The following is a 128,101-nucleotide window of genomic DNA, read 5'->3' as shown; positions in this document are numbered from 1 at the left end:
AAATGTTCAGACTCTTAGGCTTCACTAGATGGAAAAGGAACAAAATCAAAACAAAACAAAAAAAAAAAAAAGAAAAATCCACAAAAACCCAAACAAAACAAAGCAAGAAAAATCACCCTCCACTAGCGGCTTCAGCCGCCTTAGGAAAGTTTCCTCTCACAATAGCAGCTGCAAAGTTAGCTGATAGATCGACTGGTATTTGTGGCTGAAATTCACATATTTAAAGCTGAAATAATGAATGCGCTGATCTTCTGCCTCCACCGCCCCGTTCCCGAAAAAATCCCCCCCAAAAACAGCGGACGGGCTCGGTCCGCCGCCGCGAAGCCCGATCATAACCAGAGCATCGGCAACAACGGAGCGGTGCTTGGCTTTTGTCTCTGTACGCCTTCTTCCTTTCCTTCCAAACTTTTGGACGCTCTCTCCGAGCTGTATTTATAGACCTGGAGCACACGGCTGTATTTTTCCTTATGCCTCCTTTGGCTTGGGCTTAAGTCACTGGCGGGGAAAATAAAAAAGGCGGCAGGCAGGCAGGCGGGCAGACAAACGGGAGGACAGAAGGGGGGAAAGCTGAAAGTCCCGCAGGCGGGACGCGAAGGGAGGCTGAGGCAGGCGGAGGTGCGGGACTCCCTTGCTCCTAATAGGCAAGAGAGAGGTAAGGGTGAAAGTCCGGCCCCGGCTCCCTGCGTGGGGAAAGGAAAGCCTCTTGCCCCCGGGAAAGGGACAGGCCGGGACTGCCATCCCGATGCAGAGGAGCCGAATCAAGACGAGCTTGTGTTTGTGTCCAGAGGAGGGGAGTGGGCGGCGGGGGAAGGAGAGGGGGGCACAGACCGCACAAAATTTTTGTCGTAGAACCAGATGAAAATAAGGTAAGTACGAGGGGAGAGAGGCTGCCGTCCAGTGCCGGGGAGACTGGAGAGCCGGAGCTCCGACCCGCCTGGCTGCGGCGGGCGACGGCCCCGGAGGCCGGCCGCTGGCGGGGATGACGGGCCGAGCGGGACGGCGTAGCTGAGCCGGGATGCTCGAGGGCTGCGGCCGGAGCCGCGGGGCAGAGCGTCAGCGCGTCCCGGCGCAGCGCAGCTCTTCTCGGGGACGGGCGCTGGGGAGCAACGCCGGTCCGCTGGGCTGCCACCGGCTCTGTTAATACGTCGTCTCTACAGTGCTTTAAACATTCAAATCCAAAAACAAACCCCAAGCCGCCCACGAAAACAGGGAACTAACAGCTATCTGGAAGAACGCTTATTGGAAAAGAGGAATGCTTTCCCTGCTTGCAGAAAAAGTGATTGGGGGATTAAAAATGTGGGCGTCTGGGGTTTTGATGATGTTGTTTTGCTTTTATTTTCTCCTACACTCTGCAACTAAAGAAGCTCTCTTTTCCCACACGGTGGATGCTGAAAGTCTCTAACCAAATATCTCAGTAATGTGGATGGTGTAATTATCATGTTGTTAGGCATTCCCTTATTGACGTGCACCACACTTAGCGTCTGATCTCCGAAATATACGTCAAAGCAGTTTCTCAGTTTCTGACCTGATTAGTGAGCCTGTCCTGCAGGTAAGTAAAACATGAGGCTGTGAAAGGAGCTTGCTTCTGGGATGAAAATGAGACTCACGTTTGGCTTCGAGAGGCAGAACGGCTGGAGCAGCATTACACTTGGCTGTGCAATTTGGCATTACCATGACCTAGTTCAAACACCATGTTCTGATGTGCCATGAGGAAGGTACAAAATTATTAAATCTCCCCACAACCCATCAAATCCCGTTCAGAACCCTGGCTCTGTACGTTTTTTTTTAAAGCACTGACACTTCAGAACTTTCACCCTTCACCTCTCCAGGCAGATTTTTCTGTTTGATTATATTAATAATCTGATTTCTATTTGCCCTTCCAAATGTGAAAATCAACCCCCTTCCAACACTGGGAGGGGCTATTATTTTTAGCTCGTTCGCTGGAACAAAATGTTCCAACATTCTCTGCTTTGAATCTCACTGCGGTTTGACTACTCTTTGATATATAAGACTGTTGGTTATCCTTGTCAAAGTACCTGTTCTAGGAAATGGCTTCCTCAGCTCGGCAAGTCACTCTGAACTAAGTAGACAGTCGCATTTGCCTAACTAGAGAAACGTTTATAGTCTTGCAGGAAAATATCCCAAATAATAAACATTAAAAATTTAAATATTAAAACCCATTAAAAATGGTAAATCTACTGTAGGTGCTACCTTCATTATGTTATTCATGGCGTGACCAGCTATCAAAATAAGTAAGAGGTGAATAATATATTCCTATTTTGTTTTCTTGTCTCCTCGACAAGTATATTTTGTCAGCACTTGCTGAACAGTTTCAGGGAGTTCCATATGCACTTGATATACAGCACTAAAAATGTGAATCCGATTCCAATATCACTTAAATAGCCCTGTTCCCCCCTCTTCCCCCTCCTTACTCTCCCCTTCCCAGTTGCAGTTCTGCAGCCACTGTTGCGGTTACAGAGTACTGTAAAGTGCGTTTAAATGTTCTTCAGCCCTTCCCCCTTCCCTCCCGCGTCCGCAGAAGAGTTCCAGATGATGTTACTTCTGTGTCAATTTTAAAAACCTGTCTCGATATTTAGCTACAAGCCGTCCAACCTAAATGCAAATAGTGTTATAAAGGGACATAAAAAAGTAGAAGAGAAGGGAAGGGAAAGGGAGATCTGCTCTTCTTTCAAATGATGCTCCCTTAAGAGAGAATTACATTGATCTAGACTTTAAAAGCTAGTATCCTTGATACTTGATACGTGCTGTACACATTTCTATGCATGCACAGGTACAGTCTGAGGTGCAGGAGTTATTACAGGAGTTTTGAACTGCAGTCATGGCTGAAGATTTACAAAGTTCTTTTATCAGTTGCATCTGGACACCCGCATGCATTAGCAAAACCACTGCATGGAATCAAGTGCCTGAACATTGCGATCTTCTTCACAGGATTTTCTGTACCACCAGAGTATAGTCGGGTAGGATGCCCTCCTTGGCCAGAGGTCAGTGGCTGAACGAAGTTAAGTGAAAAAAATAAGTGCAAAGTAGGGTTCTTTGCAAAACAAAGGTGAAATGCAGGTACAGGGACCATCTAGAAAAGATGAAAATTCGAGTTTTGTAGCTCCAAATCATCACATTCTCAGCAACAGAACACCATCATTATTCAGGAGCGAAAGGGGCAAAATCCTGGTCATATGGTGATTATTGTTAGGACAAGGACCAATAACGTCTTTGTCATAAAAATACTGTTATGAAGAAATTGGGTGAGCAGCCATCCAGATAAATATGCCCTGTGCCTAACAAGCCTACTGTCTTCGTGGTGTTTTGTGTGTCGCTAACCGCTCGTCCTTTTCCAACAGCTGGGGTTTTTCCCCCTTGTAATTATGCCCATTGTTCCCCACTTACCCTAATTTCAGCACTAAGGCTCCGAAACTGTACAGAGAAATAAAAGAAAGATTATTTTTTCCTGCTTGTGCTCACAGATAAATTCGATACCGACTATTGCTGTGCAGTAACATCTTCGTGTGATTCTGTAGAGTCCACTCAAATATTAGAGCTTCTAATTCCTCTTTATTTTCAATTCATCTTAGTTGCTTTTTGATTTTTTTTTTTTTTAAGAACAGCGATCAATTATTTTTTACAGTGCAACACTGCCGTTATTCTTCAAGTTAGGCACCTTTTATTTGTACCTGTATTTACGTCGCTGTTACAACATCCCGCGGGACCGGTGTATTTAAAACAAGAGGACGGGCACACACCCAGGGAGCCACGGAGAGCACCGAGAGCTCAGGGGCAGTGGGGGTCCCGCCGCGGCACCTCCCGAGCAGTAGCGGCTGCTCTGGCACAGACCGCGGGCTGCAGCCTGGACCGGCGCTTCGCAGCGAGGGCAGCGCCGACGTGGGCACCCGGCAGCACAGCTTTCCTCGCAGAGGCCGCCTCACTGGAACATAAAGCCCCCATAAAGAGGCTAGATACAAAGCGAGGAGCCCACAAACACAGTTTGGGGAGACGGGTAGCGGGAGGACGTGCATCCGGGGTTCACCACGGGAGCCTTCGGGAAGCTTGATTTCGACGCCGTGTCGTACTCGCCGCCGATGACCCGGGTGCGGGCGGCGGGGTTTGGCCAGGACTACGGGTCCCGCTCGCCTCCGCGACCACCTTTTCGCGCACGCACAACCCGCGCCCCGGGAGCACGGGCAATCCTCCCCTGACCTTACAGACCACTTCCCGCCGACTCAGGCCGGCGGGATTCCTGCGGTCTCCGCGGCTGACCCGCCAGCGGGTCTATCCGCCTCCGGGCACGGCGGGCATCTGGCTATCGCGGGGCAGCAGCGCAGCCCTCCTTTTCATCCACGGACCGTCTCGAGGCTTTGCCGCATTTATTCTGGCACGCCGGCGGAATCAGACCGCGCTGCCGAAGCCGGCGGGCGAGCGGCAGCAGTTTCCCGGCGGGGGCCAGCGGCAGACGGTGCCTCGCCGGGGCGGGAACGCCAGCCACACCCGGGGTCTGCGCCGCACCCCTCCTCGCCCCCACCCCAAAACCCATCCGCCGCCTTCCCCCGCAGCGCAGCCGTGACCGCCGGCGCGGCCTCGGCTGGCACTGCTTTTCGTACGCCCGAGATTTCCATTTCCTTTGGGGATACAGGCCCCAAAAACAGCGGTCCTCGGTGTCCCGCGGCCGCCGGCGACACCCCCCAGCTGCCTCGCGGGGCGAAGTGGCCCCCGCGAGCCCCGGGCGCGGCACATGCGCGACCGCGCAGCGCTGCGCAGGCCCCGCGCGCCCTCTTGCGCCCGCGGCTCGCGGCTCCGCGCCGGGAGGGCCGGGCCGTGAGGCCGAGGGCCCGCCCTGCCCTCTGCCCTCTCCCCGCCTGCCTTGCCGCTTGGCTGCGGGGCTGCCCTGCCCTCTGCCCGCCTGCCTTGCGGCTCGGCCGAGGGACTGCTCTACCTTCTGCCCTCTGCCCGCCTGCCTTGCGGCTCGGCCGAGGGGCTGCCCTGCCCTCTGCCCGCCTGCATTGCCGCTCGGCCGAAGGGCCTGAGTCCGCTCATGTGCTTGTGTGCTCGTGTGCCACAGCAGCTCCCCAAGGGAGCGCTGTGGGCTCTCCCCGTGGCATCCCTGAAACGCTGGCTCGTCGGATTCCGGACCGTAAGCCTGACTTTATGGAAGAGAAGCAATGGGAAAAAAATAGGCTCTTTTGAAATAATTAAAATCTTGTTCTACTCTGGGTTCCTGAGTTCCGCACAATGACTACGGACACAAGTTTGTATTGAGGCTCCAGAATTCACGTTAGTTTTTAATTAACTGAGGCATGGTGAGAGCTTAAAACTCTTTACTGGGTATTGTTGCATGCTGCTTCTTCATTAAACTGAAAAATAATGTTATATGGAATCATTTTGGCAGGTTTTCCAGAGAGTTTGATGCCTGCAGAGATCTTTATGCAGAACTTTTCCACAGAGCTGTCAGTTTCCTGCAGTCTAAGCTTTGCACCATGTGCTCCAGGATGCCATCTCATAATGGATGGATATCATTGTTTGCTGGGGACCTACAGCTCCCACCCTTTTCCCAGTTTCTTAATCAGCTCAAATCTGACATCAGTTGGCTGCTCATAAGTCATCTCTGTTACTGATTCAGTCCTGCAATCAGATCTTCAAAGTCAGCCAGGTGGCCCGTGTTGTCCCATTTTGGGAAACAGAGGTGTTTCACCATTATGGCACTGCCTCCCCGAGGCGCAGTGTGTCACACCTGATCTCTATTTTGCTTTAGGCAGATAAGCTTGGCAGAGTTGTGCAACCCACCAAAATGGAGAGCATCAGTTCCTACCATAGCTATGAAATGAAATGCAGTTCTCCCCTTACTACAGAATTTTACTAATGGGAATTTAGGCTGAAACCTAAAATCAAATTCTTTGATTGACATACATGCCAAAGTAAAGCAGCGTCTTCAGGAATAAGAGGAAATGGGACTTAACAAGAAAGGATGAAGTACCTAGATTTCTTCTTGAAGCTTTAGAACACCATGGTGATGGCCTATTGCCACTTTAATGGCAATGGGAAGCAGAAAGGGAGATGTTATTTTTTCCTTGCTATTTGAATATGTCCATCCCTAACTTCCCTACATTTCCAGACAGAGTAGCTATCTGGGAATTTGTCCTGCACCTTTGGGAACTGAGGAACATATGGCCTATTTAGAGATGACAGGTGGGGCAAGGATGACTCTTCTGATGCCTGCTGTTAGAGAAGCCAAATTAGATTTTGGTGTAATTTATCAGAGCTGGAGGCCACCCCATGTTACAGTAGTTGTCCTAGTTATACTTATGGTCACAATTGCCGTACTTTTTTATGCTAATTTCCTTCCCTTTGTGCCCACAAAGGGGAAGAAATGAATAATGGTGTTTCTAGTCCACCAATAACTGCTGAATACCTAAGAGCCAATATCAAGTGTGAATGAAGACCTCTCACAGGGATTCCAGCAAGTCCAGTTGCCACAGAGGCTGTCATGTCTCTGCACATAAAAGTTTCCTCAGACCAGAGCATAGCAGAAGAGACGGACGTGAGAGAAGGAAGGTTGTGAAAGGGTTACTCAAGACTTAGTCCTATGCAGAAGGCTCCACCCCATCTGTTAATGGGGGATGTTCAGCACATATTTCTGGGCTTAACTCACAGTATCTTAACATTACCCCTGGGATGAAATATACTCTCTTTTACGAGCTCAGGAGTAGTAAAATAAGAACTTTGGTGAATTATGCAGAGGTCATCCTAATTCATAAATGTGAAATGGGTTCCCTCCAAAAATGGTTTGCCATGTTTTTTTACCTTATTTTTGGATTGCCATGATTTTCTATATTTAATATTTTGGGGTTTTTTTTTTTTTTTTTTTTTTTCCATGGGAGTTCATTTCTATGGAATTTTTTTACACTCCTCCCTGCCCTGGTCAAGATTCTAGTATGCAAAGTCAGATTTGTTTTAATTTTTTAAAATTTGTTTTAATTTTTGTGATTCACTTCTCAGAAGGCTTTTGGATTCTGAGGGAAAGAACCTCTCCTGTAATGCTAAGGCAGGGACCAACAGAAAGGAAAACAGAAAAGTATATTTTTTTACATTTTTGCCACTCCTTGTGAAGCTTATTTAGAGCAAATCATATGGCAACTCTGAAAAGCATACTGGCACTATATCCTCACCTGGTTTGAGTGGTTTTCATCCCATTTCTTTAGATCCTCTTCACATCCATACCTAAGGACACTAACTTATGGGTAAGACAATATGGTGGTGTAGCCTCTGTAGAATCACAGAACAGTTTGAGTTGGAAGGGATCTTTTAAATGTTTACAAGTCCACCCCTCTTAAATGAGTAGGAACATCTTCAAGTAGACCTCCAAGATTATTTATCTTTGAATAGTACATCAGATTTGCTACCTTACTCTGCACCCACAGCAGACCACACCATAAGGCTACCTACATTCTTTCTCAAGTGGCCTGACCTGTCCTTTGCTTATTCAACAAATAAATGAATTCATCATGCCTGAAAGGGAGAGATGCAGAATTCATGGGGGACTCAGTGTGATGACCCCCACCATGTCTTCATGAAAATGATGCTAATTGATCTGTAACTAAAGTTTAAAAGCAAGGAGCCCAAGCTAGTTCTATTGTTGATGAGCTGAATCTGTGTTTGCCAGAGGTTTTCTAGTTAATCCTCAGAACAAAGAAGGTAGCTTTGTTATTAAAAAATTTCCCACATCATTTCCGAAAAGGCAGCCAGAATTAGCAGTAACTGGTACTTTATTTCCAAGGCAAGCTCTGCTGAACAGCTGATACTGAGCAGGAGGGAATTGTTCAAACATCTGTCTTTGTGGCAGAATTTGAAGCTTCTGAGATGATTCCCCATAACTGCAGATATAAAGAAGAATGAACAGGCTGATTTTAGGGAAAGTGTGGTTTAAAAAAAAAAAACAAAAACAAAAGCAAAACAACAACAACAAAAAAAAAAAAAAAAAAAACCAAAAAAAAAAACCACCAAAAAAGGTTTGAATTCTTAGACTGTGCAAGATTTTTCACTAGAAAACAGAACATATACTCTAAGGCATTTCTTTGTAATTTCATTCCATATGTTAGACAAGTAAGTATTCAGAATGCTACTCTCTTTTTTTCAGTAAAAAGGAATAAAAATTGATGTGTTTCCCTTCTTTTCATTAAAGGAAGGAAGTGAGAAGTGAATATAGGCTAAAGATATATTCATGGCAGTTTGCTGTCATTTCGCACAATTCCAGAAGTGTATGTAAAATGGAAAGTACAGGCCAATAAAAGTAATTTTCTGAGTCCTATTAGCTGCCAAATGGAATCACAATATACAGTTAGCTGGAAATCTGCAAGATTTCACACCTAATTCTACTGGACTGAAATTTTAATTTGCCATCAGAACAAAACCTCTAATTGCAAGCAGAAGCAGCTTATTGCATCTTTTATGTGACTCTGACTCACATATTGACCAAACTGTAAGGAAATAATTTTCCTTTGCATAGAGATGATGATCCCACTTGGATGTTCTGTACCTAAGAATTCCTCACAATTTACTAATAAGAAACAGAAAATGAGAGGAAATTATCTTCATCTGTTTCTCTCACCCATAAAGCCCAAAATAGACAACGTGTTAGAGCAATTGCATACCCTTGCACCTTCTCTAGTTAACTCCTCTTGCACAGTCCTCAACTAGCAAGCTGCTAAAGAAAAGAAATATGTGGGGAGAGCAACTTTTGTATCTCAGGTATCAGGGAAAGGATTGCAGTAAATGCAGGGGGAAAACAGAAAAAGAGTTGACTTAGGAGTTAGAAGGGTAAAGGGAAAAATGGGGGAAAGGGCGCCTACTGAGACTTCTCTCTCCAGACACTCATGATCAAAGCCCAGCACTGCCATTAGGCAATCAATCTGCAGTTGCATACATAAAACTTTGGCAGTGTATAGTCTCCACTGCTTTCAACAGAGGCTTTAGACATCTGAAACTGGGCACTCTCCCAAAATTTAGATCCAGTTGAACTGTACATTCCAGAGAAGGCAGCATCAAATCAGAGGCCCTCTTTTACTATGTTATTTTCAAGCTAAAGTGTATAAAAAGTTATGCTGCAACCTCTCCATTTAACCTCTTGAGTTGGCTATGTTTGTGTCCTCCAACTTCATAAAATGGCACACACCGCTAGTAGGCAATTGCTGGCTAAATACATTGTTGTTTTAGGAGAAAATTCTGATAATGTGTGCCTTTCTTTCCTGACTAATTCTTTCTGGGATCATTCAGTTGCCTACTACTTCTTAATTTTGCAGACAGAAATCTGCTTTGGCATCGCATCTTATAGGTGTAATGCACATTGTCTCTTAGGATGAGTGACTCTGAATCTCCTGATTTGTTTTGCTTTTCATCTTTTAAACCTTTCTGTCTTTTGTGGTAGGACATTCTCCTAGACTTCATTCAAAACTAGTAGTAGCAGCCAGCCAAAGATTTAGCAGCTACCAATTCTTACTCACACCACAGCCAGAGGTTTCTCAAGCAACTGCACTGGATTTCTTGCAGAAAGATACACTCAAAGGAATTCTGCAGTCACAATCAAAGTACAGAATGCAGCCTCAGTTACTTAATCCTAGTCTATTTACCTACACCTCTAGATCCTTCTGCTTTCTTCTGATAAAACACATCTTTATAAATAACTTAATCTCTATGTATCTGAAGAATACAGAAGCTGCCCTACATTTACGAAATTTTACAATTACAGAGTATTCCATTTCTAAACACTCTATCTATCTATCTATCTATCTATCTATCTATCTATCTATCTATCTATCTATCTATCTATCTATCTATCTATCTATCTAATCTATCTATCCTCTTTCATTCCATTGTCAGAAAAGAGTGCTGTAACTGTAAATATATGGGAGATTTGCTGAACTCTTCCACATTCAGAAAAATGCCCCATGAAATGTGCAGCCTTTAGTGAAGTTCTGCAGAAGAGATCTTTCCACAAGAAAAAGTCAGAGACTAAACACCACTTAATAGGATACACATAGAAGTGTGGTGAGATCCAGAGCATGCCAATGAAATCATCTGTTTATTTATGATAAGAAACTCACTTCCTTTTGGATAACCTCAGGATTGCTTTTGTTAAACCCTTGGCAGCTTAAAAGTCATCTTGCTTTCCAGCATCTGAGCCTTCTTCCTTTCTCTTTTCTTCTCTCTTCCCCATACAAGGGCCCCCTCTCTTCACTCAGCTCCCACTCTCCCTCTCAATGACATTCTTTCGGTACTTGTCTGCACAAACAGCACAAGGCCCAGGCTGTGCTTCTGAAAGCCAGGAATAATGCCTTAGTATTTTGCAGTGATTGATGCACTATCCATGGAGAATGCTGTACCATGGTCAGAGAGGTTCACAAAGCCATGCACTATTAAGGTACCTGCCGATCTGCTTTTTACTTTCGCTGTAACTTAAACAAAAAAATATGGTGGATGTTCCATGACTTTATGGTAATTTTTCTTGGTGTTACTGTGAAGCTGGAGCTCAAGATTTCAAGTCAGATCCAGACAAGGAATCACACACACACAGATCTATGTTACAAAAAGGTCTATATTTAATATTTAAACCAGCTAAAATTAGAATAAAATATTTTGCTTGAACAGATCTACAAGACAAGTCTTTAGTTCAGGGTGTGCTCCCTAGCCTAATCAAACACACAAATAACTTTACTTTGATTAGTTTATCTAGGGATATACTAATATACTAATACATATATACCATATTGAAATATATATACTATATACTAATATATATCAGCTCACATTTCCTTTCCTAAACCTTTGGCCTGACATGACAAAAGTACCTTCCATGTGTATCCAAAGACTAGAATACAGCCCAAGATGTTAATACTTGCCCAGCTTGGGTGACTAGAGACATTGTGCTTTACCTTACGCCTGATCCTGCACCCGAGGCATGCAGACATCTATTGCAAGTTCTAAAGGGTTAAGAGATTTCAGTTTTATTGTGATCTGAGTAGCTGAGTAGCTGAGTAGCTGAGTTCTATTCTTTAACATTAAAGGGGATGCTCCCATTTCCATCAACAGCAGAATTCTCATTAACTTCAGCATTAAATGGGAATATTCACTGAGCACCTGTCAGGGGAAAAAGATATGGTAGAAATTGGAGAGTTTTAAATACCTATACTGAAAACATTGATCCAAACATACTGAGATGCTGGCAGTTCAGGAAAATCTTCATTGATAACTCCTTAAGAAATTAACCTGCTGCCTTTCTCTGATTGTGATTTTGTGTACAAAAAGCTTAACCCTTAGGACATTGACATTTTACCAAATGACCAAGCAAACAGTCAGAGCACAGCTGGATTTCAGTCAGAAAGTCTCCTGGGCAAAGTCTCCTGGAGTTTTGAAGGTAATGAGGTAATTGCAAGATTAATTTATATAGATAATTAAACAATTTAGTTAATTTATCGTTGCTAATTATATGCTATATGCGCTATTTTTCTGTATGCCTGTGTTGTATGAGTAAAACCTGAAAAGCTTACAAAGGTTTTCCAAGTTTCCACAAAATGTTGCCATCTACTGTTAGTATAATAATAATAATAAGGAGAATGCTAAATAAAACTTAATGGGTGAAACAAGTACTGTAATTGTGGAAGAACTTTGTGGTTATTTGTGTCCTATTTTGCTGATGCACAAGGGACTTTGAATGCACAGGCAATAATGTGTTCGTAAATCCTTCTGTATGTCAGAAGGAGAATAGAGTTCATTGTTTGCAAGATCTCATTATTATTACTTTTCAGCTCTAAAAATGTTGTAATAGTTTCCAGAACTAACATTTATGGTATTCAGTATGTTGAGAGAAAATAGGCTTAATTGAAAAGCTTGTTCGAAATGTTCCTCATCTATGGTTTTTTTTTTGACCGAGCACCCAGAAAAGTGATAGTCTTTCACATAGCAGATGTGTTAAATGTTTTGCTTCTCCTATTAAAAATTAGAAGTGCACACATACATACATGCACACACGCTTTACTGAAAAATGCATGAGGGATACATCACAGTCAGGCAGGAGTATCTTAACTAAGGACATAAAGACCCATCTGTTTCAGACTGTTTCTGAGCTGACAATAGCAAAACTACTGTCAGTCTTTTACATTACACACAGCTGAAACAGTTAAAAATTGGTAATCATTCTCAAAGAGGAAATGATCTCTGAAGCACCAAAAGTGAAGGAAATGTGCTTTTTTTCCCATTTATGATGCAGGAGCAGGACGTGGATTTCAAGCGATTATGGGATCTCTGAATTCCTGCTGTGTGGACCTTAACTGGCATTCTTATTTTCTCATGTCCCATATTTGCTCATTAAAAAGAACCCACTGAATTTTCCAGACCAGATTTTGATGGAATAGTAAAATCTTTTCCCCTCACAGAGCCTAACATGTTTCAAACAGAACTTCCCATAATTTCAAAAAAACCTCCGCTCATGTGTTCTTTTATTACAGTCTCAAAGAAACAACCTCAGCTGCCTGTCACAGGTATGAGCTGTGAAAAGGTCAGAGGCTGTCTATACTATCTAGGACAGAAAGATTGTAAATACAGAAAGAGCAAAACCCATGGCTGGTGTCACGCAGTGCCACATGCACCTGAAGCTATGAATTGTAAGTGATTTTTCAGTGAGGCAGAGGAGGCTTAGTGTTGCTTCTGATAGAGCATTGATGTAGAATGGCTCTTGATCAGCTGTGTAACACAGACATGAAATGGAGGGAATGCTAGTAATGTTTATTGTTTCAAAGTATGCTTATTCGAAGTACAGGAAAGTGAACTTCTGTGATGTAAGTTCTGATCCAGCAAACAAGTGCAGTTGTGTGAAATGCAGTCTGGAATGGACTATGTTGAGACACATAGAACAGTAGCCCTGGCCCCTGGAACTCTGTGCTGGATAGCTTTTTTCACTGTTGTGTGTCAGCCAAAAGCAGTTTCTAAAATCTCTTTGTTAAGAGGTTATGAAAAACAGGCCAAAGTGCCAAGAACTTTTCAAGAAACAAAAAAGGATGGAGTTAAGAAAGCCCTTGCTCAGCAGGAGTTGATATGATCAAGGGACAGGAAGAGCAGCAATAAAACTGAAAAAGTCTAAGACTCCCAGTGACATCTTTGCCTTGATTTTTTACTGTTTGTGTTTGTCTTTGGCTCTCCTAGGTCCCTAAGCCTATTATCAAGGCCTTGGAAAATGAAACATGACCCAGGGTAAGGGAGGGTGGAGTTAAGGACTACTTAAGCAAGCTGGATGCAACAACCCCATGGGACTAGATGGAATGCCCCTCAGGACGTTGTGGGGTTGATGCCCCTGAGACACACTCTGTATAATCTTCAAATTATCATGGTGTTTCAGAAAGAGGTTTCCGACAACTTGGGAAAGGTAACTAATGTATAGCCTTGTTCAAAAGGGTCGAGGAGGTGGGTCTAGGGATATTAGGCTGGCCAGCCTCACTTTAGGTCCATGGTCCATGGTAAGATTATGGAGCGAGTCCTCTGGGAAGCCTCTGGGAAGTCCAGATGATGGAAGGAGAATAAAATGATTAGGAGTATGGACATAATATGCATATTATAGGTCAAAATTAAAATCACATTAAAAAAGCACAAAAAGGTCTAGTTTTGTAACTATCAGTTATTAGATTGTTACAAAAAACATGGAAGAGGAGTTAAATGCAGTGGGATTTATGAAAACCAGTTCCCAGAGGATATAACACTAGATGAGCAAAATAATGAAATTTAATATGAAATATGCTGTCTGTCTGTTTTGGAGAAAAGCTAATCTTTCCAAGAGAGCTTTCTAGGCTTAATTGGTCACAGTTCCTGGTAAGGACAGAATGTTACAATCATCTATGAAACTTTGCAATTTGGACCAGAAGCGTCACACTTCTTCTCCTCAGTTCATTCACATCAGTTAGCATATACTGAGTCCAGAGACAGCAATGATCCAAAGGACAATCATTCTTTAAAATGGGTACATTTTCTGGTAACTGTTGTGTTTTTTTTTTTTTTTGTACCAAAATTTGAAAAATAAGAGCTTTTTGCAGATTGTATTAATTGCAGTGTCATTGAATGTAATTGTTCTGATTTTCATGTCTTTTTTTTTTCTTTAAGCAACTATTGGAGACTGAGGCTATGTAATATTATAACAACATAATTATAACAATCTAATAATATTTATAACTATATTATTATAATTAATAATTATTATATAATAAAATTATTATTATATTATCATAGAATCATGGAGTGGTCTGGATATAAAGGAACCTAAAAGATCATCTAGTTCCAACCCCCCTGCCATGGTCAGTGAATGCTTCCACTAGACCAAGTTGCTCCAAGCACCATTAAACCTGGCTTTGAATAGTTCCAGGAATGGGGTCCCCAGAACTACTCTAGACAAACTGTTCCTGTGTCTCACCAACCTTACAGTAAAAAATTTTTTCCTAATATCATATTTAGCACTATTTTTTAAATGAAGCCATTAAATCTATAATCTCACTTTTCACAAAGAATAAGAAAATTTGCTTTCCTGAAATGAACGGCAATGCCCCAATCACTGTGCAGCTCTCAACCACAGGACCTAGGCAGATTCACATTCTTCGCAGATCCAGCAGAGGGAGCTTGTTTTACCCAGAAAAAAAAAAATGCTCAATTGAAATAGCAAGTTGTTTAAATTTTGGGGAAAGAAAGCATTGCCTAACTACATCAAAAAAGTCAAAATTATGTGAAACAACTTGTTAAGTCTTAACAGACAAATCATTTGGAATGGTTTTCTTGCACAATTGTGTAATCTAGTAATACTACACAAAAACCCCAAACCAAAACAAAAAAACAACCAACACATCCCACAATCTGTGTTTGACTGTAATAATGTTTTCATTGTGTTACATGTTTGGTCAAAGTGAAGTCTAAAATCAGGATCAAGTCTGTCATTTCAAGCATCATAAAAGTGTATGTCATGAGAAGCATGGCAGTTACCTCTTTATGCTTGAAATTATTATTTGTATAGGGCACCTAAGTAAAACTAGTAAAACTATAAAATTGCATTGGTTAATACACAGGATGGCTTTAAGCACTTACAACATATTATCATGGCTCAGAGTGTTTTTAGGCATTTGAGTTTGAGTCACATTTAGGAGATCATTATATATGCTGCTCTTAAAATTATACACCTGTTGTGATTTACCTTCTTTCATTTGTTTCATCTAAGATTTGAAAAGCATATTTCTATCAGCCGTGATAATTTGTACTTTGTTGGCTTGATTTTACAGATATTAAAAATAATGTTGTCTGGATTTCACACATGTGAAAAATAAGGGTTTATTGCTGAGGACTGGGCAGTAGCAGAGAAGAGAAATCAAATATCTGGGCTCTGTTTGGTTTGCTTTCCCCACAAAGCATGAAAGTAACGAATGCACTGTAGGCTGAGGACACTGATAACATGCTGCAAAATGAGGGGAGATAAGGTCATGTTTGATAAACATTTCTTAGTATTGGTTATTACAGAAGAAGTGATTAATTGTCCCTGGCTTACATTAACCCTTTCAGGTTATTTCCATTTAAGACAATGCATATAATTATTTTTTGGTAACTGCTTGATAGTACAAATATCGGGATACTATAGCTGTAATTGCTTCTAATGCATCCTAAACACAGATTCTTAATTATGCTTGGGAATAGATCTGATTTTGAAATGACACTGACATATCAGTTATATTATTAATATCTCAATATCATAGGCAATGTATTATCTCTTCTGAGAAACAGAGATTTGCTAACATTAAGAAATTATATTCTCACAGTGCCTTTGAGTGTCATTTTACAGGTGTGTTCTAGTTTTGACCAGGACCCAGAGGTTTATTCCTTACATTACACCATTGCCAGGGAAGGGAGCAAGGTACTTGCTGTCTTCTGAAAGAAGGGCGAAAATACTGTGGCATTTTCTGCCATTGTTCTTTGTCTCTAGGTCTGTGGTGTACATTTTTGCATTTGGATCACACTCTTTTCCATTCTTCTGTCATTAATATTGTTGCTGTCCATCCTGCCAGAGTGACAAGGGAAAGGGTGATGGGGGAGTGAAAGAGCAGTGCCTGATTTGGGAGAGTCTCTGTGGGACTCTGAGTGGGAAAGTAGCATTCCTAAACCACGATAAGGGCCTGCTTAGAGGATGACCACAAGGCCAGTGGTTATGACCTAGTTATAATCCCTGGTGAATGTAGCAGTGATTAACAGGGGAGAGATGGCAGCAGGAAACCCAGTTCAATTACAAAAAGAACAGGATATGCATCACATCTTCTTTATGAAGTTTGGGGCTGCAGTCACTTTACAGCCCCAAACTTCATAAAATCTTTTTCCTCATCACATGTTTAAGATGATTCTGATGTACGTCCAAAAGGGAAAGATAGGCACATGGTGAGAATTATATGGCAAAAAATGCAACTATTCTTTTTTCCCAAAAAATTATGTATTAAAAGCAAATTTTCAATGAAACAAATCAGATCATATCAATGAAAATCAGAATTTTCAAAATATTCAAAATGTAGACACAATTGGTTAAATCACTGTGAAATAACAAAGTCCTCTTTTTAGGATCACATTAATAACACCAAACAGATTTTAATAGTTTTTAATTCAGTTATGAGGTTCAGTTTATAATCAAGTTCCTATTCTCATTTTTAACCTGGTAATATTTTAACGTTTTGTTATTTCACAGATATAAATTGACTGAGTTTTTCTAAATATGTGTATTCTCTAAAAATGTTCAAACATCTCTCAAACTATTCAAATGCAGAGCAAGGGGTTATGAATTAGATTTCTGAAAAAAGTCAGAAGCTTGACATTATAGTGCCTGTTCCTTATGAGGTCTTGCTAGCTAAATCTTAATTACCAAACAAATATAAACCACATAATTTTTATACTCTGCATCTTTGAAGCATAACAAAACATCATGAATATGAGATCTTGACCACTTTTAATTGCATGTAGAATCTTAAATAAGACAATTGAGGACTTTTTTTTAACAATATATGTGTGGGCTTTTGTAGAAATTTTATGGCTTATTCAATTATTTGTAGACAAAATAAAAGACTACATTATGAAGTGTAATGTCTTTCTAACTTTAGGACTGAAAACACTACACAGTTCTGCTACCTCCAGAGTCTCAAAGGCCTCTGTTAGAAGTGGCTCTCATTCTGTCATACCCTGAGCAGACTTTCCTTACTCCAAATAGCATGTTAAAGAAGTAATTTTCACTACAAAATCTGACCATAATAATCTGAACACCCTTGTTTTAATGCTAACCAACCTAATAATTTTCAATGTCTTCTCTTTGTTACCAAGAATAGAAAATGCATTTATGTAGGTTTTATGGTGCAGGTTGTTGAACTGATTACTTAGGTAGCTTTTACCAAACTGCACATAATATATGAGTCCCAACTGAATTAACTAGCTATCTCCAGAAAGATAAAACGATACATTAAATAAAACAAAAATTACAGTAGTTTTTCATTTCAATCCTAAATGTCTCACAGAAGCAGGAAAATGCTAGCATGTTTGTGGTCAACATCTGACGGTTGCCAATGGGGTATCTACAGGGAAATGAATTCGAGTTCTCATGGACATCGTGCTACACGGCTGTCATGTCATTGTTTTACTAGCCTGATGCTTTAGATGGTGTCATCAGCATCATACAGGATGAAATCATGATATATTTATAATAAACTATCCACGATGCTTGCGAGGTTGTTTAAAAAATTTTAAGTCAAGAAAACATCAAAAATAGATGAGACTTTTTGACAAATAGCAGCCAAATAACAGCTTGAATAGCCCTATCTAGTTTATGTATTTGGGATTTGAACATGGGATGTTCTGAGCAATGTTCTGGTGATACCAAGGTTACCTTTCTTTGAAAGAAACTTTTGTAATAAGTAAGGAGTGGTAATATATCCCTAAAAAGGCTCAGAGAAGACACCTGAAAGCATCTGTACAGAATGTGAAGCACCATTTCAAGAAAAATTATACAAAGATTTGATCAATTTGCACAAAAGTTCACATAATTGATCTGCTTATGGACCATCTTGTCTCTTACTAATCTCTTATTACTTGTGTTGTGATATCATTTTACACTGGAAATCATGACCTACAGGCAGCAGCTGAAAGATAGAAGGATTCTGTGTGAACCACCAGTTATTTAGGAGCTGGTAGGTGTTGGGGCTTTTTTCCTTAAACAGTAATGAGTGCAGTCTGATAGCTGAAGAAGATAAAATCTTGGCCGTAGCAGCAAAGTTTGTACAGTTTCTCCAGCCACAAGTGCCGTGAGCTGGTGATAGCAGGCAAATGTGGCTGCCATCATATATCTATCTATATCTTCAGCCCCACAGAGCAAGGCTCCCTGGCAGAGATTGGTATTGCTTCTGATCCATGCACTTCCAATATTTGCTAGGAATGGCAGTATCTTGCTAGAAGGATTATACAATGCTGCTAATGACTATTAATTTGTTAAAGGAATTAAGCAACTAGCCCTTAGGATGAAGATTTCAGGAAACCAGCAAAGTGCTTTGAACTGAAGAAGCACAGGACTTGAGATGCACACAATATAAAAAGAAAGCAGTTATGATGCTAAGAGGGACAATGCTGCCTACACCCAGGTGAAATTACAAGATGTTTGGCTGGGGAATTGCAACATAAAGGTAATTTCATGCTTTGTTACATAAGTGTGTTGATGGAAATCTTCGTATTGGAACATGTTATATAAACCTGTTTATTTCCAAGAAGAAAACCTCAACCTTATTAGAAAATGTTCTAGATTTCATATGCACCTTGTTTTATGAAAGCTGAGCTTCTGAGAGACTAATTAACTTTCAAATAGATTTCTCTTTTATAAGTAATCTCTTTAATTAAAAATTGATTTTGAAATCCTTTTCCTATTTCAAAGGATGCCCAGGTACCATTCATGATCAGCTTAAATTTGGTTGTAGAGTTGAAATGGTCTGATGAGTATTCCCCTTGTAACAGCTGGTCTGAAAATTTTGCCATCCTTCTGCATGAGAGAAGTGTGTAAACATTTCCTTTGTGTTTCTGCCTCATGGTTATCCTTTCCAAGAACAAGCTGTAAATCAAGTTAAGTGCGGCTTCTGTAAAACTTCTTACACTACTGTCATAGTTATCATAAAATCATAAACTAGTCTGGGTTGGAAAGGACCTTAAAGGTCCTCTAGTTCCAGCCCCCTGCCATGGGTCTTCCGCTAGACCGGGTTGTTCCAAGTGCTATCCAACCTGGCCTTCAAAATTGTAATGGGGCATCCCTAATTTCACTGGGCAATCTGTTCCAGTGCCTACATGCTTTGGTAAGTAGGCTCTGTGCGTCTGTTTTGTAGGCTCCCTTCAGGTACTGGATCACCACAATTCGGTTGCTATGAAGCCTTTTTTTTCCTGGCTGAACAAACCCAACTCTCAGCTATTCCTCATGAAAAAGTTTCTTCTGAATTGATTCAGTACAGTACTGTCTGAACAGCCAAGAAATCTATTTGGCTCCTCCACATTCTAACACCCAAAAGTCAGAATTTTGCAAGTTGGTCTTTAATGTTTCTTTAAAATGTTGGCCTTGACTGTTGCTGTCTTTGTGTTTACATCAATTGTGAGCACAAAAGGTAAGATGTCAAACCATAAGTCTCCTAACAACAGCCTGTTCCAGTCTGACGTGCTCATCACAGAGGGATATACCACCTCTGAACTGCTTTAGAGCCGGAACAACCTTCAAAAATAAAAAAAAAAAAATAAAAGCCATACTGTTCATGAATTAAGACAGGTTTTGGCATATGTGTGCCAGACAGACTGAAACAGCTGGATATGATTGGTTTTAACTTTCAGTATCTACCCTCATTCTCTTCTGGCTTCTTTTCAGCATTATGTGAGTCATGTTTCTGTACTAGAACTCCAATTCAACAGAGTCATGGGATGTTTAATGGATTTCCTCAGGATCACATAGTTTAATTTGCCAGACAGGTTTACTTAAAGGTCAGTTTATTATCCAGTGTATTGTTTAGACACTATAAAATTCATATCTCAAAAAAAAATTCACTCTCTTTTACATTAAGCCAGTACTAACTTAAGATGAGAAATTAATTAAAAACTGATTTTACACTGTGAGATGTTTATCATTAAACTCAGGTTATGATAAAGGATGAAAAAAAAAATTATTGGAAAAGACACTGACACACTTCAAACCCAATTTTTTTTCTGTCTAATATTACATTGAATGTGTACTCTAAGCATTCTGCAGTCTGCCCTGAATTCTCATATAATCTTCTGCACATAACAACTCCGACAACTAAAAAGTATAATAAGAGGCTCAATTACTACATTTTGAATAGTTGCAGAGATAATACTGTGTTACAAGCTTTTAGTTTAACAAATAACTCTTCAGACTTATTTAGTGCTGCCTTATTATTGGGATGATTGCAATGAAATTTAGTTTATCAAAGAATTTACTTTGGAATGCGCAGACCTTAGGGAGGCTTATTTATTTTTCTCAGGAAAGTGCACAGGCTTTAGCAGCTGAATTATCTCTTCTGCATCCTTAGCATAGCCCAGGAAGAACCCTCTTGCTCTGGGACCATTTTTTCGGGAAGTCATGTTACTATTTAAGTGTGCAATAACCCATAGCATGTATCCATAGGCTACTTTACATTGTTATGATGCAAGACAACAGAAGTTCAATCCAGTGAAAATTGAAGTCATGATACACAAGGAAAGGCAGTAAGGTGAGGTGAAAATGGGTAAGGGGATTTTACTAGCAGCAACAGCAGGATCTGAACTGTAGCAGTAACATTTCCTGCAATATTGAAAACTTCACTACAAATGACTCTGCAAATGCCTTGGGGCAGAGATCTGCTTTACCACTGTGAGTTAGAGTGCACATGCACCTGAGCAGTCTTGCTATCCCCTAGTAGCTACACACTGAACACAAAATAAAGATGACATGACTTCAGTTCAACTCTACTTGTCTCTGAATCTTGCATTATTCTAGAACCCTCTTTTCAATAATGTGGCTGTTTCCTGCCCTAATGTAAAGTAACCTTGCAACCCCCTATCAGCACAGCTGTTTCTTCTGCTTCTGCCATCAAGTTAGGCCCAACCACTAGTTGCTGGATTATTTTTAAATGGAAACACTGGAAACACAATGTGCCAGGATTATTTCCAGGAGATCTGCTGCTGTTCAGCATCATTAGCCCAAGATTTTGAATTTCCAAATGAATCAAGGTTTTATCTAAATTTCAGCAACCACAATCAACTAAAGAAACATGCAATCAAACCAAGGAATCCCCAGAGTCACATGCTTTGTATTCAGACATGCTGACACAGCTTAATGTGACAGGTTTTTCCCTTGATGCCAACAGCAACCAGTCATATTTTACAGTTACAAACGCACAAAATCAGTCAAAGGCAGAAGCTTTGATTCATACCTACTAATGTCACAAGCATGCTTTTTAGTTTAACATGTTATAGAAATCATTCCTGTACTTGAATGACACACAATACCACACAATTAGTAGATTTGCATTGGGTTTTATGACAATAATATGGTTTATTTTCAACAGAAGAGAAGTATGGAGGATGGAAGAAACAGAGAGAGATTACAGGGCTGAAAGTAGGCCTTAAATATGAAGTGGATAGGAATTTGTCTACATTAGACTATACAAAAGTATTACAGATGTTAAAGTCTCTCATTTAACTCAGAGTCTTACTAAGAATTGCAATTAAATCTATGCATACATGTTTAGGTGCAGAAATGTGGCCTTGTGCCACATTGATAAAATTATTTAAACTTTTGGATCAAATCCAGAACTGCAAATACTGGGACAGAATAAAATCTGATAAATGAAATTAATTGCAGCACAATTGTGAATATTCCTATTATTTCAGCACATACAACCAGATGTGGTATTTGTTGTATGTGCACAAAAACCTTGCGTGAAGGTATTAAAAAAAGTTTAAAAAAAGCGTGTGGTCTGAATACAGTGTAAACTGTCATATTTTTATTTATTTGTGGCTGCTAGATAACCAGATTCTTTTTTAAAAATCACATGGAATTTGCCTGAAAGAATGTACTGTATATTCATTATCTTTGGCAAAATAAGAAGCTGAAAAATTCCAGAAAATCTTGCTAATCCATACCTTTAAACATTCATATCTGTCACTAAGTACCTCTAACTCCCAGGAAATATATAGCATACACATGTGCTGGGAAAGATGCATGTTATAAAGCCTTTGTCAATTCTGAAAACATAGAAGGTTTTGTATCGCATAAGACACTCAGCCTCCAGCCATAGCTTACTTCTTTGGCTCACACAGACTTTGTGGATTTTGACAGGGAAGATTGTCAAGATTTCAGTATTGTCAGGCTTTCAGTATTTCCCATTTCTTGGCACTCATGGACTCCCTCTGCTCAATTGCCTGTGCTGTTAAGTACATATATACATTAAATAAATGTTAAAAAATCTTTTTCAAGCACTTATTTTTTGTTAAGAGGCTTGAGTTGCTCTTATTTTTGGTTTTTTTTTCCTTTTCCCGAGGATCAGAATCACTGAAGCTGGCTAGCCAGAATTTCTGGAAATCTCTAGTACCATGGTGACTTGAGCAGGGTCAGCCAAAGCTTGCGTATGGCCCAAGACCATATTGAGTCAGGTTTGAATACCTCAAGGTGGAGAACTCCACAACCTCACCGGGCAATTAGTGTTTAAGTACCTTCACAGTAATAAGTTTTTCTTATATTTAAAAATAATTTCCTTTATTTCAATTTCTGCCCATCACCTTCTGTGCTATCACTGCACACACTCTGGCTGGCTCCATACAGACAGCTCCAGGCATATCACTGCCTGGCTCCAACATCTTTACCCTCCCATCAGATATGGATGCACATTGATAAACTCCTATCCCAAGCCTGCTCTTCTTGAATGCAAAAAGCCCCAGCTTCACTGTTCAAGCTGCAAGCCCTTCATCATCTTAGTGATTTTTCAGTGGACTTGCCCCAGTATGTTCATATCTTTCTTTTACTTGAGAACCCAGCACTGGATACATTGCCTAGATGTGTCTCACCAGTGCTAAGGACAGAGAAAGGGTCACTTCTCTTGACCTGTTCTAATGTTCTGCCTGATGCAGCCAGGGTGGCTTTAGGTCTTCTTTGCCACAACGGCACACTGCTGGCTCATGGTCAGCTTGGTGTCCATCAGGATTCCCAGGCCATCTTCTGTCACTCTGCTTTCAGTGACGGGGAGCACTCTCTGTTGGTTAGCCCTCAGCATGTGCAGCTGCATGGGGTTGTTTGTCCCTGGGTGCCAGGTTTGGCATTTCCATGTGCTGAGTTTCCAGAAGTCCCTGTCAGCCCATTTCTCTATCCAGATGAGGTCCCTTGGGATGGCAGCACAACCATCTGGTGTATCCACTAATTCCTTCCACTTTTTAAACTAATTAACAAAATTAGGAAGATACTTCATATTATCAATCTTTGCTTGTTATCACTGTCAGACACAGAATTAAAAATTGAGACCAAATGGCAGGTATGAGATCTTTAATAAGACAATTATTAAACTAATTCTACTAAGGACACTTGTGCTTTGAAACCTTTACTCTCAAGCCTGAGCAGAGATCCTTCTTTAATGACTCACTGATTTCAACACTTGTTATTTTACTAGACGATATTTTTCTGCTATGTCTGTTCAAAACCTGTCACAATGTGCCAGCTTGCTGTGATAGTCCTGTGGCTTGTGCTATGTGCTATGGCTATGGCAATTTTGGTTGAAATCTGGCTTACAGCAGGAGGGGAACATATGTTTTCATGCTTCCTTTTCAATAGCTTTTAAAATAATTATGCATCTTTGAATGTACTTTCACCAGGTTTTCCCACATTGCTTTCTGAAAACAGAAAGAAAATTCACAGACCAAAATTACTGTACGTTTGAAGATAGATATTGGCCAGACAGAAGGCAAGGGAAGACTTCATCAACAGACTGCAGTTGCTGAAAGGAGCAGGAATATTTTTCTGCCACCGTAACATTTGCGCCTGCCTCTGGCCGGTGTTGTGTCGGCGGCTCCGTTTGCAGCCGAGGGATGTTTGCAGCCGAGGGATGCCCACGGGCGCTGCTGCAGCAGCAGCAGAGGCCAGCCCGGCGAGGGTGGCCACAGGTGGCATGTTCTAGCCAGCCCACACTAGATGGCAATGCTTGCGCGGCTCTGCAGAGCAGGACAGAAAACGCAGCATCGGTCGCGCCCTTTGTAGCCTGCCGTGATGGCGCAGTGGTTAGCATTCTGCCTTGCGGCCGCAGAAGCCTCGGCTGAAATGCGAGTGACGGGCAGTGGGAGCGCAGCTGTTTTGAGTCCTCTCGATGGGGCCTCGGTGCTGGAGGTGACACCCCCGCAAACCCTCACTCTGCAGAAACCACTGCAGTGCCTGATGCACAGAAAAAACAGGTCAGAGAAAGCACGAGCTGCGCCGAAGGAAGGCTCATATGGCTTATTGCTACATGACAAGGTGGTAGGCACCGTTTGCACCATGAGCTTTTTGTCTCATTTTGTGTGATTACAAGATGTTGCTGTACTATTTTGTCTGGGACAATATTTTCTCTCATTTCACACTGTTAATTTTTAAACAAATGGCCTTTCATTCTTCCAGCAAACGTTAATTTATTTCTATGATCTGTCCCTAGGGATTACTCACCACAAAGGAAAATTCCAGAAGAGTTTTTCCAGAAAAAGCAGCAAAGAAGGCATTAAATGACATGCTATTTATTTCTTTACTGTGAGGCCCTCATGGTACCTTTACTCCAAGAATTATGCACTTATGATATGACTCAATAGCAACAAATGGAAGACATCATGTCTAGGTATAAATTTGATAAAAGAGAAGTAAGACATTGCTAGAAGTGCAGTATCCTTTTTGTGGCGAGGGGAGAGGATGATGCAGCCGAGAGGATTCTGCCACAAGGCGGAAAACTGGTCTAATAAGATTCTCTTTTTATTCTCTGATTCTCAAAGCAGTATTCATTCCTCCTGCCCTACTGCCTGGTGTCTGTTTCTGTCTATTAAGGTGGGGGTGCTAGGGACTGGTTTTCCAGTGTGGGAATGGTAATGTAGGGAAGCTGGCTGAAAGGCAAAAGGGAAGAAATTTTCAAGAGACACTTCCAGGCAAAACTGTTGGCAATTTGTATGCTGACTGAATCATGTGGCAACACAGCTCTAATTTGTTATTAATAGAATATGCTCATAAATTTATTAAGAAACTTAGATTATGTAACCAATTGGAATTTCATCCATACATAGCTACACATCCTGATGACTGAAGTAAAAACTGCTCATTTTGACCAAATTATTTCTTCACAGTGAAGCACACAGCTTGACTACAAGTAAAAAGAAGAAACAGGTTAAAAAAGGAGGAAGAAACAAGTAGTAATTTAGGGCAAACGGATTTATTTTTCTACCAGCTGAAGGCAGATTCTCAAAAGTTTTCCTTGCTGAAGATAGTGTATGTCTTCTGAGGTCAAACATCATTCAGTGAACCAGACAGAGTATTCACAACTTTGGCAAACTTCCTTCAGGTGTTTGTCCAGACCTAAGTAAGGAAGCAAGACTATCTTGAGACTATTAAGATGAAAAGGGATTGCTTTTTAAGCAGGCTCACATAATTCTGAAGACCTGCAGGGAATATTTAACTCCATTAAACCTATCTATCAGCAAACAAAATTAACAATGACTTTATGGTGAAACAAAGATGGTGAATCAACCACAAATCTCTTTTTAGAAATTATATTTTTGTCTTTCTGGAAAACTTTGTGTTTCTTGTATTAGGACTTCTGGAGTTCTTATACAATTTTCTTTCAATCAAGATCAGTTCTTATGCAAAAAACCCCAACAATGAAGCCTTCAAAATATGTTTCTAGTGAGAATTTTCTATGATATACTGGTTTTCTTACTGTTTCTTTAGCAAAATTATTCAGACTGCTTTCTCAAGTGTAACAGTAAAATAGCAATGTATACTGTGTGGTTGTTACACAAATGTATAAAAACATTTACCATAGCTATATGGTAAAGTTTTCTTCTCTGTGCCAATAAAAAGGTCAGCACACCTTTTTGCCCTCACCTGCATGGTGAGTAATAGCAATAGTGCAGAGCCCAGTGTAAGCACATCCTAGTATGGCAGATTTTACTCAAGAGTTTAGATACAACTATGGAGAGTAAAAGAAGAGGTTTGCTGCTCATATTAGAGAATAACAACAAAACTCCCCATTATTTGAGGAGCCTGGAAGCACAAGATCTAAACCTGGAATTCAGGAATCCACAAAAAAAAACCCTACCAGAAATACTGAGGGTGTTCTGTTTCTGGCTCCATGCACAGCTCTAAGGTGCAAGAGGCACACAGGTGCCGGCTCAGCAGCACAGAGATGCTGATTGTGTTGACACTACAGACCATGTTATAAAAAAAATCTTTTTAATTATCACAATTATCACAAATATCAAAACTATACTCTCTTAAAGACTTTTAAAGCACTATGTTTTGAGATCCCTTTGGATTGAGGCTTTATTGTGGAGAAGAATGAATTCTTTCCGAAGGAGTATCACAAAGTGTCATCTCCTGAGTTGTATTTGGTGCAGTGAAAACATACCCAGTATTTCTGCATAAAAGAGTGGAGGAAAAAGTTGTAAAACATTAAGCACAAGAATTAATTTCATGAAGCTTTGTAAAAGAGTTATTAATCAGATCTGTTTGAATCTGAATGAAAGAACTGATTTTGTTTCTGTGAGATTTTAAATCAAAAAGTGACATCTATAAAGATTTTAGAATAAAGAAAAATGAGAACTTGGAATTTTAAGACGAAAACACGTAGAGAAATACATTTTTAAAGAATTAAATATAAACCATTAGTTAGATAGTTTTGGAGACATTTGGTGGGTTTGGATTTGTGCTGAGCTTTGGATGAAGAAGTAAAACCAGGCCTTACTCAGGGCCTCTAGTTTGAATTGTTGCGCAAAACACTGTTGGACTCAAACCTGAGTCAAAGCTTAACCAAAAGTGGTACAAGTCAAAAGCTTCTCAAATTGAACAATACTCTTCACATGTGTTCTGGTGCAGCTCTCTCCAGGGCTGCCACTGCCGAAGCATTATGAATAAGGAGCAGTCTTGACCAGGACATGTTTTCTTTCAAGAAACACCAAAGACAGATTATGAGAACAGAACGGCAACATCAGATATTGTTTATGTAGTTCTGTTTACACATCAGACTCAGGAATTTCTCTGTCTGCCAAATTTTTCCCAATTACTACCCATTCTGCAATAATAGCCTGTAAACTCAGAGCTGAATTTCCAGATGTAAAATCATCCCACCTGTGAAGTGAATTCCTGGCATTCTTTGCTAAAGCACAACCAGGTATTTAAGCTTTCAGAAGTTGTTTTTACCACATATTTCCTTTCAAAGAGTCTACTTGACCACAGCCTTTTGAAAGGATTTCAGAAGGGATCTATAAAAGTTTTAATATGAGCTACACTCCTGTAAAGAGAATGAAAAAAACAGAATTAATTTGACTTGATGACTGCAGATTTAAAACAGCCACTGACTTCTATCCTGCTCAACACATGATATGGATATTAGATAGGAAACAACCAACTTTGCTGCACTCCTGAAAAATGAAGAATAGCAGAAACCTACACTTGCCTCTATTAATGTTTCAAAAGCTTTTCAAGACTTTCTGTTCAGTGCTGCACTTTCAAAAACTAGCTGTCTTTCTCTATAACTTAAAAACTAGCTGTTTTGGCCCTAATCAACAGATAATGTTAAGACACGATAACAAGAAAGAAATCTTTCCCCAAGAACTTGATGAGTACATCATATTAGTTTTTCGTTTCAGTGCCAAGAGGCAAAGTAGTTGTGCTGAGGATATGGAGATAGACACCTCCAGTCTTTTATGTTCTCCAGATTTTATGTTTTATGCCAAATGAGCCATGAATGAAAACAATAACAAGCAAGAAATGACATGGAGAAACTGCAAAGGAAGGCATGTACTCTCTTCTCATTCCTTGTTTTGAAACTACTATTCATTTCATGCTTGCTTTCAGTTTGCTGCCTAAAGGTATAGAAGGCTGCCAAAGTGAACCCTTCTCTGTGGCTCCCAAATTGTTCTTAGACAATAAAAAATTCAGAGCTTCATAAATGGACATATGTAAACTTTTAAAATTATTATTATTATTATTATTATTATTATTATTATATTATTATTATTATTATTATTATATTATTATTATTATTATTATTATTATTATTATTATTATTATTATTATTATTATTATTACCATGGTTTCCAGCTGGGAAAGTGTTATGTAGACTTGTCTGCTCGACATGACGACCTGCATATTCCAGCAACATATAGTCAAATCTTTGTGCAATTCACCATTCAAAATCAGTTCCAGGATTACCTCTTTGTGTTTTCTAGTCTGAAGTCCTGTTATCCTTGGAAACTCTTTTTGCACTGAAGTTTTTGTTTTATTTTTCCCTAATGAGAAGGGAAAATTGATAAATATTTTCTCAGGAAGTAGAAAGCTGGGAACCATCTGCACTTGCATGTTTAAACTCCATAATGAAGCTGGCTTTTAATTTTCATTTTCTTGTGAGGAGAATAAATAAAAAAACTGCATGGGGAAATGGTAAGAAAGGTCTGATTATCTGCCCAAACTATCCTTGGTCTCAGTGTATAGCGTGACCATTGAGCTAGCAAAACAAATATTGGTATCACAAATAAAATAAATCAAACTGAATAATTCCTGTTTTCCAATAAGCCATCATAAAAAAAAAGATTTTTTTTAAAGGCACTTGGAATTTTTCTGCTATCCTAATGAAATTCTTCAAAATCATCAATAATTCCAATAAGGTAATATTTAGACACAGATGAACACTGGATATAGAGAAGTCAGTTCCACGTAGATTGAGGTCAAGCAGGGGTGAGCTTTGAGTGCTTTAGCAGTCTCAGGATGATGAATACGTAGAGAAAAATATTTGGTGTGGTAACTTTTGAATTCCTTTTTCAGGGCTTAATTCACTAGGATTCTTTAAAGAGTACGTGCACCTGTGATGAGTTAATTTGCTATTTCCGGATTTCATAAAATCTAACACAGCAGATGACATTTCCAAAAGACTACAGCAGGGATAGAGTACAAAAGATCATCCTGGTCTCTTTCATGCTAGTGCATATTTCTAGATTGCTTTCTTTTGGGAAATCAGTCACATCTGTCTCATTAATTAGACCAAGAATTCACAAGTTAATTGCTTTGACGTGCTCCTAAAAGGCGGAATGATATTTAGACAGGAAATCTGAGGCCAATCAGAGGAATACTCAAAGATATTTTGAAAAATACAACAGAAAGAGCTCTCATGAACCTGAGGAAGGTCCTAGCATGCCAGGGGTCATTAGCCTACTACACCAAAACTAGGACATCTAAGCCCACAACCTCTAAAGGTGGTGTACCCTCCCAGGTTTCCATGCATGTAGGGCTTTGATTTTTCCTCACTCCGGTGCTAAAACAGATTTGTTTCCCTTCCTCATTCAGAAGGATGGTGAAGAATTTTCCTGCTCCCTTGTGGAGAGAGATAGGCACCTGTCATTCACACTCTGAAGCAGTTGGCCTGCTGCAGGAAGCTTGAATCTATCTGGGTTTTTTGGAGATGTTATCCATTGTAAAGGGGCTGATGTCCTGTCAGATGCAGCAGTGAGAGAAAAGCAGTGTTTGCTCTTGAATTGACTCCACATCAAATTAAAGGACCAACTACCAGAAACTATTCAGTAGCTTACAAATTCTTTATCAACTTGTAATAATGATGTTTTATTAATGTAGTTATTACCAATTATGTACTTTTGTTTGTTTTTTTGTTTCTTGTACAAACTACTATTAGGTACCATAACCAATTTAGTAAATCAAAATGATAATTTTAGAAGTCTTCATACTGAGAATCTGCACTCGTATTATTCAGTGAAACAGGACAGTGAAATCACACAGTGTTCCTACAATAAAAACAAAGAGAATCAACAGACAAGTGATGGTTCCTCTTGTCTGTCACCAGCAAAGACCTGCTGACAGCAGTTCAGACCTAAGTAAGCAGCACTGTCATATTTCCAAGCAATTCAGGCTGATTGTTTCATTAGCATGAGAAACCAGGAAAGACCAAAACTGGCTTCATGGCTCAGTCCAGACATTAAGTGGCTGTAAGGAGTAAAAATTCCCCAACCACTATGAGACTGCATTTTTCACACTATGCATAAAAATTTAAATTTAAAAAAATCCCACTTGGCACCAGGATTTCTGAATTAATACTTACTTATGCTAAGTACTCTTTTAGAAAAACATTCTTGTAAAAGTTACAGAGCTTCTATTTGCTTTCTCATGTTAGCCTTAGACATCACTAATAGATTACTTTCTGTATGCAATCTGTAATTACATCTCTTCAAAAGAGACATTCACTGCCGTGACTCGGATTTGAACCGAGGTTGCTGCGGCCACAACGCAGAGTACTAACCACTATACGATCACGGCAAGCCATCAGAAAGCTCATTTGATAAGGGTGATTTTTTTTTAACCTGGTTCTCTTTAAAATGTTGTACAAATGGTGCCACCTGCAGTTTACAATGAGTGTTAGCAGCAGCTTGGTCTAAACATTCTTACGATTAATTATCATCTTGAAATTGCTTCCAGACTTGTTTTACCTTACTTGTAATCATCCATGTTTATCAGAATTGCCTAAAAAAACTGTTTGGGATTGTTATGGTATGCTTTCCCCTGTCCCTTAAAAATCTTTTCAGAGATAATTTTTCCTGTTTTATCAGGCAGAACAGTAAAACAATTATTTGTTCTTTCAAATGAAAGCTGCAGCAGAAATCAAGCTACATAATATACAGAAAGATTATAATGAGGAAAAGGAAAAATGGGCAAACTCCAGGGCACTCAAATCCTGTTAGAAAATAGGCTGGTTTTTTATGCTCGCCCTCTCCATTATATTCATTGTTTTAATACAAAATGTTGCTGCTTAATGGCCTTGGAATGCACAGCAGCAACACCATTGCAGTGGTACACGTCCCGCTGAATGTCTGAAGAAGGAGAAAGACATACCAAAAAACCTACTAGGCTGTAATATGCAAGACCAATAACCTGTCTTCAGCATGCTGAGATGTGGATTTACTCTGGACAAACGTCTGCACAGTGGGATAATTCATAAGTAGACTGTGCAAAAGAAGCATGTGTCTGGGAGTTTGAAATACAAATTTACTAAATGGACTCTGCTCTGCTCTGCTCTGCTCTGCTCTGCTCTGCTCTGCTCAGCCTGAGGAGCAGAGATTCTTACTGCCTTAATCTCAGGGTAAAACTGATACCTCTTGCACGCATATGGAGGCCCACCCTGCCACTGGAGCTGCAGGAGGGAAGGAGAAGGTATTTCTTTCTAGTGGTTGGTGAGAGCACTTGAAGCAAAAGGCTGCTCTAATGGTGGTTTTGAGTGCTGTACTTCACCCTACAGTCTTCCTCAATGGCATAATGTGACCAGGATAGCATTTTTCACTCAGGAGTCAGCATACCCTTCCACAGAACAGGAAAATGGTATTGCTCAACATCATAGAGGTGAACAAACCTAGAAAAAAGTATTCAGTAGTATCTTCTCTGAAGTTTCTTGTTGGTATAGGCCTGTGAAGGCAGAGGTATCAGAATATTTATTGTATTTCTATATGTATGGCTTAAAATAACTTTAGGTTTTCTAATTTCAGATCTTGTTATTACTGGTTACTTGTCTTGAAGTAATAAAGAGCTTAGGTTTTGGGTGAGTGCCTCAGAACATACAGATTTCTCCTAAAGACAGAAGGAGAAAGACAGAAGTCAAATAAACATTATAGTTATATAGGTCTTTGTCCATGGCATCCCCCTTCAAAGCAAGGGCATTAAGTTAAAATTACTGCAGGACTCCTTGAGGTGCTTTATAACATGATAATCAAGAGATTATGGAGATTTTTAAATGTGGTTTAAATACTTGTAGCTGATGAGACATGCTTTTTGCAGACTCTGGAGCATGTATTGATCCACTGTAGCGTTACCTCCCATTACAGTTATAGGGGTGCTTAAGTTTTGCAGCAGTGAAATTGGTCTGCTAGATTTCCCTCAAAAATAGCATGTGATTTTTTTAAATCCAAGTGTCAGAGAAACAACTACAAAAAAAACCCCGCTTCTAGTTCCATCTTATTGTAAGTTCACAATGTCATCTCTTGTATTTTTTATAAAGTTGGAGTAATTTGATGTGCAACTTTTTTTATTTCAGATCTATCTTTACATGAGAATATGATACAACAATTACATTTATAAACCTGTAAGATCAGCACACAAATTTTTGAGGTGAGAAAACAAGCTGTAACCACTGGGTAACAAATTATAATTTCATTATTTGTTCTACACTGGTGCTATTTTTCATTTAATCTCTACGTGTCTCACATTTTTTTTGGCATTAATTATTATTTTTTATAATTTCTATTGGTAAAATGTTATTATCTATTATAGGTAATAACATTTTACCAAAAATAGGTATTTCCTATTTTTCCATGAAAGAATGTTAGTGCACATGAGTATGCTTTGTGAAGTATTTGCTTAGTCGTGCAATTCTCTGCCCCTGAGTTCAGCCTTTTTACCTTAGGCCTAGAAGACAGCTGTGAAATTATTAACAATGTAACTGAAAACATAATCTTTCAAAACAACTATTTTTTCAATTAACTTGTTAGTTTTGGATAGAACATTTCCCTTGCTCAGGATTGGCTCTCTGGTCAAAAGCAAAAGAGAGCGATCTGAAGACACACAGACTCCCCCCAACAGCCAGCAAGTACTTGGGCAGGTCTGGAAGAAGGAGAATTTGAAATATATATAAGTAGCATATAGATCTCTCTCATTTCCGAGTAAAAGTCTTTACTTGCCAGATTATTAATTAATGTAAGATGAATCCGTGCTGTCATTCACTTTTAGCACAGGCAAACATTTAATAGGACTAGCCTCCAGACTTCTAAGTTGTGTTCCAGTTGGGCCTCCAGCATCGGGCCATGGAATTTTTTGGCTTTTTGATCTTTGCAGTGAATTACATGTCCAAGACTTGATGGAACACTTGGGATAGACATACCCCTGCCACACAGCAAGCCAAGTAGCCCAAGACACACACAAAGGAAACAGGAGAAGCTATTCAGATCTCTCCTCTGCTTACTACTACATATCTGGGTTCTTCAGCCTGTTTTGTGGCTGTCTCTAACAGAAAGGCTGTATTTCTTCTAAACTTAAAAATCAGAGACAAGCTCTATTTAATTTTGAGTAACAAATCTCGATTTCCATGACTCTCAGAGTAACTTCATGCAGTTCAAATATTTGTTCTGACCACATGATAGAATGGACTAAAATGCTAGGTCAAAGCCCAAACTTGGCTTCATACTCTTTTTAGACTACTTAGTTTAAATTGTCACAGTTTGCAAGAGGATTCTGAATATGCATTTTTAAAATATTATTGCCATTTTACAGTAGGCAGTTGTCAATTCAAGACATTTTGGGATTTACAAGTGAACAAGTCTCTTTTAGTACTGGTTTTTAGTATTAGAATTTTACACACATTTCTGTGCTTACTATTTTGTTCATGGATGCCTTTAAGTAAGAAATCCCATCCCCACACTCATGTGCATTAATGATTTGTTGCAGTAAAAACTAGAACAGAGGTACAATCATCACCCAGATCAGAGATGCTCCTTGGAAGAATTGACGCCATGCTGGAGTTCTGATATTGTCTAGATGGACATATCCAGTGCCCTTGTGGGGAGAAATTGAATGGCATGATATAAACACTTGATAGTTTTCATTGCAAAGTTACTCGATATTTACATTTCCTCTCCTCACTGATTGTATTTTTTAATGAACGTGAAAGAAGGGGGCAGATAAAATTATATTTAAGTATTGTAAAAAATTTAGGCTAACATCTGGAGGTCTGCTCTACTCCTTTGGATGGATGACATAATTTGAAGAGTCTAAAGTCATACTGTTGTGTATATAGACAGTTCTGGTTGGCAGTATTTCACAGTTGCAAGGCACATGGGCGTTTGTTTTATTGCTACATGAATACATGGCATTCAATTCAGCAGCTTCTGCTGAAATGATTGCTGACTGGCTTTGCTTCAGCACTTTCACCACCAGCACTCCATGTGGACATGCCAGCCATATGGGCTGGGCCAGCTTCCCAAGGGCAGGGTATGCTCCCCTTCTTTGACCTGCAAGGAACAGGTCTGTGTGAGCCTTGCAGAGCCCTTTGAACTGCGTGAGTACAACATGCCACTCAACAATACTGCATCTCCTGCCTTGCAGGCAGCTTTCAGCTGAGTCCAGCTTTCACCCCCCAATAAAACACGGGCATTGAAGCCACCAAAGGGTGTACAGGGAGGGTGAGAGAATGCCAGCCATATCTCCAGGGGAGGATGAACCTTCTCTTTCTGCTTCAAGGATTGTCATTTTGCTGAGCATAGGACAGAGAGACTGAGTACATGCAGACAGCTTAGAATTACTATAACTGGATGATAGATAGGAATATAGAGGTGTTTTCTGTGTTGTGTATGTGTTTCCCATTTGGCTACAGGACTTTCTTAGGCATATTCTGCACAGAACTTTACTTTAGTCTGTGTATAGATGTAAAATACAATTAATGCCCTTTAGAACTAAAGCCTGAGCTGAAAAGACTCTTTGGCAATTCATTAGACAACTCTGCCAACAAGCAGTCTTCTATTTTCTTCTATTAATATTATTTGTAGTAGTAGGTCAACTATGCTTTTTTCTGTACTAGGATTAAGAGTCCTAGTACAGAAAAATCATCTTGGGATCTCTCTTTTGCTTAGAATTCAAATATATTCACTGTACAATATTTGTCTTTTGCACTGTGCACTCACACAATCAGTCAAAAAAGATGGAAATGTCTATTATTTTTCCTTAGCCAACACCATGTAACTTTTTGTGAGAAAATTTCTTCCCCTTCCAATGATTTTGCTTTTCTTTTCTGTTGTCCTTTTCTCTTCCTGCAGCTTTCAAGTTTCTTTTTGGTAGCCAGAGGCCTAGAGTGAATAAGATGATTCAAGCATTCTTCCACCAGAGCTCTGTCTGCTTACAGAAACAGAATAGTCTCAAAGTCCTTTTGGCTACTTCTGCAACCATGTATATTTAAACATAGACATTTATGGCACAAAGGGAGCAAGAGACATGGCTAAAACCTTCAAAGTAACAAAATGCCATATCATCAGCATTACTTAGTTCCAAGCACAGTTGTGTAATAAGCCTTGCAGCACAACTCCTGTGTCAATGATGAGAAAATTGTAGTCAGCTGCCAGTCACCCAACTTTGCACACGTTACACCTGGCAGAGTGCTCAGGTCAGCTTTCTAAAAAGAAGGTGCCCTTCTGTTCATGAACAGCAAACTTCCAAAGTCTATATTGTAAGTGAAATTTCCTATCCTGTTGTCCAGTGTTCCTGGTATGCAGTCCAACTGCACTGGCATTTCATTCTGCGTGTTTCTGGTACGAGTGAATGTGTCATCTGCCATTCCTTCACTTTGTAACTTTCATCCTCTTGCAAAATTCTCTATCTTACTGAATATTCATGTAGATTGTATTCTTACAGCTGACGATCCTTATTGGTGGGAATTTTTTCCTTAAGTGATTCTTGCTCTTTAAAATTTTTGCATACTATTCAAGGAAAACATGTAAATTAACTTGGATTACCAAAATGTGCACTGTGGCTTGCCTGAGGTGCAGAATGAACTAATACTGATCTCTCCCAAATTTTGGTACTGAATCAGTGACTTGTGCTCAAAGGTGAAGAGCTGATGCCCTGGGAGGGGAGAAAAATTTCCCTTTACCTCCAAACATAGACTGAGAATAGGAAAAGTCTCAGGATGTTCTGTTATTGCCAGACACATGTTCTTTCTATTTAACATCAGTTCTTAGCAAATTAGTTGAGGTATATCCAAGGAAAGGTTTTTGTATATATAGTGTTCCTAATATTTTGACTTTTTTTTTTTATTGTAACACAGCAAAGCACTTTGATCTAAAGCCAGCAGACTGTCATGTGTATCCAAACAGTTGCAAACCACACAAGAGGGAAGATGACTGTAAGGCAGTTTTATAGTTTGTTCAGTATCATACTCTCTCTTCCTGTAAAGAAAAAGGGAATATGCCTTTTCAAATTAGGAATTGCTGGTCCTTTTCACTATGCTGCATTTTAACTTATTCTCAGTGGTTTTAGAATGCTGCTCTACCTAGCAGTACTTTTGCAAGATAGGCAAGTCTGGAGAAAGCCCCCAGATAAAAGCTAAGAGGTAAATCATGTCCGTCTTCAGCTCAGACACTTGCAGGCATCAAAGGACAAGTGAAATTCCTTACAAGGAGATAGTAATAAGCAAGGCAGTCAAACCAACAAAACTGAGCTAAGGTCTCATAAATTATATGACCTACACAAGATAATGGTCCTTAGACTGAACATGTCTTCATAAGAGTTTTCAACTGAACATGCAGTAACAAAGCAGGTATTTGATCAGTCTCTGTTTACTGTGAGTTCTTTCTTGAAGCACTCAAAAAATTACAAAGGAGATAAAACATTCACCTTTTTGTGAAACCAGAACTGGCACAGCCCATACCCCCTGTTAGTCTGGTACATCATGCCTTCAGCTGCAAAAGCTCTGGGATGTGTTGATCATTAATGGCCCTTATCTGCAGCCTCCTAATAAAATGAGGGTGAGCATTATTTTCCATACACCTCTCTGGCAGAGCAAATTACCCCATGTTTCCACTAGTGGAAAGGGCAGAGCCACAGGGCTATGCATCTTCAGCTACAAGCAGTTGTAAATCTTAGCTAGTCAGAGTTTCAGCACACTGTCAGTGCTGATGAGCACCACATGGCTCCCCCAAGACTCAAGGGTATATATCTATCTCATTAATCTTTTTCTTATTATAAGAAGAACTGGTTTATATTTCTTTCACCATGAGTCATGAGGAAATTTGTTTGTACCTTCTGTGTAGGGGTAGGATACAGTCAGGCACAGGAAAGCACTGAAGTAAATTAGCCTGTGAAGGGCTATTCCCAGCCTAAATTTTAAGGCTCAGATGGATTTTAGCTTGGAGTGCCTTACAATCTAGCTACCATAGACTTAAAGTAACATTGACTGTGTGAGAACAAGTGCTGCCTGCAAGATGAAGCAGAGCTGGGAGCTCCAGTCCCATAATCAGACAATAGTATCTGATGGTCCTGTTCTTAGCCACTGTGAAAGTAATAATGCTATATCAAAAGAGAGAAAGCATCAAAATTAAAGGCTGGCTAAAGAAAAACAGTAGCATCCTCAAGGCTGAGTTCAAGTAAATAAATTGCTAGAAATGAAAGCCTAAGTCAAGCAGAATTTCAAATCAAGAAGCCAGGATGTAGTGGGATGGGGTTTTTTAGCTGAAACAGGCAAAGAATGTCCCCAGTTTTCAGATACTCTTGTCTATCCTTAAGATTGCAAGTTCTCTATCATTCCTGAAAGTTAAGCACAATCATATTAAACCTACAGAAAATATATATTTTCTGAAGTTATAAAACAAGCTGGTTCCTAAGAATCAGCTGTATTGATGCAAATCATCTCCTCTTGCTATCAAGGAGTACGGAATAGTTGAACCTAGACAGACTCCTGTGATTTCCAGATCTCAAGGAATGTGAATTCATGCATTACAACTCACTCACTAGTCCTCCCTCTCCCCATTACTCTCTCTTTCCCCATTAGCTTAATTATGTCATGTACTTATTTCATCCTGTAAACCAGTAGGTATTCAGAGGATTACTCAGAATGAGGGAGTCTGTACTGAAATATGTTCACATTACTTCATCAATTTACCTCTCTTATCATTGCAGAAGATTTTATTAGGAGTTCATTTACTTGTGTATATGTATCTAAATGGGACAGATGGATGTAGGAATTATGCACGGATTTGCTGTGACAGAGCTGAGGAGCACAAAGTTAGCTGCAGTCCTGTACCAAGCCCTAGGAAATTGGGCGCTGAAAATAGAATAGACAGAAATTCTTTTCCTCCTTCCTTCCTTCTCCTTCCTCCTTTCCTTCCTCCTCCTTCCTTCCTCTTCCCTTCCTTTCCTTCCTCCGTCCTTCCTTCCTTCCTTCCTTCCGTCCTTCCTTCCTTGCTTCCTTCGCCCTTCCTGACTCCTTCCTTTCCGTCCTTCCTCCTTCACTCTTCCTACCAGTCGCCTTCCTATCCTTCCTTCATTCCAGCCTGTCCTGCCTTCACTTCCTTCCTTCCTGCCTTCCATTCCTTCCTTCCTTTCCTGCCTTCCTTCCTTCCTTCCTTCCTTCCTAGCCTTCCTTCCTATGCCTTCCGTCATTCCTTCCTATTCCTTTTCCCTTCCTTCCTTCCTTCCTTCTTCCTTCGCTGGTTCCCTTCCTTCCCTGCTTCCTTCCTTCCGTTCCTGTGCCTTTCCTTCCTCCTATCCTTCCTTCCTTTCCTTCCTATGTCGCTTCCCTTCCCTTCCTCTCCTTCCTTCCTTCGCTTCCTATCCTTCCTTCCTTTCCTTCTTCCTTCTTTCCTTCCTTCCTTCCTTCCTTCCGCCACTTCCGCCACTTCCGCCACTTCCGCCACTTCCGCCACTTCCGCCGCTTCCTTCCGCCGCTTCCTTCCGCCACTTCCTTCCGCCACTTCCTTCCGCCACTTCCTTCCGCCACTTCCTCCACTTCCTTCTGCCACTTCCTTCTGCCACTTCCTTCCTTCTTTTTTCCCAAAACCTGTCAACACTGATCTGAATTTCTCGGATAGATGGGTGAAATGTTTCTTGGTTTGACTACTTCCAATTTGTCTGAATCTCATCCTGTCTGTCAATGATATGCAGCTGTGTAATCCTCATGACTGGATCAACACCATGGCCATAGTCTGAAAAGTGTGCTGTGAATGTACTCAAACTGTTCAAGCTAGTCCCAAAGCAAAGATAACTGGCTTTAAAATGGTGGGTAAGTAGTTGTCTGCTCCTGCAGCCAACACAAGCTGAGGCTGCAACTTTGCAGCCTCATTGCATGCTGTGACTAACTGGGGAAAACCAGATTTGAATTCCAGGCTGGATCCTAAGCAGGATTTCATTGGCCAGTGATCCAGTGACACACTGGTCCAGAATATCTCCAGAACCACAAATCAGCAGTGGTGCTGTTGTCAGAATTCCACAGCATTGCAATGGGCAGGAAAAAATTCAACATTTTCTGTCTACCTTCATTTGCAGCAGATCAGCTTCTTAGTAGAAACAGGGTTGAAACACTAGAAAAGAGGTTCTGAGGCCCTGTAGAATCACAGACCTCTTTAACCTTCACCACAAAAAAGACACTGAAATTGTAGAGCGTGCCCTGAGAAAGGCAATGGAGCTGGTGAAAGGTCTGGAGCTCAAGTTCTGTGAGGGAGCTAGGGTTATTAACCTGAAGAAAAAGAGGCTGAGAAAGGACCTTATCATTCTCTGCAATTACCTGAAAAGAGGTTATAGCTGGATAGGGCTTGGTCTCTTCTCCCAAGTAACGAGTGACAGAAGAAGAAGAAATGGCCTCAAGTTGCACCAGAGGAGGTTTAGATGAGGGAAAAAAGAATCACTGAAAGGATTGTCATTCATTAGCACAGGCTGCTCAGGGAAGTGGTGGAGTTACCATTTCTGGAGGTGTGGCACTTAGGGAAAGGGTGACTATGCCAGTGTTAGGTTAATGGTTGGAGTAAATGGTCTTAGAGATCTTGCAAATCTTTCCCAACCTAAACTATACTACAATTTTATGATTCTATGACTTTTTGACATGCTTATATAGTAAAGTGTGGTTCTCGACTGCAGCAGAAGTCCCTTACCAATTTCTGCTTAACAAATGAGGCCTTCAAAAAGAAGTTCATTCTTCACTGTTCATTCACCAGGACGACTGTATCTCTCAGACAGAGCCGATTTCTAAAAGTGTTTTCTAAGTGGAGCATCTTCTCACACATGGACATGTACTAAATAGCTTTCATCTAAATATGTACTAAATATCTATATGTAAAAATATAAATATCTAATATGTAAATATCTAATATGTACTAAATATCTATTCATTACAGCCTAAAGCAAAACTATTTCCTATTTTCCCTTCCACATGATAGCAGTGTGTATAATAGCGAATTCATCATCTTCTCCAGCATTCTAAATGCCATTCTTGCAGCAAGGAATGAGGACAGGTCAGCATCATGGGCACTACTAAAGAACCATCGGTAAGTGAGCACAAACAAGACAAAGTCAGTCATTGCACTTTTAATCAGATTTTTCATATCTTTTTTTAATATATATCCACCCTATATTACACTATCTAAAAAATTCCTGTATGTCTGCAAAAGTCATCATAAGGAGCTTAAATTCTTTTTAGATGGCTGCAACTTAAATTAATGATTTTTTAAAAACATATTATTTGTTTAAAAACACATTCTATGTTTAAACACATATTCTAAAAACATTATTGTAAGGAATATGACTACTAAAATAATATGAGTATTTACCTGTTATTCAGACATGGAAGGGTTATTCAGATTATGGAAGAGTTACTTCTTGAAAATCTTACCCTGCAGACCTTTTTGGAACATCAAAGCCAGACAATCAAAAAAGCCATCAAAATATATCCCATGAGCCATAGGATTGCTTCTGAAATTCAGTTTTTGATATTTTTGTTAAATATTTTTTTAATCACTTACCCATACATAATTATTTTCTTTTCTTTTATCCTTTATAAGGCTGCAGAAAAAACATATACGTTGGAGTGTAGATTCATAGTGGTCTGGGTCACACACAGAATAAATTATGCCACAAATTAATTCCCTGAAATAGCAATTTTTACTTTCAGAATTTTAGTTTTATTTAGTAATAAATCAGATAAGAGTTATTTTCACTTAGTACAAAGATTGGGGTTTTGTTTGATTTTTTCTCACTGGTCTCCAGGTGAAAAAAAAAATATAATCTAATACACAGCTTGCAGAATTATCAAAAGTGCTGGTTACCATGCCAAAGAATGGCTGAATAAATTTCTTTGAATTTTTTTTTAGTATTTGCCATGCTTTACTCACTAACGCAAAACCCACAATTTTCAGTTCTAAAAGACAAAGCGTCTGTGTGTGCTTTAAAACATCTTATGTTACTTCTGCTCAGAGTGCCTGATTCCCATATCTGAGCTTCTCCACTTCCCAAAAAGCCATCAAAATTTATTTTCACATAACATATCCTCAAGGTTTAGTCATTCATTCAGCTTTGCACATTTCAGCTACTTTTTAATGTTGTTTGAAGCTCAAACAAGGTTTAACCAATCAGTAGTAGATATGGAGGATTTATCTGCAACCACACTATGCTGTTCCTTTAATACCTTTCAGCAACATAAGTGCTTACATCCTAATAGGTTTTTAGCTTAAGATCTAATCATCCACTCTTGAATTAAGATGCTTGAATGAAGCCAACTCATTTGGAACTAAGCACTTTAATGTCAACAGAGACATATGGTATTGAGACTGAATTACAAAGGATCTCTTCTGAGCCATCTATTATGGAAGCAAGACTAAGACTCCAGCATTATTATTAGTTTACTCATTTATTTTCTAGCAAATAATTGAGAGTAAGATCTTCTTAAGAAAGTGGAAATGGTCTAATAATTGCAGTCTGGTTGTATACTACATTCCCGTGTGCTCTGATTAAATCTCCCTCATCCATACTTTATGGCACTATGCTCATCTGTAAGATCTCCTTCTGAAAATGAAACAAACAAACAAAATATGAAGTGAAACAACTTTAGCCCAGTGATTAAAATTTTAATTTAGCAGCAGTAATTTCAAGTCCTCTAACATTTATTAAGAACTATAGACATTTACTTCCCTGGAATTATTCAAGCCTTATTATCTGACAAAATATTTCTTTTAAAAAATTGTTCATTACAAAGTTTACTGCAATAAATAACACCCTCCTTTGAATATAAAGTTAAAAACAGAGGCTCCCTTTTGTTCCCAAACTGTTCCACTCTCTCCAGTCTCTTACTGCTAAAGAAATCTCCTATAGCATCAGTTGGAAAAAATGGACATCCTTTCACATTGTTTGTTTATGGAACAAATGAACAAACAAACAAACAAAAACCAAAGCAATATACTGAAACAGAAAGCATATTTTTGTGGGATGGCCCTTTTAAGTAGAACCCATCAGCTTTTAAATGTTTATGACCATATAAGAAAATTGCTGCAATGTTTAAATCCCATGTTTAAACATCAAGGTTTAAATACCATTGTGTGGCTAGGATGGAAGATATGGTCGGACAATAAAGTTTCATTATTTATTTAAGCCACGTGTTACCAAGGGCTCCAGTAGACAGAGGTCATCTCTCTGCTTTGCTGTTTATTGCATAAATGGATTCCTATTCCTGGCTCAGGAATGCTGCAACATGGGCTCACAGTCCACGTGTTCTGCCCCTTCAAAGGCAAATAGGCTGAACTGCCTCCTCTGTGTCATCACAACAAACAAAACACCTGGCAAATATGACAGCAGAAGTAAAAAGATGCAGCGCAGTTCTAACAGGAGCATCATCCACGTCCATACTGTGAAGGGTTGAACACAGTTTCTCCAAGCAGACTGCACAGAACAACCAAAGTCACTGGTTACACTGTTTTGTTTTGTTTTTTTTTTTCCTCAAAGATTTTCAGCTCTGCAAATTTAAGAGACCTCCTGTCTTTCTAAATATAGAGACCTTCCTGTAAAAGCTTGTTGACATGGAAAAAATTGCTTAAAGTTTCCTTTAAATTTGTTAAATATTCCATTAAAGTGTACTGGTTTGCTAATTGCTTGAGAGCTCCATTTTTGATTTTGGAATTTATCCTATTAAGTAGCCCAGAAAAAGAAAAAGCAGTTTAAAAATAATGCCAATTTCCAAAAGGCTCTGCTTTGAAGACTTTCCTATTAAAACCATTAGAAAGCAGAAAGGTTCTTGTCATTGTCTAAATGTAACCGTTACGAAAGTGACTTTAAGAGCAATCTGTATTGTAGTAAAGCAGGGATTAGCAAAACCCACCTGAAGAACTTCCTCTGCATTTCTCCCTGTGAACACACAGTTCTAATTTTGTTTTGGTTTAATTGTGCTGGTTTGCTTCAGGTTACTTTTTATCTTTTCCAAAGCTTATATTTAAGGTGGATCATGAGCTGTCAGCTAAGTCTCACTGAGATCTCAGCAGGGACCTGGATGCAATTAAGCTCTGTTCAAGTCAGACCACAAAGCCAGGTCGTTTTCTCAGTTTGTATTCAGTGCAAGTAATACACAGACACACATCTCAGAAGGAAATGAGGTCTTTGGCATACACCAATTTGGCAAAGCCAATTCTTTAATCAGGAGAGAGGCAAGTGACACAGAAAAAGGCGAGAAACAGGGGAGCTTTTATTCCTGAATCTATTCTTCATAAAGGACTTGGGAAATTTTTAGCATCTTCAGCTTGAAGAGCTTCTTTTTTCTGTTTTGATCTCGTGTTCGGGTAGATGGCAACACTGAGGAGCTCTGTGACTAGCATGCCCAAAATTTTAAAGAGGACCATGGAGACACTGACATTGTAAGCTCTTCCCAAGCAGCAAATACTGTATCAGTCACATCTGGAAGTTTTTCTTCCAAAATTGGAACTGGTTACTGGAAACATAATTTTTAGTGAATGAAAGTAATATGAACACTATGCTTGTATCAATCCTGATCCAGCTATTGCTGGATTCATTCACAGGGGCGTATGTAACATATGAAGGAAAGACAATTGTAAGGATACAGCAGAAATCTGATTCTTTTTGAAGAGCATCTAGTATTTCTTCACAGCCTAATTTTTATACTTGTTATTTGAGAGGTCATGGGAGAGATGAATGCTAAAATAAGAAGGAGAAAAAGACCAGACTTGAGAGGATAAATAGCAGCATCTACCAGACGGTAATTGCACAAGTCCTTAAATACCCAGAACTTAATCTGAAACCTTCTCTGGTGTAGAAAGGGATGCGACAGAAAGGCATGGATTCAGCACCATCAGGAATTCTTTTGTTCACTTACACAGAGCCTCACTTGCTCAGGAGCTCACAGACAGAGCAGCAGTTTTCAGCTCTAAAGAAGGTAACAGCACGTAGTGGTACTCAGCCAACGCCAACGAATTGAAAGCACAGACAAACAAAAATGTACCACCCCTTGGGCTAGTTTCCTACCAAGGTCCTCCAGCTAACTTTTATGTAGGAATGTAATACGGGTTGCAGCCCTTAAGAGATACATGGCAACTGTAAACATACCACAGGACATCATTTGTGTGTACAGGTGAATTTTTAAAAACATGGTGATGGTGATTTGCTGAGAGAAATGCCATGAAGTCTGATAAAATTAACTTGTAAAATCAAACTTCATGTGAAAATGCACACAAGATTGCTACCTTTAGAGGAGTGGGAGCATGCGCCCTCTTTTCAATTTATTCTGAAACACACCCTCATTGTGAAAATAAACATAGGTATATCCCCTTAAAAGATGAGATCATAGTGTGCTACAACTAATAAACAAAAACAGACCCTTACTTCTGAGATCAGAATAAAGCCTCTGAAGAAGGAATGATTAACTTCATGTGGCAAAAGTCTAACTATAACAGGTTTAAAATAAATACAAAATAATTTACATAGCTAACAGCTAGGATTCTAAACTATCTGCTTTTCTGGCCAGACTTTATATTCAAAACATTTTGTTCCACACAAAAGCCTCCTTTCTGAACAGCAAAGCAGTGTTTCATATTTTGCTGCCATTCTCACAAGCCACCACGTGAGGGACTCAAGGACTCCTTTGTCTTTGAAAACCAGATTTACACCCACGTTAAACCTATTGCTTATGTCAAAATTTTTACGGCAGCAAATCAAATTAATCTGTTTATATTGTGAGGTGATGTAAGTAGATGGCAATTTACAGGGCAAAAAATTCACAAAATAGAAATTACTTTTTTAAAATTAAAAAAAACCAGTAATAAACACTATCAATTTTCTTCTTTGTTTGGGCAGAGGAGACATTAATTCTGCTAAACTTATATGCACAGTATGCCTCTAGCAAATGAAAGCATAGATTTCATTTGCTCTAAGCACACAACTGACATCAACAAAGGAAATATCTAAATCACCAATGACAGGGAAAAATTTTACCCAGAGCTTTTGTGCTGTTTTAAAATCAAATAAGAGTATATTTGGAGGTTCTTAAACCCTATTCCTTTCTGAAGCTTCAGAGAGAGCTTTGTAAAAGTTAAGATTTCCTACACAGTATCCCTGCAAATCAAACTAAGGAATTTTGACACAGGCAAGAGATAAGCAGATGAACTCTTTTTCAGAATACAATTAGAGACAATAGATGTGTAATAACAACCCCAAGATCATGTGGGAATAATATCTATATTTTCAGAAGCAGAATAGCCATGTCAGCCTGGCGCAGTGACGTTCTGACAAAATAACTCATCTTCACAGTTCTGAAACAGTTGAGGAATCATTGCACTAGATTGAATTATATGGGAAGGAAAAGCTATTTGATTTCAAGTGCATTTTCAAACAACTGGTTTTTTCTTTGAAAAGGCATGTTCTTACTTTGAATTTTCTAAATGGAAATCAGATACAAGCAAGAAAAGGCAATACATAGTTCTCACACTTCATCAGCTGGCTGACTGTTCTTCATGGCTTTTAATCTGACTTGGTAGTTTGGACTAAAAAAAACCAACCAAACAAAAATGGTGTCTTATTTTTTCAAGGATTTGAAGTAGATTAGCTGACTTCAGGAAAAGAGCATGAAGACAAATGCAAAATTTTCTTCCAAATGCTGGCTAAAGTAAAAATACTTTTAAGTTGAAACTGTTTGGTTGGAGAGTAAAACACAGCCAAATGACTTAAAAGTCAAATTGAATAATAAGCCAAACCAACTGGAAAAAATGTAAAAGAACAATCACATAATTATTTAACTGAAATATGATTTATATCTCTCTCTATATATGCATGTAAGTTATTAAAAAACAGGAGGACTTGCAAATCTCACAGTCATTTATGACAATCACAAATAGAAAGGCCCTCATGATATCTCATCAAAATGAGGGGATTTAAAATTTTCTCTACTAAGCTGTTCCCTCATTATATACCATACTTGCAGAGAGATAATGCAGGCACAGAGGGCTGAACCCTTTGCTTTCTCAGAGATAAATGAGTAAAAACTCCAGAAAAACATACAGCATAGAATTCCTGAAGAGTTTCTGTTGTCCACAATTATTTGCCTACATTGCTTACAATCTCAGGAAGGCAGAAACTGCTGCTCAAATGCAGCATCATGCCGAGGGACTGAGCTCAGCTGACATGTATGCCACATAATATTAAGCACTTTGTATTAGCAGCACTGGAAATTATCTGCAAAGGACCTAAAAGGCAGAAGGATTGCTGTATTTCCCAATCTCAGTAAATCTAAACTTCCATGTCATAAAGAAAAAGGATTAGTAAAACATAGGTGGCATATCTGTTGTCTGTAACCCCAAATGCAGAGAGGTGCCTGGAAATCCTGAGAAGTGAAGCTAGCACATGCCAACAGGTTAGTGTGTCATGCTTGGTGAGTGTTCTTTTACACTTCTAGGTACTAAAATGGAGAACATAGGGCCATTAAGACCAGAAAATTAGACCAGAAAGTAGTAATTGCTGAAAACAGATCTGTCAGTGCAGACCTGTTTAAACAAAGCTGGTATTGATCCACCAGGAAAAGGAAGTGCCATCTCCCTAATGAATGCATGCACCTGTGTACGTGAGAAGCATTTTAATGAGGAGATTCATTAAAAATAGCTAAAATTTGAATCAAGCAAAATATTTATCATGCATTCTCTTTGGATATTTACCTGGGGCAGTGATCTAATAGACATTATAAATAAAGCTCTGCAGATGCTTTGTGGGTAAACGCTTCTTCAGTTGCTGGCAGACCTGTACTTGTAACAGAATGTTAAAGTAGAGGAGAGGCAAAATCAGATGTGTTTGTGACATTAGTTTTTAATTATTTACTTGTTTTGTTCCATCTGCTTTTCCTTGTTCTGCCAGCAAAGATTTGGCAATATCTGCCCCATCCATGTGAATGCTCTTATCCTGTAACTGTCATGAGCACCATTTTAACTTTGTCATTTGACTATTTATGAACTTGCCCTTCCTTGCTGGTGTTGTTTCTTTTGGTGAACATTTCTTTTTACTTTTATTTTGTGTCTTGATAAGGAATGCTGAAGGCCTCACAGGCAGCCTTTCAAAGGACTGCACTGTTCCTTTGTCCTGCGCTAAGAAAAAAAAACTTGGTCCCACATTCACTCCTTGAGGAATCTTATTTCACTTCACCTCACTATCTCCTCTGTAGGACTAGATTTCCATCATAAGTTTCCATTTTTATTTTCTTTCCAGATAGACAACTCTCTTCGTGTTTCTCTGAAGTTCCTATGGACTGTATCCATGGTAATATTTGCTTTATAAACGGAATTATCCTTGAGGGTTTTTTTTATAAAATCTTTCACCTTAAGAGTAGCCACCCTCATTAACAGAGATTATATTTATAGCTTCTCAAACAATAACCGAGAATCAGGGAAATAAATTTAATATCCACAGGACCAAATGCTGTCTTCTTGCTTGAAAACCATGTGATTCAGAGAAAACTATTAATTTTCACATAGAGTTTAGTTTAAAAATCTTGGTTTCTTCCCTAGAAACTTTATGCTCAGCAAGTGCAAAATGCTAGTTTTGTTTGTCCTTGCAAAACTTTAATTTTGTGGTTACTAAATCTCCACAGTGCCTCTTTAGATTGCTTCATTTCATCTGTCAGAAAGTTTGAAGAACATTACTCCTAGATGACACTTACTAAACTTTGCTACAGTTTACCTGCATCAGTTTACCTGTTCCAATAAATTTTCATGGATGCCACAGCTATGCAACACCTTAAGTGAAGACCATAAAAACATGGGGCTTCAGGGCTGTTTCACCTAGGGGGTTTGGTTTATTTTCCTTTCACACTTCTCAGCTCCCACACAGGTTACTAGGGAAACATCTTTACAGTTCCCATTAACTTAACTGCTAGACATGGGAAGTACAATATGAGGGAACTATGTCAAAAGATGAGTTTTTTAACCTAGAGTAGGAAAGACTATCAGTTTGGTTTTTTCTATTTTTCTTTAAAGATCTGTGTAAAACCTGTTTTCTCTTCTTATTGTAATTAAAATTCTTCCTAAAACCCAATCTGCTCTATACCTTCCATTTGCAGAACCCCTTGTTTCCCACCCTCTGGTGTAAAATATCACTCAGTTGTTACTATAGCTATATGATCAAAGAGGTCCTTGGTCACACTAGACTCTAAACAGCCTATCATTGCTTTGAGGGTCTGGCTTTTTTCCCCCCCAAAAAATAAAGGCAGTATTTGTGCACACATATATGCAGATGTTTTGAAAAAACCCTGTATTTTCCTCCTCTGAAATAACTAATTTAGTAAGCAAAACTTTCACAGGTTGCATGGCAAGAATTAGAAGTCTCCACTTTATTGCATAATAAGAGTCTGAGTAGCCGAGTTTAAAAACCAATAGACAGAGAAATGTTTCTCCAAACAAAGCATAATGCATAAAGGCAAGCTCTGTTTCTTCATTCATTATGGGTTGCACATAATGAAGAGAATTTCAAGGATCAGAACAGGCATTGTACATTAAGTTATCAATATCTCATTTAGAAGATCTTCCTCTGTCTCACAAGTAGACAGACATATATAAACACAGACATAGACATGAACACAAACACATATCTATACAAACCTGTGTTAACACATATATAGATATGTATATATATGTATGTGTGGGCTGTGTGTGTATGTGGGGGGAAGGGGGGGGTGTATATTTTTATGCACATTTGTACATATTAGTATTTCCAGGCAGATGTACATGAGGCAGCTCCGTAAAGACAGCTCTTAGATGATTCAGAAAACTCATTGTGGCTGCGATTGGGATAAAATCATGTTATAGATATTGGCATACCTGCCCTGAATCCCAGTGGGGTTTTGCTGAATCCTCCACTAGAGAGTTAAGGCACTAACACAACTGCCGTGCACTTTCTATTTGAATGTGTTGACAAGGTGTATATATATATATATATATATATATATATATATATATATACACACACTACTAATTAAAAAATGTTTCAGAGGCTAAGTAACTGAAATTGACAAACGTGAAGGGCCTTTCCTTATAGGTGTAATGATTTAATTAGTTAGAGAATACTGATTTTCTGTAGATTATCTCATTCTAGAGATATTACTGGGTGATTTAGATAAAACATTAAGGGCTAACACCCTTTTCTTCCCCTTATTTCACTTTACATAAACATTCACTATGTGCACAAAGAGAGTCTAGCTTATAACATTACCCCATCAAGCATGACAAGAAAAACTGATATTGAGTAGAGCAGTCTTAAGTCTGCCACACAAGAAATTAGAGGCATAGCCAACAGCTAGTTGGAGTACCATTTGACTGAATTTTCTTAAATCTATTCTGGCATCCTTCTCTTCTGGGCTGACTGATGCAAATTTTAATAGAGTCTAAGAAGTTAAGGTGCTATAAAATCTCACAAGAGAAGCAACAGTTCCCTTTCAATTTAGTTAACATTTCATTATAAATAAATCAGGCAGACTGAAACCTGTGCTAAATCTTAACACAGATATAGCAGATATGTCTTGTTGTACAGAGATGCTAATTGTGCTCAGCACTTCTACCCCAAAAGGATAGAAAACAACCTGTTGCTGTATATATTAATTTTTAGACAGCTATGCACAGACATCTTTTACGTCATTCTCTTTTAAGTTGTTTTTCCAGTCCTGGTTGCTAGCAAGGTCATATGGCTATTTCCCTGCTTGTGTGTGTGTGCTCACTTCTGTGAGTTTGTCTGCACACACGTGCCTTCAGGCAGCCCAGAGCAATCTTCCCTGCATTTAACAGGACACAGCCTGCTGAGATCCAAGTCCTGGTTAGCATCATGTTTGGAGTGAAGCGGGGTGTGTGTGCCTCTTCTCCCCCTGAGAACCTGCCCAACGCCTGCAGAGGCCTTGGCTGTGCACCAGCTCCAGGAATAACAATCTGTTGCAGCCACAAACACAGAAAAGTCTGAACCATGGCAGTATCTTCATCCAGTCTGTCAAACTGGTTGTAAGAAGGCAGGGATTGTTAGTGCAATCTGCTGACACACCAAGATTACACCGATGAGCCAATGGAAAATAATTGCCAGCAGAGTGATTTCAGAAAGGTCCAAAAGAGCTTATAGGCACCTGGAATACCAAAGAGATTTCCAGGCAAACATGACTGACCACTGGAGAGCGAGCAAAAAGAAAAAAGCAAACAACAGATTAAGTCCAAAGCAGTCCCTGTTTCCAGCTCAGCACACAGTTGCATTCAATTGCCTGAGTTTTCAGAACTCCAGATGTGTAGACAGGTAAAAAATACCTTCTGTGAAAATATTTATTACTACTGGAAACAAAAAGGTCTAGTAAAACATAAATACTGGAGCATCATAAACATCAAGTCATTGTAGTTTCTAGGATGCCACCGTCATGTCAAAGATAAGACATTTACTTCATGCAACTGTATTGAGATGACTCAGTGACTCATTCAACTACTATTCATAAGTGTTCTTTTTATCTCTTAGTGTTTTCTAATTTAATTACTAGTTGGACAGCTGGGATATTTTTTGATACAAAGCAAACAGAGCCTTCTTTTGAATAGCATTATTTCTTTGCACTCTTACATTCAGATCCCTTTATAGGAGTAAATTTTCAAGAAGAAAACTAAGATAACCATGACAATACTGAGCCAATACTTCTGCTCCACTGCTTGTAAAAACCTGCTTGTCTGAATTCCAACGTGATTTTTTCCAAATGCACTACGAAGGATGTAGCCTTGTGGAAATAAAGTCATGCTGAGGTTTTTACTTCAACAAATCCCATAGCATTTTACTGTTGCTAATCCTCTGGCCTTTCAGATGAGAGATAAAGGCATGAATATTCATTTAAACACAATTCACAAATCAGATAATTGACAAATTAGGACAATTTCCAGATACAGGCCATATTTTGCAGCCATCTTGGAATGCTACAGAAGACATTATACACACAGGGCTACCAAAATGGACAAGGCTGATGACCTGAGGAGAAGTTATGTGAGGTATATATTTTTTTTAAATCTTTTCATTTTTGGTAAAGAGAATATTTTTAATATCTGGGCAGAGCTGATTAAACCACAAAAGGAGGCTTTTCTGTTTAAAATGGAAATATTTTTGGTTTCCTCAGTTACCTACTTTCTTGCAGTTCAACCATAACAGAGTTTTTGAAGCTCTGGTATAAATGGCTGATAATTATGTTCCGAAATACAGACAATTCTATAAGTCGCACAGGAAGGCTGTATATGGCCACTGCAGCAAAGCATTCCACTGAATCAGGATAATGGGAAACCACAGCAAATAACAGAGGGCTTTAGCAAGAGGATATCTCCCTTCAGAATCTATAGTGTTATTTAATGTCTTTTGTTTTACAGCAGGTGAACAATGTTCTTTCTATGTCTGATTAAGCTGGCAGGAACTTAGTTTAGTATCTTGCTCTCTGTGTCAGCCAAAACAAAAAGCATTTGTTCTTACATAAGGAAAAATGAAACTTTTACTTCTGATTCCCTCTCTGTGGAAAAATAATTTAGCAATCCAGCTACCACAACTATTGAACAAAGGCTATGACTGAAAAACTAAAAGTATGTTTGTAATCTCAAGGAGCTTTCACAGCAAAATACCTGAGACCTGTTCTCCTTCCCTCTTAAATTTATTTAATTTACCCTTCAAAAATGTTTCCTCTAAGTTCCTAACCAAATTATTTTCCCCAAATTTCCTAAAGGCTTTTGCACACTGAACATTCCTCAATGACTTGACCCTGTCTTGAATCTAAAGGAGCCCGCTGAAAAATTCAGAGCCCCTTTACCAATTCCTCACTGTTTAACACACACACACACACACACACACACATAAAAAAAAAAAAAAAAAAACAAAACACTTTCATTTTGACTGCTAAATGTTCCTTTCTACATTTCAGCTCTATACCTCTAAACATGAAGTTTTGTGTTTGTTATGTATAGTCTCTGCTCCACTTTTGAACTAGTAGCTCTACATCACTTAGTTCTAAATACTAGGTGAGGACTTCACTGTATTTCACTTAGAGCAAACGAGCTTAGTGTTAAACAGCATACATTTATCCCCTCCTTGGACCCAGGTAGATTACTTGTTGTAATCTAATCAGCAGAAAAACAAACAAGAAGATGAGTGAGGAACAAACGGCTGTTTCCCTGAAACTCTGGGCAATATTGTTTAAATATCCATTCATGTGGGTTATGATGGTCGAATGCTGGAAAACTATTAGGAAAGCATGGCTGAGAGAAATTTCCAGGGTTATTGAACTTGACCTTCTACCGACCTTCTCCTCCTATAGATCCTCTTTCATACTTGAGCTATAGATGCTCCTCTTGCACCACCATAGGCATTGCAGCAGGTTTTTATTTGTCTTTGCCTTGGAGGACTTTGTCTCTCTGTAGTCCTGGCAGTTTTCTGGTTGTGCAGCAGAGGCAAGTGTCTTTGACACACCTTTTCTGACTGTTGATGCTCGAAGTTATGATGGCTTTCAGAGTCACAGTGAAGTTGAGACCAAACACTGCAGTGCCCATATGCACAAAGATGTTCAAAATGAGTGAGTAGGAAGCAATTGCAAGCTGCCATCACCTATAGCTGTTGCTTGTTTAGAGTAGATTCTGCAGTCTCACTATGAGTCTTAGCATAATGCTGCTGCATCAGAAACTTTTTGGCAGCTCTACTGTAAAGGACTGAACTGGCGCAATCATGCTTTCTAATTTAGCAGATGTTCTGCAAAATGGGAGTTGAGAATATTTTGACAAGAGGCCATTTTCAAGTTCCTTTTACTGTTTCCTAACGTATCTTCCATCTCTTCTATAGATAAAAAAGCTACGTGTGGCATCAGCTGTGCAAAAATAAACTTTTCCTGAATCAAAGCAGTTGCTGCCAATAGTATAAGGGCACCTCTTTCCTATCACAGTCTGTTGTGTTACAAAAATTCTGCTATGAGCTCTACATTTTAAAATAAAATGAACTTCTGAAAAAAGACAAGGATTTTTCTTATCTTTGAATGCCTTAGGTTGTCCCTTTGCTGTTTCCTAAGCAAAAAGACACATGTGGAACCAATCGAAGTATTTAAGAAAACAATATGCAGTTCATTCACATGTATTTACACAATAGCAGTCTGCTTGTGCTGTTGTGAGGATTAAAAGGACAAGATAATTACATCCTGTCTAGCATGCTGATAAATATACATCAGTCAAAGAAAAAAAAAAGAAAAGGTAACATGTGTGATAAAATCAGAAGGGTCCCAGAATAACCCATTGGAGACCTGAACTGATGTCACCTGATACAACGGAGTCAATACTGTCTTTGTTGCTTTTAAGTTTCATTTTGCCATCTATATGAATAGAAGCCTTTTTTTACAGAGGGCTAGCAATGGCAGTAGTAGTTGAGTTCTCTGAGATCTCTTTTTTTATTTAATAATCCTTTCTCATTTTCACTTTCAAGGATGGGGCAGAAGTTATAAAACTGGAATTTTTCTGTGAATATCAAGCCTCCCATTAAAAATGATAGTAATTAACTTCCCTTTTTTACAGGCAATCAGGTATTAGAATAATAAGCCCATATTCATTATCTGTCTAAAACATTCGACAAAAAGTTACACAGTGCACATATAAAGCAGGAGAAAAAAAAAGCAAATTTAAGGCAAAATTCCCTTCTCCTTCTGTGCATAAGGAGCTGAGATGGTGAAATTTCACAACCTAACCTTGAATCAAGTGTTAGTAAATTTTTTCATGAACATTTATCAAGGCAGGAGAAATTTCTCTGACAGGAGAACTCTAGACAAATAAGGGTAACACAAATGAAATGCAGAGGTACTCTGACAAATGTGACCAGTCCTGCTGCTAAACTGCCAGAGTACATCACTGCTGGTGCTGGGTAACATACACTAAGCAGCTGGTACCCCATCCCAGCCTAATTTTGGTGCCAGCCTCAGGGCAGTGATCTGAAATAGCAACTCATACACTCCTCTTGCAGTGCTAATATCAAAACACCTTGCCTATACCAAACTTTGCTTGGAGAGAAAAGCAAAGTGACAGAGTCCAAACCTCTGCTCTTCATGGAATGAGAAGAAACTGTATGGTGCCACTGAGAGTATGTCTGGCCAGCACTTCTCTCCTTGCCATCGGAATGGTGCCATCAGCATGCTTGGGAATGGCAGCAATGCCCAGAAGTAACTTTGTTTATATACATTGTATTAGGCCTGCAGAAAAAAGCATGCATTAGAAGATTGTGAGTTTGTTCACATCAGATGAATAAAGCATAGTTAGTAACCAGTTTTTCATAGTTTCAGTGGTTTACTTCTTCAGCTCTTCAAGCCTCTAGTCTGCCGAGCCACACCACTCATCTGTCCCTCCAGACAAACCAAATGTCATACTTACAGAGAACAAGACACAGACAACCTAAAATGTTGTTGCTGAGGAGAAGTTTTGCAGTAAAAGAACTTTACACTTTGGACTTCTGAGCTCCATTCTGCTACCTCAGAACTACATTTTTCTTAAGGACGCATCATCTGGAAACTCTGCATCTTTGATCAACATATTGTTGCAGAATATTTCATATCACAGTAGTCAGAGGGCTTAATTGTCTTTAAGACATTGACACCAATATAACTATTCCAGTTTAATCAGATTTACTTCTGAATTATGCCACTTAAACATCAACATGCCACCAGCTTTGACTTAGGAAGTAGTTTAGATTTGATCTAGAAAGCCTGAGTTCTTTATAGCTTTTAATGTAAGACCTTAAAATTATTTCATTTTTCAAGTTTTTAATTATTTGTGTTTGTATTTTGCTTTATATATTTAGCCTTTTATTAATTGCTTGGAAGATGAAAAACCTGTTAGTATAGCTAGCAATGGAGGTGGCAAAAATGTGGGACATGGTCACTTGTTAACTACAAAGCAAAAGTTAGAAAATAATTGTAAGAGTAGGTCAGACCAATAGAAGTATAAACACAATATCCATTTCCAAGATGAATCTCTCTCTGCTTCTAAACTTAATTTCCCAGCATTATGATGTAACTAAATACATAATTTATGTGTGATAATAAAAAGGAAAACTTCCCTTAACTGAAGGCTGTTTGGTCATTCTTGGTCCTACTGCTAATTCCATCATTAAACCCAGCAAGTTCAGTAAGCAATGAATATTTGACAAATGATACTCTTTAACCATGAGTTCTATTAGTTAATCCCATAGCATATCAAACATTATTTGTGCATAACTCTCATGAATGTGTCCCATCCCACTGAGCACCACTTTAGTTATGCATAATATAATAGTGTAGAACGGTTCAGCTGGAAGGAACCTAATGCCTGATCATCTAATCCAACTTGCAGTGGTATAAATCAGTCACCTTCCTTACAACTTGGAACATTTATATTTCTCTTATATATCCTCTCACTTACATGCCTGCCAGCCTAAGTAACCCTACTCCTTTTAATCTCTTCTCTAAATGGACACAGTCTCCTGTGGCTGTGTAATTTGCGCCATGGGAACAGAGGGAGAGGAGCAGCCAGTGCTTTTCTGAACAGGGTTGAAAATCTTCTCTTGCTTTTCTCCCAACAGACTTACAGAGCTAGGATATAAAAAAAAAAAGGTGGGGGGGGGTGGTGGGGGAGGAGAATCCTTCTTAGTGCCAGTCATGAGGTGATTATGAACAGTTCTGGCTGTGAGTACCTGCTAAAAATAAATAACAACATAACAACAGATAATTCTAACAGGACTGATAGGGATCTGGTTGCACACCTGAGCACCAGTTTTCACTCAGAAACAAATTAAGGGGACACACAAAAGTTTGCCAACTTGGAAGCGTCGTTCAGAAAACAATCACTTCTCTGGATCAGTGAGTGTGATTGCATGTGTTCAACTGCCCATCCTCACTCATAAGTAGTCGAAAGAAGGAGAGCTTCTAATCTTATTCTAAGCACAGATAAGTACATAGTCTTCATTAAAAAGTTTTTAAAGCAGGGATAAACTTGGCCATTATGATTATTAACTTTGTGGAAATGGAGAGCAAACTGACCTTGTCTTTGAAATATATGTTGCTACTCACCTGGTTGTTAGTTTAAGTTTCAGATTAATTAGAGAAGTAAGTTCCTGAAGTAACCCTGAAAAACAGTCTTCCCTACAGGAATTCTTTCAGTCCCTTTTTTGGTGAGGCTTAGCAGGCTTGTAGGCAGTTCAAAATCTTGTAATGCATGCAGGTCTCAAGTTTCATGGAAAACTGAATTCCTGAAGTCTGTTGTGCAATGCACTAACAGTTTCAAAGTACTCTTTCTCACATATACCTCAACTCAACATGGGACCATGTATAACAGAGTTAGGCAGGGAAACAGCTGCAGTCAAACACAGGACGTGACTAAAGAGTATCATTCAGGTTCAAAGATATGTAGAAATATATGTAGATATATGGAAATATGTGGAATATTCATGAATCTTTAATAGAAGATAAGCAGGCAAAAACTCCCTTGTTCCCTTACCAAAACATTCCCGAAGTCAAAATCATTTTGTTCCTACAGAAATGTTCCTCAGTGCTGTGCCCATATAAGTTACAGCAGACAGATCAGTAAGTCACTTTCTTAAGGATGTATTAATAGTCAGACAAAAGTGACATTAGTCCCAAGAGACTCAGAGATTTCTGAAGTAATTTTACCGAAGTTACCATGCAATTTCTTTATAGATAACAACAAAAATTATATGAACTAACACCTAAAATTATGGTCACTCAAGAGAACAAAAGGACAAACCTTGAACCAGTTGACCCACATATAATAAAATGTACCTATTTAGGCATCCTGCTTCAGATATCTGCTAAAGACAGAAATCCCTCCCTAAACACCACTGTTTGAGCAGCTTTTAATTCTAGAGGGAGGCCATGGCCACTTGCTCAGATGCAGCCGTCCACACCACCGCAAACTGTCTCCACCAGGTATATCCCACCCTGTGCACTGCTGTGAATGAGCAAGAGAAATGATTTTGGGCATCTTTGGGCTGGTCTGTTTCCAAGAAAAATCATCAGGTGAAGTTGTAGGAGCTGTGATGGTTGCTATTATTAGACTATCACAATGGCATTTACCATTGGGTGTTGATTTATGGATATGGATTATTTTCAATTCTATCAGAAGAATAAAATAAGCAAACCTGAATGCTTCTGGGAAGTAGAGTAATAAATATTATCCCATTGTCAAAACATTTCTTTGACCTCAGTTGTTTCAAACAAGATTTAGTACCTCTGTTTCAAGCAGTGGTTGTATTAAACTTGCACTTTGAGGCAGCCAGGTCCATTACCATTCCAAAGGGGATGAAATATATTGGCATGTTAAGTGCAGTGAACTAAGTCCTAGTTCAAAATGTTAGGTATTATTGTTCTATTCCAAGAGTGGCTGGGAGTAAAGCAACAAAATGCACGGTTCTGCCAAAAAGTACATATATTGAAACAAGTGCTGTTCCAAAAGTGAGGATTCAGCTTCTAGGTAAGAAACCATAGTTTCCTAAAGTGTTTTTTAAAAAGTTGCTTGTCATTGTCTGATCACATTTCTTACTCTTAGGTACCCACTACTCTTTGACACGAGGATAGAAAGTATTCAACTTCTTAAAAGATGTGCTATGACTTCAAATATGTTTTTAGATCCAACTATGACTGGCTGAGACTCTTCTAAGGGTAAGAATGCTTGCAACCTGTTACCATAAATACTTCTCATTTAAATGTTAAATCAGTGATGAAAGATCTCACACACTTCTCATCCAAGCATGGATTTGGGATGTCTGGGAATTCTTATTGAAACAGCATTTTCTCAAAAGGGCCAAATAATCCCAATCAAAACTTTCAACAGAAAATTAACAGTTAAAAAAAAAAAACCTTATCCCAAAATAGAGGCCAAATATATATTTTTAATTAAATAATAAGAATGGGGAATGGTTGGGCAAGAAAATAAGAAGCTCAGTCTAGGTTGTATCATCAGTGTGGAAAACCCAGTTTACCACCTTCATTCTCCTTTAGGTGAAAGGTATATCCTCTAAATTTCACTTTTTGTTCTAGTTTTTAAATTTGGAGTGAGTCTCTGATTCCAATTTGTAAGATTGCAATAAAAGAATAATACTGCATTCACCAACTATCTATCTGTTTATTTCAGGCATGGCAGAGCAGGGAATTTAATCCTGTCTTATATATTCCTGGATATGAAAGCAACATGCTGCTACATAACAAAAGTTACTGACTGCCCATCTGCAAGCCATGTTCTCTGTCTTTCTGCCTCCAACCTTCCCTTTTCAGTCCTAATGACTAAATAAACAAAACCAGAAACATTTTTCATTGCTCTGAAGTACAAAGTACTTGAAGTTTATTTAGAGAGAAAACTCCTTATTTAGAGAGGAAAGCCAAATTAAAATTCACAACATGTGTAAAAATACTTGCAAAATATACATCCTACTCCTTTTTGTACATTAAGTGTAAGTAAGCATTTCATATTTTTAGCCTCAATATTATCCTGTGTGTCCTACATATTTAGCTCAGACAAAAACAAAGATGGGGTATAGATATGATAAAATCACCATCTTGGAAGGCCTTTGGACCTTTCCCTTTTCAGAACAAATGGCATAAGTATTCTGGCACTTCTGACTTGCAGGTTCATCCATGGAACACTGACATTAAGTTCTACTTAAGTCAAAATTCCTGTCTTGCACTTTTTGGAGTATATCAGGAACTCGGAGTTCTTATGCAACCTCTTCCTTAGCTGTTTTAAATATATATACATACTTATATACTAATATATACATATACATACATACATACATACATACATACATACATACATACATACATATATATATATATATATATATATATATATATATATATACAGTTGCTTTTCATTATGGAGGGAAGCTTTCATAACTGCTGTTCCATGTGCACTTACTAACAGTCAAGGAAAGTTAAGAAAATTCTCCTGCCTAGCAGGAGAATTCACACAAAGAAGAAGTGCTGATGAATTTAGATTCAGCAACAGCACCCAGATTTCTTGGGGCATGCTCTTGTGCTTCAGCCATGGACAGCAAGTGTATCACACATTACAACACTGGCAGAGGGATATGCTCCACATAGGTTAGTTAAAGAAATACAAGTATGAGAGATAGAGCTCATCACTCTGATGCCTTCAAAATCTAGAAACAAAATAATACATTTTCAAGACAATATTAATACAGGAAGTAATCTAAAGGCAGGTCTTAAATTGGAGGCCTCCATGTGCATATATGGCAAAATTCACATGTGATACAGAAAGGACTTCTACAATTTTACCATTTTTAAAAATTTAGAATATTTGACAACCATGTCCAATTAGAAGAGCAGTTACTGTGTCGTGTATTAGTCACCCTATCTTTTACAGATTAGGCTCTTTGGCATTATAGGAGAAATCATCTGCTGCATACTGGCATCAACAAGCAAAAGCAGATTCATAAACTCTGCCCTTAATCTCTCTTTCAGTTTTCTTCCAATTAGAAACAATCTTTTGCTGATACTCTAATTAATACTTACACATTAAAATATTAGGCATTATAGCATAAATCATCTGTTATATTCTTGCATAAAGCAAAACTAGGTTTGTAAGCCCTTGCCCTTAATCTTTCTTTCAATTTTCTTCCATTTAAAAAACATCTTTCCCCAATACTCTAATTAATGCAAATGATATTCATGATTAGTTAGTATTATGCTAATCTGAGCCCCAAATTTCCCTAAATCTACATGGTGTTGTCTGAGTACCAGATTGCTTTGGGTTCCTAAGTAAAATTACATTAGCCTGCCAGCTGTACAAAACACCATGATAGAGTAGAAATCCAAGCAAATCATCAAGATTACATTAGTTTTGTTTCTTAATGAACAACTGTTTGCATTAGGGATTACAGACAAATTATGATTTTCCTCTCTGTACCCAGGCAGCCAGGCATCTGTTGAGAAGTTTCATTTTTTTTCCTGACTAAATAGACTGAGGAGAGCTAAGACAGAGAGATGAGTCTAATATTTCACGTAATTGAATTTTTTCCATTACAGAGCAATCAGCACTCTGTGGCTCACTGCTAACCTTGAATTCTCTCTTCCACTCCAGCCTGGAATGCAGGAGAAACCTGAGCAGCTTTTTTTTTTTCAGAAAGCCATCAGTCACCCAGCTTCTCCTTTCTTCCTGCAGAAGCTGATTATGTGCTTTAGAGTCATACCTGCTTGCTGTTACACTTCAACCCCGTTTCCCAAACCTTGCTGCAGCAATTCCTGATGCTCTGATATATAAACAACCTGCCGCCAAAAAGCATCCTGTGTGGAAAACAGCATTGGGCTCCTGCCTGTCTGAGTTCACAATGCACACAGGGAAACTCAGCCAGGAAAGCTGGGTGGTAATGAACATGGTACCACCAAGACTGCCAATCTTTAAAGCATAACAGCAAAGTGGAGCCCTGTACATGTGCACGATTTAGCAGCCTGTTCATCTGTCCCTGTTTCGTGTCAAACTCCTCTAGCATGCTCGTTGTCACATTCTGCCTGATTCAATTATGCTCCTAGTGTACAGGTTTACTCATTCTTCCATGCGTTAATCTCATCTCCAACTCATTATTGTTGGCAAAACTGTAGCACACAGATAGGAAAAGTAAGGCTCTGATACATTCATCATTGTGTATCAAGACCTCCTGATTACAAGATACAAGCACCATGTTAATTGTGATCAACTTGTAGAATGCAGGGCAGTAAAGGGTGGGCAAATCACCATCCATATCTTGGACGACAACACAAAGCAGCAGCAAAACAATTCTGCACAATTTTTTTCCTCATATCAAAGCCTATTTTAATATTCCAGCTAACTCTTGGCCTATACAGAGCATCAGATGTATAAAAATGTTTACTGAAGGGTGCTGTCAGTGTTGTGGAATTACTAAGAAACCTAACCTGAATATCCTCCAGAACACAACCTTCTTTTCACTTCATTCAAATAGCCAATTTAGTCTGTCTTAATTAAGTTTAGCAACAACATATGAAGTAAAAAAGTAAATTAAACTGACAGTTATCCTATTTATAGTCAAAATACACATTTCATATTTCTTTCTGTACTTTTTCAAGTTTCTTATTGCAAACTACTGCAGAAAAATACCACTCTAGATCTGATATTATACGCTGTCAAAAGGAAACAAATCTAAAACTATCTGCATATAAATGGCACAACAAAAGTTATTAGGACTATCATGTTATGCAACTCATTTGAGGGCACATGGAAAAATCTAAAATTACTTCCAAAATGCTTTGGAAAAATTATTTATTAGGATACCTAGTCTGAAACAGGTAAACTGCAATTCTGTCTTTACTGGGACTTATTAGATGCAGCGGTTTGAATTGGAGCAAGATGAAATCAGGCCTTTTACTTGAGAAATTGCCTAAGAGCCACTTCAGGTGTTTTACCTTTCATACTTGTCACATATTGTACTTCTGCATGGATATTTTGCTGTTGACAATGCGTACAGAAATTTAAAATAGTCACTGAAATTAGTCAAGGAGGAGACAACCTTCATATCAGATAGCAGGAAGCTTTTAGCTACACATCAGTATCAGCTGGGATGTAGAGATTGGCAAACACAGTCTCAGAAGTACCAGGGAGTACAGCATGTAAGTAATATCATTCACTCCAAGAAGTAAAAAACATCTTTCAGAGTTAAAGCCCTCTACAATTTCTGCTGCGGTAAAAGGCATCAATAAGGCAATTAAATGGGCCTGAATAATCTATATGCTATCAAGTATAGACATTCTGTCAGTAAATGATACATAGTTTGCTTATTGATTTGTGAAAGAACACTAAAAATAAATTATATTATTCCCTATTACTTTTCCATGAAAGAACTTGAGATAATTCCAGTATCACCATGTAAGAATATGTCTGGATGAAGCAGTCTGAAGATCACTGTATGATATTAACTTTGGGTAAGACTTTTAGTAAATCAGAACTTATCTTTCACTGCTATTAACACAATCACATTGCACTCCCTAAAGTAAGATTTTGCTTGGACAGCACCATTAACCAGAGTGTAATTTTACCTGAGAAAGAATAAAAGAACTCACTTCTCTCACTGACTATTAATCCTAACCTAAAGGCAGTCTCAGGCTTTTAAGAAACTCATAACATTTTCCCCTCTGGAATAATTTCCAGGAGGGTAACTAATTTCAATGAAAAGAATAGATTTTTATGAGAAGTCACAGCATGAAGTAGGAGAAAGACACATCATTAACAGGATTAAAGTGAAAACTTGTTGGTGGGAATGAACTGAAATCACTACTGAAGACTTCAATACTAACTCGAATTCAGCAAATGGCTAACTGAGTTCAGATTCGGCCCCAAGAGTCTCTCAAACTGTCTGTCAAACTGTCTGTCTCTCAAACTTGCTAATTATCACTACCAAGTATGGGAAACTCTTGGGCTTTAGGATTGCATTATACCCTTGCAGAGCCAATATTCAAGCCCAGGTGTAAAGTGAAAGCCAGTGCTGCCTCTGCCATGGCTGTTGGGTGGATAAACGGCAGCCTTTGGGTCAGATCCATTTAATACCTTCCCCTAATGCTGGGCCTCTGAAAGTGCACTCAGAAATAAATTTGACTGGCAGGCTACGAAACGTGACAATATGTTTATACAGACTTACGTGGACCATATCCCCCTTTCTTAGAATGACAGGGTGTTACATTGCTGCTTTAGCCAGAGAAATGACAGTTCTGTGAGAGCAATGGCTGATGTAATAACAGACCACAGCAATATTTTGGCCAGCAGAAAACAAACCACCATGTCCCCCCAGTACCCTCAAGGATTCCACTGAAAAAGCCTTGATATAAAAACACTCATTCAGAAGCAGGGCTGTGGCTGGGATGCTGAGGCAGTAAACTCTGCTCAAGAAACATCAGTGTGGCTGCAGAGGTGCTCTGAGAGATTAAAACCCCATCAGACCTTCAGGACAGTGCAACAAATCTCAGTGGTCTCTGAAACGACACGAACTTTCACTGTCAGGTAGCACAATGATGCCTTTGTGCATGGAACAAGCACAGTCTGATTTATTTGGTGAAAAAATCTTGTTTAATATCCTTTAACAGGTGATTTTTAAAGGTGCTATAAAAGCAGAGTTTCTCAAAACATGTATAAGGTAGTTACAGCAAGCAAACACAAGTCAGCTGGAGGAAATGGAATATGACTGGTTAAACGGGACAGCTTGGCGTGCCATAATTGGAAGTTAAAGCATTTCAAGTATTTAACTGGTTTAGTTTAAAGACACAGTATTAAAAAATTCAGTTTGATCCTCAATTCGTTTTTAAGGGGAACTTAGCCCCTGTATTGTATCCACAATTCTCAAAATAATAGGTTTTGGTAACAGCTTTATTTTACAGATTTCTTGCCCTAAATGAAAGATCATATAACTTCATTGGTTCAAATTTATTACATGGAATAAATCAGAAGTCTTTATTACGTGGAAGAAATTAAAACCCCTCTGTCTCACTTTCTTGAGCACTGGGAAAATTTACATCTAGTCTAACCAAACTAAGGACAATCTTTCCTTGACTTGCAAAGAATTAAGTTCACTTCCACTGGAAGGTAATATTATTCCATATGCCCTAAGAAGTGAGTCATTATTTAAATGATGCTGCATAGAAAATCTCTCCATTAGTGCTGAACATCTTTGAGAAACTGACATTCCACAATGACAATCTGAGATGTGACATTTGACACTGAACCTAGGTTTAACCACATATATCTATCACTGCATTCTATTGCAAGGACAGAAAAACTTTGGAATTACATTGAACATTCAGAGGGACAGTTTGATGGCATTACAAAGATCTGGTAAAATATTTTTGGTGCGGCTATGTTTTGTTTTGAATTCTGAACAGCAGTAGTAAAAATTTTAAGACAGTTAATTGCACCACTGCATCACAGCACGTGTTAATGTTGCTATTAGCAGTTTGAAAAGAAAATCAAAGCTAGTTTCTAACACTATTGGGCTGGAAGATTTGAAAAAACTTATTTTATTTGTTCTCAATGAAACTCTTTCTTCTTCGAACTATCTTTGCCTTGATGCTCTAATCTCAATGACAATTGTAGCTAACCCCCAGCAATCTCTTATGTCCAATTACTAAAGGAATGACGTACTCAGATTTTTTCTATGAGTAGCTTCTGTTTCTAAATTAAATTGCAAAAAGAAATTGCAGAAAGCTTCACCTGTCTTTAATTTAGCTCTTCCATTTCTCTCCTGATTTTTGGTTCATTCAAGATTGTAATTCTACTATTTACACTAGGATCCTGAAAATATATCTTAAAGAGTAAATGTGTTTTGACAAAATTTTCAGTCTGTTAGCACCAAGCATAGAAAAATCAGCTTTATTTCTTCATTATTTGGATTCAATCATCATCAAGTAACATTGGAGGCCATAAATTCCAGCTAGAAAACAACCTCCTTTCACATAATATATATATTTGGTTTTTTAATGGAGCAAAGAAATAAAATATCTGGGGGGAAAAAAGAAAGTGACAGAATCAAGTGATAACTCCAGAACAGAAAAAGCAACTTTATTATGAGTTCCACAGAATTTCTGCAGGTCCTACGGAAGGATCAGGTATAGCAAGGTGCCATTGCCTATTTGGAACCCACATTTCCTCAGTCATAGCACACGTTCAGAGAAGTTACAAAGTAAAACTACAATTGAATAGATACACAAAACACCAAAGTTAATTACATCCTGAATACTACAGTTGTGTAAATCTCAAGGACATTATTGAAAGTACAATTGCATTTTCCATGCTGTAGAGAGATGCTTTAGAATTACATAGCTGCTTTCTCCTGGTATCAGTGAACTTTGGATCGTGCCTTAAGCCAGGACAGTACCCACACATTTAGATACACAGTCACAAGCACATCTTCACTATGAACAAACTAATGAATTAATAAACTATGAACAAACTAATGTCTGTAGTACTGTTGACGTACCATTTTCACCGTAAGAAAAAAATTAACATTGCCAGACTGAGCAGACAAAGGGAGGCACTATCAGCCTCCCAGAGTAGAGTCCTGGTAAAAGTATGAAGCACAAGCAGAAAAAGTAACTTTGCTGAGAAGGTGCTGCACTGCGAAACACCCCACAATAACAAATCTAACTGGAAACACAGGCATAACATGTGTCTAAAGACAGAGAGGAGGCAGAGAAGTATGTGCTTCTTAGTCAGCACAAATATATATTTCTTGGCACACATTTTAAAGGGACACATTTTTTAAAATCAGCAATGAAGGAGTATGGAAAGTGGTCAAAACCACCTTAATTCTACATTAGCACATGGTGTTAGTATGTGTGTAAATGTACGTGCACTGCTACTGTGCTGTTTGGTGGTTTTTTTGATGAAGGAAGATTATTCCCCCATTCCATAATAAAAACCACTTAACAATAGAGTTGAACATGCATTCAGTATTTACAGTTCTCCATACAGACCCTTCTGATTTTAAACAAATTTATTCTGAGTTGTCCAGTTGTACAGAGTAGCTGAGCCAAAGATTTTTTATAGACAGAAATGCAATGGTTCTGAACAAGAACTAAAAACTGTACAGTTATACTGTCTCATAAGCCTAACAAACACATCTTCAAAAAGATACCTTGTGGCTCCTCATTCAGAATAACTATTAGACATTCAGCAAATGATCTTTCAGTATGTTGTATATGCTGTTGCCACTTTCATGTAAAGACAAGTGAACAACTGGTTACGGATATAACCTCATATCCTCCTACCCACCCCTCTCCCTGAAACTTATAGAATTAAGATCTGGTGTTCTAGGTCCATGAATAAGCACAGCATGTTCAATATGTCCACAGTTATACTGACATTTGTTTCTAAATCATTTAATTAAAAGTCATTATTGAGAACAAAGGATTCATTAACAAGCTGTACATCTGAACAACTGATGGAGTTGTTGTGTTATGAATATCATTTTAATCCAAATTAGAAAACCGCACAGATGTGCTGCTGCAAAATATTGACATACTGCAACTCCCCTGGAATGTGATTAACATTTGTATTAAACCAAAAATTACATTAAAACCTGGATTTACTAATAAATTTAGGATTGTAATAATTCTTTTTAATGCTGAAATATAGCATCTAAATTGTTATTATTTTAACCTCCACTTGGGATTATTTACCCCATTAATACGCCTTAATACAAAGTGATAAACTTTGTAATGACAGATTTTTTATTCCAAAATTTTGTTATGATGTTTTTGATTATCAGATCAAGCCATTAAGTATAACAAAATGTGCAGTATTTACAGTAGATCAGAAGTTTTTAATTTTTCCTAATAAAAACTGTGATTCCAATACTTTTTTCCCAAGAGTTTGAAAAGACAGTTTTTCATTATCTCTACTGCAGAGGCATGTAAATTTGTGCACAAAAGCAGGATTTTGATATTGGGAAGAAGAGATTTTTCTTTAGAACATGTATTTTCCCCCTATAAAATTGCATGAAAATGATCTGCAAACCAGCAACATCAATTCAGACTTAGGCACAGATTTAAGAAAATAGCTTTCAAGGGACATGTTAGATGTAAATATCTGGAATCTTTTCCCTCAATAAAAACACAAGAGCTTATTAGCAGTGCCATAAAGTTATGTAAATAGCTACTTGGATTTTAATTTTGAGACCTGTAAAGCGATGAACTATTAAATTTGTGAATTCAATCACAAAACCTGATTATGACCATAATCCCAAACTAGCCCTTTGTCATTAATGAAGTGACAATGAAAAAATATCTAGTTTTTCTATGGGTATCATTCTCTCAGTCACCCTCATTAGCGTTCCTCCTCACATTTTCAGTGGAGATTTTACAGCAAAAAAAAGTTTCTAGATTATTTCCCAACTGAACTGAACAGCACTTGATAGAGACAGATTCTGTTTCTTCACTTCATATCCTTTCCCTCAGTTTAATGCGGAAAATATGATGCATAACTAAGATGGTCATATTTACACAATTGCAAGAGAAAGAGAAAATCAGTTCACAGATTTCTATATATTCAGATATTTAGTATATTAAAAGTTTAGTTTTGTTTGCATTTGGTTGTTCACTGTATTCTCATTAAAACTTTTGCCCTCTTGTGTTTTAGTAAACACGTCTGTGTTCAGGAGAACATGGATGGAGAGTGCGTAATTTATCTTTGTTTGGTTGTTCCCTGACAAACCACATGTTTTCATTGCAGCCAAATAAAAGAATATGAAGGAAAAAACCAGCGAGATAGGAAACAAAAAACACCCTAAAAAACTTAGCAGTCATTCCACTTACTTTAAAGAGCAAGACAGAATGTTTTCTGTCTTGATGAGACTAGTTCAATGTAATTACTTTAAAGTTATCAAAAGCCAATATTCTAGATTTATTCAAATGGAATTTGATACCAATATTTATATGCAAATAGTTATACACAGCTTATGTGTCGTAAAATCCCACTAAGTTTATAATGATGTCTGTCATAATAACATTTGTTAATAAACTTTTTTATAACTATGAGTAACCATCTCATGCAATATTTCCTGTTCCACATAAGGCATTTACAATTCTGTGTTTACAATCATTCAAGAAAAGCAGAAGCAGAAAGATAAAATCTGTCTTCCTTGTTTTTTCCCCTCAGATGTCTTAATGTTTTACTTGCACTACATATTTTGGACAAGAATGTACTGTAAATAATTATACAATGAACTCTGTGATAATATTTTTCATACTAAGGCATTGCAGCATGAGGTTTTTCTTTTCTGAGAGAAAAAAATTCATATTAGTAGTGCGCACACGGGTTTACCTCAGATTTTACAGCTGTGAATTTGTGAGTTAGAAATACGATGCAAAATAGAATGCAGAGCTAAAATATCATTGGATTTTTACCTACACAGAACAGTCAAGCATTCTTAAACTCCCTTTCCAAAGTGTGCATGAAGTACACACTCAAAACAATGAACATTTATATTACATGTATTTTACAGATTACCACTCAGGATAAAATACTGCAGTGAAAGTATTGATTTTCTTTTCCCTTTGGAAGCAATGCCATCTCACTGAAAGGTAACCTTAGTGGACACTATATTAAACTTAAGATGTGCTCTTTAATAAAAGCAAGCCTTCACACATGCAATATTAAGGAAATACACTCTGCAAACCCTTCATAATGTCCATGTCTAAACAACTGTCAGTCACTTTAACAGCTCTACTCAATAATGTATAAAATTACAAGAAGAAAATCTGATTATAGATCTAAACATGAATTGAAAGATTATACTAAACAGTGTAACCCCCAGCAAAATAGCAAGTTAACAAAATAGCTTTTTATGAACATTCTACTGTTCTTTTAAAAGTTACCCCATAGTTCAACAAGTAGCAAAGACAGAATAATTCTTCTTCCCTGTACTCAGAAACTACAGAAACAATCACAAGCAATAAGCATAATTTAAATTAAATACTCCCTTCAGGTTTGATACCCTCACTGAAGGCACGTATCAACATCCACCTTTGGAAAGATAACGAAGTCCTTGGAAAGCAGTGTCCAGGAAGGCAGTTTTAATCAGAAACCTGCCTTCTGTCCGGGCACTGGGATGTGCTCTCCACTGGTGCTCCCCAGACCCACTGCCCAAGAATAAAGTGCCCATTGTCCCAGCACTGTACTAATTGTAAAAACGCAGCACACGCAGTAAGCATTATAATTATCCAGACAAACAAGCAAAGGCAATCAATGAAGGAACGAAAAGGATAAAAATATGCCACCAGACAAAGCAACCCAAGAATGAAATTAATATTCACAATGGAATGCAAGCCAGCCGAATGTCCCTTTCATGGCATGGCTATTGCATACAAGAGACCATTGTCCACAAGTGAAAAAATCCGTATGTGGAGAAAATTTCATGTAGTTTTGCTGAGGAGAAAAGGTTTTCATTCCCAGAATACTTTCTCCTGGTCCCACTGTTTTGATTAAGTAAAGTTTTGGGCTCCTTTGCCTGGTAACATTAAAAAAAAGTTGTCTCTCAGGGTCCACCCTTCCCTGAGCTCAGTAAGGTTTGCTTTTTTTCCAGCTCTCCGCTTTCATTTGCAGCTGTATAAATATGAACAAAAAAGCCATGCTCATCCAAACAAAGAAAAAATGGACTGAATATGCATATCCTCATTAACTAAATTTAATTATGACAAGCAGCATATCAATCAGTAGTTGCTCCAGTTACTGCATTCATTGGTAGGGAGGAGGACTCCAAATTAAAGAGAAGCGTGGGGGACAATCGCATAGTGATTAGGAGGCTGCTCACAACATGATACAATACACTTTCTAAATAATTATTCAGAGGAAACAGAATAAAGAGGCAGATTGCTCTATTTTTAAGACCAACTCAAGAACAATTAGCCAAGAGCAATGTGACAAGGCTGTTTTCTTTTTTTCCGTGACTGCTTCCAGTTCCACGTTCTCATACCAAGTAGCTTGGCAAACTGAAAAATTCGCATTTCACAGGGAGCAAGGGTGGAGGGGAATATTAAAAAAAAAAAAAAAAAGAAAAGGAAAAAAGAAAAAAAGAGGAGAGAGAGCTGAGGAGGAGAAGAAATAAAAGGGAGAAAGTAAAAAGAAAAATGCCATGCTGTACTTGCTGCTGTTTTAATGAGAAGGCCCATGCCCCCACAGCAGCAGAGAAACCTTATCTATCTCCCTGTGAGTTAGGAGCTCTGAAGAGTCACTGAGCTGAAGCCGCAAACTGCGAGCTCTGAACTTTGCAGCACGTGCATTACAACAGTGAAGGAGGAGTTCAGAAAAGGAAAAAAAAATGCTTCCAGGGAGAGAAAAAAAAAGTTAACACACCAACTTACCATCCACCACGTCCTGGCTGACATGTCATAGCAAAGCTGCCATTTTATGGAGCTGTCCGATGCTTTTCCTGCCATTACGCTGTCAGCAACCTTCATCAGATGCAGCTCAATGGAAGATAAGACACCTAATCAAGAAAACATCAGCAGTGGCTTGCTGGGCTACATGTAGGCCAATCCTTATCACACTGCATCATGGGAAAAGCTCCTTTATTAGCAAGAACTCCAACCTCACTGATATAAAGACAAGGATCAGGTCTTTTCTTTTTTTTTTTTTTCTTTTTGTCAGAAGGGATTGGTGAAACCAGCCAGCGTTCTTTGTGTATCATGTGTACAGCAGTTCAGTATCTCACAAGTGGGCGGCTAGCTGCATTGCTGGGCTACATGGACTTAGGTTTATTTGCATTCTTCTCAGTTGTATATTGTTTGACATGATCCATGGTCAGTTGTGAGTGTAAGAGAGGAGGGGGGAGAAATTATTCTGAATTGGTATCTCCCCCAAGAAGGACCGAGGGGTTCAGCATCACGGTGGGGCCCTGGCCCAGAGGTCAGAGCACACGTGTGTGCACACGCGGGTCTGGGCGCTCACACACGCGTGAAGGGGCGGGCGGCCAGGAACACACAGGTAGCAGCTGCAGCTGGGGGCAGCGGGGGCTGCCAAAGGCTACAAACTCTGGAACCGGACATATGGAAACAGTTTAACTCTTTGCAATCAGCTTTAGAGAGAAGTAGGAAGGCTGTAAGTCCTCATGAGGAGATGGGAGGTGCAGTTAGAATTTCAGCGGTACAGACTTTTCCTCCTCCCTTTCCCATGGATGCTCTTGATTTCCTCTGCTCTGGAGGATCTAGCTGGGAAGGGGGAAGTGAGTGGGCAGGGAACAATTTTAATCACGGCTCCCTTCTGCCCCACAGCTTCAGGTCATTTGCCTCTTCTACGTACTACTACCAGGGTGAGAAGGCATTCTTCCTTCAAAGTTTTCCATGCAGGGCTTTTTCCCTAATGGAAAATCTGTCATTCCCGGAAGGAAGGACTAGCTTAGAAGAACAAATAATCCTGACTTTGTTTTAAGGTGCAGAAAAGAAAAAGTACTTACATAAGCTCACAGAGGAAATCCATAAACCCTGGCTTACATTTAAAAGCTATATAAAGAACCAGGATTTGCCAGTCCTGGATGAAAAAAGTTATCACACACACAAAAGTTTTACTGATGTATTGCAGATTCTGTATGTACCTTAGCAAAAAATCCCTCTCTAGCAAAAAGCAAATCGATGCAATCACCCTCTCTAAATCTCCAAAATTTTATCCTTAAAATTAACACTTTAGAATAGTAACAATAACTACAGCAATAACAGCAAAGCAACAGCAACAACTCTTTGTAATTATTATTATTATTATTATTATTATTATTATTATTATTATTATTATTATTACTACTACTATTTTCTCTTTTTTTTTCTTGTTCCCACAAGATCAGCTCCTGAGTTAAGGGCCCATTTACTGAGGTCCTGAAGCACTGACAGCACTTAATGAAATGACTCCCTGAGCCAGTCCAGAATCTGAAAACTGAACAGCTCTGCAGCAGCACCCAGTACATCAAAAGATAAGAGCCATTTTCCCTTCTCCCTGTGTGCTATTGAGGCTGGCTTGCAAGCTCAGTTTCTCAGATGTTTCAAATACACTGATGAGGCCAGCATCAAAAAAGTCAGACCGAAAATTAATGGGGATTTTGGCCATCCCAATCCCCTAAATCTGCATAGCTCTCTTTCTAGAAGAGTTTTTGTATAATAGATGAGAATGTTTCCTTTTAAATTTCATTTAGGTCACAGTGATCAACTGGGACATGAGAAAATTTTTGAATACTGTAAAATCTGCCTATGATCATGTGCTGTGGGATGGCTCAGTGTACTCAGAGTGCACAGGAGGATTAACTCCAGCTCCGTACCCTACATCCTGCTCAAACAGCCTGGCTTTGTAATAAACATTATAAGGTATGGAGAGCATCAGCAGCAGCAGAGTTTTATCCAGTTTTTGGCAAGCAGAGCACAGGCAGATGTCCTGAGGCTGGATCTTTCATGTGGCCTTCACTAACAGGCTCATCCTGGTGGGACTACAGAAAGCAGTCAGCTGTGGGTGTGAGACGAACCCTGGGAATGTGCTTTCACACATAACCCCTAACTTCAAACGTGCTAACAAGCATATTTACCAGCACAAGAGGAAATGGGACTGATGTTGAAGAGGGGGATTCTCTGCAGTTTGCCATCCACTGAAGTCTGATCAGACTTCAGGTGAAGAGACCAATTACTTCAGCCACTAATCTGCCTTACTAGAGCAATTCACAAATCCCCAGCAGCACTGTGACGGCTGGGAGTGTGAGCCCACACTTTAGGTAATCATGAGCCAGTTCACTGTGCTTAAAAGAGGATAAAAGTTTTATCACACGGTAGCTAGCTGAGACGTCTCAAGCTGCTCTCAGATGCCCAGCCTACAGCAGATCCAATCTTGCAGCAACTTCTTTTACTAAGTCAGTCAACAGTGGAGATGCTCCATCCTAGAAAGCTCCTGAAATTCAGGAAGACTATGCATCTCCCATGGCCACAAGCACCACACGAATATTTGCTTTTGTACACCCAGGAAAGATGGAGTTAATGATAAGCCTCCCTTCTGCTGCTGCATGTTGCCTTCTGGCATTAGCTGAAGGCAGAACGGGGATTTCTGGCACCCAGGAAAACAATGCCTGCAGTGCTGGTCAGCGTGTGCTTCCCCCACACATGCTGCTCCCATGCCTCCTCCTGCCTGCTGGGAGGTCTGCCTTTCTCCCAGACATGTCTGTTTTGCAGGTGGAATTTTTTAAATGCTGTAATATGTGGAGAGACCACATCTATGCAGCTTGAAGATACAGTCATAACCAACATAGACACATATGTTATTGGACAAAATTTTTCAGATGACCTCTTTTACCATTCAGAAAAAAGACAGATTTATGAAGAAAACATACAGTACAATATGCTGGTTACATAATAACAATGAATTTCAAGGAAATTCAAGCTTCCATACTGATATAAGTTTGGAGGTTTTTTAGATGGAATAATTTGAATTTTCAAGTGAGCTGAATTGTTCAAATTAATTTTTCAAGTGAATTTGACAATAATTTCTTTTGGCTAAGCGTTTTTAAAACATTTTCAATGGAAAAAAAGATAAGTATGAAAATATAAAGTTTAGCAGAACTGAAGTCTGTTTCATATTTAAAACAAATAAAATGCAAGCAAGTTCACCATCTTCTAATACCTGTCTTCCATTAAGAAACAATTGCCAACCTGGCTTTTCCCCAAAGGTTTAGATTTTTCTCTAGGCTGACTCAGCTTTTGATTCTACTCCAGGGAACAGTTCCATTTCATACCCAGAAGGAACCATTAGGAATGCTTTAATTTATTTCTCTAAGGTCCCAACACCTACTAATAGGCTCAAAGAAAGAATTCACAGTACTCTTCTCGGGAGGATAGGTAGTGCTGGTACAGAGACCCAAACTAGTATTGTAGATTTAGGTAATTGTAAAGAAGAAACTAATCCACACTTGCACACACTCATTGGTGATGGGCTGAAGCTGGGAGATCAGTTCCAGCTGTTTACAGTGGCAGACTTTACAGGTTGTAGATAGGTGTTTGGAAAGCCCCGTTGGTGTTCCCTTCTTTGGTCAGGGCCCTGCCTCAGGGCTTCATGGGAATCCAGAAGGATTTCTGATCTCCAGAACCTAGGGACACTTCCCCACAACCCTCCTCAGCATGTGCCTTTCCTGTTTCTCCTACTGTTTTCTGGTAAATATTTTAATCATCATTGGCAGCTGCAAAACCCATTGAAATAAACTCATGCAGAAACATGAGCCTTAATGGCTTTAGGCCTTTTCATTTCTACTAAGGGAGCTGTACCTGTCTACAGAAGCCTGACAATCTGCTGCCTTTGACTGAGTTACATACCCTGGAAAATATAAATTGGATTATTCCTTTATAATGTGGCAGTAGTGGGGGCGGGCAATACCTGCTATAAACTTTGTTTAGCTTTTCTATTTTTCCTCATTTGACATTAGTGAAGAGACAAATAAAGATTTTTTAAAAAGTAATTAAACCATGGCAGTATTTGCCCAAGAAACATCTTTGCTGACTTCCAGAGTGATGAAAAGCAGTCATTCCTATTAAGCTGTTTTCTGGGCATCTTAAAATTAGGCACTTCCCTCTAAGCAATCTCTTCCTTGTGGGTAGAAACAACTCTTATTTTGTTAAGTTCTAGAGTGTCCAAGACATGGCAGGATACTTCCAGAAACATGAAGATCTCCACAGTTAAATCACAAAGATTCCTGAGGATCCAGCAGAAGGCACAGCAGTTCCACTCTGTCTGCCTTCATAAAAGTGAAGGCTGGCAGGGAGGCCATCTGATAATGTTCTTCCAACCCTCTTACTTTTTCTCCTGTTGCAAGTGCCTGCTAGTCTTCCAGGCCTAGCACGGCACTTTTTTGGGACAGGCAGAAAATAGAGGATGGCAGGTACCATCTGGCGTGGACAAGCTGGCTTCCAAAAGGCTAGAGACTCAGTTCTTGGTCTGATGACACTCAGGAACAAAAGTAATGCTAAAGTATTTGTTTCAAATAACTTTTTGAAGTAATATAAGTGAAGTGCTGACTTGCAAGGCAAGGTGAAAACTGTTATATTCAAAAGCACACATCAGTCCTACTGAAAGGCAAATATGATGGTTTAACTTGAAAAAGAATAATGAGACAATTTCATTATGACAAAAGAATGATGCAGTTTGTGTATATATGTACATATGTATATGTATGTATGTATAGCTTGTGGGCTATGACACATTGTAAATTGGGCAGAAGACAGTCAGATAGTCAATGATAGAGACATGCCCAGAAATGGAATGTTCAATTGTACATTCAATTGTACAAGAAAAATGTAAGAAAATTATTCATTTGCATTATTTCCATCAAAATAATCCATGTGCAATAATGAATCCAATGCACAATAAATCAATATGCTAAACTTCTAGCATTCTTTTACGTTTATTTCTTTTAAAAAGTTTATAAAATTCAGTATGTAACTTTTTTCATGTCTAAAAATACTTTTCCCAAAGGAAAACTATTATTTAAATGTGAAGGTGGAGTTACACTTGCCATTAAAAAAAAAAAAAACTGGCATTTAAGAATTGTGTGTCTCACACAAGCATTCTTTCTTCAGTAAGTACCTGTTTCATGAGGAGGGTAGCCTTTAATGTTCAGTACAGGATAATACTCCATCTATCTCATTTGTGGATTGGATTTCCTCCCTATGAGCAAAGTGAGACTCATACAAATCTGAATTGTATCCCCTGAGATGCTAAGAAGCCCTGAAATAAATGGAGGTCATTATGCTGCCTGCTCACAATCTCCTTAGAAGAAGGGATGGATTCTTTTCACCTTCTCTTTGAAGAGAGGGGCATACTGATAGGCTCTATCAAATACAGTGCACTTTTGTAACTGGATGTGGAGCAGGCACTTTGCTTACAGCCCATCTCCAGTTCAGTGGCTGCCAAAACAGCTCCATCAGCCAAGACCAAAGCACTTACATCGTGTTCACTGTGAGCCAGCGTGGACAACTGTAAAAGCACAGGGCTCTAGGGAAAGCAGTGCCCTTACACCAGACTGCATTGCAAATCTGAGGGGGTGGCGTAGGTACTCAAAAAACCAAAGCTGATTGCTCCCCTTTCCTAGGACACTGTAAGCAGAAAAGGTTGGGAAGCCAAACTCACCCCTTAGCAGTGACTCCTTGCCATTCCCCTGCCATGAAACACTGTTCTTTTTGCACAGCACTGCCCAAAAACTGCAGTGCCACACTGTGCCCTCACAGCCACGCTGAGTGCGCTCAAGGTGGGCAGAAGTGGTGGGCACACTGCTGGTGCTCAAAGCCAGCATCTGCCTCTGGAGCAAACCTGTCACTTACACTACTGAGAAACCATGCATGCCACGTATATACCAGTTCACAACTGCTGCTCTTCTCTCAGCTAGCTCTATCCATTTCTTTTCACACCTCACAATTTCTAATCAGTTCTTCACATCTCCAGGCTAACTCAGCTGGACATATTAAATGCATAAAAAAGTCTAGATTGATTTCCTTTATTTAATATGCCATGGAAATAAATTATTTCCAAACCAAAAGTAGGTTGGCATATTTTCTTGATGCAACTCATTCCTACTCTATTTTAGTTCCATTTTACATTCATTTTCACAACTTTAGTTGTTCCTAATATATCTTTCTATGTTTAGCATTAGTTTGGCATGAGAGGAAGATAGTTCCAAGACATTTTCTGTCTTGTCTTCCCTTTTAACTCAGGTGTTTCCTTTGTTTGTAACCCATCAACTGTGGCAACTTTTTCTCCTAATTTGATAGACTTAAAATCTTTGGTAGCGATCTTGCAGTTCTGTATGGTTTGTATTGGGTTTGTGCAGCAAGGTTTTGGTAGCAGGAGGCTACAGGGGGTGGGTTCTGGGAGGAGCTGCTGGAAGCTTCCCCCATGTCCAGCAGAGCCAATGTCAGCCAGCTCCAAGATGGACCCACTGCTGAGCAAGGCTTAGCCCATCAGCAATGGCAGTAACATCCCTGTAATAACATATTAAAGAAGATATTAAAGAAAGATATTTCTTCTTGCACAGAAGTAATTGCAGCCACAGAAGAGAGAAACAGCCCTGCAGACTCCAATGTCAGCGCATAAGGAGGAAAAGGAGGTGCTCCAACCACGGGATGTGAGATTCCCCTGCAGTTCATGGAGGCCCATGATGGAGCAGAGATCCACTTTCAGCCAGCTGAGGATGCAGGAGCAGGCAAATGCCCAAAAGATGGCTGTGATTCCAAGGAAAGCCCACTTTGTGCAGGATCTATGGCCCTGTGGAGAGAAACCCATGCGAGAGCAGGTTTGTTGACAGGACTTGTGACCTCTGGAACCCATGCTGGAGAAACCTGTTCCTGAAGGACTCACCATGTGGAAAGTGACTAATGCTGGAGCAGTTTATGAAGAACTGCAGCTGAAAGGATGGACTGAGAGTGCAAAAGTTCATGGAGGACTGTCTCCTGTAGGAGGAACTTCATATTGGGGAAGGACTCCTCTCCTTGAGCAGCAGCAGAAGCAACTGACCACAGCATCCATTCCCTGACTCCCTCCACTACTGATGGGGAAGAAGTAGAGAATCTGTAATAAAACTGAGCCTGGGAAGGAGAGAGGAGTGGGAGGAAGATGTTTTTAGGATTTGTTTTACTTTTTACTATCCTGTTCTGCTTTTAATTGGCAATAAATTCAACTAATTTCCTCAAGGTGGATCTGCTTGCCCATTACAGTAATCAGTCAGTGATCTCTCCCTGTCCTTATTTCAACTGGCTTTTAATTATATTTTCTTTCCCGCTGAGGAAGGGAGAGACAGAGCAACTTTGGAAGACATCTGGCATCCAGCCAGGGTCAACCCACAACAGGGCTTCTGGGGACACTTTGCCTAAAGCAAGCAGGTCTGATACTGAGTCCATAGTCCCCACATAATATATGAGTATTCTGCCTGTCTTCTTTCTATCAGCTGGTTAGGTGCAAGGACTACTTACCTCAGTGTGGGTAAGGAGATGTGAGAGTTGTTATGACTGGCAATCATTGCTCCTTAGCTAGAGATTGTCCAGGTAACCATACTTGGGATGGGAAGAATGTGATGGATAACTGGCTAAGGGACAGGGATTTTCCCATGTGGTTAAATACCAGCTCCAGGCCGTTAAAGCAAATTTTCCCAGGGCAGAAGGACTGGGCATGGCAGGTGCCTTTGTTTAAGTGCTGGTCAAACCAGAGATGGGACAGTTGGGGCAGAAAATATGGTCTCCACCAGTTTTCTTGGATGAAACAAAACTCCTGAGAAGGTGAAGTGCAAATAAAGGGGAAGGCCCTGTTCCAGCTAATTTCTTCCAAGAATGTTTATATTTAGATCCTTTATTTCATTTTGATGGTTTTGGCAGAATGACAAAACGGGTTTGTTATTAGACATGAGGCACAGATAGTGAAGTCTTCTTGGTTTGGGGGGCATCATGTGTATCTGCTGAGAATAATCCAATGGTGTCAATGTAGCTAACTGGCTTATCTCTTAGTAAGGCTTATGGTTATCTTCATTCTACCTGGTTGCCCAGGTAGTAATGGTTATTGATTTCCTCATGTGAGCATTTTCATGCTCTTTCATATTCTCACACAGTTCACAGTCTGAAAGCCCATTCTGCCTGTAAAGAGAAAACTACAGAAGTATGGTTAAGCTTTATGTAGGGTGAGGCATTGTAGCATAGCTGCAATTGATTTCACCTGAGTGATTTTCAACCAAAGAGAGAAATGGGGGAGAACATGCCAGGACTAAAAGAAAAGTTTCTACTTAAAACATCTAGGAGCTCTATTTCCTATTAACTCCACTGGACCAACCAATGTTATCATTATATAATTATTATTATTATTATTATTATTATTATTATTATTATTATTATTATTTATTATTATTATATTATTACTATTATATAATGCTGATAGTAATTACAATCCTCTCCAGATGCAAAGCAAGAATTCTGACTTCACTCAGCACCATGCTGGGCCAGGCCCAGCACCATTCTGTGAAGAATGCTAATGCACCACCTGTATGAGTTCCCATATGCAGGAAGGCAGGAAGCACAGGAGGTTTTTAAACAGCGTTCAGCTGCACACTCAACACTGTGAGAGTCTTTACTGCTGCAGACAGTCACAGAGACTCTGCTATCCCACAACTGAGCATATGCCTCCCTTGGCATAAGATCGATTTCTATTTGGTCCTCCAAGAGATCACCACTTTGAGTCCCACACAGGGGGTATAGAAGCAATCCCTGCAGATGTAAGATGTTAAAGTAAGAACTGTGATTTCTAAGCATGTCTTTTTCTGCTAGAGTGTCTGTCCTGTTGTTAAAAGGCTTGCATCTGCCATGATCTTCTCTTCTACATTCTGTCCTGCTCAGTTCTGGAAAGTTGGTGAAGCTCCAGCAAACTGCACTTAAGGCTATTTCGCAGTTTGCAGCCCACAGCAGGCAAGCCAGATGTGTGAAGGGTCTGTGCAGATGTATTTTGCCTCAAACTTTGGTGCCAGAATCATTGGACCTTACAGACGTATCTGTCTGATGCCAGAGGGGACGACTGAGTTTTCCCAACAAAAGCACTAGCTTTTTAACAGAGTAGTTATCAGTATCCCTGTGACTACAGGCGTGTGATTTAGCCACCTATCCATATATGCTGATAGTTATCAATGCACACTACTGTGACTATCGCTATTGTGCACAATGCTATTGTTACTTGATACATGTTTTGATATGCCTTGTTGTTTAGGTGTTTTATTTCATATTCTTGTGTTTCTGCATCTTCCTTTTGTCCAGTTTTACCATATAAAGGTTAACACACTGTGGGCAGAATATGAGGTAACTCAACAAATTTACAAATCCTTTGCTGCCCCATTAGATACCACAAACCTGCAGGGAAGAACAAACATGGGTAATTAGAAATTCACAGGGAGCACAGTGGTGAAGCTAGATCCATTTCTTTCAGTATGTCATCCTTCTATACCCCAATGAAGCACAGAACAGCAAGCTACTACAGGGAAGAACAAACTGTGTATAAATAGATAGAAGTGTAATATTTAACTCAGTTCACATCTGGGAAAATTGCTACCTGTCTGAAAGCTCCAGGGTCTCAGCAGTGTCTGTTTTATAAAGCTTGTTTCTGAAAGAACTTAATATAATAATGTAGTTCAATTCATCTGAGCAACTTAAAATTCTAAGGACATATTAGACAAATTAAATGAATTATTCTAACCACCTAGCCAGCATCTCTGGTTGATAATAACTGAAACCTATTTAGTTAATGATAAAAATTTCTACCTTTAAATGCCCTTTGGCCTTTGTGAAATAATTGCACAAAATGTATGGATTGAGATAACATCCTGCAAAGAGCTCATGAAACCTGGAATTGCTGTCCTCCTCACAAACCAATTACACATTGCTATCCATTTTACATGATAAATAAATACAGCTCAACATCCCTAGCTGTTTTGTACACAACCACAGCTGTAATACAATACAGACCTTCACATTCAAAGATTTTAGGCATTATAACTGAAAGTGTATTTAAGGTATGTTTGCCAAAACCCTTATTAGACCTAGTAATGGTAAGTGGACATATGGAGCCTCATCAGTATTCTCCTAGATGGAGGCATATCTTTCTCTCCAACCTCTCTTAAGCAATACATTAATGTTATTTACTGCCTATCTTTCATGAGAAAGCAAACTGCTCTTTCACTCATTCTCTTATCTTTTTTCTCAAAATTTGATAAACAGAAACAATGTGCTAAAAAAAAGTTTAATCAGTTTTATCAGAATCAGCTGCAAATAACTATCAGAAATTTTGCCATTGTTGACTTTCCCAAACAAAAGAGATGTAATTGAGAAAATGGTTTCAACTAAATGCTGCTCTGTATCATCTGTGTTTATTAATTCAAGATCTATTTTAAGAATAATGGTTTCATTCAGACTTCTCCAAAACTGAAAAATTGTTCCTATGAATCATATGTGTACACTGAATTCAACTGTGACAGTTTATTTTTACTTTTCTTTTTTCTAAGCAGATAAAATATGTAGGGAGTGACACATCTTAGGTGTAACATTAACCTCTGGCTTTACAACTGCCTTTGAATTAATTTTTCAGAAAACAGCACTTGTATTTTAATGAGAATAGTCTCCAAGGTGCATGGATATCAATTTGGCTGGCTAGTACATTCAGAATCATTTTGTTTCTTTGAAAAAGACATGCAGGTGAGAAATCTGATCAATTGGACATGACTATGGCTGAACTTCAAAAGTTCCATCAGTGCTCCATCTTCCAAGCATCTGCAGTTTTGACACAGCTGACATATCTAGTTTTTGAAAAGTAAGATCTCTAGGGAGTTTTGTGGAAGACTCTGTAAGGGTGCAATGTATGTCCCATCCAGATGCACCCATTCATAATTTGGCTATTCCACAGGAAAGCTCCAAGGATTTGTGCTTAACAGAACAAAGCAGTTGAACTGATGGCAGCAGAAAGGATAAAGAGACCAAATAAGACTTTTTCTCACTGCTATTGCTTGAAAATTAATATAAACTTAGCAACAAAAATTTTATCACCAACCCAAGGGAGATGCTACTCTGAGATATGGAGGATGGTGCTACATCTCTCTCTTCATCTGCAAAAAAAAAGCAAGAAGAAAGGGCCACAGAGCCACAATGCTACTCACAGACCTCTGCAGCCTCATCTCTGCCTGGTGTGCTGTGGCTGCAGTGCTGTTACTTCCTCTATCTTAAAACACCATTAGGTTAAAAATACATGCTTTATTCATCAAACAAGGCTCCTGACTCTCCAATATGCAGCAAAAAAGAATTAAATAAAATAACACACTTGGACCAGCAGAAAAGGCATTGCAGCTCCTTTCCTAGTTCATGTTGCTGTGGCTTTTCACTAACCAAGGATATGAAGGTAGTACCTGTTGCATTTGACTCTGTAGCAATATTTTTTAAGATTTACAAGGCTATGAGATCATTTAACTAGTCTAAAAAAAAATTCTTAGCTTTTTGTTCTGGGAGTATTGAAGTAGAACAGGGAAACTGAATTCTGATTTTTCAGTGCCAGATTAAAAACCTTGACATTAAGCTGAACAGTGGATGATGCTGAAAATGTATTACTGGTGAATGAAGAGACTTAAAATAAACATTTTTAGTCCTGGCTGTTAGTGATAAATAACCAGAATCATACTTCATCCATACACATGCTGCATGTATGTTTTGTAAGAATATGCCCTGAATATGTAACTGTGAAGAAAAGAGCCAAATTAGATTCAGAAAGGTATTTTCAATTTCCTTACAAGTACTTTCTATAAAAAGGCATATACATAAAGCTTCAATATTTGAAAGTAAAATAAATTTATCTCAAGTGATTTCCTATGACATGCACATCTTTATTCTTAAATTTAATCCAAATTTGAAGTAGAAAACTAAATACAGTTTCTTATGTGATCTCTCTTCTTGGTGTATCCAAGAAGTTAATGGAAATGAGCTGAAAAACACACATGCTTCAAACTCCAGTCACCTATGCGCTGCTAGGATGTTAGTTGGCCCAAATTCCTTCCTTGTGTGACGTGTGGGATATGGCTGTTTCTTCTGAAGTGGAATTATCCAGATTTCTCTGATGCAGGCAGCACACCTTCAGCACAGCAGCTTTGTACAACTCCCTCGTCAAAAACCCAGTTGTCTTCACTAAGAGAACCACAGGTCATGCAGAGAACTGAAGGCAGATATACTGAGCCCCAGACTTGCAGTTTAACCCAGTGAGTTAGCATCCATCAGCTATCAAAACAATCACATTCCACCTCTGTAGGGCTTGAATTTCTGCACTGTCCCCACTTACATATCTCACACTTAATACTTACCAAAAAAGAGGAGCCCATTATGGCAGCCAACAGACTGGATTTTGGGGGTTTGGGCCCCAGCTACAGCAAAGTCCAAGCTTCATGCAATAAAAGTGAGGTCTGGAAGCACATCCTACCCAGCAAAATCCTGCTGTATTTGGGAATAAATTATTACTTTGTCTTGAAAGAGTTGTTACTTTTCAGCAGCACCCATCCAGTTTATATTTATATTTCTGCAGCTGAAATACAGCTTTTTGGCTAACTCCATATAAAGCCTTTGCTGCAGATGTCTGTCTGTTCTCACACTAATCCTGCAGCAAAGGGAATGTTTTTGAGATGGGAAGTCTAATAAGAAAAACATTGTGAAACTAGAAGGCATACAAAAAAGTGCTATAATTCATACAAATAATGGCCAGGTTTTTTTCAGCTTAGCTTAGCTTCTTTTCATTCAGACTAACACATCCTCCATCCTTCCTCAAGCCGATTTATTCAGCTTGAAGTACACAAGGTAAAATATTCCCTCCAACTGCCCTTCCACATCACCATTATTTTGGCTTATATGGGTAATAAATCAGACTACAGGAGTGTTTGCATGTATTTGTTCATCTGTACTACCTGGTCATCTCTTAAATTGATAGACTCAAAAACACTATTTCATTCAGTTTATAAACTAACAAAACATATCAAGAAAAACTTTCAGGAGCCTTAGGCACTAAAAATACTGGAGTGTACATTGTAAAATTACTTTTATGGGCAACTGGGAATAGATCCCAATTTTCACATATTGAAAAGATACCATGCACTCATACAAGCCTGGAAAGATTGCTATGGAAGTGATTTTTATTACTGTTATTAGCAGAATTCAGTTCTTGGGTTGAAACAGAAGATGCAAGGCCTATACCACAAACCATCACCAAGTAGTTTGTACCTCCTGATTCATGAAGTGACACAGTTCAGCTATGCTAATCATTTCCTTGCAGACATAACCACTGTTTTTTTCCCTTGGGTTTAGTGGTCTTGCAGTGATCTTCCCAGGTGTCTAAAATCTTCCCTATACTTCTAAAGGTGAAACTACTGGTTGCACCACACCCAGCAGCTTTAGTATTTTTTAAATTATTTTTTAATTTTTATTTATTTTTATTTATTTTATTATATTTATGTTTTGTGCTCTCTAAATTTTTTTCTGTGGCCACTGCTGGACTTTTTACATCTTTAAAGCCAGTATCTCATTTAAAATAGACCAAAGCGTGTGAAATTTTTCTGCCTTAAAATCTGATATAAATTCCCATGTACACAAAGCAGAAGAGCTACTGATTCAGATTCATTTGGCTCTCTCAAAAACTTCTCCAAGGATGAACAATCTAATACATTGTAAAAAAAAAAAAAAAAAAAAAAAGTAAAAAACAAGCCAAAATTAAAAAACCCCAAATTCTATTTCTGTAATTTGAAAAATGTCAATTTATAGAAATCTTAGTTGATACCTACATCAGAGGTTCCTACTCTGGCTGTAACTATAGGCAAGAAAATTAACCAACACTGTATCTAGTGTTGTATACCAACATTAGTTGGTAGACCTAACAGAGAAAGTTTTCAATATTCCCACCAACATTCAACTCTTCTCTTAAAAGCAAACAACAAAGCTCAGATAGTAAGTACCTCACTAACTAATGAGCAATTTTTCACAGTTCATTTTTTTTAAAACAGTCATTTGGGATTATAGCTTTTTCACTTGTTACAATAAAAAATATACAGAAGTGAGAGTAATTTATTACATAAATAGAAAAATCTACAAACAGATCTGAAAAAAAAATTAGTAAACAATTTACACAATTTTAAATCAATGTAAATGACATTCAGTGAAGAGAAAAAAACTTTTATTTTTTTTATTTAAAAAGAAGATTTCATAAAAATATAGAACAAAAAAATTCTCAGTAGGAATGAAAAAAAATAAACTATCATTTTAATAAACTTTTAAAAATCTCACAGAAACATCACATGAATGAAATTAACAAAGATAAATTTTAAAAAAATACATTGCTTATCAGCTGAACACACTCATGCATTTTCAGATTTGATTAAAAGAATACCAGAGTAAGCTTCCCTGTTCTGATATTATTCAGTCATTCACCTTGTACATTACCATTCAGGCATAACCAGTGTTAGACCTCATAATTTAACTCCAGTAAGAACTTCCTTCAGCATTATCTGAAAACAGTCAAGATCAAACTAAGAACAAATGGATAAAACTCAATCACATGCCCATGTTTCAGCTACAAAATTCAGAATGCTAGTTTACAAAAATCAGTGGTTTTTTTTCTGTTAAAGAGACAGAGTGATAATTTTCTGTCTGCAGACTACTGTGATATACAGGCATGAGTCCTGGGAATGTGCACTGAAATATCTAGAAGTGCACAGAAATCAGAAGTTAAATTTCCTATTTTCTAACTTGAAAACCTCTGTAAATGTAAGTTACTCTTACAGTTATACAGTTGATACTTAGATGGCCATTGTTGCTATAAGAGGTTTTAACCATTCTGCCATTGCCTGGCCAAGACACAAGATGCCACTGGATAATTTCAGCAGAACTGTAATCCTAGGCTTCATGCAGTCCACAGACACAAGTATTTCAATGCCTCCTAAGGGCAATACTCAGCCACTGGGAAAGTAGTACAAAAATATTTTGAGGAATGTTTTCTGAAGTATCCAGTCACGTAATACATTACCTAAGTATGGACGGTGCATTTAGAAGTACCAGTTCCTCCCAAAAACAGCTCCTAGCAGCATTCAGCATCACACTTATTTCTGAGATCCTAATACTTCAACTTATTTAGAATTAGATTCAACTTAGTCAGAGAAAATCACCTCCCCTGGCCTCTGTGCTGCACTTCTTATGATGCAGCTCAGGGAACACGTGGTTTGCTGTGCTGAAAGCACACATTACCAGGTTGTGCTGAGCTTCTCATCAACCAAACATGGTAACATGAACAATGAAATATCCCGCATTCTGAATGCAAACAGCAATGTGATCTGTCACGATCTGCTGGTTTGGGATGAAGTAATTTTCTTCAGGGAGCTAATGCAGGGCTGTATTTTGGAGTTGTGCTGGGAAGGGTGTTGACAGCACAAGAATGCTTTCCTTACAGCTGAGCCAGAAGGAAGCACAGTGGCAGGGCCTTTTTGCTCCTTACACCATCAAGGAGGCTGGGAATGCACAAAGAGTTGGGAGGGGACACAGGTGGGACAGCTGACCCCAACTGACTCCAGGGATATTCCACAGCACATGGTGTCATGCTCAGCAAACAGAGCTCGGGGGAGGAGGAAAGCATGAATGTTTGGAGTGATGGTTTGTCTTCCCCAGTCACTGTCACATGTGGTGCAGCCCTGCTTTCCTACAGCTCCCTGAACACCTGCCTGACCATGGGAAGCAGTAAATTAATTCTTTATTGTGATTTGCTTGCTTGTATGGTTTTTCATTTACCTATCAAACCTATAGATTGTCTTTATCTTGACCCAAGAGTTTCACATTTTTACTCTTCCAATTCTCCCCCTCATCCTGACTGAGAGGCTCTGTGGTGCTTAATTGCTGGCTGGTGTTAAAGCAGGATACATGACATTCCACTTGGTGTTCTATTATCCATTTATAAACCAATTAATCAAAATAATTCTCAGGAATATCTGAAGGACAGCTGAGAACATATTTTAAAAGGTAAGTATATTAATAAAGACAGATGCATAGAAAATCTATTCTTAAAACTCCGCGTATACATAAAAATTCAAGACTCATAAACTCCTCAAGACTGAAAATTATCGTGTATCTGAAATACTAGACCAGCTGTGTGATGGAATCTCTCCTTCAATGCAACAGATCAGAGGACAGATTCACAGATATTATTTAATAGATTATCTTTTACTTTAGACATCAGCATTTTTCAAATGAAATCTCAGTTCTCTGATCATGAGAAGATAGCAAGTAAACATTTTTTGGTCTGACCAGATATTATCCCACACTGTAAGTAAACCAGCTACTTTCATATTTGTTCAGGGAGAAGTTCATTGGTTCTTCAAGTACTTTTTGTGCCTTTCAGGAAATCAAATATTGCCAAGTCAGAAAATAATATTCACTTTTCTTAAAAAAGTACATCTTGTTCTGATATGATATTGGAACAAAATTAGTAACACTGCCTATAAGTTTTTTTTAAATGCATAAAAATGACAACCAATAATCAATCTTAAAAGTGCAGTTTCTACTAAAAGAAAGAATGCTAAGGAAGACTTTCTTTCCCTAAGAAGGAAAAGAAGGCAATGGTTCAAAGGATTCAAGAATTTCAAGGTCTGAAGGATTTTAAATTGGTTGATAAAAATCTATTTTTCTGACAGAGCAACTCATTCTGAGAATTAGTTTCAGAAACATTAGTACTTGGAGAAACTAATAACATGATAGAGTCCTTCAGCTGAATTAGGAAAAAATTATTACTTTTACCATTTTAGATTGCCTCTTATTCAAAGAATAAAGTTTAGTACCTCCTAAAATGTCAAGACTCTCCAAATTCTCCCCTTTTTCCTCCAAACACTTAAAAATGAACTAGCAGTCATAATCATGTTGCAAATTGATGCCTATCAATTATGATATTATCAATTATGATTATTAGTTACGTTGAATAGGAGACTGAGAAAAAGTAGATTTCAAAGGAAATCAAGCAACATGGAAACATTTGAGAACATGAATTTGTGAAATTAGCACTTTTGTTTGAAAATCAGGCAAGATTTTCACTGACATCACTTGCTGGAAGCTGTAACTGATACTCCAGCCTGAAACAGTAATACTGGGAAGCAGAACACGATAAATATACCAAAAATAGTTAAATTCTTGGTCTTCTTTCTGAATAAGGTTCAGAACTGTACAATCTGCTCTGATAACTGATTAGCCCTAAAAACTTCAAACTACGCTTTGCTCATGAAACATTTAAATATTGGCACGGAAAATGAAATACTATTTCCCCGTATATTCCAGAGACTAAAATAGCGGAGGGAATGAAAAATAATAGAGCCATTACTTTATTATGTATATCCAGATTCCTTTCAATTTCAAGCACTGCTTCGGTCTTTTCATCCATTTCCTTAAGCTTTTTTTTTGTTTAAATATTGCTGCCAATATGCCAATACCACTTCAAAAAAAGTCTAACCTCTCTACAACCGTCATGAGAAAAAAAAGAAAAGGAAAATAGCTGAACATTAGGCTTGAAATTTAAATTAACAAAACGTTGCATCTATTTTTAATAGGACAGGAAAAATAAAGTTGGATCAAATGTTAGACATTCACAAAAGTTTAAATTTCAGGTGATTTTTAGGATGCCCTTTTTGGAACTTTAGGTGGATCATCAAAATCTGTTAACTCAATAAAGTGACACCCAACATTGGCAGTAACTGTACTAAGACATTTAGAGAGTTGATCTAAAAATTTTTTGCGAACACCAGTCATGAAAAATCTTACCCTTCTTTTTTGAAGTAACTGCTCACAAATAAGCTATTACTTTCTGCACAATCTCCATGTATAAAATCCTGACTTTATGTCTTTTATTGTGTCCTGCTGCACGGCTGTTATTTAAGGGGGATCCTAGTCCTGTTAGACTATTCAAAAAGCACAGTAAGAAGCATAACTGGAAACAATGAGCTGTGAATTTCTCCTACAAATCCACAGTAGTTTCCACAATCATCTGAAGTTAATATTTGTATAGATACAGAGGGCTAAAGTAAGTACGTAACTTTTTCAGATACAGGAAGACTGAGCTGGTACTCTGGAAATTTCATTTTACCAGATCTGAAAGACACCTTCTTTGGTTAGCTACTTCCCTACTTAAAAGGAACAAGAAGCTATCAACATCAACACAGTACCCTATTAAAAGTGTTTATATACTTCACTTACCACTTCCTGTTAATAGCAAATCTGTATTTAAATTAATTTTATTTTAAATATACAAACACTTAGACCAATTCCAGCTAATCAAGACTAAAGAAAAGTAAATATAAAATTTTTAATTTCATTGACAATATACTCTTCTTTATGACACATTATGCCAACTAACTACATCTGTATTTTCTAAAAGTAATCATTCTAATATTTGCACCATGCAACTTCTTTGTTGATTATTGCTGATTCAAATCCTCAGGATTTAGGGAAAACATGCTTTGTATCTGCATAGTTTACCCTGAAATATTTAATCCCTCTCACTGACAAAAAGACATGAAGACATGAACTCTTTTCACTAACATCATATCTAGGCCAGAAGATAAATGTAAGCTCTTCTCTATATAAAAACACACATTTGTGTGCCTCTACAAAACCTCTCTGTAAAAGATTTAGGAAGCAATCTGCTTCAGCTTTCAATATTACCTTTTATAGTGCAGTGCTGCAGGATTACTTTTGCATATCATAAATAACTAGCAGAATCACGGAATTTTAAACATATGCAGCAGGAAAAAAGACATTATTATTATCCAGACAAGCGTACTGATACAAACCCCCAAAAAAATGTCAAGGCAGAATAAGACACTTAGTGAGAAAACTAACCATCAATGTAAACTTCAGTGCTTTCTACACAAAAAATAAAACAGAATGAAAAAAAAAGAGCCAGTATCAAACTGGATGAAAACTACATTCCAGTTGTTTGCTTTTGGTATTATCCTTGAAGACAAAAGGAATCTCTTTGGAAAGCTAATTTGAAAGTAAATAAGCTTGAAGTTGAATATTTAATTTGCCCTAATTTCAGAATAAAATCAAGACCATAACTAAAATAATGCCCGGGGCACACTGTGATGCCTACGACTGATTTTAATTGACTTGAAGACTGTCACAGTCCTATTATCATCCAACCTGTAACGCACTTCCAGCATGGAGGACCCATCTGTGCCCACTATCCATCTGTTTAGGCATGATTGGCAAAGTGGTAGGGAACTCGCAGTGGATGCCGCTGCCTGAAAGGAATAAACCACAGGATCTTCCAGTGAGTGCCAAAAACTTCTGAGAAGGTCTGCTGCCATGGCTTCTGGGGCCTCGGTCTAGAGAAGACAGCATTATTAGTGAAAGACAGCATGCCCATGGTGCACTTTAGTCAGCTACAACAATGTAGGTTGGCTGGGAATACAATACTGGACTCAGATGATTTGTATCCAAGCATCACAAATACAACTTTTATTTCATTACAACATGCAGCTGAGACTTAACTTTGGAGATCAGAAACTATGTGTGTCACCAATCAAAAAAAGGCACCTTTTGAAGCACAGGAGACCTCAATATTAATGAAATGTATGTCAAAACAGTGCAGAAAGTATCTTTTGATCTCTACTTTTGAAAAGAAACTGTAGTTCCACTGGCTGTGGGTAGGGAAAGAAAGGGAACAACATGCAGCTATTTTGTGTACAACCACTATTAAAAGATTAGTGAGATGCTAGTACAGAAGCACAGTACCATGCAAAATCATCTTAACAAACAGCTACTCCCTTAGCATTTCAGCAATGTAGGAACTTTACAGAACTTACATGTCTTCACAACAGTTGGACATTTTTTCTATACTTGTAGTGTCCTGTTTAAAGAGAAAGAAAAACACAATGAAAAAGTATTTATTTACATTCCAAACTTTTAAAATGTCATTATGGAAAGCAAGTAACCATAGCAGGGTATCAATTATTAATGTACACTGTTATGACATTAGTTCAGTAGGTTGCATATTACACATATGCCATATTAGTTTTAAATAAATGTGAGATTACACATATACATTTTAACTCTGTCTGTTAAATTATTTTTACAGGCATGATATGAAACTATCCTGTGTAGTTTGACTACAATACTGAAGAATGCCAACAAAAACTTACAGCATTATTACAGCTAAAATTAATTCAGATATTACAATTAATGCACAGAACATTTAGAAGCAATGTATAAAAGGTACACTCTTGCCACACTTTCCACAAGCACTCATTCCAGACTTGGAGTACCCCACTGAGATAAGCACAAAGCTAGTAAAATGCAGTCATTTACAGATGTAGTATTTTGAAAAGCAGGAGCTGGTCAGAAGTTTTAAAACAATTAGCTTAGTGAGTATTATAATACAAACAGCACAACTGAAAATATACCATGAATTTCTACAGTTCCTATAAATAAATACAAATATAAAAATTGTTCTCTTAAATATAAAAGATAATAATGTGCAAATTGAAGGCAATCCTGCAGATAAGAGCAACTTAAATTCATACTTACATTATAAAATGTTAAGCAAAGTAACAGATCAGTTTTAGCTTAGATCACTCCCAAATAAAACTTTTAAAATTACCAATAGTGTTTTTTTCTCACTTTTTACTACAGATGTCACAAAAAAGCTTCCTTTGTGAGTATCATGTAGGGAGTTTCAATATACATTTATAGTTCATTACATCCTGAAATCACTTGTGAAGTTCAAAACACAATCAACTGAAATATTCTTCATTATTTCAACTCCTTTTCATTGGTAGTTTGGTATTTCCCTTTACTTTCCACTGATTCAGGCATGCACATAATGTACCTGTCAAATTACAGTAGAATTTGTGTAAGACCAAGAGCTAATCTCAATCGTCCCAACCCCAAACAGACAGAAGGACCGTGGATTAATTAGGCTGCAACTTCATTGTCATCTGGAAACATTACCTAGCACTAAAAACCACACTGAGCTCCTTGATGGTTCCTGCATGCAATTCAGCACAGGCACTGCTGGGATTCCACTCCTCTCTTTCAGACAGTTTTGAGGGGGAAGGGCACAATGTGAGTGGGAAATAACATACCGGAAGCCAATTTCCTGCTCCACCAGACATGGGTGGCCCCAACTCCCTTGCTGATTTTTTCTATTCTGCTTCCCGGCTCTGAAGCATTCTGGAACAGGATCCCTTACCACACACTAAACAGCAAAAATCTTAATTCTGTCCACAACATATCGAGCTGAATTCCAGATGCACTTCAGCAAAGGAGAGAAGTCCCTTTTTTCTCATGTCAATCCACCAGGATGTACAAGTTCTTGTCTAGACATTTGTGTGGCGAAGGCATGCCCAGCCAAGATTACATAAACCATGCTTGCCTCATTGTTAGGTGGGTTTTAACATCCACTCAGCAGTGAAGAGGCAAAGACTGGAGGCAACAAACTGTAAACATTGCTTGTTGTTTTGATTCCCACAGATAAACTGCCGCTCCTCTCACATTACAGGACTGTCTTCCCTCTCCTGCCACAAGCGTGGCATTACACAAGTCCCTTGTTAGGGGAGGACCCGACTTCATAGCCAAGGAAAACTTTACTTCCTTGGACTGGCTTTTTATTCAGCTTTTGTCAGAGAAAACACCACCTTTGCCTACCACAAAAATTCAGATGCGGCTTTTTGAATAAAAAGGACTAAGTGAACAAGAGATTAATTACTTCCACGGCATTTCATCAAGATGGTAATACCATTTTCATGAGATGCTATAGCTCCTTTTGTAACTGCGAAAATATCTCGGTTCTAGGAATTATTCTCTGGTCAACTCAAAGCTGTTTATCAAATAGTACAAAACAATATTAGCATATTTGAAAGCAATAATGGCAAATGGTCTTTCATAAAACAATAACATATGCCACTCCTGACTCTAAATGGACATGTAGCTACGGAATATTTATCCTACCATTTCAAAAGAGGGACATTTAAACCAGCTTCGGGTAAAGAAGTAACATCACCAAATACAGGCTTTCTGCTGTGTTTCTGCACATTGTTTATTCATTAATACACTTCTACTGCTCTCTTAAATACAGGTTTTGAGATTTTTTGGGGGGAAAATCACAGATTGGAAACTAGAGATTTTATTTAGTTTTAAGTGTTGTCATGGCATGTTATCTAGACCTGAAAGGCACTCAGAGTCTGCTGCCCTCCAAACTGTAACCTGGTAAATTAACTAAGTTAAAGTACCAAACCAGGAATGAACTTCATTCCTTTCCTCCCTTCCCTCCCTTCCTTCATTGCCTACCTGCTTCCTTCCTCCCTCCCCTGACCTTAAAATGCCAACATAAACTTCAGATTACTTTTGCTTTACAGTAAAGAAATTGGGTCTGAGCAGAGAGTCCTTTGTTTCTTGGATACTTTTTCAACATTAAAAAAATTTTAGAGCCACATTTTAAAAGCTGCAAACTAGCAAAGAAACATTGCTCTGAAGTTTACATTGCTTAACAAGTACTAACAACTGAACTTGAGAAACAAAATACCTTCCCTGCACCCTCACACCTTCCCTCCCCCAACACTGCTGCCAAACAGGCTCATTTGGAATGTACTTTCATTTGAGAGTGAACCAATTTACCTTTCCACATGAAAGTGAAACTTCACAGCACCCCAGGAAAATCAGAAGCCCCTCTGGAGACAGGAGATGAAGGAAAAGGAGAACACCATAGTTGAGTTTTGACCTGCTATTTAAGGCTTCCTTCTCAGACATGAATTTTTTTTCTTTTGTAGACAAAGGACCAAAATAACCACTATTCTTCTGAACAAAATGGTGGTCTGTTCATTAACACATCTCATAAATGTCTTCCAATCAGAGTATCATCTCTCTTATGCATTTGATGTATACCAAGGTTTTGCTACAACATCAGAATTACTGTGTTCAGCCTAAGAGGCTTTGGCTGTCTGCATCTACTATCAGCTTGGATTACTATTAATACAAATAGAACTGTGCTAAGATTTTTTTTCTAGACTCAAAGCTAATGCTAATGTTAAAACCCTTTTTGAGCACTGGCACTCATCCAGAAGTTTAAAATAACTTGGTATGAGCAAACATCTCAATGGAGCAAACATATCTATGGAGTCCTAGTAATCTCTAAAAATATCTTGAAATTTGCAATTGAATACAACATTAAATTGACAAACACAACTGATTAATTTGACATGATGGATCATCTAGATTCCCACAGTCATCATCCAGATTGGAAATAAAAAATGCTCCTGCACCTGGTTATTCAAAGATACATACCCAATGATAAGCATCTTAAAGCAACTACAGGAAAAAAATCACACCTTAGCGAGACAGGAAAAAGAAATTAGAGGAAATAAACACAGGAATAGGAAAGGGCAAAGTGTTCATATTCTGCTGAGGGGAGAAAAAACATGTTTTTTTTCGTTCTGAAGATATACTACAGATCCGTAAGAGCAGTTTGCTTACTCTAAATTAAATAAGCTACTGCCACAGCTAAGACTGCTGTAAGAGGAAGGAGAAGAATGCAGAGAAAGAGACTTATGTAAAAGCACTGACAGAGTTCCGGAAACAAACCTCAGATTCACTCACAAATAAATGCATCCAAATCAGCTCCAAAGAGAACTCTACCTTTCACATCTACGCTTCTATTTAGCATAACCAACTGCCAAAACAACAAAAAAAAATTAGAAAGATCACATGTACTGGTAACCAACTGTCCTACAGGATGGCTTTTATCATGAACTAATTCATCATGAAAAAGGCATATGCAAAGGATATTTTTGGCTTACTGATTCATGTTTTCTAAAGTATAAACTGTAATTTGTAACTTACAGGGCTAACTCGAAAGCATGTAGCTACAATCCCTGGTTCAGTTTTTCTTTTGTGTTTGTTTAAAGTGACATGCAATCATTACAAGCTCTATTAAATACTTGCAGTAATAGAATGTAAGCACTATGCCATGCATTTAGTATTTCCCAATGTTCACTGTAGGTCAATCAGCAGAAAAGTATGATGAAGCAGAAAAAGAGAAAACAAAACTTGCAAGCCTTCCTGGATTTGCAGCCTTTGCTTTTAACTGAAAGTTCAAGACAACACATCCTTTACATAAAGGTTTCTTTTAATCTTCTGTCTAACATCCTTTCATGGCGTGCATGCAAGTGACAGATGAGCAACTCAAGAATAGAAAATACTAAACAAAGAAAGAACAGATCATATTTGAGAAATTTTCTTTTCTTTTGGCATTAAATACATTTTGGGTTTACTTCTAGGCACTTCTCAGCATTCATTCCTTAATCTAGACTTTTCATATAAGATAGTTAATTTTATCAATTACAATTATGTTCAGTCTGAAAACTATTAGTTTTATTTAAAGGTTAAACCCCTATATCAGATTCATGTACTAGATGAAAAATAAAGCTACACTCTTACTTCTAGGGAATAGTTCTGCTCTCCTCTAAGTTCTGATCAATTTAGTTAAATAGATTTCCAATTTTTTTATTGGCTATTAGATACTGACTCAATGAAAAGAAATCTAAAATGAAGGTACCACAAGATCTCTTAACTTTAGGCTATTTCATATCCACACCATATTTGGTGCAGACAGCTGCATAACAAGAGACAGGACAAACATATTATATTTATTGATCCTTACAAATATCATACAACAAAAATATAAGGAAAAAAATTTTAAAAATAGCTGTTGACTATTCACTACTTCACACAGAAGTCATTTTAATAGTCTGATGTCTGAATTTGATAAGAAACATGTAAACAAAATGTACTCAGCCCCTGGAACACTCAAATATTATTTTGATAGGTACTTGTCTTCAAGTGGTTAAAGGTACTGCCTTTACTATTAGGAAAATACATTAGTTAAAGGACTTCCTCTTTGAGTGATGAACCAGGGATAATTCTGACATGATATCTGATGACATTTTATACTCCTTGCACAATATAAAATCTGATTACATTTTCTAACTTGCACTTTTTCCTTAAAATATTGTAAATTATTAATTTCAATTAAAATATTCAAATTCATTTAAGATCCATGCAGTGACCTAAATAAAAGTGATGAGATCTTTTGCTACCTAGAATGTCTTACACTTCTATTTATTCCTACATTTTAAATAGCTCATAAAAGAGGTTTCTTCTAAAAATAAACTAGTATTTTATTTTTATGGTAAATATGTATTTAAAGATGTTAGAATACATTTATTAAAAATGCTAAACAAAGTGCAAACCTACTTGAGAGAAATAAGATAAAGACACAAAAGAATTTACACAGTTAACATTACATTAATCAGTAATGTCCTGGTCATATCCAAAGACCAGGACATTACTGATTCCTGACAATTTAATTTATAGACGTTCAGGCAGTCTTCTAATAGGAGACCTAGCTATAGGTGGATTAAAGGTAAAGACAGGAAAAGGGGAAGGGATAAAAGGAAGAGGAAGACAGATAATCTTAACAATAGTTTGTTTTCTGTTAGTAATTTCCAGTTACACTTTCGGGGTTATAGTTTATATATACTTTGCTTTCCCTCCGTAATTATTTTATATCTTACTCTATGTTGTAGCCACATAAAGAATATAATTGCCTGGAAATCCTAATTTCCCCTACCAATCCTAATTTTTAATATGCTAAACTTAATTATGAGGATTAATAGTTCCTTGATTACACTTCTGCCATGTTTGAAAAAACAGGAAAGCCCTTAGTATTCACTAATCAAAATAGTATTTAATAGATTATCTGATTAAAGATATGATTGCAAATATTTTTAATTACAAGATACTTATTATTAAAGACAAAAAGCATTTCAGTAGAACTAGATCACTTGTCACTCTGCATATTAAATGAGCAATGGATCAATACTATACATTACACAAAGAATTAAAAAGCTCTTGATTTTACTAACAGAATAACTACAGCTACATTTTCATTATTTTTAAACATTATTTTCCAATCTTTGTAAAAAGATTGGAAAACTACTTGGTAAAATACACTTGCTAATTTAAGGTGAAAAGGAGAAACACTGCAACAATAAAAAGCAAGTATCAACATTTTTAAAAGCTTCTAAGGGGAAAAGTGTATGTGGTAGGTACCATATTGTGCACCAGGCAGGCTGTTGAACACAATTTGCCCTTCTATCCTTCCTACAGAAAATAAGGGAAATTTCTCTTTTCCACATCCAGAAAGTACTGATGCCACAGGACACTGACATATCACTGTACACCATTCAAACAGTTAATTAACAGGAAACCCTGGTAGCATTAATTAAATTAATAAAGTCACTGTCCACTTAGTTTATGATAATACATCCACTATCTTGCACAAAGGCCACATGGTATCTATTAAATTTATAAAAGCCTATCCATTAAATAGTTCAGCCCCAGAGAAACAAGTTAATTACTAAATAATTTCAATGAAAGTTTTCCTCTGCAATACTAGCATAAATCACATTAAATCATATTTAATGGACCACAATGGAAGAATTAAGAAAATTTCTTTTCTTCCATAGAAATAGTTTGTTACAACATATGGAAAAATGAAAACACTATTTAGTGTTTGAGATAAAAACAATCAAATGTAATCCTTTAAAATTAGGGTTCAGATTAGTCTCTGCAAAGGATGCTGTTTAACTGAAACATCTGGTAGTGTTATGTTGAGAGACAGGCCTTTTTTAACTTTGGAAATGAGATTAGTAGATCAGTTATTTCTAAGTGTCCAAGTAATTTCTAATTATTTTATCTGGGTCACAGATAATCCGCTTTTACAGGGCTCCCACAATGACATCAGAGGATCACTGTTGAACTGATTATCCTGTTACCTTCCACCATCCATGGGAAGACCGGATTTTCCTTTTGTACAGAGAAAGAGAAAGAAGTGGCTGATTGCTTCAGACAGGTGGCAGCCAACAAAATAAAGAATACTGCAGATCTTGAGAGGAAGAAAATCTCATATACGCAAAAGGTATCAGCTTTTAAAAAACGATCACCAAAAGGAATACTTCTTAGCAGCGTCTGGTGCAATTTAAAAACTCACTAGATATGAACAAATAGCAAAATAATCAGAAAAGCCATTGTTTAAAACCAGTATGCCATGTCATTTTTTACATGTTTTGTAATAATGCATTGTAGATCATACATAACCAATAGAAGAATCCTGCAGTATAAACAGAAAAACTGTTTATTATCATTTAACTATTAATGCGAAGGACACAGAGAAATAATTTCTTAAAACTAAAATGGAATATGAGTGAGAGAAATGCAGAAGCCAGGGCTAATCTTCTGTTAATAAACACATGAGCATTCTGGGTGTCCCACCTTTTTAAAAAGACTGAATCAAAGCAGTCTTTTTAAAAGAGCTCTGTACCTTCAACGACCATACATCAGAAACAATCTGGGGTTGGTAAAACAGACTTTTTTCCCTTGGTGAATTTATGCATTTTCCAATGAATAACTGAATAAACAGGCAAGTTTTGGGGGAAAACAAACATCTGTCACATATTAAAATGAGATAAAAATCCTTGAAAAACAAATGTTTTTCAAGGAATAAAAATGTTCCAATGTAAATATGTTTTGAGAAAGCAAGCAAGTTTCTGGGTACTACTTCATTTAGCTTCCCAATAAATTTTATTATTTCATATAACAACATGAAAAAAAGCAAATGGAAATAAAAATTAGTAACACAGATACATCCTTCTCATTACTTTCTTCTAGCTTAAGTGACAAATAATCTTTCTAAATAAACTTTGGTTTTGTCACTTCAATACAATGCTATTGATACACACAAGCAACTGTTGCACCCCAAAAGATTTTGAAACTGTCTGAAATGGACAAAGTGATAATTTACCAATAAATCATACTTCTATGACTTACAACAAAGCACCAACGAAAACCCACACCTCTACCTTCATGGAGTTTTAAGTGTCTATACTGGAGCTATCTTGTTACTTGCAGCGATTGAGGCCGAAGACTACTTGTGGAGTACAAGCAGCTAGTGGAGGTCTGAAGTAAAGAGTAACAATAATATTTAAATTGCTACTTTCAGTAGGAGAGTAAAAAGGTGGCACTCTCCTAAAGCCTAACTCAGAAAATTCTTTCTGGAATGTTTCTATTTTACTTAGTTTGCTTCTACTTTTCAAACAATGTCATTTAAAAATCAGGTTGTCTGAGAATGTAACAACACAGGCTCCAATTAAGGAATATGAAATTCTAAACTGCTCTACAAGAAATTACAGGAAATAGAGGAGTGGTAAACAAAGTAACAAGCACTAGAGACAGGTAGGCCTTCAACATAAATGCATAATCATTTTGGAAATTACCTTTGCTGATGTTTTAATTTATGGGTGAAACCAATTTTTTCCATCCAATTCTCTAAAAACTTGAATATTTTAAGTAAGAATACTATTTGTTGGTGAGATTTCAAGAGGAGTATCTTCTTAAGAGTCCTAGAGCTCCTAAACTAGGATTTTAAATTTCTCCATATTTCAGAGGCTTATGAATTAGAGAGAACCTAGATACTTCTACTTCCAAAGTATTCAAATAAAACTTCCCCAAGAGTAATGTAAAGTACATGCTAGAAGAAGTATCAAAGTTCAGGATGATAACAAAATTAGAGGCAAATAAAGCTCAGAGAAAGCAACTGGGGAAGGAGGACAAAAAGAGCCATGTGCCCATTCTGATAGAAGTGTGTTTCACATATGCTAGTTTCTAGGGAGAAAGCACATAATCCTGTATACAGAGGCCACCTCAGCTGCTCCCCTCTTCATCAGAACAATTCATGTCAAAAGTTCCTCTAAGGACAGTTTTTGCCAACCAGCTGTTCTCCTCTCATTGTAGGAAGTCACCTCCTTTGCTCTTTGGCTTCCTGGACCTCCAAATGAGTTATGAATAGCCTTGTGCTAATGATACCCTAGCAGTGATACCACAATCACAGGGGTGCCAAATGTACTCAGAGAAATTACTGTGTGGTAGGATACTTAGTCTATTAATCACCTTATCAAGCACTACAGCCTCCAGAACATTTTCCCTGTAACTGACAAATTTTAGTATACAGCTTACAAAGTTTTCATTTTTACCAGAGAGCACATTTTTTCCAAGCACCTTGGAATAGATATCAATACCAGTATATATTGAGCACACATGAAGCACGATAACCGCAGAATACACACATATGGAGAATACATGCCTATTTTTCTTAAAGACCTTTTAAAAAATTGATCTACTGTTATAACCAATGAGAGTTACACAATGACAGGCACAGATCAGTCAACTATGCAACAAACCTGAATTTTGCAAAGTGCCACCTCACATGGCAGAATACTTCACCTGCATTTCATACTGTGCTGTTTTGCTTTTCTGTTATTAACTACTGCATCATTCCAGAAAAACATGATGGAGGATATGAGATATATTCTTTCCATTATGCATTCAGCTAGACATTTTACAACTTCTGAAAATATATATCAAAGAGGAGAAAATGCCAATCCTATGAAAAACTTTGGCTCATTTTTATAAGTTTTGTCAATCTAGCACTTAGGTCAATTCTAGTGGAGTTCAATTCTGCTTCTAAAAATGCACACAAAGATCACATGCAAATTCATTCTACACATTAAGCTTTTATCTTGGTGCTGTGACAAAAGGATAAACCTCTGTAAATACAAATATAAACAAAGAAACTCAAATTTTTTCATAAGCATGTCAGTATTCCTTGAAAAAACAGGCCATTTCTTGTATTACTAAGATGGAAAAAAAACTATTAGCTTCATTTCTGGAAAATTATAATGGTGGTCAAGCAAGTTTACCTTATGGGAAATCAGGCAGTCTTGTTATAAAAGGGTTAAAGTTTGATTCATCTTAGATTTATCTTTTTTTCCAAAAATTTTTACAGCACTTGTAATGTTAAACACCAATGACCTTAACCTGCTGGACTTGTTCAGCAGCAGTTTGCACCCACCAAAGTTTGGATCACAGAGCTGGATCACTTACTGTCTCTATTATTTAAAATCAGCTTTTTTTTCCCAGGAGCTGGGGAATTAATCTTGGTATATGCTAAACTGTAAAAAGAGGCACCAGAGCATGAACTAGAAAAATGTGTATTACCTGTTCTCCCATACAAGCACAAGAGTTGCTTTGCCTCTCTCAAAAGGCCCATGCTCTTGTCCCTTGCACACATCTTTGGGTAGCTTCAGCAATCACTGAAATTAATGCTTTCAAGAATAGCCACGGAGCATTGCATATGCTGTGAATGCTTTAAATGCATATCCATGCCTCCAAGCATCTTAAGTTTGTTTCAAGGTCCTTTTCTTATATTACACTTCAATGATTGCGTTCTGCTATCAAGTTTTAATCTATACCTTATACTAAGTTAATTTCATCACTAATTTCGTATTTAATATAGAGCTCATTTCAGATACCATTTGCTTAATTTACACAGGAAGGCTAGATGCTGAATGGTAACTCCAGCACAATACACAGTAGAAACATCACTGCTTCTTACTGTTCATGATTCATTGCTTCTATGGGGCTTGAATGTCTTGCATACTCAATGTGCTCGCTTCTGGGTGGGTATACCAGTTTTGCAGTTTCCCTACTTGACCACCGCAGCCATGTATTTTTGGAGGCTGCAGAGAAAACTCACCTGCTGCCTTTTCCTCAGCCTTTTCCAGTTGCTAGTCAAAGCTGTCAATGCTTATGTAGGAAGAAAGTCTCCACACTACAGGGCTGGCAATCAAAAACTATTTGTACAAAAAATTTGACACCACTTGTAGACTAAGCACAATTGCACCAAACAGACTTGCTTTGTTTGTTTGAAGTCTGAATAACTGTTGCCAAGCAGATTCCCTCAAAAAGACTGTATTATTTATTCTTCCTAATTCTGTATCTGCAAAGAAAGGAATGAAAGGGGAGAAGACAATTGTGTTGCTGGTATGAAATGCTCTGAGGGGGGGATGGACTACATGACCCACATTCTTCAGTGAGTCAATGCAACAGCATCCACATGGTGTGAATGAATTAATATTGGAGATACACCAGTAATGGATTTCTACTTCCCCAGCAATCCCATCAATCTTAAAAACTTTTCCATGTGACAATAGCTACTTGTGCTTTTGGGGGGATAGGTAGGGTGCAGTAAGAGGCCCTAATGAAGATCTGTACTTTTTAGCCTCTACCTCTCACAGACCATCCACATCCACAATTACTGCATCACGTTTGTTTCACAAAGTTTGGCAAAGACAACAGAAAAAAGTGTCCAGGCATACTGCAGCTCAGCGATTATGATTTCAGCAGAAAAACTGGAGGTAAAAATGCTATTACCCCACACCTGTTCCAGTGGAGCTGCCAGCTTTGTAAGCAAATAGGATGTACTTCACAGTACATACAACTGACAGAGAAAAAAAGATTTTACAGCAGTTTATAAATAGAGTGCAGTGGTGGCAGCAGCCTGAAAGTGTTAAGGTTCAGGAAGCAAAGTTACAACTGGGCATTTGCGCCTGTTACAGCGGCAGTGCAATTGGTATCCTGTGTCAGAACAGAAACAGCCCAGGTTTCACGTGTATCTGACAGAAACAGTTTCAGTCTGGGAGGTCTTATTTAACATCCAGTAATAGTATCTGAATGAATGCTGATGGTCACTGCTAAAATTTAGTCCAGCTTCTGGCAGCACACAGAAGAAAATTATAAACTTAGGGTCTGGTTTTCTTGTTTTCTTCTGTATTCTATCTGTGATTTAGTGCAGTACTGATCAGATGAGTTTTCTGATTCTTCTCATACATATACCCACTTTGCAGAAACTAAAATGACATTCATATTTTAGTACCTGAACAATTAGGCTCACTAAGTATCTGCCTCTATCTCACCATTAATGGTGAGCAGAATTCACCACATCGACTAGATGGCCACCACAGTGGTGGTCTAGGAAAACATTCCAGGTCTAGATGATGCCAACATAAGGCAACATTTAAACAGAGAAGAGAAAACCTGTCAGAAAGACCCTGGAACAGAAATCAGGAACACAGTAAAGGTGCACAAAGGCACATCTGTTGAGCTGGGGGTTGAGAGTATGTGTTGGACAGATTATGGTAGAGTAGCTGGAGAACAGTAATAATAATAGACAGTATAACTACCATGACAGAAAAAGCAAAAGGCAGTAAATATGTAAAGGTAATACAGTAAAACAAAAAGCAGTACTATTGCTTTATCTAACATAATTTAAAACTACGCTATAATTTTTTTCCTTTATTTAATACAAAAGAGTTACACCATACAGTTGGGAGGTTTTCTATTATGTACCTACAAAAGTTAATGCTATGCAAACCTTCATAATTCCAATGTAAAACTTCAGGCAGATCTCCAACAGCTGTAGCCAAAAATATGCTGCCGTGTACATTACTGCCTTTAAAAAAAAGTTCAGCAGGCCACATCACAGACTTTTTCAACATGTATATAGCCAACTAATGTACTCTCTGTCGTGTTTAACAGTATTTTAAACATTTGTATGGATTCTCAAGATAACTTCCAAAATTTGCTGGCAGCTATTGGCTTCTAATGTACAGAACAAGATGTTACGCCAAAAAAGGTTGTTTCTTGTAAGTATTTATTACATTATCAAATTCATTTAATGGAAAAATTTTTCCATGCAGAGGATATTTTTTTCTGTGTATCTAAACACAGAATACCTACCTGGACTGTAAATGGCACAATTATATTCCACAGTTTAGCAAATAAAGAGATGAACATAAGCACGTTTATCAAAATACTTAACAAAGATGCTGTGTTCTCAAAATTTGATTTATCAGTTAGCCTCGCTGTCACATAAATTTTGACCAGGCTACACAAGAGTTTAAAATAAAAACAAGAATCAACGACATATCTTGTACATTGTGCAATTCCAGGACAAGCTATGGGTCCATTTTACTAATACAAATCAGGAAACTGACTTGAAAGTGGAATTATTAGACACTTGTTTGTTAGAAAGCATCTCAGATTTCACTGGTGTCAAGAGGCTTGACAGACCATGTATCTAACAAGTGCCTCATAGTGCATTTTTCTAGTCTTCCCTTAAATGCAACCCACTTTTCTGCTTTGACTAATTGTACTGAAAATAAAACTAATATATACTTCTAAAATTAGATACTTACAGTGAAAATACCCATTAGCTGAGTGTAAAAGAGTCGACTTATTCCACCTAAAATTATTAGACCCATGAAGGCAGATATTCTTAGGAGAGCAAGTTCATGTCTAAATACAAACACGTCCTAGAACAAGACAGAAAGTAGAGAGAGACTTTAGCAGTTACAAATAATTAAAAGTCTTTGAACCAAGTAGAAATAAGCTGTAAGAGGTGCTCTCAAAGCCTTAAAGCTAAAGGCAAATATTGGATTCTGAGCTACATCATTGGTATATTACTTTATGCTTTAAAAGCAGAAACCAGTAATATTTTTATACGTGTTAACAGTTGGGAATTTATTTTGCCAGGCTCTTAAAAAAATTCCTTCAAGTAGTTAAAGTTTTGGGAATAGATCAAGTTCAAAAGGATTATTTCTGAATCTTCCCTCTCAAACTTTGCCAAACTACTACACACAAGCTATATAATATGGGAAAACTACTCTGTTAAGTGGTCTGATTTATTATAACTTGGCTACCAGACACAGCACATTCATTTTTACATCACCTCTTCTGAAAGAAAACAAACATTCCAAGACTGACACTTGAAGATTGTGCCCACAAAGTCCAAGTACCTGTACTGGATTGTTCTCACTGTAGTGCTGTCTATTATCCAATATAAACTTATCTCCAACTTTTATATTTTAGCCTTGAGGTGTATTACTGCCCCTTTGGATAAGGATGAACAGTACAGATGCTTCAGGGCACACAGAAATATGGTTGTATTTGATCAGTTGCATTGGAAAATCTGTTCTCAACCAGCAGAAGCTATGAAAAGCATTACAAAATGTTATGTAATGTCTTCAAAGGATAGAGCACCTAATTTTTATCACAGAAGAATATTTTTACATGGCAGTTACATTAGGTGTACATTAAGTTCAGACCCCATTCTCTGATTTTGAAGTTACAATTATGTTCTCAAGGCTGTCTTTTAAATATACACATCTGTTTTTCCACTTACAAAAGCTAGATCATGGCAGGAAAGTATTAAAACCTTTCAAGCAAACTTTACATTACAACCAGAATATAGAACAGAACTGAATGAAAAAAACAAAACAAAATAAAAAACCCCAACCAACCAACAAAACAACAACAAAAAACCAACAACAGCCACTCCTCCCCCCCCAACCACTGCTTATGTGCAACCCCTAGAACTTGAGGAAGAGAGATACTGGGTTTTAATTAAACAGAGAATAGTTAATGCAAATTATGTTTAGCAAAAAAAAAAAAAAAAATTTCACTTTATTTATTTATTTATTTAATTTTCATGATGGTTCAAAATATAAACCCAGGAAAAAAAAGTTTTAACTGCCTACTAAAGCTGTGAAGAAAGTCAGTATTTAATGAACAAGTTGAAATCAATAGTTAAGCAGCTAAAACAAACAAACAATTCCCAACAGTCTTTTCTGAACTATTGTAATGGTTCATCCCCTCTCCCCTCACTTGTTTATACTGGCCTTTCTTGCTGCTGTAGAAAACAGATGAGTTTCCATTTCTTTTAATGCTTCTTACTCATTTAATGAGTTAATTCAAAGATAAATCAACTCAAAATAAAAGCAGTCACACTATTCCTTATTTCTCTTTCCATTAGGTAATGAAAGCTTTAAAGAAAAGCAAGGTAAGACAAAATTTCTACTAGTTATAAAATACTTCTTCATTATTTTTCAAAGAAGATGCAGAGTGGGCTTAGCAACAATATCTGCCAGCTCCCGCAGCACCTGTGTGCATCCCATCAGGCCCATGGATTTGTGGCTTTGTCTGCCTAGCCAAACTTCAACCAAACTCTCAAAGGCCAAGGGCAAATATTCTTTTCTCCAGCCTTCCTCTCTTGCCTCCACAGTCTGGGATTCCTGAAGGATGGCCTCAGCAGTGAAGTCTGAGGCCATCCTTCAGGAATCCCACTCTGCCCTCTCTGTGTCTTCTGTCACTAGGTTACCCATCTAAATTCAGCAGCACCCCCACATTGGTGGGAATCTTTATAATCCTTGGTTTTTTGCTCATATACTTGTAGATGCCTTTCTTGTGGTCCCTGATATCCCTCAACAGACTTAATTCCAATGGGCCTTGCCTTTCCTTGTTGTATCCCTGCATTCCCTGTTCGTACTCCTATATTTCTCCCATATGCCCTCTCTCTTTTTCTACATTCCTAGCAAATGAATTCCTAAGCAATTATGAACTGGAAATCAATACTGGGACCTCAAATCTGTACAGACAGCACAATATTTTTCTATAGAAAACCAAAGTATATGGAGTAACTGAGTTTTTTGGTAATCAGACATTAATAGTAAAATGAATTATACAAGTCTACATGGGAATAGAAATACTTAACACCATGAAAACAGATGAAAAGACCATTTAAAAAAGTAATAATAATAATAATAATAATAATAATAATAATAATAATAATAATAATAATAATAATAATAATAATAATAATAATAATAATAATAATGTATTTAGGATGCTGCAGCTTTGCATAAAAGCTCAATGCAAGTTGGTTTTATTATCCCTTTTTAGAACTATGTTTTTTTTCAGCTGAGAAAACCAATCAAAATTATAATCAATCAAAACTAGTCAATAATCAACCAATCCCTCTTTCAATGTGTTTTGAACAGATCCTCCTGTTCAATAGTATTCACCAGTCTCAGTGCAATGTGAGTATTGAGTTAGCTTGATGTTGGAGTTTGGGGTGCAGGCTACTTCTGCTAACAGAAAGAACTGTACAGACTGAGCCACCAAGCATACACACAGATTAGCTGACATTGCCAGTGCATGAACACTCAGCCCTCATGGCACAACAGGGTTTTGTTCCCCAGCAGCTTTTTTTTGCATTGCGCTAGGCTGTCACACGCAGCCTTGGCACAGATGCTGAAAGCATATAATTAACAACATGAGAGCTTTCCTTCAGGTAGCCTTTTTCTGATCTTCTTTATGTCAGCTCCACAGTCTAACTGGTCTGCCAAAACTTCACACGGGTTGCTCCCACTGCCTTTCTACTTAAGATTTCCTACACCCCATCACGCAGCACACCCCATTGGCTGCTGCTTCTAAAGGTTTCTAAATTCCATTTAGCTGCTACTTCTATCCATCCAGTCAAACTGCAAGGGTTCTTAGTTACCCATGAAAATGCACAGAAATGTGAACAATAAGAACTTGCCACAAAACATGTGTAGGTCTATAGGATTACGTTGAAAAATGGACTACAAGGCATGAGATCTGGTATCTTTATCTCAACAGGCAATACCAAAACATTCTACTGGTCTCTGGGACAGACAGATAAGAAACAGTAATTTATAATATTAATTTAATATTATTAATTATAATTTTACTATATTTATTATAATTTATAATAAAAAATTATCTGTCTCTGGGACAGATAAATAAGAGACTTCCTCAACCCCACAGCAGAAAACATGCCTCATCTTTAGCTGTGAGCATCAACCACTACAGATGACCCCTACAATGAATGCTACCACAGACTACTAGAACAATAGCTACCATGGCTTTATGTTATCATACAGGAGAGAGGTCAAAAACCACAAGGCATTCAGCTCTAGATCACAGTCCATTATAAGACTAATGCTTCCAAATTCAACTCTCTTTGTCCCCTACCAACAATAACAACAAAAAAAAAAGCTCAAAAACATATAAGAAGTCCCTGCCACGTGCATTACTGCACTATTGTTTTCAAACATTTATAGTATTCCTATAAAGCAGCATACTGTACTGAGGCCAGGGCTTTTGGCAGGAAACACAGGATTACTGTATCTGTTCCAGAAGAGACCGTCTTCATAATTTTTAATTTACAATGGAAGATTTATTCAATCTTTATTCTTTACTGCAATATGACACACACACAGATTAATATACAAGAAAATACATTAAAAGATCTCTTTTTTTCTTGGGGAATGTTATTTTGTGTAACACATAACCTGGTTGTCTGTGCTCAGACACTGTAAATGCCTGCGATGTCTGCCTCAGACCACTGATGAAGTCAGTCTATCAACTTGGGTATCACAAAAATAGCGTGTAATACAAAAGAAAGCCAGGCTTTCCAGAAAGCAAACTAAAAAATACAGACTGCAAGTTCTGTAGGAAGAAATAGGAAAGACTTAATTCAATATTCATGTTCTGTCCTTATAACTCTACTGTAGGACAGCAGGGTTGGGTTGGTTTTGCAGAATGCTGAGAAGAGAAATTTTTATGTTTTTCATTTTAAAAACCTCTCCTGTCTGTTACATAATTTTGTGATTCTGAGAGAAGAAGTTTCCTTTAGACTCTCTTTAAAGTATAAATGCACTTTGGATGATACATATTTCCAGATTTTAATTAATATTAGTCAATGCATAATATTAAAATTACTGCAAAAAGTCAAAGACAATGATTTGTAATTGCAGAAACAGGAACAAAATAAAACTAAATCAGAGCAAAGGGGCCTAGGTTTTTGTATGTCAGGAGGTTTGGCTATGACAATTATTGTAGCAACATTTCTAGCAAACAGAATGTATCAGCAGAATTCCTTTTGCTTAAAAGATTAAAAGCCTTCTGTAAATAAGGTAAAATATATTATTGTAGCAACATTTCTAGCAAACAGAATGTATCAGCAGAATTCCTTTTGCTTAAAAGATTAAAAGCCTTCTGTAAATAAGGTAAAATATACTGCCAAAGCATTTACTTTTGCAATATGACCAGCTGTACCTAGAATCTGTGCCAGCACAGCTATGGAGAGTGCAACTATGTAGTGATAAGTCTAGTATTTATTCTTCTCATCTCACTATTCAGAAGATTGACTACTGCCAAAAATATGCAGGCTTCCTGACATTTTTTCATGACAATGTAAAATGAAGAATATTCCTGTGTTAACCTCTGTAAATCACCAAAGCTTGCAGAAGAACTAATATGCTGATTTTATTCAAACAATGTCTTTTTCTTGTGCTATCATCCCACATAATCAACTTAATTACCATCTCCTTTATTTCTAGCAGTAATTGCACTCCTCCTGCTGGACAAACAGAGGTAACAACCATAACCTAAATTTCCATCAGTGTATCACTTACAAGAACCAAGACTACTATGAAGCAATTTTCTGCAGTAAGAGGTGATGCTGAAAGATTGCATATCTACAGAAACAGCTTCCTCCATTACCTTTAGAGTTATAACCCTTAACTCAGAATAGTTAATTAAAAATTTTTGAGGTTTTCTTTCTTGACCCTTTAAAAATAAAAACACAAGTTTTAATTTGGAAAGAGATACTAACATGGTGATCAAATTCCATAATGCATTAATCAGTACTGTAATGAAATTATAATTTTACAATAGCACTAAAAGAAATTTTAATTCTATAGCTTCTGTGGTATGTTAAGAATCAAAATTCAGATGAAGGCACACTGCCAAAAAATTCACAAGTATTTTAATGAGCAAGAATAAGCCGATTCCAGATGGCTGTTTGGAAAAAAATTCATCTAGTTCTTTGAATCTGTTCTAAACACTAGCCCCTGTAAATTCAGAAAAAGTAAGCTCTCAGTTACAGCCAAAATTTCAACAAAGAACAGTGCTTTTGTGAAAGGCTGAATGTACCGCACTTTCTGGAATGCTGTGGTACCTCATCTTTAGTTGATATAAAGGAGATTAAAAAAATCTTGCAGTATGCAAGATTCTTGCCTAAAATGTCAACTATTACTAAGCCAATCTTTCCACCAGTCCTGTTCATTTGGGGTCAAAAAGTCATAGTTCTGACAAATTATTCTGTAGCACAAATCTATACAGCATCACATCCTTAGCAGCACTTTAAAAAAATCAGCTTCATGGATGTCATCTTCCAGGCAGATATGTTGACTAGGCATGCCAACTATTTTCGTTTTCTTTACTTCACTGTGTATTCTACAGCTAAAAAACTGAGAAAGCTAAATACTATTTAGTGTTACACTCTACTTAACAAAGGTCTGAATAGTCCAGACCTGCTGTGTCTACTGTTTTTCTATATTGTATAAACATATTTTTCCTCTCTGGGTCACAGAATACTGTATACTATAGCACAGATCCACTTTGTAAAAGGAAGAGTGTAATTTGAAATGTTCACATACAGAAATTGATAAAGCCAAAAAAAAACCCCACAGGTAAAACTAAACAAAATTAAAGAGAACAAAGTAAGCAATTTCTTCCATAGTTCTCTGTAAACTTAGGCAGCCAAATACAGGAACCTGATTCCCTCTTCAGGGAAACACAATAAAATGGGTTAAAATAATTGTTGCACATGTATTCTGCCTTCTAACCTGTCACCTGTCAAAGGAGTAGGTATTAAAATTAGGCCTCTCTCCAAACAACTTCAAATGAATTCAGTTATACTGGCAAGAACAAGTTTTATGCATATTTATACTTGTTTTTTGAACTGTCATTAGTAACAATTATTTATTATCACCTCTTTAGGTATTGTAAAATATCTGAAGTTAACATAATTTCCATTTCCCTCTCTTGCACAGACCCCTCTCAAGCAAATAATTTGGCTACTTTTCATAGTACTTTTAAAAGCAAGGCTAACAGACAGAACTTTGGCTTGTTACCTAATACGGTGTAATTACACAAAGCAATACATTCAGGGAATACTCACAATAAAAAGGAAATACCCTGCCATGACATTATACTATTAGAGGCTAACCAGTCTGTTTCAGTCCCTATGGAAAGATGCTCCAAGAAAACAGCAAATTATTTTCTTTTCCATATTTCTAAAATCCCTTTCATGATTTAAATGGAAGCATTGATGTAGATGGAAAAAATAATTAAATTACTTTAGAATACAATATTTTCAAGAATGAGTTACAAAAATCCTCAACTTTAGAGCATTCTACATAAAAAAAAATTGGTATCTATGAATTTGAATATAGCACTTTTATCAGTTTTGGATTAACCAAGTAATACAGTCTTCCTACACTTTCAGCTCTCCTTTGCCACATCATCTTCACATATATTTTTATAGGAACATCACACCCACTTCAAACTGACACAGGAGCAAGTAAGAAGCTCAGAAGACTACGTCTATCCTTTTCCAGAAGCAGAATTTTTCACAAAGTAAAATTCTTATATAATGTAGGATACAAAATCATATGACAAACTTTAGTTGTTCAAAAAAATTGGAAAATGGGCCTTACCCACAATGAAGATCAGGCTCCAGTAGTCTGAAAAGATGAGTATGATATCACCAGCAGACCGCATGCTGGGGGGTCACTTCAACACAGAATTAAAAAAAATCTTCTGCACCTCAGTATTTGGGAAAAATCTCAACACAATTTAGAGTGCAATATCTGAGATGATCTTATTCTTTTATGCCATTTGGACTGCTACCTAATTTTAAAAATGTTTTGAAGATGTTTTCTAGTTTTTTCTCTTTAGTGTACTTGTATTTGTTAGAGTCCAGTGCAAATAGAAAGTTCATTTCAGATTTAACCTAGAAGTTCTTATGGTTCTTCACAAGCAAGACAGCATAACAGTTTTCTTATAAGGAAAGAGTTCTAACTTTGTTGTTCTGGCACTTTCAAGAACAGAGGAAATTTCAAGCAACCATCTTCAATATTCTGAATACTGCAGATAATAGGCATAAATGAGCACCAGATAGCAGCAGCTTTACAATATAAGTTTCATAGTGGAAGGAAGTCCTCAATTTTTTACTGTAATCCTGTTGGTAAGTCCACGTGAAACAAACCAAACTTAATTCTCCCTTAACCCATATAACCTTTTCAAAGCAACAGAAAATACTGCTACAAAACCAATGTATATTTTCCCCTTGCAAAATGATCATGTGTTTTTCTTCTTTATTAAAAAAGCAATATCAGCTTTTTAAAACATGGTATTAGGATAGCTATTTATTCTGCATAAATCTACTTTGGAAAAAGTAAAAGGAAATTTAGATACATCTAAAGTAGTCACCTTAATTCTCTCCAGTACTGATAATCACTTCCAAAGAAAGCTAACTGGTTCTTCCCTCCTCTCCTATATTCCTAAGAGAACTAGTTTGTGTTTTTAACACAAAGAAATCATATGCTCTTTCATAAAAATATTTTGTTACTAACCATAAATCAGTTTGCTTACTAAATAACATACAGCTAGTTGAACTCTCTTCCCTAAGAGTGAAGCTGAGCCACCAAAAATGTACAGTAACTAGAAGCCAAATCAAATTACATTGCAATACTATTTATTCGCTACACAGTCTTACCCAGTTTTCTTTTTTCAGAGGCAAAAAGTAGTAGTAATGGCAGAAGTCAAGTATCAGTGTATAGGAACTAAGGATCTGGGTGTAGAAACACAGCTGTAAAAACAGCCAGTGATTGTCTTCACCAACACAATTATTAATCCTGCAGAGAAACAAAGTGTGCATATATAAAAACAGAAATACAAACACAAAAGTTATGATACTGTGAATAGAAGACCTCATGATTGCTTAAGGAGCAAACTACTGCATCCCTTGGACCACAACTTGAAGCATAGGCTGCGCTACTGAGATCATTGCTTAGAACAGGAGACACACTTTTCTGTATTTTTATATAGCAAAGATACTGCTGCAACTTTAAGTAAAACTCTAGTAATAAAATTGTTTTTTGAAAGTCTGCAAAATTTCACAGTAATATGTCTTATCTTCTGCTACTCAATACATTCACAGGTTGTGAACTACAAGAGTGCAAATACTGGAAACACAAACAAATGCTTTAAAATGAATGTGATCACAGGCCCCAGTAGCAAAGAAATATGACTTAAAAATGAACCAAAGGCACAGAAGAAAATAAAGGCATCCCTATTCAGAAACTCCTTCTGCATACTCCAACATGAAAAGAGTAAAGGAAACACAAGGATTCTATCTGTATTAAGTACAGGATCACAAGCTACATGAATGCAATTTCATCAAGTGTTGGCACAGACAACAAGTTAAGCCAGCATGACAAAAGCACTTATACCAGTACTATTCTCTGAAGTGGAAAAACTTGATAAAAAAAGGTAGCTTCTTTTGGGAATCCTGATGTCAATTCTGTCCTCTGCAGTTTGTATTGTAAAAATCATAGCTCAGACTACTTTCAGAAATGCTTATTTTCACTTACTCTGAGTTTTACTGGTAGATATAGGAAAGCTCAGATTTATTACTTCCTTTCTTTATATGCCTAAATGATTAAGTGCCACTGGGAAAGAAACAGGAAAAAATGAGCAGCAGTCAAGACCACAGATTTCAGAATGATTCACTAAAACAACAGAAGACAATTAGAAGGAATGTCCTGGTTTTACCATGGACAGTGGTGATCCATCCTCCTCACACAATGTCCACAGCGACTGCAATGGTGAGAACGCTTTGGTCTCATCATATTGCATTTGTTACATAACTCCCAATGTTCTCGTTCTAGGTGAAAATGTAAAAACACGTTAGAGAGATTTAAACTCAGTTATGTGCACTCATAATAAATCTGTATGCTTGTAACTCTAATTAAAAAAACAAATCTTACTATGATCTGAGAAGAATAAGCACTACATAAAAAGCTTTTCCCCACTGTGACCTTAATTAAACTGGAAGATATTACTGCTACTCCATGCCAGTTTCCATCTCCAAAATGCCCTCTCTTCCTATAAATTTCTTCAAAGTAATTATTACAGAACAAACCTGTGACTCAGACAAGGAAGACTGTAACTCAGCTATTTCCTTACATTTCTACTACGAAAAAAATTAACTGCTAGACAGAATCAGGATACAATCTCACTGCTATTCCAGAACCTCCTGAGGAAATACTGCTACTGCTAGCTAACTAAAATATAACACAAAGTAAACACTTCAGGAGCATCTTCCATTTCAAAGCATTTCAATGACATGCATAACACTACATGGAATTTTAGATATAAGACAATCAAAGAAAGAGATAGAAGATAGGCTTCTATTTACAGATTATACTATTTTTAAATTACTAATGTGAGATTCTTTAAAAGCTACTATCCAGAGATACTGAGTAACTGAAAGTACCAGGAGTACTATTGCTTAGCTTGGCTGAGCAATTTATCTTTATTTATCTCAAAATGCACCACCCAAATTAGAGGAATTCTTTGAAAATGAAAATTCATATTCTATGTTCAAAATTTCACCTCCACATGGGAAACAATAAGATTAACACTGAAATAATTCCAGTCACAAAAGCATATGTTTTCTGTCTTTAAGGAAAAAGGTGGACTACTGAGAAATACTTTGACTGTTCAAATTGTTTCTACCTAAATAATCTTTTTTGAGGCACAAAAATTTCTCATATCTCAGGGACAGGGGGGAAAAAAAGGAAAAAAAGCAAAAAAGCTTCATATTTACAGTAGGACATTCCAAAATTTTATACTGTAAAACACTGTCTCAATGTAAACAAAATAAAGTTATATTTAGCACTTCTGAGCCACCTGCAGGCAGCTCTAATTTGGTCTGTCCTGCTGCAAAATAACATTTGGACACTGGAAGTAAAGAAACCCAATATCTGAGATCATTAAACTAGTAATAATAACAGATGGAAACTGATTTACAATCTGTTCCCATAAATCCAGTGTCACAGAGGTGTCACTCACTAATAGGGTAGCTACCAGCAGAGTTCAGATACACCCCAACACATTTTTAACACAATTTATACTATGCAAAAACGTATCCTCCTGTCAGCCTAGCACACACTGGACAAGTGAAGTGCTACCTCCGAAAGTACAATACCCCGATATACCACACCCCAAATCAAAATATCAAAGTCATGACCTAGACTAAACATTTCACCTTTGGAAGTACTTATTAAGCATGATTGCCATATGGACTGAATGGAGCACGCAAAGGTTGGAGAGCTATGCAAAGAGATATCTTAAATTAGAAAAAAACTTTTGTGTACAAAGGGAATTTGCACTGCTCCTGGTATTTTGAAGGTAAATGAAAACTCCAGTACAAATGTAACTATCAAGTGTCTTCATTATCCAGTGTCTGTAACTAGCAAGAGTCTTCATTATCCAGCTCAGGTTGCAAAATCCATGTTGCTCCTCCTGCAGCAAAACCTCTGACTCCAGAACCTGAGTCTGAAACACCTCTGTTTTACTGGATCAAAGCATCAGCTGCCAGAAGCAGAAAAACACTGGCAGAAGATTTTCTGCAATCAGTGATGACACATCTGAATCCCAGGGAGATACACCCCTTTCTACAATAAGCTGTCTACATCATATCATCAGCACTAAGGCTTAAAAAATCATGTTTTCAAACACATCATCCTAGATTTCCAATAACATTGGGAAGAGAGAGAAAAACTTTATTCTGGGTATTCATCATATCTGAAGACAAGACTGAAGCATTCATCCTCACTGGATGGGACACATTTTCTTCATTCATGAAGTGTCATCTATTAATATGACAAAGCTTGTTCTGTTTAACAGCCCTACTCCATTCTAAATTCCTAAATAAAAGCTCTATGCATTAGATAATAGCTCCCAACAGTTCATAAAAATACTGTCCTTCTCTGTGGAGAATCATTAAGGTTTTAAATTTCCTCCAACTTCGGGAGCACTGGATACCATACAGGAATAGTGGGACAAATTTGCAAGGACAGAAAGGATCAATTAAGTTGCTACTCTATAGAAATGCAGTGTAACTAGCACCATGGTTTGTGGTTTTTTTGTTAACAGCCAATACAATCATAAGACTTTGGAAAAAAACCAGCAAAAAAATACACAGGTAAAAACTAGCACAGGACTACCTTCCACAACAATTTTCAACATCAAATAAATTTACCAAGACAAAATATATGGAATTAAAATAACTAGCCATCTATAAACATTTTTCATTAAATATTATCAAATTAATAGTATATGCATTATGTTTAGAAGTCTAGTAGGCAAAAAAAAAAAAAAATCTTCCTGTGGAAAAATTTCCTAGCAGAAGGTCCTACATAACTGAAGAATAGTGGAATTTCTGGTAGAATACAAGTTTAAGAAACAGAAGTTTTGAAATTACACAAGGCAAAGTGCTAGAAATTTACAACTTTAAAACAGTGACATAATAACTTTATTCAGCAAGGACAGCTCATGGTTTCCAGTAAGTCTCACAAAGACAAATTTATTCCTAATTATTTTGACACTATTAAAATACCTTTCATTCAATTATATAGAAACAAGTTAATGTACCTGTAACTGGTATCTTTGGATTTTCAGTTAGTTTTCCTGGATCTGCTACTGAGGCTCTAAATAATGAAGCTATACAAAACAATGAGCAGAAGTAATAACCTATAAAAATAAATAAGCATTTGTTAGACTTTTTCATATGTGCAAAGTACACTATATCAAAAAATACAGATGCTCCAGAACTGAGCTGGAAAATACTCAGCCTTCTCATTCAATTCAGATATATTTTTGATATTAAGTACACAACATTAAGTACTTCCCAATAAATACAGTGAAAAAAGCAGTAAACAGCACCAGCAGGTGCTACTATGACCATACCACTGTTTTTCAGAAGTTTCTCTACCATCTTACCACACAAGCACCAATCATACCACACCTCAAAGCCTCTATATGGACAATATTCCCAATAGCACATCTTCACCTTGAAGTTTGTTCCAGCCATAATTTAAGACTTTTCCCCAGCAAACCTATCAGCAAAACTTGTATGAGCTAACCACACAGGGACATATGACAAAACTAACAAAACTTAGTTTGCTGCCAATCATCACTACCATCATACCAAATTCTGATAGGCACTTGCAGATGTGAACCTGGAATCCTGTCAACAAGTTCTACATATAGGACCTGAAAGCTACATTCAGGCTTTTCACCAGTTTCCATAAAAACAAGTTCTACAATAACACCTGCAAAATGAAGTGCCGTGGCTTCTCAGAACACAAAAACATAGGATGCATCCACTACGCTTACCCTTTATCTTTTGTCTTTACTTTCAACCTAGTTTTTATTTTCTGATAGGATTTTTTTAAATGTACATTAAGTAGAGATACTACTTTATTAGGAGAAAAAAGGTAAAATTACTTACACAAAACTGCCACAACTGAAATATTTCCCTCTTCATAATGAGGAAAAAGGATGACCTTTGGAATGAAGACTGTATTGTACAGCCAGACGAAGATAATTAGGCCCATACAGCACCAGCCTTGAGGGTCAACCACAAAGTGAATTCGTCGCCCCATTGAACACAAACAGATAATAAATTGTCACGACCCAGGAAGATAAACCTAAAAAGATAAATAATTATTTTTTTTAAAAAAGAGTAAATTAACTAGTATAGTGCAACCAATATGGTTCAGGCATTCAAATTCATACATTCAAGTAAGAAAGAAAAAACCTGTAGCTGTTGATTTAAGGAATTACATAAAAATTTACAAACATTTTGCATACATTTTTTAAGCACCAGGTAGCAAAACATTTTGTGAATTCATTAATTAGTTATATCTGGCTAAAAAGCAACATTTATCACCAAGATGCAAGTAAAAACACTACCTGGGAAAACTATTACGCCATAGGTAAAACAGCAACTGTCAGTCAGGTGGCAGCAGCAAAGAAAACTCTTCCATCAAAGTAAAAAGATTGTAAAGCAAATAAGATAAACAGGGAATTATTTATGTTCCACAAAGATTCACCCCACTCATCTATTACAATCTCCCCCTGTACTTCATGGTTGTCTTCTTAAAGCTTTTATGATAAAACAGTCAAAAGCATCACTAAGAATTCGGGGTTTCCTTGCTTAAAAAACGTCCTTCATGACATTAATAGCAATCCCTGACATCTTTCACGTAGATTATTAAAAATATCATGCAATTTCCTATTAATCACATTTAAAGCATCAAAGTTTCCATCCTTACACTTAAGTGGGCTGGGTTTCTTTTGGTTTTAGACTGAAGAAACCTCTCCAAGTCCTACACTGTGAACTTCTGAGCTTCATAAACTGATCTTAACAACACAGCACTGAGTCCTAACCACTAATCAGCACAACTACGATGGAAGGGATTATTACTGTTATTTTTTTGTCAGACTACTTTCATACACATATTTTATAACTGCAATGCACACATAAATCCCAATCTACTCTCTTACCCATTAGTTTCCCCAATTTCTGGGCTTCAGGAATCTTGTTCCATTTCTGATGGTTTCTTTCCATTCCTTTCAGCTTCTACTTGTTCCACTGAAATTTTGTTTAACATCTCTGTTTCCAAGGGTTCTGCTTATTTGTTTCATGTTTGACTGTCCTCAATTGCATTCAAAATTTACTTAATACTATTCACAAATTTCATTGTCTTTTCTTCTTCTTTTAGATGTCTAATCAAAATCAGACCCAAACAAGCTGTCATTTTTCCACATTTCGCCTTAGTGTTATCTATCATCACCCTTTGTTTGTTATTTTCTAATGTAAGTGTTCCCATTCACGTATCACTCAGATCCCCACCCAAGTTCTTGCAGCTACAGAAACCCCCATGACAAGAGGAGAAGCAGACAGAGCCTCAGCTTGTCCAGATGGACATGTCAAGCCTCTGAGCTCCAGCACCAAGAGGACAGTTCCTGTTCTGCCTGCAGCTCTGATCTACAGAGCAGGTTCTGAGCCCTGGCAGCACACATGGACAGGAAACACTCTGTCCAAGAAAGCCTCAGAGCCATCTGTGCCTGAGTCCTGTGGCAGTACTTGTACTGGGTATGAGGAACAGCATGGGGTAAAGAATAGCACTGGGTCCCTGCTTCTGGGACAAAGACACCTCTGCTGGCCCACCTTGTCACCTGGCAAAGTATGCTGCTTGCCAGGGTCCAGGCTCCAGGATACCACAGACTAACTGTTACTGAGGCTGGTAGTAGTCTGGCCCTTAGCTATTACCCTTAGCTGCTCTTCCATTTAGGCACCATGGACACAGCCAGGGGAGACCAGGAGTTTACCAAGCATGACTACAGCTAACAGGGTGTTGGCCAAAGTCTAGTAGCCAAGTGGCTCATTCATGCTGCTGATGAAGGGGAAGAACTTGAAGAGAAGCAGACAGATCCTGCAAATGAGCACGTGGTCATGCAGCATTTACATCCATAGAACCTTCTATGAGACTGAAAAACAGGGTGAAGGGGAACAAGATCCACCTGAAATTACATGGGTAAGAGTATCTTTGCCAAGAGGCTGGTTGGGGAATGCTTAAATAAAGAATGATGATAGACGAAGGTGGTGACCTCTGAATGAGCAAGGAAGTGGTGGTCACTGTTCACAAGCAAAGGATGCAGGATGATGCAGAAAACAGAGATCTTATAATCAACCAAACCAAGGTGAAGTGGGGCTGCTCCAAGTGTGTGCACACAACTGACACAGGAACACCACGTAGGTGCACTAGGATAGAGTTAGGAAAACCACGGTCCTCCTAGAGTTGAATCTGGTGACAAATATGAAATTCCAAGAGAGACATGTACAGGTACATGAGCAGCACAAGGAAGGCTAGAGAGGAAACGTCAGCCTGCTGCTGAAAGTATCAAAATCATACAAAAATGTCAAAGCACCTTGTTTATCTTGCTCTTTCATGGGTAAGACCAGCCTTCTGGAATTCCATGTCCCTGAGACCCATGGGAAAGTGTAGAATACAAAAGACAGTCTGAGCGAGGGAGGATCAGATTAACAAATTTTTAAGTGAACTGGACCTAGCACTTCCATGTGACCTACTGAGGCACCAACCTGAGTGCTGAGAGAGCTGGTTTTGTCATTGTGAAGTCATTCTCAACTATGTTTGGAAGTTTTATGCTGATGGGTAACATTCCAAAGGATTCAAGAAAACAAGTGTCAATGAAAATACTGTTTTCAAGGACAAGAAGGAGGAGCCAGGCAACTACAGGCCTACTAGCCTCACTCTGGTCTCTGGGAAGGTGAAGGAAACAATTCTGGTAACTATTTTCAAACACATGAGGGACAAGAAGAATACTAGGAGTAATCACCATGAATTTACAAAGGGAAAATCATGCAGACTAACAGAAATACAGAGGCCAAAAAAAACCCAAATGTAGCTAGAAACACTGCTGACCAACAAATCCATCTGTTTTCCATCTTACCAGAGCAGCAGAGATTCCATGACTTCACAGCACTTCCTCAGAATGGGAAATAACAGCTCAACAAACAAAATGGAGAGATATAATTTTATCCCTCAGTAACTTACTTTTGCCTGCATGACCACATTCACATTTATCATTTGAAAATGATGTGCCTATGGAAACCTCAGCCGTGCTCAAAACCATATCTTGGATGGCAGAATTAAGCAAGAACTACGCAAATACAGGCCTCACTCTCAAGACAGGGGGTGATTTTTCATCTTCTTCTGTATCTCCTGAAAGTGTGATATGCAAACAACCATTATCACTTGTTTGAAAGGCAGCATGTAACAGGTTACTTTCTATTCTGCTTTTGAAACCCCACCTTACTGAGTAGAGCTGTCTCCAAACTGACAAGTTAATTCTAACTAACATTACTCAAATCTCAGTACTAAGCCATTTCACAATTTAATATATATTTAAAAGGATGTAAGAGTTCAGAGAAAGATCTGTGTAAAGATCAGTGTATTTCAGTTACACACTTGCTTCTTGTTTCCTATAATGGTAAATTAAGTTTTATGTTTTTCTTTATACTTCAGCAGCAATAGGAAATGATGTCAATATACTGACTTAGCCTGGCAAAGTAATTTTTTCCCCTCTTTCTCTTGGTTTATGTACCATGCATAAATACATAAAGTGTGGAGAATAAAGAAAAAGTAAGACCTCCAAAATCGGATAACAAGGAAGGGAGTACTAGATTAAAATTTAAGTCATAAACAAAGTGAATGCATTAGTCTTTCAAACACAATGCCAAAAAGAAGAGATGACTGATCTCATATAATTTTGTTCTTCAAAATTCATAATTTCTGATCAGAAAAACTACAATATGCAAAGAAAAAACCCTATGAGAAGGTTAACAACAAATAAATGGAGAGAAACATATATCTGTATACACTCAGGATTCATACAAGCAATGAAATTCTTCAAGCAAAGTAATTTTCCAATTAAGTAATTTAGGAGAAAACAGAGAGCACTAATGGTAGAGCTTTTGTGGTTTTCTACCCTTGTGCCCTAATTTATAGCTATTTCTTCTAAACAAATAACTCAAATACAAATCATTTGAAAGCCAACAGTAGTTGTGCCTATGAAAAGCTTCAGCTGCACCAAAACATGACTGAGTCTTTCCTACACTATTGGGAATTGTTCTTGCCTTTCCAAAAAATATTTTTATTCCAGGATGCCTGGACAGCATTTTTTCCTAACCCTTTTCTTTCAGTGCAGTTCCTTTAATGGTATCATAAACTCAGTACTTTGTTCGCTACAATCACCTGCAATAGGACCCTTCGTGTGACATCCACAGAATACTGAGACCACAGAATGAGTCAGGCAGTTGGAAAGTCAATTCCAAGAAAAGAGAAAGCTCTGTGCTAACCAGAAATGTTAAGGTGAAATATAAATTGCTTTATTAGACTCATTTGAATGCAACCTTAGAAAAATAAAAAAGTATACCATTTTACATCAAGAATGTCCCAAAACATATTTAGAAAACTGTATTTCATAAATACACCCAACATGAGCAGTACTCAATTTCTCAGCCTAAGAAGCACAACAGTCAGCTCTGGGGACAACCTGTTTCTTGTACATTCATGGGTGCTGCACTGATACACAACTAGAAACTGTGCCTCACTGTAGCCCTGCTCTTTAAGAAAAGTATGACTTCTGAAATCTGACTTGCAGAACTTTTTTCATAAGTCCTTAAACAAGTGCAGAAAAACACAGATCAGTAACTTATTGTATTGCTCGCCACAAAAGACAATATTAAGATTCCACACAAACTGAACAATACTATGCTCCTTAATACACATTTTGAGAGTGGAAAAAACACCACTTTCTAAAAAGGCTGTATCCTAAGCAAACCAGAAAAAAGAAGAGAGAGTATAAACACAAGAGAGCCACACTTCTCACAATATTTGTGATAACTAGGGCAGAGCAGCAACAATCAACACCCTTCCCCAATTTCTGTATCCATCCGCATTTTTACACCAGTGACCTCCCTGAAATCTAAAGAATTACTGCCAAAGATTACGGATACTAAAACAAAAAATACATTTCAATGGGAAAAAACAAGGTGGACTTGAACCAATCAACTGAACTTCTTTTACAAACTAGATTTTAAGGAAGTCACCTTATAATGTCAAGTGTCAGAACAGAATTGCCATTAAGCTTTTTGCAACACTTCTGTTTAACAAAACAGAACACGTATCTGAATAGCCAGTTAACATAAGCAACAGCATGTTTGTGCTATGACAAAACCCCACACACCGGGCATTTCTTGTGTTTATACAATGGATGGTTGCAGCAGAGACCTTGGCACAAAGCAGTTGTTAGGTGGCTGTTGACAGGTTTGTTGAAGTAGGCAAGACATTCCCACCCAGTTACTTTTCACTGATAGGATCTAACGAAGCATACCTACATACAACTACTTCATTTATAAAAGATGTCACCTGGGCTTGGAGAGGAATGTGGCTTGACATTAACATATGCACACCTTACCCTCCTCTTCACAAGTCCATCAAATCTATCTTCACCCACTGCTGACCAAACAGACACTTGTAGACAAATAAAGTACGTAACTCTGAGAACATTACTGTTTGGATCATCAGTCTGAGGCGAACGAAGACCTGCTACTTCATCTGACTAACTACTAGAGCTGGGAAGTGAAAGTGTGAAACCAAGGGACGCCAAGGCCACTGCACTTCCTTGTGCCGCGCTGCTGGAGCACACAGCTAATCAAAACCTCGTGCCTCTCCTACGACCACCTCAATACCAGCAAACACCCTCCTCCTCTACAGGGCAAAAGCACCCTAGACCTGCATGAAAGCGACAGCACCATTTCCTTATTTCACAGCTGGGGAGATACCCATGGCAATTCTGCCCAGGGTTTCCCTACCCAGCTCCACGCACAGACAACAGCAGTGCCAGAGGGGAGGCGCAAGGATGGAGAAAGACCAGAAGGAGCCCGCCGGCCGCGGCGGGGCCGTGCCCGAGGAAGTTTCGGTGCCGCCGCCGTCACCCCCCGCCCCTCCCTCCCTCCCTCCCTCCGGCCCGGCCCGGCCCGGCCCGGCCCGGCCCGCCCGCAGAGCGGCTCCCGGGCCAACGGGGGTCGCGCGCGCCGCCCCCCGCCCGGGCACGCGGCGGAACCAACCGTGGGCCTCCGCCGCTCCAGCCGCGCGTGCGCGCTCTGAGCGCCCCGGCGGGCGGGACCGCGCCCCTCAGGGAGGGCGCGGCGGAGGCAGAGCCGCCCTTCGAACTCGTCCGAGCCGGCCCGCCTGCCCCTCACGGCCGCGGGGCGTGGGCGTCTCGCCTCGTTTGCGAGAGGTGGGTGCACGGTTGGCACGGCAGGAGTCTCAGCTATGCTTAGTGTATGCAGCAGCGCCGGAGGAGCCGCTCTGGAGGGCTGGTCTACCCTGCCCGGTGGGCTGGAGCTGTCACTTGCTCATTCCCGAGCACAGACTTCAGCGACCATGAGCCCTTTTCCGTACTTCATTTTTGCAGTCCCTTTGCAGTCCCTGTGAAAAATGAGCCCTGCAGGCAAGGCTTCTGCCTCAGTCTCCAGGCTGCTCCTAGGAGAATCTGGCAGCTGCCACAGCTAGGCCTCATAGCTTGAAGTTGTATTAACTTAATAGTATACACTGACACTAGCTTCCTTAAAAGATACTTGCTTTGCCATGGTTTCACAGTAAGGCCCCAGCTCACTGCAAGGAGAAGACCATCCCCCACCTTGCAGATAAAGACCTCTTGTCTCTCAGAATCTTAAAGCCACACATGAAGAAGAAAAATGCCTCTGGACTATGAAGATAACATCAGAATCCCAGTACTTTCAACACCTCTGGCAAAACCCTGCCGTTTTCTGGCATAGGTGGTTGTAGCAAGACCAACTCCTGGGACACCTAAATCAAGAAAGAATCAGCTGCATGGTGACACCATAGATTTATTGCTGTTTTCCAGAATAGCAGCATGAATGTGGGTTATGTGGTGAGTGGTCAAATCATGTTGTATATAAATGCATGAAAGGGATAAGAACTGTTTTTTAAACACAGTGTGCCCTTATTTGAATGGGACACTTCATGCTCATGAATGAAGAACTACTCTTGTAATTCTGTGCTTTGCATCCTTGCCTCTCCCCTCAATCAGCTCAGACCAGTTGGAACAATTTTATGACATTCAGGTTGCTTGCTGTGCTGTGCCCCTTGCTTACATGGAGCCCTTCCTTACCTGTCCACAGAAGCCAATCTTCATTTCAAAAAGATAATTCAGACCTGCAAGGGATTACCTTTGGGTAAGAGCCACAGACAGCTTGTAACGGACAAAATTTTCAGTGCTCCCAGCTGGGACTCATGCCTCGAGCACCCATTGCTGATGAACATATATGATCTTTTGGCTACCTAAAGGTACCCCATCTGTCTGAATGGCATAGTTCCCACTGTAAATTGATGGGCTCTTACCCTGAAGCAGTTTTCCTTCACAATGATGGATGAAATGGATGAAGAATAATATTGTGAAGACTACCAATGCCAAAAACTCACCTTTATTACTGATCAGATTCTTCCTAAAACTTAATCATAACGTGATTTTTTTTTTTTGGGGGGGGGAGGAGGGGGAGGAACAAAAAACCACAACAATAATACCAATTAAAAAAAAAAAAAAAAAACGTACACAGGGCAATTGTTAGCATTTCAACCTAAAGTTGCTCTAACCTGAATATAGATCTTTGTTGCAGAAACTGGAGATTGTCTGGAAGGAGAAAGAAGCATATTCCAGGTAAATCAGAGAAGATCAGATCTTTCAGAACAATCAATATATGTTAATAGGAGCAGGTAACACTGAAAATAATGGACTTATTAATGGGACTTAATATGTCTATTAAGGGGAAAAAGAAAAACTGAAGTTGTTCTTTTACAAATATTTAAAAATAACAAAAACTGGCCTCTAACTCTTTTCCGTGACAAATTTCATATATATATATATTTATGTCTATATGTAAAATACCTAACAAGCTGTGAAAACTTTTCATTGATTTGAAGACTTAATTTTGATGAAAAAAAAAACAAAACAAAACAAAACAATCAAGAAATTTAAAGGAAACTATGTTCTTGGGAAGTAAAATGGAAGTATAAGAAAAGAATATTAGTATGAGCAATGAAGGTATCATATGGAATGAAAAAGAATCAGTAATATTATCTTCCATTTGAATGCCAAGCATTTGCATTTCTGCAGTGGTACACAGATAATGGCCTGTCTTTAGACCTGTAGTCCTGCAAGGCAGGTCATATTTTTTTCTATTCAGGAATGTGATGTAAATGTAGGTTGTGGAACAAGAGCAGTGGTCTTTTCTGGCTTAGTCATAGCAAAGTATTCCCCTTCTGTAATGCTTTTTTTTTCTTTTTATTTTTGAGAAAGCACTTTGCAGGAGGAAAAGCAGGCAGTTCTGTGCTGGACTTCTCAACTGAAAAGTCTTGACCTAGAGATATTATCTGACTCTTTTGCCAGAATATCAAATCCATATAGATAGATAATGAGTCTTTGTGATGAACTACTTTCTGTGAGGAAAAATATACCTATGGGAGTCCTAGCTTTGCATAATACGGATTTAAATGACATCCAATATGGATGTATTACACAAAGATCATTAGAAGTCTGCAAAATTATTCACCTTCTTCACTGCTGAATATTGCACTGGCATAGAATTCCTCTTGGATTTTCTGATGTCTGTGCTGTGTTGTTGTTGCTGTTTATAAATTACCACAGGAGCCACCAGCTGTCGTCCTATAAATTTTATTGGCACTCTGTAAATATTAAATCAGCCTGCTAAAATCAAGCCATGTGCAGTAACAGCTGAGGCTCTGTTATGGGGAACACATGCAAGAAAGTGTGCACTGTGACTCCCACTAATCTTACAGCTTCCAAGCCCCTTGCTTCTTGAGGCTGTTCTCCAAGATTCATTTTTAGCCCAGCTGTGCCCCTTGACCAACATGCAGAAGGGACATTTTCTGTGCACAGATACATAGTGAGCTGAGAAGTCAGCCTTCTCAGCAGCACTCAGTTTCCTGGGTCCTCCTAAAATGTGTTGCTTCTGCAGCAGCACTGCATTGCTCATTTATTTGTAAACCTTGGTGACATACATAGAAAACATTTGTAAACTCTAGAATGGGAGCAGAATTCTTGATGTCATGAAGATCTACATCATGAAGAAAAAAGTCTGTCAATGAAACAGCATGCTGAAACAAAGCCTGTTGTGGCTCAAAGTTACTATGCAACATATTGAGGAAGAAGCTATAGGTGTTATAGGAAAATGTGCCTCAGGCTCCATTTTCTCTCTTACTTAATAGCCAGAAAAATCAAAGACAAGGTATGTTTTCTAATCTGCCTGCCTCAGTTGTAGACATGGTGAAATCTCCTGATCCTTCAGCCCAGATAGATTAAGTGGGGTACTAAGGCAGACCAGGCAGTAGTCTAATTTAGGGAGTTAATTTTCATCTTAGGCACTTCAGTTGTGTGAGGAGTTCTGCTCAGACAGTGTCCAGCTGCAGATGTCCTAATATTAGTTCTAATGCCTCTCTTCCGCCAAGACTTGCTGTCTAAACACCAGGCAGGACAACAGATGACTTGAATGTTCCACATCTCTGCAGTGAAGTGAGTTTGAAAAAGCTTCTGCAGAAAAAACCTTGTTCAGAGGGCAGCTTAGGTACAGCCTGCTCATTTTGAACACCCTGACTGTGGGCTGCAGCCACCAGCAGAATGTCAGATTAAATGACTGGTAAAAGCAGTAGTTAAAGCAGGAAAAATGAAAATTCATCAGAAAAACCCTTGAAGAAACATCAGGCTTGCCCTTTTTTATTTATTATTGTTGTAATTACCATTATTTTATAATTTTATTATTATTGTTATTGTCATTACCATTATCGTTGTTAAATTAGTAATAGTAGTATTTAGCTTCTGTTTAATTTTTTAATTTTCAAGTGAAAATGCAGTTTGCTGATGCCGTGGAGCCTGAGGTGCTCTAAAGAGGACAATCTTGTTCTCAATAAGGACAGTTAATCTTTTATCAATATTCTTCCAGTAGGGCCAGCTACAGAGTCTTTTCATCTCCCTTCTTTCTCACTTGAGCAGACAGATTGTGCAGAGCTGTCAGGGAGTGATTTCAGGTGAGCTGAAGTTGGTGGTTACATACCAGATATCCAAGGAGTTAGGTTTCACACAACAGAAAATGCAAAATATTTATAATTCATTACCAGTGTTCCTGTTTCTACTGGTAAACTGTCTGATGGAGGACCCAAAGTAGCGCGAGTTCCACACCTCCTAAAAATGCACCATCTGGCACAGCACATACTTCTGGGTACATTGCACAGGATTTGCTGCTCCAGATGGATCCCTGCAAATCCGTGAGATGGGATTCATCTGAAAATCCTCACAGAGCTAGCTGATGTCATAGCAAAACCTCTCTCAATGATTTTTTGAGTGGTCTTGGGAATCCAGAGCAGTCCAGCTAACTGGAAGCTGGAGAACAGTGGTTTTTAAGAAGGGCAAGACAAAGAACTTATCTTGCAGAAGACAGAAACTGCAGGGTCCTGTCAGTCTCACTTCAGTGCCTGGTAAAGTTATGGTGATTTTTCTGGGAGGTATTGAAAAACACCTGAAGGACAACACAGTCATTCGTCACAGCCAGCATGGCTTCATATGGAGACAGTCCTGCTTATCAAACCTGATTTCCTTTTATGACAAGTTAACACACACAAGTGATCAAGAAGGGACAGTTGATGTATTCTTTTTAGGCTTCAGCAAAGCTTTTGATGGTGTCTCTCACAGGATCCTTCTGGACAAAATGTGCAGCTGGATACACACATGTGATGGGTGAGCAGCTGGCTCACAGATCAGGCACAAGGGCTTACAGTGAGTGGAGTGACATCAGACTGGGGATCTGTCACTAGTTGGGTTCCACAGGACTTCATCCTCAGGCCGGTGCTCTTCAACATCTTCATAAATTGCCTGGATGCAAGACTGGAAGGGATGCTAATAAATTCCCAGGTGATACAAAACCAAGATGAGTTGATGCCCTTGAAGGTAGGGTGGTGCTGCAGAGAGGCCTTGAAAAATTGGGTGTGGGCAATCACCAACCATATGAAGTTCAAGAAGAGAAAGCAGTGCAATGGAAAGGGTCCTGGGGGTCCTGGTCAGTGAAGCTGAACATGAGTCAGCAGTGCCCTGGCAGCCTGGAGGGCCAGTCCTGTCATGGGGGGCATCAGGCACAGCATGGCCAGCCAGGCAAGGGAGGGGACAATCTCACATCGAGTGCTGGGGGCAGTTTTGCTCACCTCAATATGAGAAAGATACTAAGTTATTAGAGAGCATCCAGAAGAGGCCAGTGAAAATGGTGAAGGGTCTAAGAGGGAAGGAGCCCTTATGAGAAACAGCTGAGG

The 128,101-nt window shown here is 38.2% G+C and overlaps 1 protein-coding gene, 1 long non-coding RNA gene and 1 other non-coding gene across 11 annotated transcripts; 1 reads left to right on the top strand and 2 right to left on the bottom strand.

The window, feature by feature from the left end:
- The first annotated feature begins 10,947 nt into the window (after positions 1–10,947).
- LOC108962605 (uncharacterized) lies at positions 10,948–77,550 on the top strand. Of its 7 annotated transcripts, XR_007780555.1 has the most exons (9): positions 10,948–11,416; positions 13,201–13,420; positions 18,541–18,725; positions 32,373–32,446; positions 40,249–40,356; positions 47,552–47,602; positions 57,892–58,004; positions 71,688–72,206; positions 76,901–77,550. It is a non-coding gene; the product is annotated as an uncharacterized LOC108962605 (long non-coding RNA). The 7 variants fall into 7 exon arrangements; XR_001991277.3 differs by lacking the exon at positions 47,552–47,602; XR_007780558.1 differs by lacking the exons at positions 47,552–47,602; positions 71,688–72,206 and adding an exon at positions 62,215–62,297.
- On the bottom strand, positions 30,536–30,607 carry TRNAH-GUG (transfer RNA histidin (anticodon GUG)). The gene has a single exon. It is a non-coding gene; the product is annotated as a tRNA-His (tRNA).
- Positions 77,551–84,560: 7,010 nt separating the features above from the next.
- Positions 84,561–122,897, bottom strand: ZDHHC21 (zinc finger DHHC-type palmitoyltransferase 21). 3 transcript variants are annotated; one of them, XM_030236831.2, is made up of 8 exons: positions 122,830–122,897; positions 116,620–116,818; positions 115,761–115,859; positions 112,875–112,986; positions 111,817–111,955; positions 103,586–103,702; positions 90,245–90,288; positions 84,561–89,764 (listed from the first exon to the last, which is right to left on the bottom strand). In XM_030236831.2, exons 2-8 carry the CDS (start codon positions 116,771–116,773, stop codon positions 89,632–89,634), a joined length of 798 nt encoding a protein of 265 aa, XP_030092691.2. In that variant the 5' UTR covers positions 116,774–116,818; positions 122,830–122,897; the 3' UTR covers positions 84,561–89,631. The 3 variants fall into 3 exon arrangements, with proteins under 3 accessions (XP_030092691.2, XP_009092287.2, XP_030092692.2); XM_009094039.4 differs by lacking the exon at positions 122,830–122,897 and adding an exon at positions 117,678–122,670; XM_030236832.2 differs by lacking the exon at positions 122,830–122,897 and adding an exon at positions 117,084–117,140.
- Between the last annotated feature and the right edge of the window lie 5,204 nt (positions 122,898–128,101).

The sequence above is a fragment of the Serinus canaria genome, chromosome Z (genome assembly GCF_022539315.1).
Source record: "Serinus canaria isolate serCan28SL12 chromosome Z, serCan2020, whole genome shotgun sequence".
Lineage (NCBI taxonomy): Eukaryota > Metazoa > Chordata > Aves > Passeriformes > Fringillidae > Serinus > Serinus canaria.
Note: the sequence above shows the minus strand (reverse complement) of the source record. Positions and strands in the feature narration are given on the sequence as shown.

What these genes read in the sequence shown, in the direction of transcription:
- ZDHHC21 (XM_030236831.2), bottom strand. Translation starts at nt 116,773, where the DNA reads ATGGGGCGACGAATTCACTTTGTGGTTGACCCTCAAGGCTGGTGCTGT. An exon ending in CTCTGAAAAAAGAAAACTGG is followed by an intron (nt 103,703 to 111,816) that starts GTAAGACTGTGT and finishes GTCTTGTTCTAG; the next exon opens with GACGTGTTTGTATTTAGACA. An exon ending in TCCAACTGTTGTGAAGACAT is followed by an intron (nt 89,765 to 90,244) that starts GTAAGTTCTGTA and finishes TGTCTTCTCTAG; the next exon opens with ACCGAGGCCCCAGAAGCCAT.